Source organism: Rhipicephalus microplus, chromosome X (assembly GCF_043290135.1).
Source record: "Rhipicephalus microplus isolate Deutch F79 chromosome X, USDA_Rmic, whole genome shotgun sequence".
Lineage (NCBI taxonomy): Eukaryota > Metazoa > Arthropoda > Arachnida > Ixodida > Ixodidae > Rhipicephalus > Rhipicephalus microplus.
The window spans coordinates 344,374,713-344,518,891 of NC_134710.1; the positions used below are offsets into that span (position 1 = coordinate 344,374,713).

The 144,179-nt window shown below is 45.0% G+C and overlaps 1 protein-coding gene across 3 annotated transcripts; it reads left to right on the top strand.

Moving 5' to 3' along the window:
- The first annotated feature begins 29,025 nt into the window (after positions 1-29,025).
- Positions 29,026-118,295, top strand: LOC119162020 (acyl-CoA desaturase 1). Of its 3 annotated transcripts, none has more exons than XM_075879809.1 (5): positions 29,026-29,117; positions 105,560-105,813; positions 113,860-113,990; positions 116,448-116,653; positions 117,809-118,295. In XM_075879809.1, exons 2-5 carry the CDS (start codon positions 105,582-105,584, stop codon positions 118,263-118,265), a joined length of 1,026 nt encoding a protein of 341 aa, XP_075735924.1. In that variant the 5' UTR covers positions 29,026-29,117; positions 105,560-105,581; the 3' UTR covers positions 118,266-118,295. The 3 variants fall into 3 exon arrangements, with proteins under 3 accessions (XP_075735924.1, XP_075735926.1, XP_075735925.1); XM_075879811.1 differs by lacking the exon at positions 29,026-29,117 and adding an exon at positions 49,955-50,136; XM_075879810.1 differs by lacking the exon at positions 29,026-29,117 and adding an exon at positions 101,259-101,470.
- The last annotated feature ends 25,884 nt before the right edge of the window (positions 118,296-144,179 follow it).

A 144,179-nucleotide genomic window follows, 5' to 3' on the forward strand; every position in this document is an offset into this window, starting at 1 on the left:
TCTTTTTAAATAATGATCCTTCCTCGTCTATTCTTTTGTAATACGTGTGTTAGGAAGGAGATTGTTTGTCAAGGAAACCGATTGCGTAACTTCGGTCTGATATGGCAGGTTACACCTTTTGGCACGTGATGCCGCGTCGTCTATGTACCGCATGAAGTGTAGGCAAACAGTGGAGCGCGTTTCTCGCGCTTTTGGGCCACGCGTGCCATTTTCGGTAGAAGAGTCGCTGTTCTTGTACGGAGAATTCTATTGGAACGTCCTCTACTTGAGAGTGAGACCGAAAAATGTTCAGGTGTCTCTACTCTCACACGCCGAGGAATTTCTTAGCCACTGTCAACAGCCAGACCAAGCCTACAGACGCGCGAAAACGCGCGAGTCTATTGCTTAGTGTATATCAAAGGGAACTACGAAAATGACTGCCTTTACTACATTGTTTTGAAGCAGATGCAAGATAGAAACACCCATTAATCTTGGTTCGTATCAGGAATCTCACCGTGCAAACACTGCGAGGGAATCCTATTTTCAGGGTTTGCTTTTTCTCAAACCGGTGCCGTCAGGCCCCCAGGAAAACATGTGCCAGAAAATTAAATTTGCAGTGGTTTACTGAAAATGCACGGCTGATCAAATTCGATCAGTTTTTGTCATTGAGTTGGCATATGTCAAGCAGCATTTTGATTTATTGATATGTGGGGTTTAACATCCCAAAATTAGCATATGATTATGAGAGACGCCGTAGTGGAGGGCTTCGAAAATTTTAACCACCGGGGGTTCTTTAACGTGCACCCAAATCTGAGCACACGGGCCTACAACATCTCCGCCTCAATCGGAAATGCAGCCGTCGCAGCCGGTATTTGATCCCGCGACCTGCGGGTCAGCAGCCGAGTACCTTAGCCACTAGACCACCATGGCGGGGTAAGCATCTTTTTCATACGAACTGTATATTGCGATATTATCGGTGCGCGTGCGTTTAGCCACGAAATCAACCCTTTGAATGGTAGCCAGCGCCTTGAAACTGCTTTCGACTTTTGCAGAACATGGTGGAGACAGCTCGCATGCGCAAAACACAAGCGCAAAGAAGCCCACCCACACGAAAGCATGAGCAGATGGATATAGTTCTATTTATATCACCACTATGCCTCATCAGGAGCGAACGTTAAGAAAGAACGTCAGGCACTTTGGGAACATCCAACACAAAAAGCAATTGTTGGCCGAAAAAACTGACGGCAAGGTCTGTGACAAACAACGTTATTTAGTAATTGGCGAGCAAGGGGTAAACACTGATGATATTACAGGAAGTGGCGTGAAAGTAGAAAATATGACACCATTCTGCCACAAACGTAGCAGAGTCCTGATGCTGCTTCTTTCGCTATAATACAGCAAACAAGTGAGAAAATGACAGTTCCCATCATCAGCAGCCCTGTCCAAGCACATCGCGTCTATAGACTGAAGGTATCCTCTGTCATCTCTGGCTTTCCGCCCAAGGTCGGTCATCTGCAAAAGCTCACACTGCACGCGATGGGGGATATATTCTCAAGGTTTTCACTGGCAACAATGACTTTTATAGAGAGTGCATGAAAGAATACAAAAGGTGGGCCTTCCTTCGAAAATTTGTCATTATGTGCAGCATGCGATACATTGGCATTCAAAGCTGAACACCTTGACAAAGTTCTCTATCTAGTTGAGTTGCCTGGGTTAATTCGGAAAGGTCAGGAAATAAACCCATTTTGGATTGGAGCTGTTTTTAAAGTCAAAACATTACAACTATATGTTATTCACATGATTCCTTTATTCCGGCACTGGCTGAAAATGTAGGAATAGCATACTTATTAGTCCGTGAGTAAATCCGACTGGATACATACCCATTCGATTGTGTTATCATTATAGAAAAAAGTGTGCAACAACAGTAATATGCTAATCAATGACCATCATCACCGTCATCAAGCGTCTCTCATACCCGCTGCAGGATAAATGCCTCTCAAAATGATATCCAATTCATCCTGTCTAGCACAGGCCGATTCCATGTCATGCCTCCTAATATTTTAATTTCGTCATACCCCCTAGGATATATCCAAGTAGATGCCAAGTCAATGTTTTAGTAATTCTGAAACACCGCGGTAAACCAAAATAAGTCCGACAATCTATACGACTCCTAATAATAGAATTCACGCGCGAAATTGAAGCCTTATGCACGAGAACATGGGTATACTAACTCATACAAAACTACGTTTCCTGAAAAAAAAAAAAGAAAGTAAGGAAGGGATAGTGTCATTATTGAACGCTTCGCACATGTAAGCGTCGTCCGTTTAAGGTATGCCCGGCAGCCCACGTGCTGCTTTCAACGTGAGTTCAATGCAGACTTGAGAATAGATCAGGAACTTATCTCCCGGCACTCATTACCAGACCCACATCACGCAATCTATACAGAATGCAGCCGGAGGGCGGTCAGTCTTCCCAAAACGCCGTTTCTCAGGTACACGCGTACTTCCCCGGTGTATTAACTGTTGTAGTTCTGGAGGTCTATCACATCATATAACAACAAAAACTTCCTGCATTATATTTTAGTCGATGACAAAGAATTGTGCATATCTAGGGCACATTGCATTGTCAATGTGAAAGAGTAGGTGGTAACTAAATTATACAGCTTTCAACGCGTGATTTCTTAGCTCGCACAAGTTCTCATATGCTGTATCAAATTTGCCATTTAGCACATGGCTTCACTTATCACCATGCATGTACTGAATCTTTCCCGTATCAGTACATCCACGCCACAATGCGTATACTCACAGCAGGTAATTATCAAGGCCCTCAATAAATGCGGATGGCCATGTGTTAACAAGCACGGACGACGAACAGCAAGAAGCGAGAAAGTGGCATTACGAGATATAAAGTTATAATACATCCGGATGTATTCTGGTTGTACATTCGTATTTCTCACGTGGCGGTGAGCTCGAGGACGCCGGTTCGATTCCTGGCTACTATGACCACTTTTTGATGTGGCCAAAAGGCAAGAGCACAATAATAATAATAATTGCTGGTGTTTTATTTCTGCCACAACCACTATATGATATTGAGGCACGCCACAATAGGCGACTCCAGAATAATTTAAACCTGGGTTTCATGCTTGAGAAGAGCGAAAAAACATTGGGACGAAACAGAGGTACACACAGGTCTTCGCGCACTTTTCAAGCAACAGCAGATTCAAACTATAGCGTAATGGCTGTGTTTCCACACCAGTAGTTCTTTAACGTGAACTTATGAACATAAGCAACCGGGCTTCCAGCACTGTCTCTCCATGCATGGTAATGCGGCTGCCGAAACCTGGACTTCATCTCGCAACCTTTGTGTCAGCAATGGAGCCCCATAACTACTTTACACTACCGTGGCGAGGGCAAAAATTTACTTAAATCGTCAATATTTTCTGTGAACTGCGCATTCACTATAAAATTTGCAGAGGTGCCGACGGTGGCAAGTGGCATTATTAAAGTTCATCGATAAGGTCGCTAAAGTTACTTTGCATCTCGTATAAGCACCACTCAATCTTTACTATGGAGAGAGTGATAACCGAATGGGAGACATGACGCAAGGTTTAAACTAAATAGCACCCACTTTCGAAAAGGTGTTTTGTTATGCACACTAAGGAGCATGTTTGATAAGTTATGCAGTAAAAATATATACCCATTAAAAGTACAGTCGTGTGACCTACCAGTATGATTGGTCAGTGAAGTTGTTGAAAGGCAGCACACTGTATCCATGCTTAGTGCCTTGACAGCGTTCGAGTTGTGTTCGGCTTCTTATACGAGAACTACCGGTGCTTGCCTGGCCGGTATCAAGCAAATGCGCTTAGCAATCTGTCTAAACAGGAATTATCCAAGACATGTGTACAACAATATTTTTTTCTTTGAGCTTCTGTTTCAGCTGTTTCGTAGACGTGTTGCGGGAATAAGGTTGTTTGCTTATGCTTATAACTTATAAGCAGGCAAGGGTAAATGTGACAAAAATTTTACTATAGTGAATATTATTTTTATTTTCCTCTTTACTAATAAATGTCAATGATGAAACTTCCCTTTGGGTTCAAGTTACGTGCTGCACAAATACGACCATGTTGCCGTAGTTCAAAGGAGTACTTTAACAGTAAATTTAAATGCATCACACGTCTCATTTCGTCCAAACCTGCGAGGCCGAACGAGACACAGTGTGGGAAAAAACGAGACAGCGTGAAAAATTTTTATCACTTCAGATTTTGCAGTAGAAGTACCTGAAATTCACTCCTTTGGCCCCTACGCAGTTTTCATGAGTCAACTCCTTGCACTTCACAAAATTAATTGAGACAGAACCCAGCTCTGTGTTTCTTCATATCTCCTAGCAGATCACGCACTCCTAATATATAAATGCGAAGCATTTTTTAGCGAAATTGGGTGATTTTGAGCGTACCTATCTATCTATCTATCTATCCATCTATCTATCTGTCTATTTATCTATCTATCTATCTATCTATATATCTATGTATCTATCTATCTATCTGTGTCACTCAGTGTCTGTCAGTGTCTGTCTGTGTCTGTCTAGTCGCCTACGACTTTTAGCTCCCCTGGCCGTTTCGATGATGGCATCGATACCAAAACAGGCATGACATAACATGACTGTATAAAGAGCATAATTGACTAGTCACAATATGAAAATCATGACATGCATCTCACAAATGCCATGACTTACATTTCGTGGTCATGCTGCTCTTGCAGTGGTTTCATTCACATGACACATTGAAAAACTGGTATAGTATGACATGACTACATGGCAAGCAATAGTGGCAGACCCTAACGTGGAAATAATGACATGCATGTCATGTGTGTCATGACTACACGCCCCTCTCATGGCGTGCTAGAGATCACTTCGCTACCGCAGGTCGCGGGATCGAATCCCGGCTGCGGCGGCTATATTTTCGATGGAGGCGGAAATGTTGTTGGCCCGTGTGCTCCAATTTGGGTGCACGTTAAAGAACCCCAGGTGGTCGAAATTTCCGGAGCCCTCCACTACGGCGTCTCTCATAATCATATGGTAATTTTGGGACGTTAAACCCCACATATCAATCAATCAATCAGGTCACTTCGCTAGCTTCAAATATACCAAGATGGTATTACGGAGCTTGAATGGATAACGAAGGTATAAACTGTTGCAAGCATGATTATCATGGCATGCGTGTCATGTAAAACATGACCACAGGCTACGCTCTTATCGTGTTCACGGTCGTTTCGCAAGCTCCACATATACCAAATCTGGTATCACGTGACTTGAATAGACGACGAAAGTAAATGACACGTTCAAACATGATAATAATGATATGCGTGTCATGTAAAACATCACTACATGCTACGCTCACGATGCGCTTGCAGCCTTTTCACTGGCTTCATGTATACCAAATTCGGTAATGCGCCAAATGAATGAACGACGAACACAAAGCCAGGTGCAAGCACGATAATCATGACATGGAAGTCATGTACGGCATAATATATGTCCACCTCGTAACGTTGTGCTGATTGTAAAGTGACCTATCAAGTTTCCTGATTCGTGCTTCGCATGTCATCGATTCCCACTGTACGTGGGATCTGCCGATTTCTTTGTGCTAATGGTGTATTTTGATGAACCCCAGCACTTCAGTAGATTTCTCAACGAATGGAGGCTAGATCTGTTCTGACGGATCTTGTTCTCCTATTTTGTCGTTTTGGTGCGGAACTGCACGATAATTTCTTGGTTTTCACCTTCGTCAGCCGGAATTCGTGAGGCGACAAGTTTCGGATTTTCTATAGCTTGTTATCTTTAAAAATTCTGAATAAAAATTTTATTAAAGTTCTAAGACGTGTTTGTAAAAAGCTTGACTTGGATATTATTCTCATTTATGCTTGTACTTGTTCTTCCAATTTCACACTGTGCGTGTTTGGTCCCCATTTACATGATTGATTGTATATGTGGGGTTTAACGTCCGAAAACCATGGTGAACCTTATGATTATGAAATACGCCGTATTGGAGGGCTCCGGAAGTTTCGAGCACCTCGGGTTTTCAACGTGCACCCAAATCTGAGCACACGGGCCTAGAGCATTTTCGCTTCCATCGAAAATGCAGCCGCTGCAGCCGAGATTGTATCCCACGACCTGCGGGTCAGCAGCCGAACACCATGATATACTGGGTTCGTGTCTAGGGGTGCTAAAGTATGACACCTAATTATCGCGACGTGGCGAAGCGTGGTCGTTGAGTAAAACGCACCCAATGGGCTTAAACTGTGCATTCTACCCCGCCACATGCAAAGGTGATAATACTGGGTGACGTTTGAGTGGCTTACATTTTGTGCTGATCATTGAATGAAACGATACACTGACGCTTGAGTGAAACGTAGTTTTAATGTTTTTGGGGTGTGCTGTCTTCACTGTACGCCATGATAGCCCAATGCCTAAGCACGGCGTTTAATTGCACTGATGGGCCTGTTGGCATACACGTAACCCTGTTCAATTGCGAATGATGTCGCATGGATAGTGGCATCTGAGAAACACAATTACATTTCGCTTTTTGAGCTGAAGTTAACATTTTCAGTTTCACTATTTCGTGTGCGCCACAACACCACGCATGGTAGAGCAATCCGAACGCACGTGGATGTTACAACTTGCACATGCAACCTTGCGTATACAAGTATAATGTACGGCCCTTGATAATATTTTTATGTTATCAATTTATAATAATAAATATACTATTATTAACCGTGGGAGTTTACATTCAAAACCACATTATGTTTATAAGAAATTACGTCGAGGGCTCCGGAACTTCGACCACCTTTAGTTCTTTAATTGCCTCCAAAGCTATATAGGCACACGAACAATTCTCCTCGATGGGAACGCGGCCGTCATGACCGGTATTCGAACTCGCGACCTTCGGGTACGTGGTCCAGCACTAGAGACTTTAGACAGCCATGACAAGGGAACAAAATCATTAACTTTACTGCGTGCTTCAAAAAATATTCAGTAGCCTGAGTTAGATTACATCAGTACAAATTTTATATTCCGCGTGCATATTTTACAGTTAGGCGTTCTATAGTCCTAGATGAGCTAGACTTCGTAAAGAAGGAGCGGAAAAACGCCATGCGGCGAAAGTAGCCAAAACCGCACATTGGCAATCTTGCGTAGCGTCTAGAGTGTCGGCATCGTAAGTGGACGATGAATGAGATTTCTGTGAAAGTAGGTGAATGTTGGATAAAGTATCGGACCAGCAGTCGAGCACAATAGCCACTAGATCACCACGGTGGGTCCGTATGGTCCTTGAGTTTTGCAGTGACCTACCAGCACCGTCATTTTCTGCTGCCCCTTCGACCACCAAATATGTATTGCTGGTAACGCCGCACAAGGGTCCTCACAGACGTAGTTACGGAGTGAAGGTCAATCAGTCACAATAATTGCTCGTTGCAAAAACCAAAAGAGCTTCTACTTCAGGCATCACCTAATTATCTCAGATTTCAAAGAAGATAATTACTTGTTTCAAGCTCCTGATGCGCAGTCAAAGGGCACGCATTATGCGAACACCATTCCATTATTTTATTGTGGACAATGCGCCACGTGGAACGGGCCGAAGAAACATGCACGTGTTTCGACGGCAAAGGTTTTCCTTCGTAATGACGAACCAATGGTGGCACATTGGTATGATCATACACGCATACAATTAATTTTATATTTATTTATGTGTGTTATTTCTGGACAAACTGCGAAAAATAGAAGCCTGGTTTCAACGCAACATGTAATAGCGTTGTTTCATTGGGTATACGAATCAAGCGAGCAGTAAATGCTTAAATTCTTTTTACCTACATCTTTGTGAGCACCTCCAGGAATACAATAGCATGCAAGCACTGATCTCGCGTATAATCTAAATTGGGTTAGTTGTAATAAATTTCAATAGTACACTAATGGTATTTCGGGTTTTAAAGCATTGAGCGTATTAGGGTTTACTCATCTTAGTTGAGACCTCTAAGATAAGCAGCCTTTCGAAGGTATTTCCATAACCTAACACTTTTGTTCTGTTACATTCCAGCTTTCCACAGTAATTTATTCGTAATACAGGCTTTCATTGGTATGCAACCAAAAACTAGCACTTCTCTTTTCTCGCATGATTCTGCTGAACGATCAAAAATTGTATTGTAGAAAAGAAATGAAAGATAGCTGCAGTCACAGGACAGTAACATTATAACGAAGTAATAAAACGGAGTAAGGCAATTGATATTAGTGCTCACTAGCATAGGACGCGGCAGCCAAGCCAACTCTGGGCCATGAGGAATGCCTGCCTCTAAATATCGACAGCGTGATTCACTCATGCATTTGTACCCAACATCCTAAAATCTCGCTCAATAATCGTGATCAACTCTGATTTCCCATCGATTGCTTGGATGGTTGATTGATTGATTCTTTACACGTGCATAGTTGTAAACTAGCGGTTTTGTATTCCGAGTGGAACAGGAATATATGCATCGTGGCCGGTCTCATAATCACCACGCTAGGACTCAACATCAAGACTCTAGAGTGCCTTGGTAAAAGATAAAAAATAAGTGCTGGTAAAGAAAAAAAACTCGTTGTTTGTGCCACGAGATTGCTGCATTAAACAGTTAGTGGCATAACAATAAGGATTGCAGTGTTGCGAAGATGATGACACAAATGACGAAGGCCACAAGAAGACGCACTTCGTAGAGTGCGCTTAACGCCGATGATTGCGGGCAGAGCACATGCCCCGAATGACAGCGCTTGAGCTTTTAAGAAGTGTCAACATAGTTAGCTGAAAACATATTGTTATGGTGAGTATTTATTAGGCTATGTGTGCCGTATGCACTGTTGTGCATTGTGCAGTCTTAACAATGCACTGCATGCAGTATTAACGCGACCGGCGGTAACTTAATAAATACTCCTCGTAACAATGCGTATAGAAAACCAATCGATTCACGAGATTTAAACCTACAAATATGTTCTCTAGCTCTTCAAGTACCTTTAAAAAATCTCACCTTAGCATCATTCTTAGCCTGCTCATAGAGAAGTACTTCAGACATGTGCACTAATACGCACGATGAACAGCCCGTACTCAGTAGACGAAAAGTTCCTACTCTTTATGCGTTTGCAACAGGTTATGCGTCAACCCATCTAGGTATGGCACCTACTGCAATGGCGAAAGCCGAAGCCCAATAGGATCCATTATTAACAAACACAAGACGTTGTCGATTTCGATTCTTTTAATTTTTAAAGATTTCGCCCTATAAAATGCCCCGTAAAATTTTGCCAATTGTATTCTTGCTTCCTTCATATATGACCGACGAACGAACTTCCTGTTCGGAATGCCTTCTAGTACAGTATCGATAGGAGCTTTTGTAACTGAAGCTAAATAACATGGCACTGAGGCTTCGGTGAATGGTATTTGGAAGACGTATTTCATTTATCGGCGCACAAGTCAGCTCAGAGTGTGTTTCGCCAGCAGCCGTCAACAAAACTATGGCCTTCCACGTTTTGGCCCTTTCAGAATCAAGCACAGCGCGCCCACACCCGCACTGTCTAGCTGAGCTATGAAGGAAGATGGCGTCAGATACGCGTCTTTTGGGTGACTAACTAAAGGTGTCAGCACAAACGCAGTGTGCGTGAAGGAGCCGTTGTATCTGAGTTCTGTGACACCTTTCGACATTCACTCTTCCCTTCTGCCATCGCAGACGGGAAGCGATCATGGCCGGCTAACGTCATGAACAATAAAAGAAGCGCTATTGTCTGGCAAAAGTGTTTCTTTCTTCCAATACTCACGGTAGTCGCTTGCAGCCCCGGCCTCAGAAACGGCCTACCTTCGTCTTGTGGAATGCACACGCACACTGTCTTGACGCCGGCACGGAATAAAACTTCTCAAAAGCAAGGCAACGGCACCTTTCTTATTTTTTATTATAATTTAATTTTTTTTCGCCTTGCAGACAGCAAGGACAAAGATGTTTGTCGAGGCTGCGTAAACCTGCAGAGTTATCGGAGAACACAAAAACTGGCAAGTATATTAACGTTCCCAGCGATGCGGCAGCGTCTCACGGACTTACAAAAGAATCTTGGGAAGATATTTGATCCAGTAGCCATCTATATGAACGGCAGAGATATTTGGCGATCTATATGCACCGTGTTAACACATAAAAGTAATGCAAATTTAATAAATACCACGACTCTATAATGATGATGATGATATGCGGAGTTTAACGTCTCAAACCATCATATGAATATTAGAGACGCCGTAGTGGAGGGCTCCGGAAATTTCGACCACCTGGGGTTCTTTAATGCGCACCGAAATCTGAGCACGCCGGCCTACAACATTTCAACCTCCATCCGAAATGCAGCCGCCGACTCTATAATGACGCGAGGTCTGATTGGACAGGTGGTTTTTTCTTTCGGTGGAAACAATTCTGACGAAGAATTCAAATCATCGAACGTTCAGTAATTAGAAAAATACCTTATTTTCGTTGCCACGATAATTACATATGTGCATTTCTGAACTTCTAGTTTTAAACATAAAGTGATCTTCGCAATCAATCGTCTTTACTGTCAATACTTATATCAACCATAATGCTAATAGCAAAAAAAATATATTCAATATCTTTGGTCACTATAATCTATCGCGAGACTCACGCTTGTCAGACAACGTAAACATAGCTTTTGGAAAGAGGTATTTCATACCAAGCGCACTATTTTGATTGAAAAATACTGCTATATATAGCGTTCCAGCTTTGAAAGTCCTGCATGTGCAACAAGTGTGCGTTGAAGTAATGCAAAATACTCTATTGAGCAAATTTGTTCGTTTATTCACCCGTAGAAAGCCAAAGAAAAGCAAACCAGGTGAAAAAAAAAAAGTACCAGCCATCGATATAATTTGAATTTGCGTCATTGCGTGACGTGTGCGACACTTTTACAAATGCATGCAGCGACTTCGTTATCGTTCTCCAATCTACATTGCATGGCATCTTTCTACGCGTGATAAACGTTTTCCCTTAGAGTGTTGCATCAACTACATTCTTTCCCGGGAATTGCACTGGCGTAGCCAGAGTCAGTTCGGGGTTGCGCCTTTCCTCAAAATTTTGAATATTTGCGTGTCTATATATAAACGCACACATAAAACCACATGCAAGAACATACATAAAAACGGTCTACGTTCCTTCCCTACTTCAAAAAAAAAAGAATTTTTGGCTGCATGCCCGACACGTGGCAAGAGCCCCATAAACCCTCTGTCTACTTTGAATATCTATCTATCTATCTATCTATCTATCTATCTATCTATCTATCTATCTATCTATCTATCTATCTATCTATCTATCTATCTATCTATCTATCTATCTATCTATCTATCTATCTATCTATCTATTTATCTATCTATCTATCTATCTATCTATCTATCTATCTATCTACCTATCTATCTATCTATCTATCTATCTATCTATCTATCTATCTATCAAGTACCTCAAGAGCACGTTTTCAGAGGTCTAGGTATAAGATAACTTGCACGATACGCTTAAAGTAAGCGGGGTACGAGAAGGCTGTTTTTTTTTTTACTACATAGTATTTTTAACCGTGCACGCTAGCTACTAAAGCTGGAAAGGTATACCGCGTTTCTCGCGATCTAGGAACGCCACGTGCGGTTAACGGCGCTGTTGACTGCACAGTGTAAAGGAAAAAAAAACATTATTCTTCTAACACTGAGTTATCACGGGCGAAACGCCGTTATGGACGCTACACAATGCATCCGCATTTCCTCATGGTTCTTTTTTGGGGGGAGGGGGAGGGGGGAGGGGGGATTTTCTTTTGCGTACATCTCCAAGGACTAGAATGTCTACCCAACTAATGTTTGGCTTCCGGGCACAATTGCGGTCATGAGGCAGTTAACGACCTTCACTATAATATTTGCGCAATGTAACGGACACTAGGTGATGAAGTTGGCAAACGATTCGTGAGAGGACCTATAACAGCCACAAAGCAGGTAGATGTGTCCGGGTTCTAATTTCAAAAGTTTATGTTTTAGGCCGTAACTCTCGTGTACCAAAAATTGAAATCGATTAATTTCACTTGGTGGCTCAAAATAGATTCAAGAGCTGCCTAATATTTACATTGATCTGATAGTGCGCTGTGTGCTCTATATTTTGACGCCTGATGTATGATGTTACAATTGCTGAATTTCTCAAGAAGACGGAATAAACTATTTGTGGCAGAAGTAGCCAAAAGCTTAATTCTACGAACTTACAGTGATATTCTTTGAGCCTGGTTCTGCAATTACGGGAGGATGGGGTAAGGTAATAAAATGACCCCTTTATATGCATCCTTTTCCCTGAAATTAGGACAACAAATGCTTTGCTCAAATTCAACAAAATATGAGCCGTGTTTCCCTGTTTCTACACTTAGTAATATGTCACTAAAGTTTTGCAGCGTGCAACGTCAGTAGAAGGACAATGAGTGGCACAGTCATCTGCGAAGAGGTGAAAGCCAAATCCAGTGTGACACTGAAGGTCCTTTACGCAAGTCGAGAACAACACTCGGTCAAATGCACTGTCCTAATTATTATCATTTAAATTTATGCTGCTTTTCTTACGTATAAAAGCTTAATATTTGCAGAAATATACAGAGTGGCTAAGGTAATCGGCTGCTAAAAGCCGTAGGTCGCGAGATCAAATCCCAGCTGCGGTGGCTGCATTTCCTGTGAAGGCGGAAATGATGTAGACCCGTGTGCTCAGATTTTAGTGCACGTTATAAAACCCCAGGTGGTCGAAATTTCCAGAGCCCTCCACTTACTAAGGCGTCTCTCATATTCATATAGTGGAAAGTTAAACCCCACTTACCAATCATCATCTTTTAAACAGATAAGTCTCAATTTACTGGGCAATCTGACACCTCGATTTCCTACACAGAGCATGTAATGTATCGCCTTGCAGCACCTGCTCCGAGAGATATCAGAAGGAAAGACAGAGATGACAGCATGGTACTGGTAACCGGTTTATTACCCTGTACAGCGGTGGGAAAACTAGGGATCGGAAAGAATACAGGCGGAGAACGCTTTTCCTCTGCGTACGGGGGAAGCACTTGATCAATTTTCTTATATGTCTGTATACAATATGTACACAAGAAAGAAAGGAAAAACGAATCACTCGCCATAGCTAACGTACTGCGATATGTCAGAGGAACTTGCCCACCAATGACGGTATAGCGCTCGCAATAAAGTCGTAAAAATAATGAGAACACTGACGTGAAATCAAGTCATGCTCAATCGATGCCCTCAGTTTATCTGTAATTCGTTGGAAAACTTTCTGTTTTCTTGCCGGTGTACATACTTGCAAAAACTAGTGTGGGAAAGAGATGTTGCTAGGTTTTCTTGTTTATTATGTTATCGGTATCATTAGTGCCCCTGCCATGGAAATGCATTCAACTAGCGGTTCATTCAACAAGCAAGGGGCACGAATTTCCTCCTTCGTTAGGACAAATACAGGGGGGCCCCAGCTAGCTTTAGCCAGAGTTGAAAAATATGCCGACACACGCAATTAAAACGCAACCAAATGCATGTTGCTGACCAAATGCGTGAAGATAGATCACCCTTTATATCTGCCGTGTCGGGCATTCTGCAGAAATCTCGAATGAATATCATACATTACTTAAGTTTATCACTAGCCTTAAGTCCTATTTGTAAAATAAAACCCAATCAATGCATGAAAATAAGACTGTACTGTAAGAATACTGAAACTAAGACAAGTTCAAAGGCATTCGTCATCAAGATCGACTAAGAAATACATTGGGGTTTCAGCTATAGGTGCCGATAGATTATGCTGCATCAGACAGCCTTTATAAGATAAAAAGACACTTAGCCCTTGTTAGCAAATAAATTACCCATATTAAGTAAAACTTCTTTTTTTTCAATTCTTTCTCTCTTTCTTTCTCCAAACGCTAATGTAACCATCCGCGCTGCAATTTTTTGCCGCGTATCTTGAGATCGATGTGCTTTGAAGTGAATGCAGTTGGAGAATTCGGTTTTGAAGTGGTAATGCAAATCGTGTATCCACACAATGACTGGAAACAGGTGATAAATATAAATATAAGTAATTATACATGTCACTTAAGGTTATTAACATTTTTGTTTCATGCAGATCAAAGAAAGAACACATTCAATTAAAAGGTAAACTAAACCTTAAGTACGCACAGTGTATAGGAAGTGCCGAACAGAGAAGTTTGTTTTCGCACTTTAATGATCGTTACATTGCACTGCTAAGAAGCGAGTAGTGGTTAAATACCGCACCAAAGTTTTTTCGACCTTTTTTCAGGGGTAAACAAAAAAAGTAAACAACTTCTCATCGTTTAATTTTCAGGCATAAATGAGAAAATATGGTCCCTACATATAAAGGTGATTGGTCCGCTTTTATAATATTATTATTTTTTTAAAATTCAGTATAAGTATTAATACCTTTCTTTGTTTTGTCGCTCGATTCAACTATAAAAAACCTTCGACAATTGCTGCAGCAAGTACAAGTTCGAAGCTGGTTACAGTGAAAATGCGTTGTTAACATCACACTCCCATCATGTCGGTTTTTGTTGGCTTGTTTGACTCTTTTTTACTGATTTTTACTTTTTGTATCCAATCAGCAACAAAAGAGACTCTCTACTGTGATATTTTTCCATGGATTATTTTTACTAAAACAGTTAGTATGTTGCTTATATTTTATTTATTATTCTGAGACATGGTGACTGCATTACACCGAAAAGCAGTGTTTACCTTGCGCTCAGCTGAAGGGCCATATTGGGCCATATCATGATAGTGTTCCACTAATTTGAAAATGACCGATAGAGATAGCCCTTAAGAATGAATATCACAACTAACATTAGCGCTTATTCTAAGCGCCAATGACCTACGTGCCGACGATCACGCGCGCTGCCGCTGCAACTAAACTATTTCACAAGTCTTCGTACTCTTCTGTGACCCTGTACAGGCGGCGCACTCATATCTCAGCGTGTTCACAATTCAGGGATTGCCCAATCGGTTCGCCTTCTCGCCACCGCTCTCTCGGCCTCAGCGCGAGTGAGTCTGGCAAAGTTGCGCCCTTGCTCCACACTGGGAACACACGCGAGAACGCCGGTGGCCCGTTGCGAAATGAAAACACGCCGTTCGCGGAGTCCGTGGGATTTTTTAGGATTGTGCTGTGCCGCGGGCCAAATCAAGTCACCCGTTGCTGTCAGTGTCTGCAATCTTATCTCTTATCTCTCCGACCGTTGTTTTAAAGCACGGCAGGTTATAAATGAGTGTACGGGTCGGCGAAGCTCGTCCTTGTCAAATAGTGAAATTGTGGATCGTGGTCATCTAATTATCTAAACATCCGGTGACACTTATAGTATCTGCAAAAAACTTAAGTGACGCTAAAGAGCAAAACAATATTTCTCGAATTTGTAAACCACTCTTTCACATCCGAAAAACATCGGCCTTGTATTGAGAAGACGCTTTGTAAGCGATAAAACACGCAAAAAGAAAATGTGGGTGGCGATGCCACCTTGCTATTTTTGTGTCATTCACCATGACGTCACATATTTCAATGGTGCCGGCTATATAACTTCTACGTAGTTACTAATTCGTACACATCTAGTACATTGCCCTGTGAGATATCCAGAGACATTACATACCAAGTTGGAGAACATTTTTTTTTTAAGTCAAACGCACCTAAATGCGATCACCGCACTTTCATATCAATGACGTAACTCTTGCAGGTTTGAGCGCTGTTTAAAAAAAATGAAACTTCTAATTTGACTTTCACTTCTATTAATAAACCTATGATGGTGAAGTCAACGACACTAGTCTTCTCAAAGTAGATTTTACCAATCTAATCAATTATTTCTCTCTAGTGTTCCTTTAGGGAAAAAAATGCAAACTTGGGACGAACAGAGCACATATAAAGGGCGAGTTCCAGCACTTTGCCTTGTTCAGTTTCTTTCTGTGACTCTTTTTTCGCACTTTTAAATATGTTGCAGCAAATGAACGAAAACGTGTACCCCAACTACATGCGTCATTCTATGTAATCAACAGCTGGCCTACCGCTGATACACGAGCAAGATCTTAGAGCACTAAGCACTTTTTCGTTAAAACTCAATGGGTCATGTAATGTTTATTCTACCATAGGACGGCTAAAAGACATTTCACTAGTTGTCGTGTACGATTCCGCAGTTGCAGCCCCATTTACAGTTCCTCGTGGATCGACAAGCTTGTGGGAACCCAAGCTTGTCGATCCATTTATGTCTTGTAGTCATTTATGTATTGACGCATGACGGAGTAGTCGCCATTGATTGTTCTATTGTTGAGATATTCCTTGATGTATTTGGTGGGATCGAAGATTCAGTGACGATTTATCGCGCCCCACACATGTAGGTATACTATCGCGCCAAACTACTTGGCATGTTTACAGTTCTGTCATTTCTACTGGCATAACCATGTCCGTTGACTGTTCGAACATTGGGTAATTATGCGATGGCGAAAGGGATGTCTTAATTAAATTGCTGCACTAATTAAGGGTGCGTTTGCGTTTGCAGAGAGATATGCCTCCTGCTTACTTTTGTTGGCGTAACAACATCTCCCGGAGTGGTCGAAATCCAAACAAGGTCATGTTTTCCCGTGTATGATGGAGCATCCGTCGGTAAAATGGTGGACAAACAAAGTGAGTCTTGGCTCCAAGTCAACTCGTGCACAAGGCCGTCATATAACGCAAAATACACAAAAAAAGATGCAGAAGCACCAATCAGCGGTCTTTCTTGCAAATTTGCTCGAAATTCATTAATATATACTGTATGTGCTTTTCCAGACCCACACTTGCACTAGCCACTGAGATCAAACTGCAAGAGGTATATATCAAAGCTGAGAAGACCATTTCAATGATTGAGAACTAACATGTTCCGACCTTTACAATACAGTATCGTATTCAAGACACATTCATCAATTTATGCAAGTTCATGCAAAAAGTTCATCTCGCCTTTCTCTTTGATTATAGAAGGAAACACCGCATCAAACAATTTTCTCACAGCTTATTATATCCAGATCTTTGCTAAAAGATGTGCTCTCAAGTTCATCTTCGAAGTTACGAACTGTCTCCCTGGTTTAAATGTTAACTGAGTGGCCCCCCTGCAGTTTGTCCTAAATACAAACTTCAACAAGTCGCCCAGACTTCACACACTGGCGGAGTTTGCACACTGAAAGTAAGTTTGGTGTACTGCACTTTTCAGCCTGTTATTTTACAGCTATAGCTAGCTGTTCATGGTATGGGAACGCAGTTGGAAAATAGCTCTCTGGGGCACAGAACTTTGAGCGTTCATTTTTTGTTGATCATTTATCTTTTACAAATTGCGGTCCCCAAATTCCTACCCCACCAACAATTTTTGGCATAGAGCCTTGGCCAGCTCCAATTTCGACTATAAGCATAAGGCTTGTCACGATATCCCAGAGCGCGGTCTGTTCTCGAGAGGCTTCCTGGACTAAGGACGACTCACCTTAGCTATCTTCGCAAACGCTGACGCTTACCCCACCTCTCTCTCACCTTGGGGGATCATGTGGGAACAACTTCGATCTCTGAGAGCTCACTCACTGCCCCATTTGCTGGAGCGCCCTCATCTGCGAAAATTTGCCCCTTACGTTAGGACCCAACATACGTAGCCCACTGGTTCCTATAACTAGCCTTGCGCTCACATGGCACATACACATGAGCTCTAGTATGCTGACCCCCAATACAACTTGTAGCAGCAGCTCTCGCAAGATGGAAGAGGCCGGAGTTAATGCATCGCGAAAGTTCTTTTATGGCTGGCGGTGAATATAATCGGCAAACATAACCTAAATCTATAAAATAGCGACGTTATCAACGCAGATCTACAAAGAAAAAAAAAGATTGGTTCTAGATTATTCGCAACTTAAATGATTTCTTTTTTTTTTTTTCAAAATAAGAACACTTTTTGAAAACCCACTAGGACAAGCAGAATTACCAATTATTAACGTATTTAAAACTAGAAACACACGCACCTCGAAGCCAGGCATCAAACCATTTATACCCAGCCCTACAATGTCCGAAACTGTAACAATCCAACCACCCCGCCGCGGTGGTCTAGTGGCTAAGGTACTCGGCTGCTGGCCAATCGCGGCATCGTATCCTGGCTGTGGCGGCTACATTTCCGATGGAGGCGGAAATGTTGCAGGCCCATGTGCTCAGATTTGGGTGCACGTTAAAGAACCCCAGGTGGTAGAAATTTCCGGAGCCCTCCACTACGGCGTCTCTCATAATCATATAGTAGTTTTGGAACGTACAAACCCACCTATCAATAAAAAAATATGTCACGTCATTGTGTCTTACCTTCAGTGGTTGAATCGTAGAACAGTCTAACAGGATGCATTGCTTTTAGAGGAAGGAATTTGTACATTGTGTGCACAAGATGAACCTCAGTGGGGAAAAAATGCTGGAGATTCTTATAACTTTATAAGAATCTGAAGAAGAAAGCATATTTTCACCCTTGCGATGTGAAATGAAGCTCTGATACCGTATGTGCTTTGTTGCTTGGCAGGGTCACCACCACCGGACCGGTGTGGAGCATGGGTCTCACCCTTCTTCACGGCCCTCCCGCGCTGCTGCTCACTCGATGGCATGAAGACAAAGTGGACGAAGCGGACGCGCTGCTCTCGCACCCGCATGCCTTTTATTGGTATAAATACCGAAATTTTTATGGCATAACATGAATCTATGACGAGCATAAGTTACATGTCATTACATGAAAATCATGACATGTATGCCATGAATCTCATAACTTTTATTTGATAACGTTGCTGCGCTTGCGGTGGTTTAGTTCACATGACATATTGCAAAACTGGTATGGTATGACATGAATGGATGGCGTAGATAAGTGACAGACCCTAACGTGGAAATCATGACATGTATGTGATGTAAGTCATGGTTACACGCCACGATCATGGTGCGCTCGTGGTCGTTTTGCTAGCTTCACGTATACCATATTTGGTATTAGGTGACGTGAAAGGATGATGATGGTGCAAACATGGTAACCATGACATGCGCGTCAAGAACATTGCAACATACCTCGCTCATCATGCGCTCGTGGCCTTTTGGCTAGCTTCACATATGTCAATTTCGGTATTACGGGACGTGAATGGACGACGAAAGTAAATGACACGCCCAAGCTCAAACATGATAATCGTGATATGCGTGTCATAAAACATGACTATATGCTACGCTCATAGCACGTTCGTGGCCGTTTCTCTAGCTAAACATATACCAGCTTTGGTAATACGTGACGTGAATAGAAGGCAAAGTGAATGACACGTCGAAACATGATAATCATCACATTGAAGTCACGTACGGGCTAATTTACGTCACCCTCGTAACGTTGGGCTGATTTCTAAGCGACATATCAACCTTTTTCATTCATGCTTCACATATCATCGACTCCCACTGTACGAGGGCGGATTTGCCAATTTCTCTCGTTTTTTTACTCATGAGAACGCCACAGAGTGAAAGTAGATGAAGTTGATGCACAGCTGGTGCACTCGAGTGCTTCGTATAGTTTTTTTTTATTCGTGAGACGTAGTGAACGAAGTACTAGTAAATCTCACATACTTACGTTTTATTATATGACATTTGGGAAAAGTTGGCGCTATTGTACAATGGTGGCTACTCATTTTATGGTATTATAGAATATGTGAAAAGCACACCGCGTTTTCTGTACCTCTTTTTTTGTACCACAACACTACCTTGAAGCAGACCTTCGAGGTTTTCATTTTCAAAATAGTATTTTTTACCATATTTCGCTCTCTATAATTGTACAAAAGCAGCAGTTCCTACATTTTCAATTAGGCCATGTGATCGAAGTATTTTCTGCTCGAACCCTAAAGAACAGGTCAAGCTGATTGACAGAGATTCCAGGATGGCAAAGGCCGCCGGAGCTGTAGACTGAGGGCTCCACCTTCACCGGAAAAATTTATTTTGAGCAAAGTTTTCTATTCCATTCAATTCTGCACGCTAGACAAAGGTCGCCTGAAGCAATCAGTAAACTAGATTGTTAAAAAGCACTTTACTTATTCATTCGAACGTAACATTTTATTATCGAAACTCCGTAGTACAGCTTATTAAGATGAATAGTTTCGAGAGGCGGGAAGTTCTACGCTCTGTGCGCAAGGTGACCCCTCAGTTTGATAAAAAAAATAGAGGGTAAATTGGTGTCGTAATGTCACTCTGTGGTCAGAAAACTTTGCCAGGGGTCACCACCAGTATCGGCACACAGTTTTACTGATGATGGTACAGTTTACCGGCATTGACCAATGCAAGCAAAACAAGCCTTCGAACGCTACAGGGTGTTCAGTCCCAGCACTCCGGATTTGCCTCGGCTTGCCTCGTAGTGCGTCAACAATGGCTACTATAGCTATCGCCGGTGACCACCTCATCACGACAATTATCGACGTTGAGGCACTCCGGACACATATAAGGCATATTGCTCGGACACCCTGCCACCACCTAGCCTCTTTACCAGCAGACAGACCACGTTCGTCATTTTGCCAAACGGTCACCACATACCGCGATTCTTTGCCAACATGCTTCACACCCGCCGCCAGGCCTTTGACTCTTCCCTGGTGCCTGACTCAGGCTAATATCAGGCTAACTATACCTGGCATCAAGAAAAAAGCAGATATGTCGTCACCTGCTCTTAGACAGCTTGCTCTGCTCTTGTTATACGAGATGTATCAAGGCTGTATACACGTATACACCGACGGCTCTGTTTTACAGAAGAGTTCAACGGCATCATTTGTTATACCGATAAATGATACGACAAGAAAATTCAAGACCTCCCACCTTACGACATCAACGGGAGCAGAGCTCACAGCTCTTCGTGCCGCATTGCAATTTATCAGCGGTCAACAGCCACAAAAATGGACAATTTTCAGTGACTCAAAGGCAGCACTGCAATTCCTTCTATCCCCTTTACGCCACGGCCCGTACGAACAGCTGGTATTTGAGATTGCACAAAAGACTCAACAATTCATTGAGGAAGGACATGAAATAGCCTTTCAATGGCTGCCAAGTCATTGTGGAATAATTGGCAATGAACGGGCCGATCGAGCTGCGCGTTCTGCCCATACTGAAAGCGATGAAATATCAATTCCGCTTTCCAGAACTGACGCTGCACGGAAACTCCGCATGCTTGCTCGCAAGCGCACCACGTCACAATGGAACGAGTAACATTTCTTCCATGCACGGTTAGGTAGTTTAGACCCAACTCTCAGTCTTCGAATTCCTCCGGAATTACGCCGACGAGACGCTACTATGCTGTGCAGATTACGGTTGGGCGTCGCATTTACGAATGCGTACGCGTTCCGCATAGGAATGGCTGACACTGCTGCATGCGACCATTGCGGCAGTGACGAAACAACTTGGCACATTCTGTGTGAATGCCCACAATACTGCTCGCAGAGACAGTCACTCTGCAATGCACTAGATGAACTGGACAACCAGCCTCTTTCGTAAGAAAGACTCCTGCGCTGCCGACAGCACTTTATGTCGCAGAAGAAGGCTGTGAAGGCGCTCACGCGCTTCTTGCGTTAAACCGGCCTGTCCAAACGACTGTGATCGGAACTCCCTGAATGTGTGCGCATGTATTTTTTTTAATTTATTTTATATCTCTCTATAGCTATCCTCTTTCCGACCCTTTTCCCCACCCCTGTACAGGGTAGCAAACCAGTTCGTCTAGGTTAACCTCCCTGTCTCTTCCTTTTAATTATTTTTCTCTCTCTACTGATGATGGCAAAAGTGGCAAATGGGTCTGTGTATTTGCCACCAGTGCTCTCAGTGTTCTCAATGCAGGTGGTATCACTCCGATCTTCATGAACCACAATCAGGCGTCGTCGGCAAAGATTTTGTATGTGCGTATGTGTACTATGTATATCTCTGAGTATTCCCCTTTTTTATATTTATTCACCTGTTCCGACATGCAGTGCAGAAAAGCGGCATGCCTTTTGTGGTTGCTCTCAACCCTGTTTTTGTTCTTCTATTGAAAATGAAGATATGTAGTGAGAGATCCCAATCAGTGCAGATACTCCGTTTGTTGCAATAGCTTTTGTACATGTCTCTTTTTTTTTAGTACACATGGACACAGGCTCTATATTCAAGCATAAGTGAGCGTGAAAATGAGTGCAGTTTGTTCTCCCGCCGAAATTCACCCATATGCACCACCACTACCGTAGTCGGTGTCACGTACAAAACACCGCAGAAGCTGCCATCGGCCAAAGCTGTCGGAAAACGCAGGACTTTTTCATGCTGGTACCCCAACCACAGATTTGTGCTGGCACATAAGTTTGTGTCCCTTGGTGACAATGGCTAAAAAACTTTTTGTTTTCTTTTTCTTGGCATATACCGATGGTGAAGCTATGAATGAGGAGCCAGCCTAACGACGACGCATCGGCATCTAGTAACGAGCAGACGCCTGGGCAGACGCAAGATATTAATGACTGCATCTTTAAAAATACGTTATGTCCTAATTAATTTACCAAGATGATAAACTACTAAGTATAATAAAGATGAGCATACAAATACGTCCACGTGCAACCTGAGGGAAAATCAAAGACCGAGTAATAAAATGTTATGTACAATACATAAGTACTCAAAATTACAGCAGTTGTCAGTGCTTAGGACTGACCGATACATTCAGGGCCTCCTAAATGAACCCTGCATGGTAACTACCTGCCACAAAACGACAGTGTTCAGTTGACCGTTATTTTGATAATCCTAGCAACTGTCAATGACAAAGTAAATGACATTGAAGCCCTCAAACTGATCACAGAATCTTGACTTTCCTGATAGCTGGCACGTTTGCGTACTTATGCGTCAAGATCGAGCATGGGTCCGGGCACACAGAGCTTTTTCTGTCAGACGTCGCTCTGTAAGAAACAAACACAACGCTTCTGCGAGACATGCCACTGAAATTGACTAAAAATCTCGAGTGCACACACTGAACAGACCAAGCAGCCTGAGCGGCTTAGGTGCGCGTTCATGCTTCCTTGAAAAGCTCAGGCATCACAGAAAGAAAATGTGTTCTCACAACAATAACCTGCTCTCGCAACTGTTCATGTAAGAATCCACCTGACTTGTTTCAGTAACGCTTTCGTTTGGGCTGGTTGATGTTTATTCGGAAAATAATGCATGGTAATGCTAAAAAGAAAGGGCATTATTATTACGGAATGCCAAAGCGAGCCTACGTCAATATAAAACGTATTATCGCATGCTCTCGTTACACTCCTTTGTGAATCATATCAGTGACACATTTCCTTAGGGCTATCTTTCCTTCCAACATGATCATTATATGTTCTGAAAATCGGAGACTGGAATGTATTTTGTCCCTGTATATATTTCAGTCTCTGTCCGAATCGTTTGCGCGCGAACATTTCATGATCATGTTAGATGGAAAGATGGCCCTAAGGGGGTGTGTCGCTGATATGAATGACACGATGGAGGCATAACGAGAGCACGCAATCATACGTTTTCTGTTGTAATAGGCTCGCTTTAGCATTCCGTGATAAAGTTCAGTTCACGCCCGTCCTGTGTACATCTCTTATTGTTTCTTGTTTTTTAGCCCACTCATGCGTTATGTGCCTCACTTGTACCTTTCTTCCTTCTTGTGATTTAATTATTATGGTGCCTAACGGGTCCACCTCGGGGAAAGAGTTGTGAAAGTGCTTGACTGCAGACCCAAAAAACAGACGTTAAGGAACACCAGATGATCAAAATTCCTATACGGTGTTCCTCATAATCATATTGCAGTTTCGGGACGCACAACCAGAGTTGTTATTATATTTTGCTGGGTGGTTACATTCGAAAGCTTAGCTAGAGAGATAAATATTTTTCAGCAATAATCTTCTGCATTTTCGATAATTTTACACATACGAGGGTTCGTTCTGATCATCAACAAACGCTAGTTTAGTAATCATGGACGTCGGTAACAGTAACCCCTGTATTCATAAACGCTCCTTGACTTGAACTCGACCTGAATTCATCTTCAATGCAGCGCGTTTGAGAGCGTCTGCGCCTTGCTGCCTTGGCACCGCCTAAAGACAGCGTGTTCGAAACGCGTTTGTGCTGCATTGAAGTCAGTGGGAAGTCAAGTTCAAGTCAAGTAGCATTTCTGAATACGGGTGTAAAATTCAGATTATATGCAGCCGAATTCCCACAAGGTAAAAGCAGCGGAAGACCTCCTGCATAAAAACGTTCATCTACGAGGCGTCGTAATCTTGTTGCGAAACCTGCTGGGATGTGCCTTCGGCACAGTTTATTCAGAAAACAGATTTTTGTTTCCCATGCAGTAATGTAATGCCTCGTGTTGGGCCACAGACTCTTTCTCTTTGTTTTACTCCACACAACGAGAGTCATTGCCGCAGTGAACAAAACAGCAGGGAAAACGAGGTGCTCGTTGATCTCCTTCCATCCGGAATGGCCCCAAATGGTAGTATAATTGTTCTGAGTGAAGAAATTAAAGTGATTTATTGAAGCCAACGGCCGGCCAGCTGCAGCCTGCTATACAAGGTCACTGCAGGATAAACCAAGTGCACTAAGTGCGCGGTATGACGTTGAATTGACGTCATGTTATGACAATTTGTTCCTTCCACCGAGGTTAATGTGATATTCTGCAAACGATTATTGCAGCAGTTCACAGTCCACATTGGTAGTACCACAGGCTACACAGAAACATCCACCGTATTTCTATCTATCTATCTATCTATCTATCTATCTATCTATCTATCTATCTATCTATCTATCTATATATCTATCTATCTATCTATCTATCTATCTATCTATCTATCTATCTATCTATCTATCTATCTATCTATCTATCTATCTATCTTTAAGAAAAGTGAAAGTGGCGGAAACATAGATACTTGTAGTTTTGGGGCAGCTGCGGCTGTCATCCTCGGCTTTTCTACTTACGACAGCATACTCTCTTCTACAAAAAATGTAGAAATTTCAAAATTTTGTATTACTGGTACTATAATGATTCTAAACCAGTGAAATAAAGCCTATGATTAATAAAATAAACCTAAATTACTTTACTTTACGAAAAAGTGTTTTATGCTGGGATACAAATACTAACGTATTTCCGACACGAAAGGGCCTTTTTAGCATGTACCCTAAGATATGGCAAAGAAAAAACTAAAAACTTCCGTCACTGAACTTATAACCTCTCGTTCCACAGAGTGCAGCACGAACCGACTCGGCCACAGGGCGTATGCTGTTCAGCTTGCTAAAGGCGAGTTATTTATATACACCATTTACCTTTGGCAGTAATCAGAGCATGGGGGCTTGAGCGTGCTCTTGTTATCACTAGCGTGATGATGAGCTGGGCAGGGAGAGTGTGTATACTTGTGCATTTTTTTCATGCGCCCTTCTTTGTGGTTGAGCCAAGGGATAGCAACTCCCTAGACCTCCCATGTACATGTTCTGACAAGTTGATACGCAGCGCCGCTTTTACCACTGGCAACTGCCGAACATCCAACTAGAAATAAATAACGAATATAACATTTCTTTTATGACGTCACAGTTGAGGTAATCAAATTGAGGGAAAAGGTAAAAAACCGAGAGGACGGTTTTCACGGAAGTTCTTCCCCACTTTTCTTGTCAGCGCATTGCGCTCATGCCTTCTTCAGGTCTGCTGGCAGCTTCAGCAAAGTTACCATTCGTAAAATTTTGTTACCGATTTGTTTAAACTTTCTTGTGTTCTCAAGTGGTCAAAGTTAAGCTGACCGATTGCTCAATAACACTAAACTTGATAGACACAAATAAAACGAACTTATTAATGCACGTTTTTAATTAAAAACATTCACGTAATGTGAATGTGTCGATCTATAAAAGCAGCTGCAACTTACAAATGGCATAGGGACATAACGAGTTTGAACCCAGAATAACCGAACCAATGCAAAAATTGTCACCAATCACGGGTAGCATACGTCGCATTTGACTCAATCATGTTTGTTATGATGGCAGACATTGTTTTCTTACAGAACCTGAATACCAAACGAGACTGGAGTTCAGAGGCACGGAGAGGCTTGAAGCGATCAGAAATTTTTTTCACACAGAACATCACAGGAAACAATGTTTCAGCAAATTGACTCGTCCACGTCAGGGCAGCATCGTTGCCTTGACGAAGAAATGTTCACTTGTCAAAACGTTGGCTCCCGCGACATTCCCTGCAATGATTTCTGGAAATGTTGAGTTCATCATTATTACTTGAGCGACGGTATTAGAAGTAAAGACTCACAAACGTTTAAACCACAGCTAATTGAATATCATGGACAGAAAGGAGCCTATAATGACTAAATATCATTTGAACATGACAAATCTAAAACAAGCGAAAACTACGTAACCGAGGCAACAGGAATGCAAGCTTTTCATCCGCAGGTTGCAGGATCAAATTCCGGCTGCATTGGCTGCATCTTCGATGGATGCGAGAATTCTGTAGGCGCTTGTGCTCAGATTTAGGTGGACGTTAAAGAACCCCAGGTGGTCGAAGTTTCCGGAGTCCTCTACTACAGCGTCTCTCATAATCATATGCTGGTTCTGGGGTGTTCAACCCCACATATCACGATCAATTGAAGCTTTTCATTAAACCTATTTTGGTGAGAGCAGATCGGCTGTTGTCTTGACCAATTAGACTAGCGGCACTGCACTTCTGTCAGTTAAGTCAGGCTGGGGGAGAACTGGGTTTACTTTTGTACTGCTGCAAAATCAATACCTTCTCAAATAATGCGTCCGAATACTTGTGCACACCCGTTGCCACTAGAGAACCTCGAAAAGCTTTGCGGTACAAAAAATCCCTGGGTTAGCACACCGCAGAGCCACGAAAAACATGTTTTGGACGCTTTATCAATCTTTGTCGAAAACATGGTTGTTTTTCTCGGTGTGGCTCACTGAGGATTTCGTTTTCTGCCCACCACAACTTGCTGTATTTATCATACCCGTAGTTCACACGTGAAACGAGCGAGATAACTGAGCACGATGCAACTGAAATATTGCTGAGCGAGTGGCTAAAAAGAATTGAAGCAAGCACTACGCACTTAAGTCAACTACTTCCCGCGTTTTACCCGATTTGAAATGCACAAAATGAAAAAAAGATAAAAAGTCATAACTAAAAGAAAATATCTTTGCAGTTGTATCGAATTTATTTATTTGTAAAAACTTGTAAAAGCTAGGAAATGTGAACATCCACACCAACCTCACTGCGTTGACCCAGATCTTAGGATACCCGGCAACTGCTACGAGCGTACAACTTCCTCGAAACCAAGTCTAGCACTCAGTTTCGAAGCCCGGTTGAGCAGCGTGCATGCAGCGTCGAGCTGTGATAGTTGTTAGTCCTCGCGCGTCCTGTATGTATAAGTTCTTTTCGTAATTCCTTTCTGCTTGAGGGGCACGTTGCTAATATGAAGCTGCTTGTCATTCTTCGCGTTATATTACAATTTGTTTCCATAGCATTTATTACTTCATTCTTGAGGCGAAACAACGAACAATAAACGCTCAGCTACATCTTTGAAGACACGTTTCCTTTTCGTGTTATACCGATTATTATGACAGCGTGATCAGCCATGTTTTTTTTTTATATTCCTTGGGCTCTGCATAACCGAACAGCGTTTCAGTATAATTTTCGGGCGTTACATTGCTACATCATTCAAACTTCATCGCAACTTCCACATGATATACATATGTGAAATACATCTAGAAATCAAATTCATGTCATACACTTTGTAGTCCTTTCGTATGTAGATAAAAAATTATTTTCTTTGTAGTGTTGACTATATACAGATATTTCTCAATTATACTTTCTAAAATCAAACTAATATACCGAATCTAAGCCCCAAATATTTTATTTACGTCGACATTAGTCTCAGTGTATCAGCATGAGTTCTGATAACGTGGATTTCTATTCGAGTGCCTTATTCAAACCCTGCGAGGGTTTCTCTATGGATCGGCAGTCGAACCGAATACCTCATTCTCAGCAGCACAATGGCGAAACCATTTGGCCACCATGGTAGTAAAAGAAAAAAACATCGCATGTTTCATTTTGATTTGATGAAATATAGCACACTGAACTTTCAAAACCGCTAGTGCATTAGCTGTTTTCTTTTGTGACGTGTCGTGGTAACCTGTTGTAAGTGCAAATCATTGAAGCGGCATGTATGCCTTACTGTAGGTACGAATAGGAACGCTCAAGTTGCTGGAAAAGTCACCGATACTTGCACTGTAATTGCGATGACCCAATAAGTTATTCATTTAGCCCTGTACTATCATTGTTTCAAAAGCTTTCTTCAATGTTTCTCCACAATATTTCTCTCTGTTTCTCAACTCAATATTGCCTATACAGCAAAAATTTGCACATCTAAAGATGGGGTGCTATGAAATGTTCACAAGAAGTGTAGCAGGCGTTATTATTTTTTATGACTATCGCTATCAGCCACCTGGTATAATCTTGAAAAAGGGACAGCTGGCCAGCTTCGCTTCGACAAATCATTAGGTTCATTCAGTCATTGCATGGAGGTTTGCGTCAGTTAGATATGCGTTTCTGGCACGTTTCCAAGGTAGACTTGGTAAAATGCGTCTTATGCCAGACTATTAGATTATTTTGCGATGATCCCGGAAAATTATCTAATATTTAGGCCACAACAGTGACGACGACACAACGAGAACGATAGTGTGGGAGGCAGCGGAGTTGCGAAGGTATACAGCATGACAACAACGCAATTGCAACAGCACGACAGTATGATTTCAAAATGTTAACAACGCATAGAATGAATAGGAAAGGATGACACAATAGAAGCATCTGTTGCCTCTGCCCTCTCATCCTTTCCTAATTGTTTTATGCGCTAATAACATTTGGGAATGAATCCCCACCATCTTCTCGAGTCGTCTTTTTTTTTTTCATGACAGTATGAATACGGCTGTGACGAAGCGGCGGTCAGATGCATTCCACAGTCGTATGCTGTGCTCAAAGCAGGTTTAGGGCAGTAGTCACCTTTGTTCTGGACACTGTGAGATCTCCCTCCAGCCCTCACGTCATATGTAAGTTCGCAAGCACATTTCAATCGTTGCATGAAAGTATTTTTTTTATTTATGTGATGTAAGAATATTTCAATGTGCCAATAGGGTGCCGGTTAGTCCTAATTTTTTTTAATTGTCGAATAACAAAGTTCACCTAAGGTCTAAGTCTCCAAGTGTTTCAAGTCTATAGCACCTACAATTTACAATTCAGCATACCGGATAGGTCGTGAAATTTCGAAACAACGTATTCAGTGATCATATTTACGTGCATATACGGTGATGTTAACAGTTTGGAGATAATCCGTTGCGTGCAGTTGAATAGTCGCATAATTGTAAACATAACAGTCATATAATTGTGTACACAATAGTCATCAGTCTCACAAATATACACTGTCACGTGGAAAAGCTGAACTGCACTAATACCAGTCAAGAGTGCCACTGTCTAGCTTCATTCAAGGAAAACATTCAATGTTTTTATGGCGCACTTGTGTAAACCTCTTGTTGACCACGGGCCCAAAAGCTTTCTTAAACTGAAGGGTCTGCGATGTGAAGTCATTAAGGTTGATCTAAGTCGGCGTACTTACTTAAATTTTTGCATTTTTTTCTTTTGGTAAAGCACCTCAAAATGAGAAACAGCGCGATGCCACGGGCAGGTGCTGAAACAGATAACGCCTACTGTGAGAAAATGACGTATGCAACCAAATATTAACAAAACACAACAGGCAAAATATGGCTTTTATAATGTTAAAGTACAGAGTATACGAAATGAACGTTGGCGCATATATGTATATGGCATTAAGGACTTAGACCATTGACATTCACGTAAATGACTCGTCGCGCACTTGCCATAATGAACGCTGACGCAACGACTGCGTGATTGCGAGAATATCAAAAAGACTCAAAACGTCAGCTTTCCTCAACTTGTTTGCAAAAGACCGAAAAAGAAGCTTGTGTTTTCGTCCTCCGTCAATAAAAATAACAATATGGTCATTTTGGCTGATGTTGCGCAGGCTTTTTCGCCGAAATATGAACCGTGCAGCATCACCGTCGAAAAACAGCCATGATGCATGCATCAGATAAGACTAAGTGGTTGAGATCGCATAAGTGTTTCTCTTGACCACTGGCTCAATGAGGGGTTGTTTTACAAAGATAAGCCCATCTCAGTGTTAGGAAACGCGTATTAATGCGTTAACTATTATTTCGTTACAATTTCTTATGAGTAGATGAGAGGAGTGTGAAATAGCGGGGATCGGCTAGCCTTGATGTTAGCCACATAAGCCAATAATAACCAGAAGTTGACGCTGACCATTTATGGTGTAATTATTGCTTGCCTATCCCAAACCCCTTCGTAATCATTGTATAAGATCTCTTGTGTTCTATTCAGTAATAACGCTAATTGACCACTATAGAAATTGGCTCGCCCTCCCAAAGGCACTCATTGGTCTAAAGTGCTGTTTGTGCCCAAGCAAGAATGCCAGGTTAATTTAAGCCCTCAGGATTCAATAACCTCGCCTCACTTTTCCTCCAACATTTCGATTAAGAGCTTCGGTTATTGAAAATTCCATACTACCGAAAAAGCATTCATCCAGAATGACCTTTTTTTATCATGTGGAATGACGACGGTGCCTACATAAGGTGCATTTTATTCCTAGTTTATAATAATGAAATGAAAATTGGGGGACCATTGAGCTTCGTCTTTAAGAGTTGAACGCGATAGTGAAATCCGGCCCCTAGTGCCCCCTTAAACCGCTGAGTGCATGCTTATTATTATGTTTTGTTACGAACAAATTGTGGTATAGGCGGCAATGATTCTGCAGATCATGCTGCTCGCACGTCACATAAAGAAGCGAACAGCGGTCCGATTCCGCTTTCAAGAGCGGATGCGGCGAGGCAGATTCGTCAACTGGTCCGCAGTCTCACACTGACTGAGTGGAACACACCAAGCATACGACGTACAAGACTGCACGAGCTCCACCCTTCACTACAACTCCAGCCTCCACCCGGCCTACATCAACGTGCAGCTTCGCTTCTCTATCGCCTTTGGCTGGGAGTTGGTTTCCCGAAAGCTTATACCACGTTAATCGGAACTACTGACAGTGCGGCGTGCGATGTTTGCGGCACCAACGAAAATATCGAACACCTGCTGTGTCATTGTCCTCGATTTGCCTCAGATAGACAAGTACTTGCCAACGCAATGCGGCGACTGGATGATCGGCCTCTTTCCGTGCAGGTGCTATTACAGCAACGTCCACTTGCCTCGACAGCCCACAAGGCAGTGAAAGCCCTGCTGTGTTACCTGAGAAAGACAGGCCTGTGTGAAGGCCTCTGACATGCGGTAGAGTTCTACACGCTGCAGTGAAATTACTGTCAGTCTCTCCCCCACTTTTTTTTCTTTTGCCTCTCTTCCCTCTTTGTCGTCTTTCTTGTCCCCTTCCCTAATCCCCCAGTGTAGGGTAGCCAACCGGATTTCTTTCTGGTTAACCTCCCTGTCTTCTCCCTGTTGTTGCTTCCTCCTTGTTACAAACAGACACACACACACACGCGTGTGCGCGCGCGAATGGTACATGCAGGTTTTTGATCTAAAGCTAGAGTCGCATGGCCTCCAAGATACACGCCGCCCACTCGCCATCTAGGAGGCCATAAAGAGTCTCACAATGCCTCACATTATCTAGCGTTTGCTATTTTCTTGATTAACGCATCTGGAAAGGCATGATATGTTTTGATTGATAATTGATATGTGGGGTTTAACGTCCCGAAATCACTATATGATTATGAGAGACGCCGTAGTGGAGGGCTCCGGAAATTTAGACCACCTGGGGTTCTTTAACGTGCACCCAAATCTGAGCACACGGGCCTACAACATTTCCGCCTTCATCGGAAATGCAGCCGCCGCAGCCGGGATTCGAACCCGTGCCCTGCGGGTCAGCAGCCGAGTACCTTAGCCACTAGACCACCGCGGCGGGGCAGGCATGATATGTTCGCCAACAGTTGCACATTGTTGTCCATTTTTAGATATGTTTGAAATTTCCTGTGCCTTGAGCGGCGATGACTCCACTATCCCGGCCTTTTTCGACGTAGTTTGATAGCCTCCCAAATGCGCCTACAAATCACCGAATATGCTCGTTTTCGTCATGACAGCTGTCGAACAATATGCGTTAAGGAGACTCCTTCCAATACACGGCATTTATGAAGTGTGTTTTTTTTTCCGAAGCAGCCGCAAGTACATCGTGGCTTTGTGGTAGGAAACCTGCTTGCCACGGCCCGGCTTTGACCCTCAATAGGAGTTTTATTCATTATGTTATTTGCTTCTTTTTTGATTTTTCGCTCACAAACAACGGTGCCGACGCTGACTGCGGAATTTCTGCGACACGAGCTCTCTAACGCTATCGTGTTGCAGGCACTGCAGGCACTCATTTGCAGGCACCCATTTTAGGGGGGGGGGGTCACTTAAAGTAACATCGGAGAGGGGGTCGGGGTCAATACTTTATTTTTACTAGCACGAAATCTCTACCATAGCATAAATACTTTTATTGTGTGCTCAAAAAGATCCCATTCATTTATCCTAATTGGTGATTGCAGGTGGACGGCAAGCACTGAAGAGAGGGTGAGAGGGTACTACAGGCGTCAGGGGGGGGGGGGGATCGCCCCTACCACCCATCTTCTGGATCCGCCTAAGATACTAGGCCTTTTCGAGAAGCACGGGTATGCGATCAAAGAAAACTGGCGATAACAAATACATATACTGTGCGAATTTCGTCGTCCTTTCAGACATAAATAAAAACACGGGTCTACTATCTGCGGCGTCTTACGGGGCGATGTACGTGTATGTATACTTCCAACGGAAGAGACGGACCACCGTCCGGGTTTTCACCTGTGCTCACCGGCGGCCGTTCGTTCGTTCCGTCTGCTTCATATCGGTATCAGTGCTCGCCTGTCCACATGTTTCACAACGGTTAGCGCATAGAGCGGACAATTCAGGCTGCACCGTACTCCAGCAGACATTGCTTTCTGTGAAACCAAATCTATGCGCCGATTCTTTCACTTGTCCCGGCAACGTACTTACACTGACCACTTGCCGTCTCGTTTCCGTGTACATAGTGAAACCTCTTGCTTATCGCTCCGAAGTTCTGACTGGTCAGTGTCCAGAAAACAACCACGGACGATGACACCAGCTTGATTTTGTTATCACTGGCAGCTCTTCCTGGTTCGGCACGAAAGCGAGGTATCCGCGATGTACAGGTTCGGAGGCTCGCGCTCGGAAGCGCACGGTCGCTTGAGGATGTAAGAAACTTGTGAGATCCATCAGCTCAACCAGACACTTACAGCACGAGCTTCTTACATCACCTGTCTCGGGTCCACCGGACAGCAAAAGCCAACGATTTGCGAGAACCTGCAAGACAACTTTCCAACAGGTCTTTTTTTTTTCTCTTGTGCAGGCCTTTCTTTGTTCACAGAAGGCTTTCCTCGCCCGTTGTGCTTATGCTGCTTCCAGTTGCAGTGAAAGTGCGTTGACTCGAACTCAGCCATGAGGCATGGCAATGCCATAGCAAAGTTTCAAGAAAAAAAATAACATCTGTGGTCCTCACACGACTTCAGGATTCACTGAGAGCGTCACTCGAAAAGAGGGGGGGGGAGGGGGGAAGGGGCAAAAGCCGCCGAAGGAGCTGCAGCTGGCAGTCACGTGGTAAAAAAAAGAACTCTGAAACGCCGGTTTGAAACTAAGTAATAGGAAACTGCCCGCAAGGTAAAACTGGATTTTGAAATTTTACTGCGTGCCTCAGGAATAGTGGTAAAACTATGTCATGTACCATGATTTACTCCAACACGAGCTAACAATTTTAAACGCAAGAGAGCTTTCTGAGGTGATGAGTCGCAAAAAGCCCAAACTCGGATAGTTTTTGCTTATAGTGTACCGCTGTCCCCGAAGAAATTGAGCGGGCTTATGTTGTGAAAGCCAGCTGGTTTCTGGGTTAGATAGGAATTTGTTTCTTCAATACGAAGCTCATTGGGAAAAAGTTGAAACAGCATTTTCTGGCAAGCAATTTCTACACGGTTACGGAGTATTCCTGCTTCTTGCATTAATTCGGAGGTTAAGTCAAATGTATCGTATCTGTTGAAAATAAGCCGAACTGCTTTCCTCTGCACGTTTCCTAATTTATTTATTAGTTTTTTTTTGTAGATGGTAAACAGACGACGTTTATGTACTCAAGCACTGTTTTGACGAATGTGTGATAGGCATGTTGGTGCGTTGCATGCAGTGTCGAGGCGCCTTTTGAGGAAAAAAAATTTTTTTTTATTACAGATGACGTTACAGGTTTTACGTTTGCCTCCCATCTTAGATCTTCAGATATGACTAAGCCGAGATACCCGTGTTCCTTAATTGGAGTATGCTGAGTGTTCGCGATAGTGTGGGAACATTCAAATTGCATGCTTTTTCCTGGTTATTTTAACCCTTTCAGATGCTATGTACATACTTGTGTACACAACTCGTTTTTGTTATTTGCATTAAGTATAGGCTACGAAAGAGCAAGATATATTGTACATTAGATAAATGGAACCTCTTGCACGATTAATTTGTCTTTATTTAACCTCATTTTGCAGTGTACCGATACATATCACTTTTCTGAAGCCACTACCACGTTTGATTGATTGATATGTGGGGTTTAACGTCCCAAAACCACCATATGATTATGAGAGACGCCGTAGTGGAGGGCTCCGGAAATTCCGACCACCTGGGGTTCTTTAACGTGCACCCAAATCTGAGCACACGGGCCTACAACATTTCCACCTCCATCGGAACACTACCACGTTTGACGAGTCGTGCGATATGCCGCTTCCTGCAAGCAATGAGAAAAGCAGAAATTTTCCTTTTCAAAATTGACATAACCAAAAATAAATTTGCACTATATTTTTAGCATGATATCAGATTCTATTTATCTCAAAAGTAAGCATAAATGACTTCGAGATAACGAGATATTGAATTGCAACCTAAATAGAACGAGTTACTATGACACACATAGATTCGACAATTATCTCGTTATTTTTGTTTCAATAGAATATTGAGTGCCACGAAGTAACCTTGTAGTAATTTGACACATTTACAGACATTTCTCATTAGTTGGCGTGTGAATGGGTCAAGTAAAGTTGATTTACCAAAATTTACTGACATCTGCCCCTGCACATAACATTAAAGCACTGAGTTTGGTTCAGTTTCGAGGGCTGTGTGGTGATGGGGGCAGGTAATTTCTTTGCACGCAATACAATTATCGGTAAAAAGCCGCTTATGTTAGAGTTAATAGATGTGGGTAGATTATAAAAATTATTAATAAAATGGGAACCAAAACACTGCCCTGACGTAAGCCTGACGTAACTTCGATTATTTCGGCTTTTTGTTGATTAATTTGGACAAAATGCGTTTGGTTTGATAAGTAAGGGCTAATCCAGTCACTAATTGGCCCTTTACCTTATCACTTTTTTCATATTTCTGCTTAATGTTTTTATGAGACACCCGATCAAAAGCTTTGATGAAGCCGAGCAGCATAATATGTATTTTTATTGTCTATGTATTGATATAATTCGTGTACTAATTGATTCGATCAATATGTGGGGTTTAACATCACAAAACCACCATATTATTATGAGAGACGTCGCAGTGGATGGATCCGGAAATTTCGACCACCTGGGGTTCTTTAATGGCCCCGCCACGGTGGTCTAGTGGCTAAGGTACTCGGCTGCTGACCTGCAGGATCAAATCCCGGCTGTGGCGGCTGCATTTCCGATGCAGGCGGAAACGTTGTAGGCCCGTGTACTCAGATTTGAGTGCACGTTAAAGAACCCCAGCTGGTCAAAATCTCTGGAGCACTCCACTACGGCGTCTCTCATAATCATGGTAGTTTTGGGACGTTAAACTCCACTAATCAATCAAATCAATGGGGTTCTTTAATGTGCACCCAAATCTAAGCACATGGGGGTACAGCATTTCCGCCTTCATCGAAAATGTAGCCGCCGCTGCCGGGATTCAATTCCGCGACGTGCGGGTCAGCAGCCGAGTACATTAGCCACTAGACCACTGTGGTGGGGCTCGTGTACTCATTTGGTTAACTGGGTAACTGTAAAAAGGCCTTGGCATAAACTATGCGTGAGTGGTGATAGAATGCGCTTTTTCCCGGCATACGTAGTGATATGTTTAAGGATGATGTGTTGGAGTGTCACACCGGTCCCGTTAATTAGGGAGGCGATCGCCGGGCTAATTCCAAGGGCCGAAGTATTGGCCCCCCGAATCGCACCATGAAAGCGTGGACAATTTAGAAGTGGTCCTTTTTGCTGCGCCAGCGGACGCCAGCTGTGGCCCAAAGAACGAGTTAGAGCCGAGAGTTGATAAACAAAACACAATTATATTCTCAATAATTGCAGATCGAAAACCATACACAAGAATGCAAACTCCAAGATAGATGAGGACAATATGTCACCAAACAACGTACTACACAGTACAATCAGCCACACTCGAAACAACGGACACAAACAACAATACACACTACAATGCAGTCACATGCATTGAACAACCAAGACACTTAAAGACTAAAGAGATAGAAAACCTATTCAGTCCAAAGTCCTTGGAACAAAAGTCTGAATGATACTCTTCCGAGATTCACTCACTCAAAGTCCAGCGCTGTTGTCGTTCCGCTGCCCCCTGAAGTTTCTCTTCCAGGAAACCTCGCGTCTTCAATTGGCCACTCTCCAAGCTTCAAACTTCTTCGCCGGAAACACGTCGGCTTCACACACGCAGCTGTTGCTACGCGTCTTCGCTCGATAGCGGTAAACTCACGCTCTTGCCTGTAGCTCGAGCCTTCACCCCTCAGGTGGAAATCCTATTCATTTCCTGCTTCGTACCTACGGACAAAACCTTCGCCGACTACACGGCGGAATCCCTACGCACTCTGGCGCTACTTCCGTCTTCTCCTGATCTCTCATCTCGGCTGCTCGGTTAAATACCTTGCGCGCGACATTCCAGACGGTTCTCGTCATTTCGTCGGCGCGATACGCAGCGAAGGCTGGGAAGAGGGCGAGACGGTTGGAATGCCCTCCGCGGCCGATGACTCAACTCGGTATGACCACGCCCCTTTCGTTCTAGAACTTTCGCGGGCTATCTCGGCCGCCGATGTGGGGCGAGGAGGTTCGTCGGCGAAGCCACGCTTCCGAGGGGAGAGCGTGCGCCCCGGGGAGCCTTTAGATGTTTGTTTTCTTTTTCTTTTGACCTCGCGGCGCCACTCCGGCGTTTCGTCGCGACAATCTGGCGGCGCGCCTATTTTTAGCGCTCGTTCTGTGACACTGCCCCCCACTTTAAGAATATCATCTCATAATATTCAGAACCACACAAACGAGCGCGAACAGTCCCCACACACTCAAAGACTGTAACATAGTCCGTCGCTCATGACACGTCACATTCGCAATAGTTCACTCAATACAATTGTACATTGTAATTCAATTCCACAACACATGGAATATAGCCACAGGTACATGACTACAACACTTCATCACACATTCCGAACAATACAAAGGTACAAAGTTCTTTCATTACAACAATTACTATACTCACATCATTACTATACATCACATCACCGAAACAAACATTTTGACTCACTCAACATACAGTTGCGACACAGGACAACAAGAACATTAACACAACATATGGAACTCAGCCCTGCCAAACACATTCCGATTCCACCTCAGCACCTATCCTGTGCATTTCGAGCGGCGCTTGCGCCCTTTCTTGCGGTGCTCGCTGGATCTCTTCTTGTGTTTCCACGTTCTTTTTCGGCGGGCCCTTTTCAACGACGATATCTGAGGCGGCGTCTCAGCCATCGTTGTCACTTCCGACCCTGCTAACGGGTCATGACGTTCGACGAGTCCTGTCTGTTTATTTACCAGCTTGTTCATGTCTCTACATTTGGCTCGGCTGGCCGACTCCGTCACCTTTACACTGTCGGTCGGTTGAGGTCGTGCCGACGTAATTCCAGTTGCTCGGCCCGAGAACTCATTCAACACGATCATCTTCTCCTTCACTGTCTCTTGCGCCGCGGCTTCACCTTAAGCTCTAGTGAGATCCGTCACGGGCTGCTCCTCCACTGTATCTCGCGGTCGCTGGGTTGGCGAGGGTTCTATCTTAGGGTCTTCTCCCAAGTATTCCGGATCATTCGGTCCTCGCGCCCCGTCGATGTTTCCGATGACAAGGTCGTAAAGGGGGGACGTCATGCATAAAGCAGTAACCTTCCCGCGGAGGTACGGGGTTTCAACCTCTATTTCTGCTTCGGGAAGCACCCGAACTGTACGGTCAATTAGGCAAACCGGTTTCGTTCTGCCTGTCAACTCACTTTCCCGTACCAAATCTCTCCGCATGATAACCGTGGAGCTACCGGTATCTCTTAACACCGTAATCTTTTTGTCCACAACTTTTCCAGGCAGCGTTGGCATTCCCTTCGTAACACCGGTCGGCTGTTTTGCCATTACAGCACCCACAATAGGAATTTTCTCCCCATTTTTCAACTCCACGAATCCATCGGTGACGACATTATTATCAGATTTCGGTGCCACTTGCACTCAGGATACCTGGTGAGTTTGACTCACTCCGTTCCGACAAGCGTCTGCTTTGTGCCCAGTCTGACCACACTTGAAACATTTTACTGCCGTAGGGCTCGTAAAGATTGTTCGACAGTTTTTCGCGCGATGACCCACTCGGTTGCACAGAAAACATCGCGGAATGCTCTCTGGTGCACGCTTCTTTTCTTCGGGAGCCAATTTCTTCGACTCATCGGGACAATCTTTCTTGACCTTGGCCAAATTAGTGCCACCTTGCGCTTCCAAGAATTTATCAGCCAATTCAAGCATTCTTTCAAGTGACTCAGCCTTCCTCTCTTTCAAATACAGCGACAGGCTTGGGTGGCAACTAGTAAGAAATTGTTCTCTGATTAGGAGCTCTCTAAGTTCATCGTACTCCTGCGCTGTCCCTGAAAGTTCAATCCATCTGTCGAAATAATGACAAAGTCGGGCGGCATACTGCGTAGCCGTCTCACCATCAGCTGGCTTTCCTCTCCGAAATCTGTCCCGGAAACCTTTTACAGTAAATCGAAATCGCTTCAGAAAAGCAGCTTTCACCTTGGCATAGTTGGCTGCATCGGTCGGCGTCAACCTGCCGTACACACTGAGCGCTTCACCACTCAAGCAAGTGCTCAAAGCAGTTGCCCATTGATGTTCCGGCCAATTCTGGCCCTTCGCAATCGTCTCGAATCGGTGAAGGTACGCGTCAAGGTCGTCCATCCTTTCATCAAACGCCACGAGCAGCTTGCTTGGGTTCAAGCGGAAGCCATGATCTTCCCGTTCGCTGCTTTCTACTCTAGCTTGGACGGGAGTTTCGCTTCGCTGTTGCAAACGGAGCCGCTCGAGTTCTGTCTCGTGCTGTCGCTGCCGTTCTCTTTCCTCTCTTTCTTCTTTCGCCCTCTCTGCTGCCCGTCTTTCTCTCTCAAGCTCCAACTTCAACTGCTGCTCTCTTTCTTCTTTCAGCTGTCGCTCCCTTGCCTCTCTTTCTTCTTTCTGCTGTCGCTCCTTTGCTTCTCTTTCTTCCCTCGCCTTTCAGCTGCCAACCTCTCTCGCTCCAACTAAGCTGCTTTTTCTTCCTTGGCCCTCTCAGCTGCCAACATCTCTCTCTCCACCGCCTCTTTCTCCTTCTGGCTTACCCACTTCCGTAGTTCGGCGCCAGAAAGACCCATCTTCTCACTAAGAGCGACCAACTTTTCGAGATCCATGGTGTCTCGCAACTCGCAAATAAAACCTTGCCGCGTGCAAAAAGTATCTGCCTAAATCTGTTTATCGGAACACTCCCCTGCACTCGTTAACGAGAACACTGAACAGCACACAAAATCGTTCCGATAGCACTATCAACAACTCGAGGCTCTTTCTCACTACTTTGGACACACTGTGCACCAAAGGGTCCTGTGTCGCGGACGCTAGATTAATTGTCACACAGTCCCGTTAATTAGGGAGGCGATCGCCGGGCTGATTCCAAGGTCCGAAGTATTGGCCCCCCGAATCGCACCACGAAAGCGTGGACAATTTAGAAGTGGTCCTTTTTGGTGCGCCAGCGGACGCCAGCTGTGGCCCAAAGAACGAGTCAGAGCCGAGAGTTGATAAACAAAACACAATTATATTCTTAATAATGGCAGATCGAAAACCATACACAAGAATGCACACTCCAAGATAGATGAGGACAATATGTCACCAAACAAACAACGTACTACACAGTACAATCAGCCACACTCGAAACAACGGACACAAACAACAATACACACTACAATGCAGTCGCATGCATTGAACAACCAAGACACTTAAAGACTAAAGAGATAGAAAACCTATTCAGTCCAAATCCTTGAAACAAAAGTCTGAATGATACTCTTCCGAGAATCACTCACTCAAAGTCCAGCGCTGTTGTCATTCCGCTGCCCCCTGAAGTTTCTCTTCCAGGAAACCTCGCGTCTTCAATTGGCCACTCTCCAAGCTTCAAACTTCTTCGCCGGAAACACGTCGGCTTCACACACGCATCTGTTGCCACGCGTCTTCACTCGATAGCGGTAAACTCACGCTCTTGCCTGTAGCTCGAGCCTTCACCCCTCAGGTGGAAATACTATTCATTTCCTGCTTCGTCCCTACGGACAAAACCTTCGCCGACTACACGGCGGAATCCCTACGCACTCTGGCGCTACTTCCGTCTTCTCCTGATCTCTCATCTCGGCTGCTCGGTTAAATACCTTGCGCGCGACATTCCAGAGGGTTCTCGTCATTTCGTCGGCGCGATACGCAGCGAAGGCTGGGAAGAGGGCGAGACGGTTGGAATGCCCTCCGCGGCCGATGACTCAACTCGGTATGACCACGCCCCTTTCGTTCTAGAACTTTCGCGGGCTATCTCGGCCGCCGATGTGGGGCGAGGAGGTTCGTCGGCGAAGCCACGCTTCCGAGGGGAGAGCGCGCGCCCCGGGGAGCCTTTAGATGTTTGTTTTCTTTTTCTTTTGACCTCGCGGCGCCACTCCGGCGTTTCGTCGCGACAATTTGGCGGCGCGTCTATTTTTAGCGCTCGTTCTGTGACATGGAGCAATTTGCATGTTGTGCTGGTTAGCGATATACGGTGGAAATTGGAAGCATCTGTTTTCTTACCTCCTTTGTGAATTTGTATTTCTTTAGTAGTTTCCTTCTCGCTTGAGAAAGAACATGTTTTTAACAATTTGGTAAGTATTAGCAATTTGGCAAATATTTTGCCATTCGTTCAGCAGACCACTTTGAAAATTCGTTTGATATGTCATCAGGACCGGCTTTCTTTTTGCAGTCTAGATTTAGGAGTAAATTAAAGATTGCTGGTTCGTTTTAAAAGACATCATCTATTTTATCAGAACTGAGGGACTAAACATGGCATACGATCCCATGCTCATTAGTGAAAATGGAATTAAAGTAATTGTTCATTAGATTGGTCTTTCTTTACTTTCCCTGTGAGACATATCGCTTCATGATTTCGGCTTTTAAGACTAAGTAAGTAATTAGGTATTTGCAAAAAATTTGTGATGATCTGTTTAGAAAATTAGTGTATTAGAAAAATCAAAGCATTTCGCAGTCTTTACTTTCGATTTCGATAAAGTGATGCCTGAAGTGAGATATCGGCGAGTTACCAGCGTTCGGTCTCTTCTTTACCAATTTTATAAGACGTTTTATTTTGATTGATTGATATGTGGGGCTTAACGTCCCAAAATCACCATATGATTATGAGAGACGCCGTAGTGGAGGGCTCCGGAAATTTCGATACACATGGGGTTCTTTAACTTGCACTCAAATCTGAACACACGGGCCTACAAAACACGTTTTGTATTGCATTCAGCGTGTACAATTTCATGGTTTATTCAAGGGTTGCGCCTTTTTGTTCATTTTAGTTTGCTAAAGATGTAACTTTTGAAGATCTCTGCCATATCAATTTAATACCTCATTCAGGATTATTAACCAGCTATTCAAAAGAACAATATTCGCAGGAACGATGAGCTACGACGCTAGAATTGTCGCCTTTCTTAAAATCAAGATAAGTGACAGTCGACTTGGAAGGCATTATGAGAGGGACTGAACAAGCCACTACATGGTGGTCAGATATACCACATAGAAGTTGAACATCGACTTCGTCTGAACGAAAATGATGAGTAAAAAAAACTATATGTTGAGTATGTTTGCAGAATTATCTGGTACAGAGTTGGTTGTTTCACAATTTGATAGATATTCACGCTTAGCATGATGTCAAAAATTATATAGAGCAAGCGGAGTGATGATGCAACGTGTGCCAGTTGATATCTGGGATATTAAAATCTACAAGTAGTATTAGTCTCTTTTCAATGGTGTGGCGATGAACGTAGGTGCGCAAGAATGTTAAAACTTCACTTTTTGGTGAAGGGCTTAGATTCACGCAGCTAAAAATGAAGTAGCATGCAACGAAGTGTATTTCGCAAACGATATCTTCAACCCACTCAACATATCAAAGGGGCGTGAAAGGAATACTTCTGTCTATTAAGACGACAACGTCTTCTCCTCGTGTTTTTCTATATTTTCGCAACATTGCGTACTTTTCCAGTGTTACCTCGAAATACTTGACACCATCCGTTAGCCATATTTCTGTTAAGGCCACAAAGTCTGATTCAAAGCTCAGTAAAAAAGATTCCAGCCAGTTCAGTTTTTGCTGAATACTGCAAGCAATCTTTTTTAGCAAATCTTAGTTCATGCGCGAGGTGTTGTTGCATGGACGCAAGGTCCATATTTCTGCTTCGGCGTTTTTTTGTTGTTGTTGTTTATATCGAAACTGCGGAAATCCGGCCGAATGCAACTTTATTCTCTACCTTAGCTAAAGACATCAGTGGTAATGTTTAGTTTGTCAAATACCAAAGAAACCTTATCACCGGCTGCTCTTTTTATTTTACCTGCTTTCTATAGGTTCCTTCTTAGCTCGCACCCCTGAAGCGAAAAGTCTTCTCCAATTGCAAAAGCTGACCCATTAAGCGTGGAGAAATTTCACAGTATTTTATTTTTGTCACGGAAATCTAGCGTTTCCGTGTCATAGCCCACGTCTTGTTTGTGGCAAGTTTACCTAGTCTGAATTCGTTCTGTGTACCGGCTCAAGCCCCCCTCCCCTTCTTAAGAAGATTACTTATTTTTTCATTGATTTCAACATCCAGTTCTCCTTCATTCCCCTTGTTGATTGATTGGTATGTGAGGTTTCACGTCCCAAAACCACCGTAATACTATGATAGACGTCGTAGTCGAGCGCTCCCAAAATTTTGACCACCTGAGAGTCTAACTTGCGGCCAAATCTGGGTGAGCACACAGGTCTGCATTTTCGCCTCAATCGAAAATGCAGCCTCCGTAGCCGAGATTCGATCCCGCGACCTCCATGTCAGCAGCCAAGTACCTTAGCTACTAGATCACCGTGGCGGTACGCATTGTTACCCTAGTCGTCTTCTTGAAACCTGTGGACGATTATAGGTTAGACCATCTAGAGCGGTTATCTAGCTAGTCTAACTTTCGTTCTTTAGCTGTAATGGATTCTTGCAGCCTGCCGAAAGAGTTCTTACAACAGGCAATTTTTCCTTCAAGGACTGTCACTTGGTTTAGTTTAGTTTCAATGGAAGCGAGTCGGGTATTTTTCATTTCTTTAAGGACATCCGCGAGCTGTTAGAATTGTCTTGAAAGGTGGGATAAGTCAGGTCGGGAGTTTGTTTCCACGTCTTCACAATGTAATAACAACTTCGATAGGTAAGACGACACTTCACTGATCAATTCACCCAGTAGCCATGGGCTCGATAGCAGAATTAAGTAGGGGTTATTTGAGTGGATACAGATAGCGTAGCGTTAGCTTACCTGTGCGATGAAGACAAACGGAATAGTATGCTTCATGTCAGCCCAGCTGCCGAGCTCTATGAGCGATCGCTCGAGTTATCAGTGTCATGTCGCTACAATGCTGGCCTTTTTTAGCACCTATTGCATGATACTGATTGATATACTCATGGTCCAGACCCTTATCATCTAGAAATGCGTCTCTTATTAACGTTGCAATGAAACTTAATGCCACCCTCCCCGCGAAGAAAAGAAGCCCGAGCGCAAAGGCTTTCCCGCAACTTCTAAAATTTTAAGCGTTCCTTTTTTTTTGTTCTTGTCCTTCTAAAATTCCAAACGGTCATAGCCCTCCACCACATCTTTCACCTAAAAGAAGTACTAACGTAGTTTTAAGGCACCCCAAAAGAGATGTTTTTTTTTTTTTCGTTTCCGTGCGGTGCATCAACCTCACTTACCACACATCGGAGCCAGACAACACGCACAAAGTATCTTACTTTGATTTTAAAGTCTTCGCCGCCCAGCATCTGCACGGCATCCCCACCGCAATAGATATTTTTACTAAAATGCAGAACAGTTTACTGGGTTTGCGAAATACGTGTCCTGCATGCAGAAATCCCTGTCAGTTTCTCTGGATGAAAATTCATTCGCCGTTGTTAACGTGAACCAAGTGCTAGTGACAGCGAACTGGCAGCTGCCGCTAGCCTGTCGCAAGTGGCAGTCTTTCCGTGACATTAGACTTGTGTTGGCACGTCAATGCGAGGCCGACCTCTCGATACTTAAAGCGAAATTGATCTTTTAAAGTAGTGGTAATAAAATATATATTCAGTTCTATCCCAAGCACTGCAACAATCATTTTATGGTTCACGAGACCCATTTTTTTAGAGCACAAACCGGAAAATATTCACGAATAATGTCAGTACTCAATTAGGCATCACAGGCATCACACATTGCAAGAGAGGTGTATTGCATTTGCCGCGTTATTCGAAGGTCACAGGTGCGAATCCAGCCGGTGGCAAGTCATCTTTTCGTCCAGTTTTTCTTCTTGACATTTGCATTACAATTATTTCTAATAATATTCTCTATAGTTTTCGCTTTCCGTGGTAACATCATCATTTAGTGCTCATTAATGTTGTGTATACCAAAAAAAACGAGCCCTCAAATTTACCCTTTCTTGCCCTTCAGTAAGTCATTAAAGGCTACGGAACACTTACCGTGTGCAGATAGAAAAATTGAAAAACTGGCCCCCAGTTTCTTATTCTTTTTTCTTTTTACGATGTTAGAACCGTAAATCTCCACAGCAACTCATCGCTTTAGCAGGTACTTGTGTCTTCCCCGCGTTCAGCTCGAATTCAGCGATTGATTATTCAAAAGGGCATGCAAGAACTGTCGCCTGTATCATAGCTTTTGAATTGTGGTTTGATAGTATTTTATTCCATAAGCTCAGCTGTTTAGTGATCCGAGGAAGCGTGAAGCAGATATTGGGCCAGCCAGCCTACCTCAAAGCTTCGGTCGTCAATTCACATACAATCATCTACATGGTCCACCAGTTATTTTAGCTAGAGTTCAAGGTTATGCCATCACACTCAATGATGAGGTGACCAAATTCAAGTTGCTGAGTGTTGCCTGTAGTACATCATACCATTTTTCGTGTTATAAGTAATTCAATAATTAGGTCGTCCTAAACACTAACTCTTGAAGCAACAAATAAGGACCATAAGTTCCAATGACAAGGCTGTACATTGGTTTGCAAAATGTCTGATTAGAAAGTCTCTAGCTTTTTGTCTATTAGATGTTAGTGTTTTTATACAGATGCCTACTAATTACAACAAGAAAAAACTATGGACCATCTTCCCGATGGGAGCCCTAATGGGATGCGAAGCAGCAGCGGTGCGCACGGCGTTGACCCGATTAAAACAGTCGTCGACGAGGGTGCTGGAAGCACTGTTTGAAGCCGTACTCTGTGTAGCGTTTACTCTGATTAACTTTTGTTGCAAACGCAGAAACACGGGAGGCGGGACGCGTTGAAGATGCTTGCTCTCGGCTTCCTTGGCTCGCGTCTCCTCGGCGTTACCCGCGCGCCGTCTGTATTCTCAATCGCGATCAGTGTTCTTGACTCGCATCTCGTCGGTGTCACTGGTCTTCGACCACCGACGCTTTCGTTCGGCTTCCTTGGCTCGCGCCTCGTCGGTATTAATGTCGCCGTTCGCGAACGTGATCAGCTTCACAAACCTTCGCGATGCTGGCACCAGCCGAAAAAGGTACGCGCATACTAGCGGGAAGCATGCCACGACGGCGTCCCACTCGTGGGCATGATCGCGCGGCAAGCAGCGGTGCGCTGCCCGCATTGTCGGCGCCGCGAGATTCTCGAAGCGCGAGCAGCGTGCGCTCCCCCTGGTTCGCGGTTTTTTTCTCGCCAACAGATTGTGAGAGGGGGCGCGTGTGGGGTGATGACTCTGTGAAGGGTGTGCTCGAGCGTTGCGAGTGGTGGAGAGGGTGAAGCAAGAGAGAGCTGATATGCGGCGACCGAGCGGCCAGCGAGAGGGAGAGGTGTCACCACACACTGCTAGGAGGACCTGAGCTACTTGGCACTGCTCCAACACCTTCGGTGGCGGGAGCGGTGTGGACGGAGGGACAGCGTTACACAGGCTAGTCAAAGAGCTGCTTTCCATCTAAAAATACCACGTGACATTTTCGCTATGACGCTATGATTCTTGAGCTCACGTTCTGCATGAAAATGACCGCAACATTTGCCCAGCTGTGCTGCTTTGACAGAACAGCGCCGATACTGGTGGCGGTGCTAGGAACACGTTTTTTCGTGACAATACAAAAGATAACCTATGATTTCACTTATCAGTGTCATGAAAAGACGTGCGGAAAGCATATCGCGTGTAAGCGCAGCATTTGAGAGCACTGCAATCACGGCGTACATACGCACCAGCCGACATTTTTTCTTGTTTTGCACACATCTATATTATGCAAAAAAATACTAATGCAGTGATGGAGAGGAAGTTAAAAACTGTCTAATCGGAAGTTCAGAAACCTGATCTACAACTTTCGCATTGAAATTTTTCGCACAGCTGTGTGCTCACAGGCAGGATAACCATTGGTCGTTCAGGGTAACTGACTGAATTACAAGAAAAGGCAAACGAAACTTAGGTGGGCATATGAGATTAAAGGAGCCAGGACGCGGTTGCCCTACTAACCGTGGTTTTCGCAAAAACTAGAAGTAGAGTGTATATTATGCCTATGAAGGTACGAAAAGTGCGTTATTAAAGAACTTTTCTGTGCAAAACAAGTCATATAAGTCGGCGGCCGTAAACTTCGCCCACTGCTGGCGACCGCCATTTTGCCATGGCGCCTGTGACGTTATGAGCTGGAAGGAAGAGAACTGTAGTCTTTTTAAAAATATTTAGCCGCTACAAGTAGTTGAATTTCAGTGCCAATCTGACGACAGCCACGTTATCTTGTTGCCACGTGCAGCTGACCACGGATTACAAAGGCGCGCACCGCTAGTCACTTGTTACGTCATTGCTCGCAAGTGCACCGTGAAGCCCGACTCCCAGGCAGTCCGCATGTTAATGTTCAGTCCAAATGCCCGAAAATTTCGCCCGTTTGTTTGTAGCGGACCTAGAACACTGCCCGGCGTACCGCAGGGTAGTGTTCTAGGTCCGCTGCTGTTTATAATTTATTGCAATGATATTGTTAATGCTATTACTGATCCGGTTAAAATAAGACTTCTTGCAGACGACTGCATTATTTTCACAGATGTACAATCGCCCGATGACCAGGTTGCTCTCGACACTGCCCTTAACAATATTCTTTAGTGGTGTAACAAATGGGGCATGGTGCTTAATTTCGATAAATCTGTTTGCCTTCGAATTACTAACAAGAAAAATCCCCTTCAGTTTTCCTATTCCTCCAAAAGCCAACCCTTAAAAGAAGTCAGTCAATACAAATACCTAGGTATAACGATAACGAATAAGTTGTCCTGGAATGCACACTTTGCCGATGTTTCGTCATCGGCTTTCCGTAAACTGTGTCTTTTAAGGCACAAACTCAGAGACGCCCCGTCGCAAGTGAAACTATTAGCTTATAACACTTTAATACGTCCAAAGCTTGAATACGCTTGTATTGTATGGGATCCGCACACTAAGTCTAACATATATTCCCTCGAAAAGATTCAAAGACGAGCAGTGCGTTTTATTTACTCAAAGTATGGTCGTGGTACATCAGTTACGGAACTAATGCGAGATAACGAATTCTAGACGCTACAATCGCGGCGCCAGCTTCTCCGTCTAAAATTCTTGGACTCACTAATTAACAATAAACTTGGGCTAGACCCATAACATTACGTTACCCCAGTTTCGACTAGGCAAACTCGTCATTCTCATGTCCGATCTTTAACTCCGTATTTTGCGCGGACAGATTTATTTAAGTTTTCCTTTTTTCCGAGAACTGTAACAGAATGGAATAACTTGCCTTCTGATTTCCTCCAAACCTTCGATCTTGATGAACCCAATGTTTAATTCTGTGAATCTTGACCCCCCCCCCTCCCAATATGGCTTGATTTTTTTTATGTTTCTCTCTTACTCGCTCTTCTCCTACACAGATGTATTTTAGTCAAGCTGTGTCACTCATGTACTGATATTGTGTTTGTGTTTGTGCCCCTCCTGCTTGGGCCTTTTTGGCCTGCAGTATTTCACAAATAAATAAATAAATAAATAAATAAATAAATAAATAAATGCTTTGTAAGCCACCAGCTTTACATCCCGTGAAGCCTTGGCAAGTGTTCGCCGTAAGTATCATAGTTGCCGCATAGCCTACCTGTGTATCTAGGTGACATATTCATTCTACCGAAGCCCCGCCGTGGTGGTCTAGTGGCTAAGGTACTCGGCTGCTGATCCGCAGGTCGCGGGATCGAATCCCGGCTGCATTTCAGATGGAGGCGGAAATGTTGTAGGCCCGTGTGCTAAGATTTGGGTGCACGTTAAAGAACCCCAGGTGGTCGAAATTTCCGGAGCCCTCCACTACGGCGTCTCTCTCTCTCTCTCTCACACACACACACACACACACACACACACACACACACATATATATATATATATATATATATATATATATATATATATATATATATATATTTCCGGAGCCCTCCGTAGTGGAGGGCTCCGGAAATTTCGACCACCTGGGGTTCTTTAACGTGCACCCAAATCTGAGCACAAGGGCTTACATGGACATTGACTGTTGCCTTTAGAAGACAAGTATGCAGCAATTCATGCACGTGTAAAGTCGATTTTATGAATAGGCTTCAGTTTAAGAAAACGTTTAAAGTATGACACCAGGTGAAAAGCTTTCTTGAAGTCGGGAAAAATTATGTCTACTTGACCCGATTTATCTAACTCTGCTGCGAAGTCGTGAATGCTCTTAAGTAGTTGTGTTGTCGTATGAACGTTTCGTCAGAAATCATGCTGGTGACTATATCTATTGATTTATTTTCTTCAGTGAAGTTAAAGAGATATGCTCGAAAGTAATGTTTTTTGGTGTTTTCGCGCAAGTACATAGAAGGTAAGTTGGCCTGTAAGAGGCAACAGAGAATGGGCCACCCTTTTCGGGTTATTCTGGCACATTTTGTCACTATGAACTTCCGGGTCCAACGGTGATTTTTGAAATGTCAAACGTGAAAATTTTCCGTACCATTCAAAATATCGGTATAAAAAACCGTTGCGATCCAATCAATCCCGAATGATTTTTTCCAGTTAAGCAAAATTGATAAGATGCCGAAAGTCGTGCGAGCCATCAAGACGGGACAGGAAGCATGACGATGCCAGTGTGTAAACTTCTCCGAAAAGCCGGAGTTCGTCAGTTACCGCCCCTTTTGCTCCCGATTGGCGATGATGAAAAGAAGTTTGTGAGGAAAGAAAGGGGTGGTTGAAATTCCGGAAAGGAGTCAGCTACCGCAAGGGGGCATTCTTGGTCCGCTTCCGGTCGAAAACTTGACCATCAGTCCCCTGAAGGTTCGAGAACAGATCCGTACCAGAACATCTGGCCGTTGCAGCGTCTTTGGTAGCGTTTTTTTTTTCTATTACGTACTGGGGATACCATTGGAGTGGCATCGGTCGAGCGAACCAGCGATGAGGTAAGTCGTTTTTGTTATTTCATCCTTCTTACGACAGCTTAGTCTGCAGCACACGCCATCATCACTGGTGGTTATTGCGACCACGATGGTCACTCACATTATCTGGTGTGGGAGGCATTTGTTTTTTTTTTCTTTTAATTTTTTTAGAGCTTAATTCACTGGTTCAGTGTGCGAGTGATGACGTGCTTGTAAGGAATGTGGGCGCCGCTTCGCATGAGCCCACTCATGCTTGCCGATGGTCAGACTCGGCCTGTAGAGAACTTCAGCGAAGTACACTCACATAAAACAGCGTTTCTGTATAGTGACGATCAGAATATTGTGGACCGTTGGAGCGAGTGTAGAACAGCACTGAGGCGTTTTCTGACAGCTGCCTGTGAAGCTCGAGGGAGCGCACGCGTGCCCTGCCTGCTCGTTCACCCTCTTCAACAGCGCTCGCAACAGAACGCCAGAAGAAGCGCAAAGTGTCACTTTCGCTGTCTCCGCAGAAACACCGAGCGATGATATCGTGACGAAAACGCTTCATTTGTACCGTAAGTTGTACTGGCTAGTGCCCGATGCGCGCCGCATTCTTCGCCTTTGTTCCAGACGCTCCGCTCTGCGTAAAACGTGCTTATGGCGTCAGTGTTTCGAAAATCGGCCTTTATTAGGCTTTAAGTGGTGACAGCCGAAGTTCCACCTTTCGCTTCATCTATATAGCGTACCGGTGCCTGCGCTGTTGAAGATAGAAAACAAGCAGACTGGTAGCTAAAAATAAGGCACGCGTGTGCAGTGGGTGCATTTGAACTTCACAGGCAGCCGTAAGAAGGTGCAGCGGTGCTGTTTGACACGCGCTCCCGTTGACCGTCGCTGTACAGTCTGTTTCACACTTAGAGGAAATCCCACAGCGCGTGGCATTGCGATGCCGCCATGATGCGGCAGGCGCGCATCGGGTGCGCATAGTGCTTAACTGTTGAACTGCGCCGCCTGCTACAGTGGTACGTGGTGGCCGCGTTGATGGAGAGCGGGCGAATTTCATCGTTACTGCGAAAACTGGGCCGATATCGCTGATCACTTCTTTGTACGCCTTCCTCCCGTCCGAAATGAGCGACGTGATCGCTGCCACTCCATGAGGACATGGCGAGGTACAAAGCGAAGTTGGAAGCTTCACGCGTGCATTTCGGCGTCGGCGAGTGAGTGCTGCCTCATGTAATGAATGCAGTTGAGAATCACGTTCAGGTTACCTTGACCTGCAGCGTTCCTGGACTCGTTCAATATATTGTGTTGAAAGCGCATAGCTTCATGGCAGTCACTGTAGTGTTTGGTTTTTGTTTAACGTGAAAAAAACACCATGTACCATACGTGCTCATTATGGTCTTCTCTGTCACAACGTACTGTGGTGCACACAACGAAGAAATATACGTGAACGCTCTCAGTATACCACAGCGTTTCGAAACGCCAAACAACGTATGCTGTCAAATACTGTTTGTAGAATCCCATTATCGTCAATGAAGATTGATAGGTTGGCATCGTACAACGTTTAGTACTGAATATCGGCCGAGTTCTCACAGCAACAATGAAATCAGCAGGCAGCCCGACAATGTGGCCAGCACACGATGCGGTTTAACAGCTGTTGTCGGCGCGCGACTGCAGCGCTGGCCGGCCGTGATGCCATGTGCTCGGAGATTTCACCCAAGCGTGAACCAGACTGTAGTCTCCCTGTGTTGTCGGAACTTCTTACTCATACCTTCGGGGATGGCCAGTAATACAAGCGGCTATCTTATTGTGACTGGTCTGGTGGTCGATGCATCTTTGGTTCGAGTGCGCTTTCCAACCATAGCTGGAAACACGAAGGTTGTTTCCCTGGTATCTCGAACCATGGACCAGTCGTAAGAAGTGGCCATCGTGTTTATCTTGCTCATATCCACCTTTTGGACCTGCCACTATCACACGCGCACGCATGCGCGTGCGCGCACACACACAATGTTAAAGCCAAAAGTTTGACCGTAAATTTCCAACTTCACTCGAACTGATTTCGTGTCATAGGACTGCACGTACTGAAGAATGGGAGTTGTTTTGCGGTCTTCTTATTGATCAGTATTTTGTAGGTAGTTGTGTGGTTTCCGAAGCAGCAAATCTTGTACAATCAGCCATTCGAAGACTGTACAGTGGTAATTCTCATGAAAGGGAACACACGAACGCGTTGCCCACGCGCTCTGGCGGCTGGTTGTAGCACGTTAACGCCGGAGTGCCAGCAACCACGGCCTCTATTCCCGTCATCTGGTTGTGAGCAAACCAACCGGTCATTGTTGATATGGAACCAGTGGCAAGATAGCAACCACCTCTCCTTCGTGGCGATTACGTAAGAGGCCAGGCGTAATCGCCTGTAATTGCCTTGAAAATGAAGGGGGCTGCAATGTTGCCGCGTCTTCCGTTATCAGCAATGACTGGTTGTAGTGCTCACCACTAGATGACGGGAATAGAGGCCGTGGTTGCTAGCACTCCCGCTTGAACGTGCTACAAGCAGCCACCGAAGCGCGTGGGCCACGTGTTCGCTTTCATAGAAATTGGCTGTGTACCTTGTAACCAAAATGATTACTTCGTTTGTTCGAAGTACAGAAACAACAGAAAAGGATTAGCACAAATGCCCCGCCGCGGTGGTCTAGTGGCTAAGGTACTCGGCTGCTGACCCGCAGGTCGCGGGATCAAATCCCGGCGGCGGCGGCTGCTATTCCGATGGAGGCGGAAATCTTGTAGGCCCGTGTGCTCAGATTTGGGTGCACGTTAAAGAACCCCAGGTGGTCGAAATTTCTGGAGCCCTCCACTACGGTGTCTCTCGTAATCTTATAGTGGTTTTGGGACTTTAAACCCCACAAATCAATCAATCAGGATTATCACAAGAGCTTGGTGGCCGGCGCGACAACATCACAACACCCGGTGCTGTTGTTACCGAGCACGCAGATTGCGACAGCGCCAAGCTCATTCCATTGTCCAAAGTAAGGATGGCAGGCGGAAAGCAGCTTATTTTTCTCTTCGCCCATCAGAAAGCCCACATCTCATATGAACACTTGTGCATCCCTGACCGACAGACGTGGCTCCGCACACATTTTTTTTTTTGCGCTGAAGTCATAGAGAAACATACTTGCATGAAGAGCGGACACTCCCGTAGGGCCCTGCGGCCCAGCTACTGCGCTGCTTTCCGCGCCACGAGTGGTTGGTCAGACCTGGTATTGTCTTCAGCATATATACAACAAACTTTATTTGTCCAGACGCTGGGATTTGAACCCATACCGTCATGCTCCGAAAGAGAGTCTTTACCACTAGGCTACACACCCATGCGTCCACAAAAGGAACAAATGTACAATACTTTTAAACCACATGAATGTGCCTTTCGTGCAAAACAAATGCAGAAAGACAACACTTTCTAGTCGTACTTCACTGTTTTCTGTTCTAAGGCGTTAAATGTCTTAAGCGGAACATGATGTAGAGAGGACATGAAGAAATCGCACACGTTAATGAAATTTCTTCTTTGCAAAAAATTTATGTCAAACTTGGGTATTTAGTGTCTTCCTCGGGAGGCTATTACATATCTTAACAAAAGAGTAAAAGCGAGCATGGGTACGCCATCTAGCGGTTGGTCAGACCCTTTCTTGCTAGGCCGCGAAAAGGCCCCAGTGGCCGCCCTTGATATATTATAATTCTCTATGCTGAAGTTGCGAGCAACCATATCTTAGCCGCATCCCCCCTTCCCCTCACAGAAAACTGTTCGTTTCAGTGCTTTCTGCCAGCCACCCCTGCTTTGAAAAATGGAATGTCCTCTGTACTGTCCCTTTCGACGAGCTCGGGAACAACCGTACGCTGCCACAGTGGTATAGTGGTTATGGCACTCGACTGTTAACTCGGAGGTCACGGGATCGATTCCCGGCTGCGGTGGCTGCCTTTCCGATGTAGTCGAAATTTTTTGAGGCCCATGTACTCTCGTGAGCGTCATGGGCTTGAACACGTGAGCGCGTGGCAAATAGCCTCCAAGTTCTAACCCCAAAGCGGCCGCTGTCGTAACAAAGCGGAAAGGGTGGCACGCTTTCGTTAGCTGTTGACAGTTGACACTCCCGCCTCGATATCGTTGCTGCGACACGCAGCTTATAGCGTGCGAGTCTAGCCAAGTAAATGAGCGGCCATTGATGCGCACAGCCGCCACCAATGACCCTTGGGGCTATACAGCTACAAAGGTATCAGCTATGACGCACCCTGTCATGATGCACAGGTCATGCTTTTATTTCTTGTAAGTGGTGTTCGCTGAGCATTTCGATGCGCATCTTTTACTGGTTTCGTTTTTGGTGCATTCTCATTTCGTGTGGCCGCTGCTATAGGCTGATTACTCCGTCAGTTGCCGTTTCACCGCAACGATCAGGCGGGAGTGCCAGCAGTCAGCAAAAAAGCACCTTCCTTTCTCACTGGGCTTCGGCAGCACCATCCACGCATCTCGATTTTGAGTCTATTTGTCGCGTATTCGAGCTCGTATTGCTACCGATAGTACTTAGGTATAGGTGCACGTTAAAGAACCCCATGTGGTCCAAATTTCCAGAGCCCTCGACTATGGCGTTCATGATAATATTATCGTTCTATTCGGATGTTAAACCCCAGATATCGTTTTTTTTGGTAACAACCATACCACGTGTCAGAATTTCGCTGCTCAGGCCTCCAGTAACTTGTGCTCATCTTTTTTTCCCGCTGCGAAACGCGTTATTTTACCAGCAATTCTGTTCAGTGACCATCCATTTTTCTGATACATTTTGGTCATTGCTTTACACTGTGGGCCACAGGTAAACGCCGTAGTTTCCCGCGGTGTCTTCTAGCACTGCGGTGTACGACAGAGCATTGCTTATGGCGTAGCTTACGTTACAAATTTTTGTACTTAATGGCAAAATGCCAAAAATGTGTTTACATTAGTTTTCTACTTTATTTTACTGATGAGAGCAATGAACACAAGAATCCATGAGATGCGCAGTATGCTATGTGTCATGGTAAGATGTCCAAATAGAAAACGGCAAGACATTAAATGCAGATTCTTTTGTATAAAATCGTAAATTCATTGATGTCACTCTTGACTTCATTTTTAAAATGCTGCGTAAAATGAGACATAACGCTCAAATATGCCCATATGCATCAAAATAATATAGACGGAAAGTTTGAGCGGAAACTGATTCTTTTTTTATTATCCAGCTTAGGCACAGCACTAGTTTGAAAATTGCTGCCGACATTTGTAATAGGGCATTATACTTTTCGCATTGAGATGCAGGCACCTGTTCCCCTGTGCGCCTACATATAGACCAGTGCCTCGCGATATGGCTTCGTCTATATTGTTCTGTTGTTGTTTTTTCTTGGCACGCTTGGTTGACTTGACTACGTTGACGCAGATGTATGATGTCGCTGATTCGTTTTTTCAATGCTGTCGCCGGCAAGCCTTCGCGCAATGCGATACGCTCCAGCGACAGCGTCACCATAACTACCAAAAAAGCAACGATGCGCCAGAATAACGCCGAATTCCACAGGTACCCTCGCCGGAAAAGCGGTCCGGCACAATGACGTCATTGGCCAACCCGTGCCTAGTTTTGTTACTGTGGCATGGAATAATGTGTTCAATTTTTTTTTATTTCTATCTGCGCTTGCTTTCCAAGCTAAAATTCAGGTACTGAGACGAGAAAATAGATCGAATTCGTTGGGTACACGTTCAGTAAAACCTCAAAGCCGCCGCAGTGGCTCTTCATGCCGTAATTTAGCTACGGAAGTTGGCCAAAAAAGTTTGCGAGGCAGTTCTTTTGCCCAGTGATATTCATCTTTATATCCAGCCTAGGACATAATTTTAGGTCGAGTGCACATGAATGAACTTAAGCGTGTACATACACCCTCCACAAATGAACCCGTTATACGCATTCAACTTAAGTTTCTTCCGCGCAACATTTAACCTCTTTGGGAATGTAGGCGTTGCCAGTCGCAACGTTAGTTTTTATCATCAATTTAAATGAGGGAATGGCCCCGAATGCTCTCGGCATGGCTATTCTCCTTTAGTCGGGGTCGTCAAGGTGGTGCAGCTTGCGGTGCTGTTGTTACATTGGACTCAAAGGGCGATCACCACCAGATTATTGAGAACTTTTGGCTAGCCATGAAAGCAAACCTAGCACGAATGAATGTGAACGCCGCAACACTCGACGGCCCTTGGCGGTCCGTTTAAAAAATTAATGCGGACAACCGGCGCCGGATACATGGTTACGTAGATATCCTGTTTCAACCTCTTCATTCACGTGAGGCGATCGAGTGTGATAGCTATGCACAGAGCGATGACACGCTAGCGGCTTAATATCGCTAGCATAATTTTTTTCGTGTGTTAATTTACTCGTTGCAAAATATATCAATTCCCATACATACAGTGTGTGTGTGTGTGTGCGCGCGTGCGCGCGTGTGTGTGTGTGTGAGGGAGAGAGAGACCAGACATGGTGACAGTCCGTCACGCTTTCGAATCACCTAAGCGCAATATCCCCTCCACGTCAATCGCCACGTTCACAAGCTTCAAACAGCGGCACGCGCTAATCAAGTAATTGCTTCAGACAGGAACTGCCTATAGCATTGATGAATAGTTTGTGCACTCAGAAGTGTCCCAAGCTATCTAGCGTTATAAGCGCTTTTTCGCCGCGGCCGTCAATAAGGCAGTCGTTAAATACACATCGTATGACTGCCGCAAATGATATCTGGGCAAGTCATGTACGCACTGCTGCCGCCAGCACAGGAAAAGGTGGTTTGGCCTCCACTCGCACGTATACTGCTCAGTTTCTATGGCACCTGCACTATTTTATCCTTTGCACAGATGCTGCTTGCAGGGGAGGATAGATTGCTTCATACGGAAACAAGTGCGCTACACAGAGAGAAACAGACAGACACACACACAATATATATATATATATATATATATATATATATATATATATATATATATATATATATATTGCGAGATGTTTTATAGGTTCAACCTAACGCAGTTGGGCAACGAAATGCCTGAAAAACGAGAATGATTTCGAGGCTGGCAAGCAAGTATGTTTCGCGCGTTTTCCTCCATGAGAACCGAATCTATATTATTCAGTATAATCGCTCCTCCCCTCCCCCCCCCCCCAAAAAAAAAATAGCAAAGTCGTCCTGCTGGTCTAGGGCCTGTTCAGAAGATAATCATGGCACTGCTTGAGCCTGAAGGCGTGTATATTAACGCTTGTCTGAAACCGTGCCCAGCAGCTCTATCATGTCAGCATTTTTTTTATTAACCTATGGAACCTCAGTGCCTAGCATATGAGATTAGCTCGCTGTAGATTTCCATAGGAGCAGACGAGACACCAACCAGCCCAATAAGCAGGACAGAAGCATGTGCAGTCGTAGTTGATGCATCCCGTCGTTCCTTCTGGAGGCAATGTTTTTAGGGTGTGAAGGAACGAGCAAGCTGGATACCTCATTCGGCATATACAGCTTCTCGCGAAATAGATAACTGTGAGACGCCCGGCCGGTGTCTAAAAACTGCGTTTGTCCCTAAAAGAAACAAAAATGTGAGAATCCAGAGGCACTTCTTGCGGCAGTGGTGTAAGCGTTTGGGCAGAAGGGTGAAATCCAGAATCAATTACATTGGCCATGTGCGACATACACCCTTGAGCAAAAGTGTGCCGTCCGTATAAATTTTCCATCTGTGCCGTCAAGTGGCGAGCCCACGACCCACCTCTCGTCAGATTCCGTGGGAGTAACCCTCTAGACAATGATTCTGTGAGAGGGATGCTTACAACAGCAAACCTCTCGCCACAAGATGGCGTAGGAGGCAGTTGCGGTGCGCGCTTTCATGATCCGTTTATTTTCGGTCAAAGGTGCACATTGCCAGTATGTAGCCAAGCGTGCGAGTAAAATGCTATTACACTCATTTGGTTGGAGATGGTATGCCAGGTATTCGCGCGGTGAACGAGGCTACACACCTTCAGCGCTGCTGTAATGGCGACAGAGGTAAACACGACTGTCGTCACTAATTTATGTGGGCGCGCTGTTAAGATAGTTTTCAGGAATAACACCGGCAACGCCTTTTAGAACCTGAGTGCGTGAAAAGGCAGATGTTTTAGCGTACATCGTGAGGTGGTTGGCGGAAACACTTGCCGCAGTATGTGCTTAGAGGGAAAATGATCATGAAAGGCCCTCACTGAGAGGGTGTATTGTCATCATTGGGAATGTAATATAGGACGCTGCCTGAGCAATAAAACGCTCGGGCAGGGCGTAGCTAATACTTGGGACCTGTCAGTATGTAGAGTGGAATAGTGTCATTCGTACGTGGGCCATGACAGGACGCGCTGGCGAATGAACCGGTATACAAACCACGCTAGTAGTGCTGAATGTATAGCCCATAATGTATCTAACGCACAAGCCTGGCCATACGTTGGGTCATCGCGGAATGCGGTACATTGGCCGGAGCAAGGTTAGTTATAGTTGCGGTGGTGCATCACGGCAACTTTGCGACGGAGCGCACAGCAGGTCAAAGCTAGCGTCCGGTTAGACAGCGTAGAGACCCCAGGATTTCTGTGCTCCAATCACACATCGAAGACGTTGAGGGCTGCACACCATTATTGCAGAGTGACAAGCATACTCTGAAGGCTGGAAAGAACGAATTAGGATTCCTGAGCCTGAACTCTTTCTACAAGGGTGGTAAATAACGTGGACGTCTAGTTCTTGCAGGTGTGACGCCAACAAACGACCCGAGTAGTTGAATCTATAGTGAAGATGAAGATAGTCAGCATAGCACACGTTGATCGGTCACAATGCCACATCTATACGTGCGTACCGGTGACGCAAACTTGCAATACCCGCGGCATCACTGCAAGGCGTGCATTCTATTTCCATTACTGAGACCTCGTCTCGGCTTTAAAAATGATGAGGCTGGCATACACGACGACACTCTATTTGTAGAAATTGTTGCATTTGGGAATATTATTGTACGTAACGTGACTGTTCTACTCAGTTTCTGGCTTGGCGCTGACAGATCGAACGAGGCTTCGTAGTACCTGCAGAGAAATGTTTTGTATGCCATCTGTCTTCCTAAAAACAAAATCGACATAAAGGACAATCATTGGGCATGCATCGTTCCTCACGTGCAAAGGTGCATTCTCTTACTTGCACTGCAAACAATATTTTCCCTTGATAACGTAAAAAGGCATAGGTAACATGCTGCCAACCACTTCCGTAAAAAGAAAATAGTAGACCAGAGATTAGGTAGAACACATGGAACGTACAGTCCGTACAGCTTTCACGGAGAGCTTCGTAATGAATAAAGTCACAGCTCCTACGAAATGGCAGCTGATCGGTAGGGCAATTTCTCACGTTATTATAGTAACGCTAAATGTCCGTAAAAAAACAAACGTATTTCCATCAGATCCAACTTTAGGCATACGTAATAAGCAGATTGATCTTCTGCAAACACAAGGTCATTCAAAATTTCCCAGGTCACTATTCAAACTAATACTTTGTCAGCATCACCTAAGAACTTTTACTGCACCTGCAGATGCCAAAAAATTTACGAAGTGAATGCTAATATTTAAAAACCGACAAGGACAAGTTTCCTCTTCACTGAAATCGAATTCTGTTTTCCTATAATCATAAAACAAAATACAGCACGGACATTCTACAAATTGCGTGAACAAAAATTGTCAAAAATTGATTCTGTTTCAGTGTCTTTGTATCTAGAATTTATGTTATGAAAAAGGAGTGTCGTAACTTTACAATACCCATAGCACCACTGTTTTTTTTCTATTGTAACAGCATTGTGCACACTTCTTTTCTGAAAAAGAGGGAAAATGTTTTGTAAGCACTGCCACACCAGGAGAGTAGAGCAAGAAACAGTACGAACACTAATAATTAGTTTATTTCAACAGTCCTAACAGGCCTTGTTAGAGGCACTAGGTTGCAGCACAAAAATAAATGATTGCACACAATAAATACCTGTCTTACAGAATGAAATGGCTGATAGCACAAACTTCATAAACACACGAAAATATTGACTAACAATATTAGTAGAGGCAAAAAGAGCAAAGGAGTGATTCATTGTATTACACAATACAATTAGGGTAATGCTATGCCAAATCTCCCAGCGTTTTTTTTTTTTTGATCACGAATATGATAGAAAAAATGTTCACCTGTTTCTTGAAGTGTTAAACTCGTTCTAGTCATTTAATTCAGTTGCAAAAAATTTTCCTCCCTTTTGGTGTGAGTGTGTTGTATAGCGCCAAGTAAGGTAAAAGTCATCAAACAACACTTTTTTCAAAAATTGTCTTGGAATGCACTCAATAAATGGCATTTCCGGCAAGGTAATGAAGTGATCTAACTAAAAATGACTTGCATATGTATATCAATTCTGCGAGAGCTTTTCCCACGAGCAATATTGAATAATGTTGCCAAGTTTGGGATTTTTTCTGGGAACATGGCAAATTCCAAAGACACAATTGAAATAAGTGCTGGTGACCCGTTTGACATGCTACAAATAAAAAATAATTAACGCCCTGAAGTTTAGCAGATAGTCTGAAAAAATAATTTCACTTTTTTTGAGACAAGCTCTGTAGTCAGCATCAAAAAGCTTGCTTTTGTGGTTGAAAAAAAATATGCATAACATTTGATTTTAAAGCTCTATGTACTAGCTAAGTATAGGCGAAGTTATTAAGAGCATTATTTTTTTTATTCGAGCAGTTTTTTTTTCGAACTTATGTATCTCCACCAGCTTCATGCGTACGTAACTCAAGCGACATGACGCACTTGCAAGGGCAATGTTCAGCAGAATCCCACTGACCTGGGATACAGAAAGCATGTTTGGTGCTCTCTACAGAGCAATTGAAAGGAGAAAGGGGTTATCATTTGCATTCGATTGCCAAAGAAGGTGTTCTACAATGAATGTTGCCAGAGTGTGGAGACGACTAGCGTAGCAAAAAAAAGTTTTTTCGTGGGGGGCCGGTGTGTGAGGGGAAGACAAGTTTGGTCATACTTTATGTACATTCGTGTGTGTTTTAAGTGTGCACGTACGTATGCACATGCAAAACTAAGAAAATCACAGCACATCCGCAATGTGAATGATGTGTGAGGTGAGGCTTCAGAGGGTTTTCTCGGTAAAACATAATTCCGTCTGTCTGTCTGTCTGTCACTCACACTATCACCTCTTGCTCAGTCATCAATAAACTAGGCGGTCACAAATTGGTCACAGTAGGACAAACCCATGGCTTTCGGATAAAAAAAAAATATTTGGACTGCACGGGGGGGGGGGGGAGAGGCGAGTTAAGCAGCTCCTCCTGCCTTACTGGCTACGCCACAAGAGATGACTCCCAGATGAGCCACGGAGCCATTAAAAGGTATACAGTCCACCATAATTCCTTAAACACAACATAAACGAGACTATCAACTTGGCTACCAGCTCTTAATTTAAAGTTTTTCGCTTCTGTATTTAAGTTTATGGCCATGAAAAAAGACTGCGTTCATTACTTATTCTTAGTAGGACAATGCCACTTGTGAATTACACGGGGGGACAAACCCCTGGGGCACCCCTTTGGCTAGACCTCCACTGAGCACACTTCCTTGAAGTACACCGTATGTCATATAGGCAGACAAAGTGTTGTAATTTTCAACAGACGTAAATGGATTTCTGCACAAAAGAAAGTTTTCAAACCAAGTGAATACATCAAATGAAATGTTTTGCTGTGTTAGTAAAATATGTAGTGATAAACCCTATCAAGAACTTCAGAAAAATATAGAAACAATGTGTCAACTTGACAGCTAATGTCAAGTTACAAATTTATACAGTCGAAATGGCCAGCAAGTCCAGTGTTGCATAAAAAAAACTTACCAAAGCTGCACTGATAGTTGAAAATAATGTTACAAACTTCCAGCTAGAGGCCTTGCCTTCCAGCACGAAAGCTGTTACTCATCACAGATTAAACTGCGTGATTGTTATACAAGTTGGCATTAATGGATCCAAGCTTACTAGTTTAAAAGTGGCCTAAACATGTGCTCTCACCATCAGATGTATAGTTGCTGACCTGTTATACAAACTTCTTCATGGCACCGCCACTCATCCTATTGATGTAATGTCAAATTACGAACAAATATTTGAATGCCATAGTTGGTGCTGTTTAGACTTTTTATGCTCTAGCTGACTAACTTGGTATGCTGTCAAACACAGTAACAAGATGAGCAATGTTTACAATACTCTTGCTAGGTTGCCAGCTCTAAATGTTTGCACTCACTACTGCTCGAGGTTGCCAGTGTCAAATTCAACACAGAAATTACAACTGTGGGTCTCGAAGGTCACCTTTCGAAGGCTATGTTTTGAATGTCTGATGTCGAAAGCAAACTTGAAACTAGATAATGACAACAAAGTAAACACTATTTACATGATACACCTTTGTTTCACACTCACTAACGTGGAAGAACATTAACAAGGAGTATTAAATCTTGACTGCAGTACTACAGCCTCATGCAATGAAGCAGCCTCATGCTTATGAGCTACTTGATCACCTGTCACTGTTCCATGCTGTTGGACTGAGAACGCTGAACCTTCCGAAATTGGCAGTGGGGAATGCAGCAAAAATTATGGCGCTTGATACTTTGCTGATGGTGTGGTGACACAAATTCCTGCAACATCAGGACACCAAGATGCTTGTCATCAACAGTCATAGTGGTGCTGGCATGAGAGGCGACAACTGGCCTAAGAACAATATAAGCAGCACCTGGAAGAAAATAAATAGTGAGTGTGACATTGTCACTGCTGTCTCATTGCTTCATGACATAATGGGACATGCTTGCCTAACACGATGGCCCGCCGCGGTAGTATAGTGGCTAAGGCACTCGGCTGCTGACCCGCAGGTCGCGGGGTCGAATCCCGGCTGCGGCGGCTGCATTCCCGATGGAGGCGGAATTGTTGTAGGCCTGTGTGCTCAGAATTGGGTGCACGTTAAAGAACCCCTGGTAGTCTAAGTTTCCGGAGCCCTCCACTGCGGCGTCTCTCATAATCATATGGTGGTTTTGGGACGTTAAACCCCACAAATCAATCAATTGTCTAACACGATGTCAAACCTTTTTCATCAGTGACGTGTGTGCATACCTGCACACTACTGCCTGTGGATTGTGGGTATGACCCACGTGTGATTCACTGCCTATGTTAACTCAGGCACAGCAAGAATCCACTTTGGAAATCTCTGAGTAAGCATTAAGGATACATTACAACAAAACATCTATTGCCAATAGCAGCAGCTTCACAACAAGTGAAAATTTTCAATGAAAAGATACAGTAAATATCATATTTGTGACTGCATTTGAATTTTCGAATTCTAGGTGGTGTACATAGCCACATTAGTGGTTGTAAGTTCTCCATAAGACTAATGAGGCTTCGTATTGGGGCACTGTCGAGTGTTTGCAATGTTGGCTATACTAATTTAAAACAATGTAATAAACAAAAATATGTTCTCATATATGACTCAACAAGCTACAAGGAAGTGCTGTTTTACCTGGAAGAAACTATATGCACATCATCGCACCGTAGCATAATTCTGAAGTCTGTGCTCTTAAAAGCACAAGTGTGAGTGCAGGCGTTATATTGCCCCATCAGCTACTCCTTGGGCATCAGTGAGATCGACATGCCTGGTATGCCCTTGATATGCTGTCAGCTACAAAGTTTACACAATTATATCTCAACTTAGTAACAATTCACTCAAGGAGTAAAAAAATGCAGCCAAGACAGCTTGCAATTGACTCTTTCACATGAAATCGATCTCCACAAATCACGAGATTCACTGTATTTTAATTAGATTTAGTCCATGGTAATGTAAAAAACTACAATTTTTTAGTTTATTTTCATGCCTTCTACTACACGGCGAATAATTATATCCCAGGTATAACACTAGCAGAACCTAAATAAAAACAATATCTATAGTAAGTGTTCAAATCAAATATATGCAACAAAATATGAAAATAAGCGTATATGGGCTTCAAAAACATCTCTACACTAATCAACCTGAGCCAAATACTTGCCCTGTAATTGAGTTCTCTCTGAAAAGAATATCAGCTTTTCAATGTGCTATACAAAGTTTGGCACTATTGCAACCTATCACGTAAACCATTTTACATTTAAAAGCTAGTAATGACCAAAGCACATTGACTTGAGCATGTAGAAAAAAGGCAGCCCTTTGTGAATGTAAAAGTTTCTGCTGGAATGAAGTGGGACGTTTGTGTTCAATGTAGAAAAATAACCGATTTTATTTTAATGAGTATGTTAAGGTATCAACTCTGTTTTAAGTGAATAAATTGATTCTATTTCATTAACAACTCTAAGCTATCAACTCTGTCCCTTTTACGGTGGGAGTGACATCAAAGATAGTAAGTAGCTCTCACCCTGCAAACTTCAAACGGAACTTCCTAATGAAGATTCACTTTAAAAGAATTAATTGCTTTCATGATAAATGCCCCACTATGATTTAAATGTGTTTTTTTTCCACTTTTCACTCCTTGACAAGCAGTTTACTGCAGATAACAGCAGCCATACAATTTGCAGAGGCTTTAATAAATGCCAGTAGTTGGCAATGTCTTCGTATTCCTTTTTTTTTATCCGTGCGTATAAACTTTGCTGCAAGTACTTGACATGCATTGTCACTTTAATACAGCTGCATTAGTTCATGGCTAAAACATATCCTTTTTTTTTTTCTGACTTCAATAGAACCTTTTCTTGATTGTGATGTTCTTGCCACTTCCAAATCTTATTGCACAGGTGATCAGGTCTGACATGTATCAGTATCACTTACCAGTGTTGCATAAGAACACTACTTGAACTGTCAGAAGATAGCTGTGTGTGGTTAAATGTACTGTAGTACGCTTTGGATCTCTTGTTTACTCATGCAGGCTAAGAATAGATAGCAAACTATCAAAGTAAGCACGGACGGAACTGATATGTTGTCTAAATGTTCCTCATGCTTGTGCAGGTAGTACTCAGTACTAGGACACATTGCTTCAAAGTATAAACATAGGCAAGCACGGAGTCTAGCAACCACATCAAAAAGCTTTTATCTCTTAAAATAAAAAGCAATTTGATGACTTTCTTTGAGAGTAATAAATGGAGTTTAATACTAAATGTGTTCTTTAGCATATTTTTTTTTCTACTAGGACCACCTCAATGCAAAATTTACAGCCAAACATTTACAAAAACCAATCTTTGCAACTTTTTCACAAGCTGCAGAAATTATTTCGCGCTGTACACAAACCAATTTTTTTGCCTACAGAAAAAAACTCTGATAATCAGCTAATACGAAACATCATGTTTCACGGAATGTTATCTCTCTATGGAAAAAATTGTCAATATAGACGATATTCTTCATATACTAAAAATCCTACCATGAAAATTTTTTTCTCAACTGCACTGGGGATTAACAGATGTTTAAATAAAATTCCAGGGGTTTGACGTCCCAAAACCACGATATCATTATGAAGGACGCCGTATTGGAGGCCTCCAGAAATTGTCATCATTAGGTCATCTTTATCGTGCACTCGCATTGCAGAAAACACGGGCCTTTACCATTTCTCCTCCATCAAAACGCGACGATATACGACAGCCGGCATCGAACGCGCGGTCAGCAGCCGAACACCGTCACCACAATAGCACCGCGCAGACGAAGCACATATTCTTTTTGTAATTTCTTTAGAACGCGATTTACGAGTCGTGATTTCTAGCTTTCTGGAAGAATTCACATACCGCTTTACATTTCTTGAGTTAAAGTTCTCTCCGGCTGTTCGCACCTCGGTGCTACCTGCCTTCAGCCACTTTTTATTACTCAACGCGGGGGGAGATAAACTCCGACCTGACGGTGAGAACACGCGTGTATCTGCAGTGTGCCAAGATTTCACGGTAGATATGGCCTTGTCTTTCGGCGCAGCGGCGTACCGGCAGCGTGAACGAAAACCCGCCAACATAAATGGAGGCGCACACATTAAACGGCTGCACTACAGCGTTGACAAGCCCGAACACTGTTAGCATCAAGCAACGCGACCGCTGTGGACAAGTAATCGGAGCGCAATGAAAATATCACGCTCTAAACGTAAACTCGACCAACACAGTCAAATCGGCGATTTCCGTGAATGCTGTATTTTCTGCTCTCAGTACGCACTCCGTCTCAGAAAAGGCATGCATGATACAATCCGTTCGAAAACATCGACAAAGGAGCACTGCGTTTATGGCCTCGACTTCACTCGAAGCGGCCTGATCTGAAATATTGCGTAGGTACTTACATGACACAGATCATTAGTGGCACGAGCTGTGACCCGAACGGCGAATAAATACGTTATGCACTCACCTCCAAGATGCATACCGGATAAGAAAAGCAGCGCCAGCCGGGTCCTGTTCCATGCGTGCGTCCTAGCAGTTGAGGATGGCATAGAGGTGGAGGACGATTGTCAGGCTACGGTCCCGATAGTCGGGCCAGAGTAGTGACTGCCGACGGATGAGTGACGATGGTGGTACGTTTACCGTGGTCGAATGGTTTCTCTTTTCGCGATGCCCGCCTAAACCACTGTTTGGGAACAAATACAGTTTCGTAGAACAAAAGCGGTGGAGAACATATCGCGGCGATGGATGCGGTGATGGTATGCCACGGCCATATTAGTATACATTTCTGGAGGTCATCCGTATTGCAAATGATTACTTTAGCCTTTTTTTTACGGAGGAGACACTTGTTTTTTGCACTATTCAGCGAAACATCATTAGTAAATGTGTGCTGCATTCATTATATTCGCGAAGTTGTGAAGCCTGTGATTACATGTGCTATATCCTTGATAATGGCGAAGGGGTGGAGTGTGTTTATTTCCTGGACTCTATGTCCGCTTTTCTGTACGTAAATACGCCCCATTTTTTGCAGTGCAATACGTATATATTCAGCAGGATGTTGTTCAATTATGCTAAAAAATTTGAATTTAGAAATATCTGCGCTCTCTATGTCTGGAAGATGAAAATATACTCTAGGCTGAAAATACGTATTGTACTAATATGACTAGCGTGTCTCGATGCGTGCCGCTCCCCATCCCCCCTTAGGGTGTTGCAGTTGCCGCCACGGCGCCATCTTATGACCCGGGTCTCTCAACGGAGCCACCGTTGAGCGGCGAGAAGCCACCAAGATGCTGTGGGATGAAATATGGCAATTTCAATGCCGCATATGTCCTCAAGGCAACCTAGATGTCACGGGAATAATGATAGTAGTAAGAGGTAGTTTCTTTGTGAAAATATAAACTACGGCAGGAGATTAACAAAACAAATTACTGTTCGCCGCTTAATAACTGTCTCACGAGAGCAGCTGGCAGCACTACGGCAGTTAGCAGTGGGCGTGATAGTAAAGATGTTATTGGCAGAGAGAGAAGGGTGTATATATTCCTTTTATACCTCTCCGCTTACACCCACATATATAGTACAAGTTCTTTCATTTCGATTACACGGCATCAGCAGAAATGTCCGAATCAACCAAATTTTAAAGTGTCTAAAGTATACAAGAAGCCTATTACATCAATGCGTTAAATTTTCTTGATGAATGTGTTAAATCTGTACTTAGTTTGCATAAGCAGCAATATTGATTCTTCGGCTTCACTCACTACGCGACCAGGATATTGAGTCACGTGTAGCCCGAAATTTTTGTGCAACTCTCCGTTCTTACCACCACCACCGAACTCGTCTCGTGCATGTGACAGCAGGCAAATTAGTCGCAACTGATTTGTCCATTGTGAATTTCCAAGCCTCTTTTATAGCGGCATGTGGACCACACCGGAACAGCTTTCAAGCAGCTTCCGCCATTTCATACGACTTCGCGCGTCCGCCCATCGACTGGTAATTTTTTCTCTCTCTTCTTTCCTCTATCATCTTTATACTCCCCTTTCCCATTCTCCCAGCATAGCGTAGCAAACCGGGCATGTGCCTGGTTAACCTCTCTCTTCTCTTTGGTTATTTTGTTATTCCTTCCTTCCTGGAGCACGCGTTGCGTCAGTCCCTACGAAGCTGCTTGGTGTCGCATCTGCGTGTGAAGACCTTTGTCACTAATCGATGAAGAAAGCGACGCCGACGGCGCCGCCTCGTTTGCCTTGTCCGTGACCACCATTTTCGCGCTTCTGCGTCACACATTTGCGGTGCTTCGTACTTGGTGCCCCCTGAAAAACGTCCGAATCAAATAGGTAGCTGCCATATATGACCGAATGAACGAGAGCTTTATGCCATTAAACAATGTATATGGTGGTCCAGATCAGCGAAAGCGCCTGAATTATCCAAATGAACGAAAGAAAAATTAACGAGTTTCTCCTGTACTTGAGGGGCACTGTACACATATGTTCAGATGCAACTAGAGCCCATATCATTTTTACATTTTCTAAAAAAAATAATACAGTGTTCCGATACACATTTAATTGCTTTTAAGAATACCTTGGCCGCTCACAACGTCGGTCTAAAATGATTGCACTGCTCTAGGGCAATCGTTGGTTTATTAATTTTTATTTTTTAATACTTCGCCTAGCATAATTTATCTTTCAGGCGTACTATTCGTGGAGTCTCCATAGTTCATCAGATATCAAACGCAGACCAGAGCATACCATTCTTTAACCTGCCGTACGCGTATCCTCACACCGTGGCCGGTGAGCCACGATAGTTTCTTTTGCGCTGCCAAAGTGCGTAGTTCTTCAGAATCCAGGTTGAGGAATATACCCGTTCGTGCGGCTTAAAACAGCCTGGATGACACAGCGTCGTGTTTTGGAGGAAAACTAGGCAAGTGCACGTGTAGCCGTTCACTCAGCGGTGAATGCCACGAGTTTGAGAGGCGACAGGAATTGCGCCAGTGAGGTGTTTTCAGTAACATGCGCTGCCGGAGTATAAGCGATGTGTCGACATGACGGAAAGTGTAAAGTGATAAAGAAGAATGTATAAGAAGGGCGAGGATGGGCCGCTATGCACTAGTATAGATTCGTACTGAAAAAGCAGGTGGAAGTACGACTAAACTAAGCCGACTTTTAAGTGAACCTCGTTGGTGTAGGTCCAGCTTTGTGCGGTATTTACGTAGGTACTATTATACGTTAAGTCTGTGAGGAAAAGACGGGATGCACGCAGGAAGCAACACGTGGGTTACGCTATACGTGTCGCATGTGTAGTGCTTCTCGTTTCAACTTTGTGTGGTTGTGCCTCGCACCACACATAAACATGACGCCTTGGGATTCACGGGTTTTTTACACATGTGTTCTGCCTCTTTGACTGATTGTTATTGTCAAGCCCATTGCGCGATTATCAGGTCTATAAAGTTCCATCATTCATTTATGGTTCATCATAATAAACGTGCCAGTGTCTATAGACTTCAGGTATTGAAATTGTACATATCAAATTATATATATACGGGTTTATTTTATTTTTAGACACAACTGCACACCTATGTGGCAAGTTGCTTCAAATCTGGAAATATTTATCATTTATTCAGTTGCGAAGGTCCCATTTTTCATGAATACTATCGTTCAATTCTAAAATTTCGCTGCTCAAGTACCTCCACTGAATGGCCTTTCAGTGAGCGAATTATTCAAAGTCCGAGTGAGTTACGAATTTTCATCTGAGTACATGAGTACGGCACATCGGGTTTGGTGTTGCGAGTCCAGGTGAACGTGACTAAATCTGTTATTGGTGTGCCTGACTACACAAGTTCGTGCAAATATGCGGCGAGCCTGACAGAAACCCCCTCATAACGCTTCAGTGTTTCATGCTGGGATTAACCAAGAGCTGAAGCTAATCTTATTCTTTGCGTATTGAACACCAATAGAAGGGCATGTGAGTAGCTCAAAGAACTTCACTCCCCCCCCCCCCCTTACATTCACATCGAGTTCATGAATTCTGAGGAGGGTCAGCCAAATATAGTACCACAGCCACGCCACTGCATGAAAGTGCTTTTCAAGAAAAAGAGTATAAAGGTGTCATGTCGGGACAGCAGATATATTGCGGATGTAATTTTGCGAGTCTGGAGCGCAGAATCTGATTAGGCGTCACTCCATACGAAATACGCAATGAGTGGGTATAGTTCAAAGCTTCCCCGTTTGTAATCGGACACAGTATAAACAAATAATTCGGCTACATATGGGTGCGTTAACTCTTGCATACACATATTGTGCGTAGTGCGATGCTTCGTGAAATGATGAATATAGTATACTGGGTAGTTGACAACTCCACTTCCAGAAGAAGCCCCAGGATATTTTGCAACGGTAAGTGTCACGCGCACAAACATTCTCATGAGTGCGTTTGCCCACCGAGGCAGCAATAGGTGACTGGTAACATGGGCAACCGCAGGGAACTGTGCGATGACTGCTTACGGTTCGACGCACCACGCGAGTTAGCAGCGGCACGCGCGCATTTTTGTACAGCTCCGTTGAAAAAAACACCTCTCTGTCCAATTTTAGGGCTTTAGAAGTCGTTTTTTTTGTTTTTGCTAACCATGACAGTGATAATGACAAGCTACGAAATCCATAAATGGCAAGAAAACTTTTTATTGCACTAAAATGATCTCCAATGCTTTTATGCTGCTCGGGGGTACTGTCAGTTTGGCTAGCAGATCAGTCTATACAGAAATCGGTTTTCATTGTATGATACGTTACTGCTGATAAGAAATCACCATTTTAAAGATCTCAGGGGATGGGGATGACTTTAGCAGCGTGCTAAGAGTTCATTTCGGGATCGCTGCTTCGGCCGACATTGTTGGTCGATCAGCATGAAGCGCAGCACTAATTCAGTGCGTTGATATCTTATTTTTTCTAGCCTTCAGCGCTCTATAACATCTATTTCTTAATCGAAGCCAGATGCTTATTTAAACAGCACAGCGTCACAGCTGCACATAAACAATACAGTCAGACATAGACGGCGCGGAATAATTGATACACTGCGCTTTTTAACGCAGTGTATTGAGAATTATATTTCTCAATGTAATACTCACAGCAAATTTATGCGTAAGCTTTTTTAGCGTGGAATACACACGCACCTGTGATAAAATGGTTTTCGCACACTCTGGCTTCAACATTCGGCACCCAAAGGCTACCTGCCGCTGTGGCTCTCTTCACAGCCGTGGCCCACCTCATTTTTCTTTCTTCGTTCCATGGGAATCGATACAGGTCGTTTGCCTTTCATGCGCAAATTGCAGCAGCCAATGGCTGAACAACCGACCATGGTTTATCAGGACGAAGATAAACGGGTGGCCGCCAGCGCGAATCCCTAATAATCTGAGGCTTGCGACGAAGTGGTTCGCCGTAGTCTACTCTTCTCAAACCGGAAGCCGGTAGCAGACGGTGCATCCCACAATTACTCGCTCTTTTACTGCTCACCTATTGCCGGCTGAATGCAAAATCCTCTCCCGCGTGCTGAGTGCAGACTATATACGAAATTTTCCTCATAAACTATGCTTCCGAGCACGATATTACTAGCTGGGTTGCCAAAAACAATACAAAGTAGGACTAAAATGTTCTGCGGCGATGTAGCATTGGGTGTCAATATAAGTGCATTCCTGGACACGAGCGGTTTAGTTCTCCTGAACGACACCACCTGGCGTATCTACCTTAAAGGATTAAAGTCCCACCATGACGTATGCAGTGACGTAGCACTAAATAAAATATAATCAAAAGAAACGATTCACACACCCTGAAACGCTCGCTTCATCTCAGTGCGCAGATAAGAGCGCCGTGTGCCGGTGTTATCCGGACATCGACAACTGGCGATGGATTGACAGTTGATCTAGACATACCGTACCAGACAGCTCGTTGCATTCCGCACGAAATGTCTGGCCGTCGGAGACACACTTTTGGCGTATCAAAAGAAGCGCGTTTGTTATAATTTCGGCGCTGCCGTATGCATGTGGATATTAAGGCTGGTACACACCCGCGACTAGCAGCGGTCGCGCGACCATTTGCGACTGGTCGCAAACGGTCGCAAAGCGACTGCGTTGGCTAGTCGCTTCCCGACTGATTTTTCAGTCGCGCGACTGCAGTCGCAAAGCTGCTGGAACCAATCAGCGATGCTCAATTTTTGTTTGTTTCTTTCATTGCACCCACGAGAACAGATAAAACCAAGAATAGCGGCGCGCTCGGTTTGCTCCGCTCACTCAGCTGGCGGCGATCAGCTGATCGGCGCAGAGTTCTCACTGATAACGAGATTCGGACATGACTCTCCGCTTTTGCACTTGCGGCCGCTCGCATGCAGCCTCTGCCGGTGTGAACATCAGTCGCTTTTTGGTCGCCAGTCGCAAATGGTCGCGCGACCGCTGCTAGTCGCCGCTGTGCACCAGCCTTTAGAAAGCATGCTGCTTCGAGGCTTTCGTGTTCTCCGAGCGTCAAACATTTGCCTGGGTACGAACAAAACATTGCGGTTGTAAAATACCAATTTTTTTAATGCGAAGCATTTTTGTGCGAACTTCGGCGACTTCGTGTGTGTGTGTGTGTGTGTGTGTGTGTGTGTGTGTGTGTGTGTGTGTGTGTGTGTGTGTGTGTGTGTGTGTGTGTGTGTGTGTGTGTGTGTGTGTGTGTGTGTGTGTGTGTGTGTGTGTGTGTGTGTGTGTGTGTGTGTGTGTGTGTGTTGTTGTGCCTCGCCCAAGTTCCACGTGGTCTTCGCGGCCTGCTGGCACCTGGCAGCTGTTGATGAGTCAACCCTGCACCGGGACGGCGACGGACGCGGACAATCTGGAAAAACCACGTCGCCGGCTCCTCTTGACACAAAAGTCGTTGGCCAAGCTTTTGTCAGCCGCCGAGAGCAACACTCCGAAGCAGCGTCGACCCAGCAGCTGTACGGGGTATTCTGCCTTGCTTGAGTCAACCTGGCTGCATCAGGGAGCGACTTTGCGCATGGGATTCCACGTCATCTCACTGTGGTGCCACGCTGGCGCGTGGGGTCTCCCTCACCAAACAGCGAACTGGGCATGTCTTGCCCCTTTCCTAGGTTCAGAGGGAGGCGGTGTTTGGCTTTCCCTCTTCGGGGACGGAGAGGAAGACGACGATCTCATTGGAGTATCCTGCGCATAAATTTTCTTTGCAAGGGATCTTGGGAAGGCGGACGATGTATAAAAACGCTAGCGCAGAGGCGCTCGGGTGTGATTCTCTTTTCATGTTGTACCACGCTACCATGTAAATACTGTATATAAACATTTTATTCTCCTTCTCCGGCTTCTCTACTCGTCCTCTCCGGGGACTCGGATGGCCCGAGTCCGCACCACGCTACCCAAAGGCGCAACAGTGGCTGGCAGCTTATGGGATTCGCCTGCGTCGGCTGCATCGAAGTGGTGAGTGCCGCGTGTTTGCTCTTCTTTTCGCCAGACTCGTTAGCGCAGATGGTCGGTAACGTGGTAGGGTGATTTTGGTAAATTTTGATTCGCAGACCAAGAATTGGGTGGCTCGTGGGCAAAATTACCTTAGAAGAGAAACGGTGTGCATATCTAAGATGGAGAAGTTTAAGGTCCAAGAACTCCTCGAAATTTGTCAGGAGCTGAATATTTCGGTCGGCTCGGTTAAAAGAAAACAACAAATTTTGGAGCACTTGGGAAAAGAGGAAGTGAGTTTAGAAGAGGCCATTGAGGCCAGAGAAACCATTTTGGCAAAGAAAGAGGAGCGTGAGCGCTTAGCCCGTGAACAAAGAGAGGAGGAAATAAGGAGGGATCGCGAGGATAAAGAACATGAAATCCGTCTGAAAGAACTGGAGCTTCGTATGTCCGTGGGAAATCAAAATTCAGGGGGTGGAGAATCAAAGATAAAGGATCTAATCCACACCTTCAAGGCGGGTGACGACATTGCATTATACCTCGTGCATTTTGAGCGAGCATGCGAAAATGCAGGGTTTAGTAGGGAGACTTGGCCACAAAAACTGATATGCGTACTACCAGGCGAAGTGTCCGATGTTATCGCAAGAATGAATAAAGAGGACTCCGAGGTGTATGACAGGGTAAAGGCTGCATTGCTACGAAAATGTCGCCTATCGACAGAGGCTTTCCGCCTGCGGTTCAGGCACTCTAAGAGGGGCAACGAATCTCATTCAGACTATGCCTACCAAATTAGAGCCAACTTTGAAGAGTGGCTCAAAAGCGCGCAAGTCTATGGCAACCATGACAAGGTCATTGAGTTGATGGTACTTGAGCAGTTTTACCGGGGAATTCCCGAGGAGGTAAGGCTTTGGGTGCAGGATAGGATGAAAGACGTAGACATGAACAGGGCAGCAGAACTCGCCGAAGATTACTGCTCACGCCGTAGTCTCCGCAATACACCACGAACTTCGGAAAAAAATGAAAAGGTAGAAAGCTGGTCGGGAAACCAGGGACGCAAGAGGTTTGCAAGAAATAACTGGAAACCCGAAAATTCCAAGTTATTAGACAATCAGCAGGGAAAGGACAGTGAGGGGACTAAGGCGGCACCTTCATCAGGTTCAAAGGCGCCTGGTGACATAGCGCATGCGTTAGAAGCGCGGAAGCCAGTTGTTTGCTACAGCTGCGGAGAAAAGGGCCACATGGCCAGGAGCTGTAAGGGGCACATGGCATTTGCCACAATTCAGGAGTCAGAGGATAGCTTAAAGCTGTTGAAGCCTTACATGAGGACACTCTCAGTGAACGGCCGAATGTGTAGGGTATTGAGGGACTCGGCGGCCACAATGGATGTAGCGCATCCAAGTTGCGTATCTTCCGAAGACTATATAGGAGAGTGTGCCTGGATTCGGCAAGTGGCAGAAAAGCAAAGCGTCTGCCTACCGATAGCGAGGGTTGTAATCGAGGGCCCTTTCGGCCAATTGTGTACGGAAGCAGCAATTTCAGCCAACCTTCCGGAGCACTTCCCTTACCTATTTTCAAATAAGTCTGAGGAAATGTTAAAAACACGTGGAGAATCATTTGCCACCGAAATAGCTTGCATGGCCCTTACCCGTTCGAAGGCGCGCGAGCTGACGCAACAGCTGAGCAGCTCACCCTCTGGGGAACAGACGTCCGAGGGCAGTGTAGGAAAACCTGAGGTAGTTGCGACGGAAAATGAGTCTGCCATGCGAGTTGTCGAGACGGAAACTGGGGCTATGGTCGACAACAGCGAGGAAATATCTCTAACGCCCGAAAACGAGGACTTGGTGACAGGCTCGGTGTTAACACCCGCGTCCACCAGTTGGTGTCAGCTAGCCAGAACCGACCGTGCAACGCTAGTGGTCGATCAAAAGGCGGATCTCGCACTCTCTATGCTGCTAGATGCCATACATAAGGAAGGTAACTCTAGGAAGAACGTTTCGTTCTACACCCAAAACGAGGTGTTGCATCGCAGGTATGAGAACGCTAAAGGGCGGGTCTACAACCAAGTGGTAGTTCCACTAAAATACCGGCGGAACATTCTCGACCTGGCCCACAGCAACGCCTGGGCGGGCCACTTAGGTATAAAGAAAACGAAAGCTAAGCTGGCTCAGGAGTTCTACTGGCCCGGGTGCTGGAAGGATGTAGAGATGTTTGTCCGTGGATGCGACACTTGTCAGCGGATAGGAAAATCAACAGACAAATGGAAGGCACCAATGAAACTAGTGCCAATAGTCACAGAACCCTTCCGTCGGCTCGTGATTGACATCGTGGGGCCTCTGCCTCCATCTAAATCAGGATATCGGTACGTCCTGACCGCGCTGTGCGTTGCCACCAAGTTCCCGGAGGCAATCGCACTGAAAGAGTTGAGTTCAGTATGCGTGGTGGACGCATTGTTGTCTATTTTTTCTCGGGTGGGTTTTCCCTCGGAGATACAGTGTGACAACGGAAGTGTGTTCACAAGCTGCCTTACGACTACATTCCTAGAACGCTGCGGCATAAAAATCGCGCATAGCTCTATTCACCATCCACAGTCGAACCCTGTGGAACGCATGCACTCGGTCATGAAACGCGTTTTGCGAGCTTTGTGCTTTGAGCATAAAAGTGACTGGGAGGGGTGTATACCAGCTGCGATGTTTTCTCTGAGGTCGGCCCCACACGAGAGTACGGGTTTTAGTCCGGCTGAACTTGTCTACGGCAGGAACTTGAGAGGTCCGCTGCACTTAATACGAGAGTCATGGACTGGATATGGGGAGGACCCTAATGTGGTTTCCTATGTACTGGATTTATTGGGGCGACTGGGGACTACACGCGAAGTGGTGGAGAGCAACATGCGCGCAGCACAGGCGCTTTCCAAGGCCCGTTACGATAAGTCAGCTCGAAAGCGAGTCTTTAGAGTGGGCGATGAGGTGATGCTGTTGTGCCCTTCAAGAAAAAACAAGCTGGACGTACAATGGGAGGGACCAGCGACAGTGTTGTCAGTGCTTTCAGACACCAACTACGAGGTAAAGTGGGGCCGGAAATGCCCCAAAGTGTATCACAGTAACCTAATGAAACCCTACATGCGACGAAAAGCAGTAGTAAACCTTGCACTCAATGTTCCTGAGGATGAGGGCGCGGAAATCCTTTGTCTTTCCGATGGCACGGTCAGCAGCACATTGTCCGATAGGGTAGACACAGGGAACACCCTAAGTAAGGCTCAAGAGGAAGATTTAGAGCTTTTAGTACAGGAATTCGCTACCGTTTTCTCCGAGAAGCCAGGCAAAACGGATGTGATTAAGCACGACATTGAGCTGACGGTTAACAAGCCGATCAGCTGTAAGCCGTATCGGGTGTCACCTAGACAGAGAGAGATACTAGAGGCCGAAATTCGCCGCATGATCGACCTAGGTGTTATCATCGAAGCAGACAGTGATTTCACCTCGCCTTTGATTTTGGTTGAGATTCCGGGCCGTGATCCAAGGCCATGCGTGGACTATCGCCGCCTGAACTCTGTAACAGTCGACCAGACTTACCCTATTCCTAACATTGAAGAGAGGGTAGAGACAGTGTCTAAGGCGAAATACATTTCTACGTTAGACCTTGTTAGGGGGTATTGGCAGGTCCCTTTGACAGAGCGCGCGAGTCGATACGCTGCTTTTATCTCACCCCTGGGCACTTTTCGTCCTTTGATGATGAGCTTTGGGCTCAAGAACGCGCCGTATTGTTTCAGCCGCCTGATGGATAAGGTTCTCCACGGGCTCGAGAAATTTGCGCTGCCTTACCTAGACGATGTGGCGATATTTTCGGACAAATGGGAAGACCATGTTGAACACCTTCGGATGGTTTTGGAACGGGTCAAAAATGCAGGTCTTACGGTAAAGAGAGAGAAATGTCATTTGGGCTGTGCTGAAGTAAGCTATTTAGGGCACATTGTAGGAAATGGGCGTCGTCGACCGTCCGAACTCAAGGTAGCCGCGGTGGTCGGTTATCGTCGTCCCAGCACTAAGACCGAGATGAGAGCATTCCTCGGCCTCACAGGTTACTATCAGCATTACGTCCCGAATTACTCCGAGATTGCCAGCCCTTTGACAGATAGTTTACGCAAGACCGAACCTGCGAACATTCAATGGGACTCTAAAAAGGAAGACGCTTTTCAGAAGCTGAAGCACGCATTGAGTGAGAAACCCGTCTTGAGGGCACCGGATTTTGCAAAACCTTTCACTATTCAGTGTGATGCAAGCGAACGCGGTTTAGGAGCAGTGCTATGTCAGACGGACCAGAGTGGAGAGGAGCGGCCGGTTTTGTATTTGAGTCGCAAATTGAGCAGCAGGGAAGAGGCTTATAGCACTTCGGAAAAAGAATGTGCTTGCATTGTTTGGGCCGTACGAAAACTAGGCTGCTATGTTGCTGGCTCTAAGTTTATTATAGAAACTGATCACTCTCCACTAACCTGGTTACACCAAATGTCACCTAAGAATGGTCGTTTGCTCAGATGGAGCATAGCACTGCAGCAGCACAATTTCGAGGTGCGCTACAAGAGAGGTGGCCTTCATACAAATGCAGACGCCCTAAGTCGAGCATTTTGACTCGTCAAAAGACGCGGAAGGTTTGTTTGATTTTTTTGTTTACCTTTACCTAGTTTATGTGTACTTTTTTTTTCAATATGTTACAGTGAGGGCGTAGAGAAATTTTTCACTGACTCCCTCGTTGTCCCGAGCTCTACAGTTTGCTTGTTTAGCTTGATTATAATGTTATCTCGATTCCAAATGGAGTTACGTATGAAAGAGTTACTGGACACTTGTCCCGATTGGTATGCACATTGTTTCCTTGAGCTTAAGTTATTAAGATAAGATGTTTGCTTTGTAAAATCGGAGGCCTGGCGATGAGAGTGGCGTGCACGCGGTGCTTGTCGCATTGTGTGTGGCTGACAAAGGTCGTTTCTTGGAGCTTGTCACCCACTTTTCACCGAAGCGGGGCGCAGAGGCCAGCTCTTGGAGCATTCCAGTTTGACCAGGCCCTTCGAGAAAGCAAGAGCCTTGCCGGAACGTCGCCGACATCGACCCGGCCGAGCTGCATGGAACAACTCGACCTCCCGATGTATCATCTGGCGGCGGGGGTGCTGTTGTGCCTCGCCCAAGTTCCACGTGGTCTTCGCGGCCTGCTGGCACCTGGCAGCTGTTGATGAGTCAACCCTGCACCGGGACGGCGACGGACGCGGACAATCTGGAAAAACCACGTCGCCGGCTCCTCTTGACACAAAAGTCGTTGGCCAAGCTTTTGTCAGCCGCCGAGAGCAACACTCCGAAGCAGCGTCGACCCAGCAGCTGTACGGGGTATTCTGCCTTGCTTGAGTCAACCTGGCTGCATCAGGGAGCGACTTTGCGAATGGGATTCCACGTCATCTCACTGTGGTGCCACGCTGGCGCGTGGGGTCTCCCTCAGCAAACAGCGAACTGGGCATGTCTTGCCCCTTTCCTAGGTTCAGAGGGAGGCGGTGTTTGGCTTTCCCTCTTCGGGGACGGAGAGGAAGACGACGATCTCATTGGAGTATCCTGCGCATAAATTTTCTTTGCAAGGGATCTTGGGAAGGCGGACGATGTATAAAAACGCTAGCGCAGAGGCGCTCGGGTGTGATTCTCTTTTCATGTTGTACCACGCTACCATGTAAATACTGTATATAAACATTTTATTCTCCTTCTCCGGCTTCTCTACTCGTCCTCTCCGGGGACTCGGATGGCCCGAGTCCGCACCACGCTACCCAAAGGCGCAACAGTGTGTGTGTGTGTGTGTGTGTGTGTGTGTGTGTGTGTGTGTGTGTGTGTGTGTGTGTGTGTGTGTGTGTGTGTGTGTGTGTGTGTGTGTGTGTGTGTGTGTGTGTGTGTGTGTGTGTGTGTGTGTGTGTGTGTGTGTGTGTGTGTGTGTGTGTGTGTGTGTGTGTGTGTGTGTGTGTGTGTGTGTGTGTGTGTGTGTGTGTGTGTGTGTGTGTGTGTGTGTGTGTGTGTGTGTGTGTAGCCGCCTACGACTTACGACTTTCAACTCTACTGGCCGTTTCGATAATGGTATCGATACCAAGATTGGTATGGCATAACATGGCTATATGACTAGCATATATGACTAGTCATAACATGAAAACAACGCGGGTCATCAATGTCATGATTTACATTTCATTGTCTTGCTCCTCTTGCGGTGGTTTCGTTCACATGGCATGACTGCATGGCGAACATAAATGACAGACCCTAATGTGAATATCATGACATGCATGTCATGTAAGTGATGGCTGCAAGCCACGATCATGGTGCGCTCGTGGTCATTTCGCTAGCTTCCCATACCAAATTTGGTATTACGGGACGTGAATTGATGACGGAAGTATGACTAGTGAAACATGACAATTATGAGGCGTGTCATGTAATGACATGACTACATGCTACGCTCATAGCGCACTCGTAGTCGTTTCGCTAGCTCCACATATACGAAGTATTACGTGACGTGAATGGACGACGAAGGTAAATGACACGTTCAAACCTGATAATCATGACATGGAAGTCGATGTACGACAACATTTGCGTCAGACTCGTAACGTTGTGCTGATTGTAAAGTGACATATTAACCCTCCTCATTTGTGCTTCGCATATCGATTCTGACTGTACGTGGGATCTGTCAATTTTTTTTCTCTGCACTGCTGAGGTGAAGCTCACTTGCTCCTTGCGTTACGTCAAAGTAAAACTGGATAACCTTGAGAACGCTTAAAATAAGAGTATGAAAAAGAAGGTAAAGATATGCGTTTTTTTTTGTTCATTTAGTTTTTGTCGAAATGGGGCTGCCATCTCCAGCTTAGTGCCGTCAATTATGCGGTTGTAGCTGGAACTTAAGCACGCAGTCAGGCTTGCATTGACACCGCACCATAATGTCTGTGTCGCACGGACATTTCTGCTCGCGATCAAGGCTGGTACGGATCGAGGCTATCACAGTTCACTTTGTGCACGCCGAAAGGTTACCAAGAATGTCCTCACACCAACTCGTCCAGCTTTCCATACAATTGCTAGATACGCCAGTCAGCATCGCATTTATATATGCGTTAAAAAACCCCCGGTGGTTGAAAGTTTGCGGAGCCCTCCGCTTTACAACATTCGTAATAACCATGCCATTATATCGAGGCGCTGCACCGCAAATATTATTATTACTGTTGAGATAGCCGCAGCGCGTGATAGTGTCGATCGACTCCCGTGTCATTAGATAACTTGCCGTGGGCAGGAACCGAACCTGCGACCTTCGAATAACGCGTTCAATGCTCTACCACTGAGCTACTGACACTCCCACGTTTAAAATTCACATATATACCCAATAAAGTGGCTGGGTGGATAGCCACCGCCACGGTGTGTTTTTATGTGTGTTAATGAAGAGGACGGACGCACTAAATGTGTTTTAATGCCGCTTCAGCTGGGGGGCAAGCTTCCGTCAGCATAGATGTACATGTTACCACCTCTATATATTGTCACGAACAAAACAAGACCTGCAGCCAGGAGTTCACTTGAACCAGAGCAACGAAGATGTCCTCTTCTTCTTCGCGCTCAAAAACGCGTATGAGCCACAGTGGCTCGTTCACCAATGGTGGCATTACCCCCTCTCCCAAGAAGCATCGTCTCGATGCTGTACATGAAGGCAAAAAAAGAAAAGAAAATTTGATGAAAATTAGCATGCGAGCAAAATGAATGGCGTAAGGCGAGATAACGTATAGTTGGTTGTGGGGACAATAGTTAAATGAGAAATAAAAAAAATAGGAAAAATGTAAAGAAAAGACGAAACAAAAAGGAAGACGCGAAGTTACCAGTAAAGTCAGTCACTCACTGGCGATTCACAGCGCGAAAAGTAAGGTTTGAGACGTGAAACGTGAATGACTTCAGTTTGCGGGGTGAAACGGGAACGTCTCGAATCGCCTTGTGGGAGAACCTCTTAAGTGACGTCGCTGAGACGTCGCACAACCTTGTAAGGGTCGAAGTCTGCGCACTGCGCGAATTTGGCGGCATCCGTGTGGTATATTCCTAAGTTGTCGGGCAGGAGCATGGCGTCGAGCATCGTCGTGACGTCGCGATCGTGGACTAAGCGAAAAGGTGTGAAACCGGTACTTTCTTGAACAGCAGTGTTATACGCAAAAGTTACGTAGGGAAGTATGGTGTCCCAGTTCTTGTGATCGATGTCCACATACATTGACAGCATGTCTGCAATTGTCTTATTGAGTCGTTCAGTCAGCCCATTTGTTTGCGGGTCGTAAGCCGTTGTTTTACGATGTTCCGTGCCACTTAATCGCAAGACTTCCTGCAGCATCTCTGCGGTGAAAGCTGTCCCACGATCAGTTATGACGACAGCTGGAGCACCGTGACGTAAGACGATGCTGTTAACAAAAAATTGGGTGACATCTGCTGCGGTGGCTTTCGAAAGTGCCTTGGTTTCACAGTAGCGTGTTAAGTAGTCTGTAGCGACGACAATCCACCGGTTTCCAGACGAAGACGTGGGGAATGACCCCAGCAAGTCCATACCAATCTGATGAAAGGGCGCCTTTGGTGGGCCAATTGGGTGCAGTAGTCCCGCTGGTCGTAAAGGTGGAATCTTGCGTCGCTGACAGTCGCGACATGTGCGAACGTAGTGCTTCACAGTCTTCGCGAGACGTGGCCAGTAGTAGGAGCGTTGAATCCGTTGCAGCGTGCGCGTATAGCCGAGGTGTCCGGATGATGGCTCATCGTGACACGCACGTAAAATGTCACCACGAAGCGTAGCTGGCACAACAAGCAGATACATAGCTTGCGTAGGATGAAAGTTCTTTTTATAAAGCACTCTATCACGGAAACAAAAGGAAGATAGTGAGCGCACAAAGCTTCGAGGAAGGTGGGAATCGTGTCCTTCCAGGTAGTCAATGAGCGGGATGAGCTCCGAGTCGTGACGCTGTTGCTCAGCTAAGCTGGTCGCTGATACGGCAGATAGAAAAGTGTCGTCGTCTTCAAGGTCAGTGTTGGCATTTTCGACCGGTGCACGTGAGATACAGTCGGCGTCGGTGTGTTTCCGCCCAGATTTGTGGACGATGGTGACATCGAAATCTTGAAGCCGAAGGCTCCATTGTGCTAGACGACCTGAGGGATCTTTGAGATTCACGAGCCAACAAAGAGAATGGTGGTCGCTAACTACCCTGAATGGGCGGCCATACAAGTATGGGCGGAACTTTGTTATGGCCCAGGCAACAGCGAGGCATTCCTTTTCGGTTGTAGAATAGTTTTTCTCCGCTGGGGATAACGTTCTGCTCGCATAAGCGATCACGCGCTCTACGCCATTTTGCCACTGAACTAATACCGCTCCTAGCCCAACGTTGCTGGCGTCAGTGTGTAATTCGGTGTCAGCGCTTTCGTCAAAATGACCTAGTACAGGCGGAGCCTGGAGGAGGTTTCGGAGGGTGTCGAACGCATGGCACTGATCGGGACCCCAAACAAACGAGACACCGTCTTTTGTAAGCTTGTTGAGGGGTTCAGCGATCTTCGAGAAGTTTTTGACAAAGCGCCTGTAATACGCACAGAGCCCCAGAAATCGGCGTAAGTCGCGCTTATTTGTGGGCACGGGAAAGGTGGCAACGGCGCGGGTTTTCTCGGGATCTGGGCGGATGCCAGCATGGCTCACAACGTGACCAAGGAACTTCAGTTCTTCACGACCCCGTGACAATATCCAAAATGACATTTGTCGGGTTTGAGAGACAACCCCGCTGTTCTAATTGCCTGAAGAACTGCATGAAGCCGTTGGACGTGTTGTTCAAACGTGTCTGCAAAGACCACGACGTCATCAAGGTAAACAAGACATGATTGCCATTTGAGCCCCGTGAGAACCATATCCATCATTCTTTGAAAAGTAGCTGGCGCTGAGCATAGACCGAAAGGCAACACTTTAAACTCGTACAGACCGTCGGGAGTAATAAACGCCGTCTTTTCGCGATTGCGCTCGTCCACTGCGATTTGCCAGTAGCCGCTACGCAAATCCGTGGAGGAAAAATATTTAGCGTTGCGTATACGGTCCAATGAGTCATCTATCCGGGGTAGAGGATAAACGTCCTTTTTGGTGACCTTGTTCAGTTTACGGTAATCAACGCAAAAACGCAACGTACCATCCTTCTTCTTTACTAGCACAACTGGCGAAGCCCAGGGACTGGTCGATGGCTGAATGACGTCGTCCTGAAGCATCTGCTGGACTTGGTCACGTATAGCATCTTGCTCTTTTTGCGACACCCTATAGGCATGTTGTCGGATGGGTCTCTCAGTAGGTTCCGTGATGATACGATGTTGAGCAAGTGGTGTCTGTTTAACCTTTGACGTAGTGGCAAAGCAGTCTTGAAATGAGCCGAGTATACGCAAAAGGCTTTCTCGTTGAGCCGAAGGTAGTCTCTCGTTTACGTCGAGAGTGCTCACGAAGGCCTCGTCAGGGTGGCCATTTGATGAAAATGAACCTAACGTAGATGGACCATCGGCATCGGCAAGTTCTTCACAATATGCAATGGCAGTGTGTCTCGTTAGGTGGCGATATTCGTCGCTGAAGTTCGTGACCAGCAGGTGAGCATGCCTATTGCTAGGCTGAATGATTCCTCGGGCAACACAGATTTGTTGTGAAATAAGGAGAGACAAATTGGCTTCTGCAGTTACCGCGTCAGACAAGTCCTGTCCCGATTCTACTTTGACAAAGAGGCTGCTTCGAGGTGGGAGAGTCAGAGAATCGTCGGCAACACGGAGCGCTCTTTTCCGGAATTGCGTACTGGAAGGTGCAGCGGAAAAAGGATCCTCGAACGACACAAGTAATTCACGGAGGTCGATGACGGCGCCGTATTCACGAAGGAAGTACATTCCTAGAATGACTGGCCGAGAGCACACGCGCAATACGAGGAAAGAACCCACAAATGTTGACGTACGTATTCGAATGCGTGCCGTGCACATACCAGTAGGCGTCACCAGATGGCCACCGGCCGTGCGCAACTGAGGTCCTTGCCAAGGCGTGGTAACCTTCCTCAGTTCAGATGCCAGTGTTGCTCTCATTACGGAATAGTCGGCACCGGTGTCGACGAGGGCGTTAACAGCATGATTGTTGACGAAGACGGCAATTTCGGCGGAAACAATCTTTTTGCTGTCGGAGAACACTGCAAAACCGGAATCACCCTCGTCTGGTCGATGCGTCGAAGGAGGGTCTTTTACAGTTCGCCGGGCCGCGACTTCACCCCCAGAAGTCGCCGTTCCTAGTTTCCCCGGCGGGGACTTGGTGACCGGCTCCTGAAAGGAGCGGAAGACGATGAGGGCAAACTGGGTGACGTAGACCGGCGAGGCGATGGTGATCTCGACTGGTGGTGCCGAATAGTCGGAGTACGTTGGCCCGTGAGATAGGCTTCAATTTCGCGGGGGCACTCACCGTAGCGCGGGCATCGAGCATCAGGGTGGAAGCCACGGAGACCTAGTTGCCGGTATTGACAGTTCCGGTATACGTGACCCGCTTCGCCACAGTGATAGCAGAGCGGACGGTTATCCGAGGTGCGCCGCGTGCTTGCCTTGCTACCCCTTTGTCTTGAGATAGACGGCGGATAGGTGGGTGGGCTCGAAGACTTTGAGCCGAGAGGTGGGCTTGAAGCAGTGTCGTGAAATGGCTGCATAGCCTGGTACCTTGGCCGCATAGCAGTATCTGTAGCCGGTGGCGCAGGGGATCGCAATGCCGCTGCGTATGTCAGTACTGGGGCCTCGGGAATCGGCGGTGCGATTGGGGCTAGGGGTGTGACGGCCTGCCGAACTTCTTGCCTGATTACATCCGCGAGGGCTGACACAGGTGGATGGGATCCCACTGTCTGCAGCTGTCGCAATTCGTCCCGAACGATACTTCGAATGAAGTCTGCGAGGGTCTGTGTCTCGCTGTCAGAGCCGATAGAGCATGTGGTGGCCGGGATCTGGCGTTCGTATTGTGACGACCGCTGCTGCAGCGTACGTTACATCGTAGCTGCCTCACTGATGAACTGGGCGACTGTCGTCGGTGGATTGCGCACGAGCCCAGCGAAAAGCTGTTCTTTTACTCCGCGCATCAAATGGCGCACCTTCTTTTCCTCAAGCATGGCAGGGTCCGCGCGCTTGAAGAGTCGAAGCATGTCCTCGACAAACATGGATACACGTTCGTTTGGCCGTTGGTTTCTGCTGGATATGGCTTGTTCGGCCCTCTCCTTCCTTTCGGTGTTGCGATAGGCGTCACGGAGCTGTCGGCTAAACTCTTGCCATGTTGCAAAGGAGCCCTCGTGGTTCTCGTACCACGTCTTCGCAGAATCCTCCAAGTAGAAATAAACTCGGCGCAGCTTGCGAACATCGTCCCATTCGTTGATACTGGCAACCCGATCGAAGTTGTCTAGCCAGTCATCAACATCCTCGAAGATGTCTCCATGGAACGGCTTTGGTGTCTGTGGCACGTGAAAAACATGGGCGAGAAGAGAATCATGGCCATCGCTGGTTTGGACCGCCTGGCTTGTCATCGCAGTTGCCATCTTTCTGGATGTCGATGCCAAGGGACCAAATTCAGGGGGTAATCCACGCAGGCGGCGGCTGATTCTTGCTCTGGGAGATGTAGCTGTCTCTACGATGGCCGACACAGCCGAAGTACACGTACCCAGCACCTCCACCAGTAATGTCACGAACAAAACAAGACCTGCAGCCAGGAGTTCACTTGAACCAGAGCAACGAAGATGTCCTCTTCTTCTTCGCGCCCAAAAACGCGTATGAGCCACAGTGGCTCGTTCATCAATGGTGGCAATATGTGTAGATAGATGTCGACTAAGCGCACTGCACCACAACCAGAATATATGCACATCAAGAACAAATTAGCGGCGCATGGTAGACATAACACTCCATGGCGAATCACAACAGCAATAAGAAGCATATCGCGTTACACAAGAAACCTTGTATACTCACGCATAGGGCGTCCGCGCCCCATGTCAGCGATTCTGAAGGAACGTTACATGTGGACGCAAAGCGAGCGCCCAAAAAAAGTTTTTCCAGAGCCACTCCATGCCACGTATCGGCGTTGTAAGACTTAGGACAGTCTTAATTCTTCCGAAATTCATAAGATCTATATTCATTCCGCTGGTTGCCATTAATGTTGCCATCTTTAACGCAAGGCATGCAGTTGGATGAATGGCTAAAAGCACCGCCAACGATAGCTTGAAATTATGTGGGGAGTTTTGTTGCGAGACAGATAATGTAGTTTATATGCTTGATTGCTCCATTTGCAAGTTGCTGTATATCGGGCAAACCAAGAATGCGTTTTGGTACTGGTTCAATGACCAACCGAAGCACGTGCACTCTTTGCTTCAATAGCCGATATCTAGACACGTTCCCACAATCAGCCTTACCTTCTAGTCATTTAGGGTAACGATATTGAAAGTGGGATTCACTTCACAATATAAGCATGAAATGCCCGAGTAAGTTTTATTTCACAAGTTGAAAGCGACTTCTAGGAACCTAAAGAAAAACGCTGGTAAATTGTCCAGCGTGCGTGCATACTGGAGCAACCCTTCCTAGAATATGACTATACTTCTATGCTGCCACAGGCTACCTGTGTTTGTGTGGACAATCATTGTCATGAAAGTGTGCTTTTTGGTTGTAATTTTTGTCCGACTTCATTCGCAGAGTGCAATTGTTTGCTATGTACGTTTGCACAGCACCGATGAATCTCATAAGTTTGATGTCCCAAAGTATCTCATTGCATAGCGACACGGTTTCTTGTCCATATACTGGTGTCATGGTGATTCGCATTGCAGTGTTGTGTCCACCAAGTGCCTATAACATGTTTTCGATGCGCATAGTCAGATTGTGGTGCACTGCACCCTGTAGTTTACATCTTGTCAACTCTACAGAGTAATTTAGCTAAAATCACCATGTAATGAAAAAAATGTAGCATGAGAACTACGTCTCCACAGTATGCTTCTGTACTATATAGAGCATGTCAGAATTTTTTTTTCAATCTGCCAAGCTACGCTATTAAAAAAAATTGTCTAATAAACATTGTAATAATGACTCTAGAAAAAAATCTTCCATCCAAAATTTGTAGCGCTTAAACACAAATAATGTTTTTATTCTGCGGTAAGACTTGCACTGCCCAATCACCTGCAATGTTACCTGCACTGCCCAATTTTAGCCCGCCTCGGTTTAGATTTCGCGAAATCTAAACATTATCACACCACTGCCTCTAAGCGCGCTGCACTTTTAGCGTCTTCAAATGTAGATTCAAGAGATTATTAAAGACTGTTCACGAAGGAACATCTCTTGAACAGCCTATCGGTGACTAATAGGGACGGCAAACAATTGCAGAACTGTTTTAATATAAAAAAGAAAAAAAACATCAACAAAAAAGCAGCCGCCACGTGCGAATGTGAGGCGGGAATGCATGCAGACAGAATTGGACGCAGCGTCGCCATTTTATTTTTTCCTTTTCCTTCCAGCACTCAGCGAGCGTCGAAACATAGGTTGCAAACTTGAGATTATCAAATTCGTCAGTTTGGTGAACCATCATTGGGTTTGGCTCACGAAAACTGCGCAGAGCAGTCTATAGTGAGCTTCGAACAGTGGGCTCATTGAATCTATAGTCAGAATAAAAAAAAGCGCTTGTGGACGTTGAATTTTTTATTATCGTCTTTTTTTATTCACTCTGTTGTATATGAGTGCTGACATATGGGTATTTGTTCCAGGCAAATCAGCAGCAAAGACGACATGCATGTGTCCATGCCTGAACTTAGCATTTTAGGGATTACTCTTTGAACGCCGTCAAGTGATATTGCGGTAACGAAACTAGTGTGTCATCGGTTAATATTCCCAATGAGAATATGCTGATCAGAAAATCGCCGCAGTGTAGCAGTGGTTATGGAGCTCGGTTACTCACCCCAAGGTTGCCGGTTCGATTCTGGCCGGAGAAATCTCATTTCGACGGAGATGAAATGGTAGCGGGCCGCCAACTGTTCGGCATCAGTGCATGTTAATGAACACCAGATGGTCGAAATTTCTAAAGCCCTCCACTACGACGTCTTTCATAATCATCTCAAGGTTTTCGACCGTAAAACCGTTATTATGCTGATGAGCAATGCAGAGTATACTAAAGAAAGAACATGTTCAAAGGGTGTCGTTTTGACTCGCATAAATATTCCTGAAATCTTCCATGCCTCTCGATTGTATTGTCGACGCACGCGCTTCCTCCACTTCTACTCAAGAATGGCAAGCATGTTATCAGCCTGAGGCACTTTGTTTTGTTTGTTCTTTAGGAAAGTGGCGAGCACAAAAAAAAATTCAAGGAACTAAACACAAGTCGGCAGCAAAGCAGCCGATGGAAGACATCTTGGTCGTTGCTTTGGCAACTACGTGCAGGCGCGCTTTGTCGCGTTTCCGCGTCTGCATGGCTATACCGTTTCACCGCCTGTTCTGCGCCGCCGTCACGGTGGACCTCCGCCAGTCACCGAAGGGAAGGGGGAGGATTTTCATACATATCTAATGTATGCTCGTCCATTTGTTTTTATATGGGCGTGTATATACATACAAAACCTAAAAATTTCGAAGTTAGTTAAAACACCCCCTCCTGCGCCTACGCGGATGCGGCCCAGTGATGAGTACATCACAGCAGCGCACCATCAATGACGCTTCAAACCAGCAAATATACGTCAATGCACACCGTTACTGACACTGTTTTTAGCAGTCGAAGTCGCCGTAGGTCATTCGTTTTCCCCATTAAAGCTATCGTGTGTTTTTTGTCCTACGATCGCATGCATATGCATTCGCCTTTCTTTGTACTTTCGCTGTGTACAGCAAAGGTGGTAGCGAAGTGAGCCTGTTCGGTGAGGCAGCCGGTATCGCAGTGAACCTATGAAATGCCCCGCTTCACACCCCTTATTCTAGCAAATTGTCTGTAACTAGGCTCTAATTTGAAGAAATGCTGCTTTTATACATGCATGTATTCTGCATTCCGTCATAGTCATGAATACAGGGAAATAAAAACATTAGTGTAACTTCCTCTGGAGTTATCGGAGGGGCGAATACTTATAGCAATGCTTCAGTGGTGCCCGCTTTTCGCCCCACTTCTGCTACGGTGTGATTGGATATGTTTACACTGTCGCTACCCCATAACCAAACGCACAACGAAGAAGCATGGAATAGTTCTTTATGAAAAGTGATTTCTTTTTTTTTTTTTGCGGTGCGCATTTGGGCTGGAATACTGAAAACAAAAACAGCGTTAGTCCTCGATGTTTCCTATGTTATAATTAGAGCTCCAAGGCTTCAGATAAATCGGAGCAAAAATTCATAAAACTATCGCCTGTAAAATTTTTCACCATTTTGTTTTATCCATCAACTCCAACGGGATAGCGTCAGAGCTCGTTTCACCGAAATTCCAGCGTCGGCCTCGGCTTCGGCGTCACTGGTTGTGAGCGAAAAATTGCCTTATGTGGCACCGAAAAGCTGAGAACAACGCAAATAAAAAATCTAAAAAAAAAACGTTGGAATCTAACCTGGGTTGTTCGAGTGGGGGTCGAAACCGCGTTGTTTGAGTGACAAGCGGATGTTCTACCACACGGCCTAGCGTCTGCTTGGGAATTAATTGAAAAATAACTTCCTCTGCTTGGAAATCCAGCGAAAGTGGCACATGCTTTTTAAACACACGCATCCTGTATACATGCTTCACAACGCAACATGAAATATTGCAGTACAAATGCGTGGTACAGCACCCATGGCAATCGGGCCTCAAAACATGTGATAATGCTAATGAATTTGTGGTTTCAAGCTGGTAACCAACTACAAAATGCACACACGCTACTGCACCTCTTACCTTAAAGCGATGTAAGGTGCATAGCTGGTTGGAAGAAGTTTCATGTTATAAGTATTTTAAGTACGCACTAGGAGCAGAAAATCTCTATCGACTTGAGCTCCTAAAAGCGTAGCTTTAGGGTCCCCTAATATTTCAACGACCATTATGACTTTGTTTCGATTTTATCAAATGAGCATGATCTAAGTGGTCATTGACACGTCCACCGCAAGGACGTTGGCAGATGTTATAGAGGGGAGGGGTATTTTGCTCCTTGATACGGGGATTTTTCGGCGAGTATGCCATAGCAAAAAAAAAAAACATTCAGTAAGGAGGGGGGGGGGGGGGTGCTCGGGCATGATGTGGTGCCACAACATGGCTGTCATCGGTCAGCTCGTTTGGCTAATATAAACTTCACCTCAGTTTCGCTGTGATTCTATGGCGTTTGGCTGATGCATCTCCTGGACTTTTTCTTATCAAGTGTCCGGTGGCACGCACGATGTCAAGTACTGAACATCTATATTGAGAATACAACAAAAAAACTATGTAAGGGGAAGATGGAAGCTTGCGATGCACAATCCGTAAACAGGGGCTGTATCGATACTTGGGTTCCTCAAGGCTAGAACAGAACTGATTTCTTTAGCGCTGGCGTGTCTACGCTTCGTACCCTCTCCTCATTACATAAATAACTATATGACGATAATGCGAAAGACATTGCGTTGACATAGCCTTTTATGAAAAACTGCCCCATTTTCATCAACATCGACCAGTCGCCAGAGCTTCGCGGACGACAGGCAGTGACAGTTTTTGCAACCATCTGTGGCATGGAGCTTCCTAGGCGTAATACTACTATGATATACGAACAAGTGGTTCAGCAGTACAGCGAAATATCACTTGGCATGTTGACTCCCCCTTCTTCAGAGACCGCGAATCGCCACTCGAAAGGTCTTCCCTTCCATCAGCGACAACGGCCTCCTAAATATTCTTGCGTTGATTACAAGTAATCTCTTGCGTATATTACTACTACGGTCAAAGATAGATGTTCTCTATTCAAATGTTTCAACGTAATCATAAATCTAGCTTTTTGCCCCGCAGCGGTAGTCTACTGGCTAAGGTACTCGGCTGCTGACCCGCAGGTCGGATGTTCAAATCCCGGCTGCGGCGGCTGCATTTCCGATGGAGGCGGAAATGTTGTAGGCCCGTGTGCTCAGAATTGGGTGCATGTTAAATAACCCCAGGTGGTCGAAATTTCCGGAGCCCTCCACTATGCGGCGTCTCATAATTATATGGTGGTTTTGGGACGTTAAACCCTACATATCGATCAATCAATCAATCAATAGAACCAGTGTTCACGGACGTTTAGTTCAGCTGTCTTCCTCCATGTGCCACGTGACCTTGACTTTTTTGAATCTCGCGCATAGTGAAAAGTTGTGTGGCGGCAAGAAAAAAGAAGTTCATGAATTGGCTTGCTTTGCCGCCTTTCGGGGTCAACGGCGACAGAGATAAGACAGGCGAGTTGTAACGTGAAAGAGGCTAGTCGTTCCCCTATTCTATGGCAACGAATCGTTCGACGAATCAGAAACAAAAACTGTTGCCGGTCTGCACCGGACAATTTGAAAAGGAAGCCAAACGTATTCTTTTGTTTTTCCTTTTTGTGATTGCCGGCTGTTTGTCTGGCTTGCGTCGTAGAGAAGAAACCATGATTATGCTGGCGCGGCGATGGCGTCAGGCAAAATTAAAAATAGCTGTGCATATCTAAACCAATGTAACCATCGGCAAGCCTTATAAAGTCATGTTGTTGTAAAACCTAATTAAGTACACATAACTTTGCTAATGAAAGCACAATGTAATAAACCCTAATTAGGCTGAGCTGAGATTCTTGTATGCCAACCGTCAACTTAGCAATAAGGTAAAAACGTTGTTCGTAGTAGAACACTAATTAAGACTGAGTCTAACTTGCGCTAACTTGGTTATTCAGCTAATTACTTATATTAGCATAAGATGCAACCTAATCGAGACCAAGCCTATATAAAAAGAATAATAGCTTATTTACAAAATGAGGTACTTGTTGCTCTAATTCCGAAGCGATTCTCAATAGAACTCGATCGATACGTAGCCAATCCTCGTGAATCACAATGTGATCACGTGAACATTTTGTGCATGAGCGTGTGAGTGTACGTGTCCCTAGCCAAGCCTGGACAAGCCAGTCCCGGCTACCTTTGCCCTGCCCCAGCCTTGCACGACTCGGTAAAAGCTGAGCAATTTTTTTTTTTACCATGTCAAAAGGCTAGGCTGATGGCAGATCTTGAAGGGGTTGGCATACATGTAATGACTAAAAAGTTCAATGATAGCGACTTCGCAAATTCGCGATCTAGGTTACCTTTAACTTCTAGCGTAGGCTAGAAGTTAAAGAATCCACGTGGTTTTTGAGATTCTTCTACTACTTGGCTTTCTGTGGCTGCACAGAAAGCGGGTATACTTCCCCTAATAATTTTTGGCGTCCGAAAAAAAGTTATATAAATGTGAGAGATGCTGTAGTGGAAGGCCCGATAGTTCGACGATGTGGGGTTAACGTGCTTCTAATTCTTAGCACACGAGATTCTCGCTGAATGCGTCAGTCGAAATGTGGCCGCCGCGTCTGAGAATCGGTCCCGCAAACTAACGTGGTGTTAGTTTAACATATGGCTCAATTTAGAAAGTATGGCTGTGGTGGTCGCCTTTTCAATGAAGACGAAAGTGTTTGAAGCCCATGTGCTTAGTTTTTGGCGCGCGTTAAAGAACCTCGGGTGGTATAAATAATCAAAGCACTCCACTATGGTGTCTCGCATAATGATATGGTTGTTTTGGGACGTCACACTTCTACTACTATGTTCCCTCTCATTTCCCTCGACGTCATTTTAGTTTGGCGCACTACGTGATGTGCTCATCAACTGAAGGATATGTATTTCTGTCGGATGTTGTCAAGCAAACTGTGTGAAATGCAACGTCTTTCACAGGACCACCACGTCTTAACATCTTGAAACGAATAATTTCACAGAAATGTTTAATCGAACATCAGATTATTTGTTGTGATGTACGGCACATCGAGTTACTAAGACTGGGACCGTGTCATTTCATTCGAGACGTATACGGCCAAAGCACTACTACGCAGACCAGGACTAGACGCTCCCCTGTCTTCTATCTATAAGAACTCGAGGCCTCCAGTACGTATAACGTAATGCCTCCTTTCCGCGCTTATGTGAGTGAGTCGACGTCAGTTTCCCCAGCTGGTGAGCGTTAAAAAAGGTCCCCAGAAAGCTCGATCACGCGCCACAGCTGCCAGTAGCTTCAAACGTACCATCTAGATGTTTCGAAGCCTTTTATTGTCGTATGTCCTTGACTGAGTTATCATACGTTTTCATGTTTTAGTTTGTGAACTGTTTTTATTTGACGTTGTCTCATCACATAGATTCCTTTGCACTGTGGACTAGTCAAGCCGCCTCTGCAGCAGTTTTTGTTTGTTGTTGTTGCTGTTGTTGTCCTCCATCTGTAGATTGTTCATGGTGAAAGTAAAAGTTGATTTGATTTGATTATTGAACAATGTCGAGGCGTACGATTACGCATATGGAACTGCTACACTTACTATCACTGTACTGTAGTGTTTTGTCCGCAATTCCCTAGGATAGCTCTATTTAGGAAGCGAAATAAATGGGGAGTTTTAGAATAAATAGGGAGTTATAAAACTAAGGATCTATGCAATCCTTACAATTGCCCGCTATTTTGGACACTCAACGGGAACCCACTTGAGGTTATCATACGACGCATGCGCAGTGGCGAGCAGCGCTACGCAAAGTTTTCAGCACGTTATCCTGAAACTGCCTATTGTAACGACCAAAAGCACCACTGCTTTCCGAAACAGATGGCATTGCTCATGTAGAGAAAAAACAAGAAAACTTTGAGAACCAGTCCTTTGTGCTGGTTCTGTCATTGCTCGTCATACTTTAATAATACAGTGCGTATTTAATACGATAAATTGTACTATAATTAGCTTCCCTAATCATTTCCTTGATTTCAAGATATGTTACCCTTCTGGTGCCGCAGTTAACTGAAGTAGACCCTTGGTTCCCCTTCTGTTAAAATAATGGGTTCCGTAATAACAAAAAACCTCTGACGATTACTTGCTCCATTTCTAGAAGAGAAACCAGCACTGCAGCAAAGATTTTGGGCACACCACTCAAAGAAAAAGAAACTAAATCTGCAGCGCAGAAAAAATTTAAGGACGCATTCCACATAGACTAAAGAAAGAATGGAGATAGCAGAGAGCGTTAGCTTGCAACTGGCTGTATTTGAAAAATGTTCTTTTTAATATGCATGCAAGTGTGTGCGCAGTTACAGTTGCACAGGACATGACGCACTAGGGAGAATTCTTGCTGGAGATTTACGTGCCGAAACTACGATATGATAATGAGGCGCGCCATAGAGGACTGTACTCGAAAAACTATGCCCCACAGTGCAGTGCAGTTGTGCAGTCATGGCCGTTCAGGTGTGCAGTGACGCAAAATAGGACTGACTTGTGCCTTTCAAAGTTGGTGACTGGAGGGTACGAAGTATACATTTTTTTATACTTACCGCAGTCCACACTTATTTTGACGCCGATATTACATATGTTTTAGTTTATCGAAATTTTCTCTCTCGTTATAAAGCGAAGTTCACAGCGATAATGGCATGGATGTGATCCCAATAGGATAATTTGTCATTGCAGTTTTACTTTTTGTATTTCTTTAGCGCTATTGTGAGCGAGGCCCACTGCTGGAGACATGGGCGTGGCAGTCGACGTGTGCTTCGACACAATGGTCACGTGATGCAAGCATTTCTGAGAACGCGGCTTTGTCTGCGGACTAGGAACGCAAACGTTGATTTGGGGAGTGACAGTGAGTTCGCACGTTATACATCCTTCTCTGCGTGAAGACACAAGCACCTCGAAGCCTTCTCAAAAATTGCTCGGGTACATCATTTCTCCCAGTCAACCCCATTCTTTTCATGCTAATTGGGAAAAGTGCCATGGGGATAGTATCGGTACACAGAGAAAAATGAGAGGTGACACAATTTGATGAAAGAATGCGGTATGCGAATGCCCCGCCGCCGTGGTCTACTGAATGTGGCACTCGACTCCTAACCCGAAGGTTGCGGGATCGAATCCTGGCTGCGGCGGCTGCATTTTCGATAAAAAAAGAAAATGTTCGACACCCACGTACTTAGATTTAGGTGTTCGTTTAAGAACTCCATGGTGGTCGAAATTTCCGGAGCCCCCCACTATGGCATCTCTCATATAGATATCGCAGTTTTGGGACGTTAAACTCCAGTTAGTATTATTAGCATGTGAAGAAATTTTAATTTTAGAAAAGAGAGGAATGAAACATTGAAGAAATCCTATACTTAGTTTTTTTTTTTCATTTCATCCTTTCCTTCCCACGCCGGCCCACAAAAGCTCACCGCAAGCATAGAGACTGACGTGTCTGATGAGTTAAAGAGGTTCTCGATCGCAACTCTTCAGCAACAAGACCATGAACAGCGCTTTTACTTTACAATTTTCGCCAGGGTTATATATACGTGTTAGAGAACGAAAGTGGTTCTGGCCAAACCAGAAGAAAACGAAGATTTCAAGCGACACGTTCAGTGGCGAAACTAGCAGGTTAGGGAGGTTCAACCTCTCACCGCAGCGATAGCATATTTGTACATACATATATATGCGCACTCATACAGATGCCAGACCACAAATAAAGCGAAGACAGAACACCAAAAGGAAGATTTTGTCTACGATCATGGACACGTATACGTTCATGATCAAAATCGCGCTTAGGTGGGAACAACCTTACATCGACCTATTTATCTTATTGATTTTCATAGGCTTGAATATGAGCAAGGAGCTACGGGCTCCTTGCTTATATGACCCACAGGAGACCTAGGCTTTCAGAAGATCGTGTTTCGTTCGCTGAAGGCAAGGAGCAATATTTAACTTGTAAAAGCGGTCTCTAGCCTCACGGATAATAACATGTGAGAATAAAGTGAGAAAGGGAGTGTTGGAAAAGTGTGGTGGCATGCATTCACTGCTTTTGAACCTATAGAGGCGACCTTTCCACGGGATGCGTGGTGCGATAGTGCTCCGCTTGGGTCCTCAGGAAGCCCCCGAGCGCATGTTTGGTGGGCTCGGCTCGACGCCCCAGTCCAAGTAGGGCCCGGGGCAGTTGTGCCCGTAGTCTGAAATGCTCGCCTACCTCGAATTGCTACAGCCGCGGTCACGATCAAACCAGTTACCTTCAGATGGGCAGCCGAGCACAGTAACTACCGACAAAAATTCTGTAAAGTGAAAGTAAGGAGTCCAAATATTTTTCGGGATTCGAACACACGCCGCACCGAATCGCCCGCGCGCAAGCTTCCAGATCGGTCACTGAGCCATCTCTGTCATAACGTCTGTCAGGTGCACGGCTATAAAATTTGTCCTATCAGTACTATGGTCCAAGACTGGAGTTGGCGACGCGACTGTGTTCTGTAGAACTGCATTTTGGAACCTATTTTTTGTCGCAAATAAACATAGTGCGCTCAAATCAAAGCTTAGTCTTCGTACTACTTAGATCTCCGAGGAATTTGCAGGTTTTCGCCTAGTTTTTTTTTTTTTCAGGCGACCCTTTTTTTGTCTCAAAAAACAAGGTTTGATTTCGGTAACTTCCATAGGGTCCTATTGTGTAAATTTTATTTCTCGTGGGAACAGAATTAGAAGCCCCAACGTTAACGATGCTGCATTTGGGAAGTGCAGTGCAGCTCCTAGAACTTTTCCCTTCAGGAACTTCTGGAATTTATGGTTCTGATTTTTGATCGTCGAACAATGAGTCATTCCATTGAAAACGCGTGAGCTTCCAGCCGTGGCCGCTAGGAGCACTGACCAGTCAGTGTCCTAGCGGCCCCTACAGTTACAGAAACTAGAAGCTTAATCAGAGGGGAGTCGAATTCGGCTTCAGCTTCTTTTGCCAGCCCCGCCGCGGTGGTCTAGTGGCTTACGTACTCGGCTGCTGACCCGCAGGGCGCGGGTTCGAATCCCGGCTGCGGCGGCTGCATTTCCGATGGAGGCGGAAATGTTGTAGGCCCGTGTGCTCAGATTTGGGTGCACGTTAAAGAACCCCAGGTGGTCTAAATTTCCGGAGCCCTCCCCTACGGCGTCCCTCAGAATCATATAGTGGTTTTAAGACGTTAAACCCCACATATCAATCATCAATCAACCTCTTTTGCCAAGCAAGGAAAACACATTAAATAGTCATTACAAGCATGGATATATAAGTGATGAAGTAATTATAGCTGACAACAAGGATCTGCAGGGGTTGATAGACATCGGTGGTAATGAGCATGATAGGTTAAATTTGAAGTTCAGCAGGGAAATATCAGCAATTATGATTTTAATGATAACAAATACAGTGAGCATAACATACAGGAAGTCACGCTAGAAATAGTGGATACCTACAAATATTCGGACGTATGCATACATAACAAGGCTGAGTACCTAAGAGAGCACGAAAGATACGTAATGACTAAGGGTAACAGGAATGAAGCTGTAATGAATAATTGGACACTGTGGAACTACAACAGGTATAACGTTGTGAGAGGGACTTGAAAAGATACCATAATCCCGGGTTTGACGTTCGGCAATTCGGTCTTGTGCATGAAACCAGAGGTTCAAGCAAGATTGGAAATTAAACAACGTGGCATAGGTAGGCTTGCTTTGGGAGCACATGAGAATACCCCAAATAAGAGGGTGCAGGGTGACATGCTATGGAAAACGTTTGAGGGAGGGAAGCTAGCAGCAAGATAGAATTTGAGGTGTGATTAAGACTAATGGGAGAGGAGTGTTCGGCTAGGAAAGTTTTCAGCTACTTGTACACGAAGAATATTGATACTAAATAGACGAAGCGAACTCGAAAACTGTCAAGCAAGTATTTAAATAGAATACCAAGCTGAAAAAAAACATTGGATAATACGGTGAAGGAAACAGAGAGGGACATGTGGAAAATTAGAATGCTTACGAAATCGTCACTGGAGATCGACCTACCAAACTTTCAAGCAGGAAATAGCAAAAGGAAAGATCTACGATAATTATCAGGGTAATTCTCCGTTGTTCGAGGCCAGAGCGGGAGTATTGCGGACCAAGACGTACCGAGCCAAATGCGAAGGCACAGACACGGTATATAGTGCGTCTGGAGAGGAGGAGGAAACGGCTGAACATTTGGAATTGGAATTCTATTGCTCACAATTTTTTCATAAAGTTTGCACACACTATGTGGACCTTTAGCTATTGGCTAGTTTGGGTCTAAGAAGATGCATTTTATAAGGTCACTTTGAAAAAGCATAACTAAAGAATTTATATGATATAAAGAATTTGAAAAGAAGCAGAACAGTACATCAAATAACCACACAATGTACTGTAAAGGGGTCCACCCTATAGTCCAAGATAATGGTGCCGAATTTTTCAAACATTGGGGTTTATGGACAGTGAAGGCAAAATAAACTTTCAACGGGTAGAAATAACCAGGAGGAGGCTAACTGATGCGTGGTTACAATCAAGGCGTGAGTGAAATTCAATCATTAAATACATAGTTATATTACTTAACTTTAAGGCTAGGTGGCGTCAGCCACTGCCCAATCTAAAAGGGCACAGCCGGATACATCCAGCCACCCATCCCTGAAAGCTGGATATCGACGGCTGTTATGCCGGTTCTAAGTAAACAGAAATGCTGACTTGGTAACTAGTATTTCTTAAACTTCAACACAGCCGCAACTCCTTTTTTATGAAGACGCATTTCACTTCCGTGATAAGAACGAGGCTCCTATGAAAGCGCAATAAGCAGTCATTTTTGCCTACCTACTGACTACAGTCTACCACTGACTTGTGCATTTTGGAGCTTCGCTGAAGGTATCCACGGACGCTGGCACGGGGAATAAACTGAAATGACCTATCGGCGCTAACAATAACCAAGCGGGGGTAACTTGCGCATACTTTATCGGGGTGCAAAACGTGGTCAACCAGTTCGTGAATTATTTGGCATCTGGCGCCGCATATTGTGCTTTCTTCGCTCTTTCAAGTTCATTGCGTACATCTACAATTCAACACGACATGCAAGAGAAATCACAATGAGTTCGTCTAACACCGCAGTAAGGCGCACGCGTTCTGGGATCATAAAAAAACCAAAGGCTATTTCAATCTTGCTCGTACGTGCAAGGTCATGAAAATCAATCAATGAATATCTCGAACTTCGATAGCTCCTGATTGCAGTAGTCCAGTTAAGCGAGTGCGTGGAGGTGGCATAAAACGAGGTGAATAACTTCTCTACAGACGAGTGCGTACAGTAAACTCTTTGACACGAAGCGTCACGGCTTTCCCACCTCTAGCACACCATCTAGACTGGGAACGTGTAAACAAACAACACGTTGGAAAAATCTATGTTAGTCATGGTTCGTTGGAACCCGAAACCCGATAGTCCCAGGCTGCCTCTGAGAACACTTGGCACTACGCGACTTCCGCACCCGCTCGCCGTCTTACGATCGTAATTCGAAGGGAAGACCCAAGTTACCAAGAGAACCGACGACTGTACACAGCTGACGCCGCGGACGACGTTGTTAAAACCCGCAGCTAACCACGCAGTACGTTCCTCGGGAGAAGCGAAGAATGCCCGAGTCGGCGCGGTGCGCGTCTGGCGAGACGGGCGTGCTGCAACCGATGGCCAATTCTGTGTGACGCTATGTTCCCATCGGCCCGACGGGACTTTCCGCGTCTTGGGGGCCCGACGACGCTCATCTCGCGAGATCTTTCCGACCGGTCCCTGGAGTTCGGCTTCTCTGCCGCTCACAACTGCCCTCTCAGTGCAATGAAAGAAACGCTTGAGAGGGAAAGATGGGGGGGGGGAAAGCGTGCGCACGTTCCTCCTCACTCGCGCGTAGGCACGTTCTCTTCGGAAAGCGCGCGAACTCATTCATGCAAGCCGAAAAAAAAAAAAAAAGATAAAGCGGAAGGTTCTAATGATAATTTGGTGAATGCCTCACGAACAATCGAGAACTACTTTTTTTTTTCTTCGTACCCGAGCATTTATGACATAAAGCAAGAAAACTTGAATAGGCGAGATGAATGCTAGCGGAGTAAAGAGTCTCTGGATCATTCTGTAACCCCTCCTTCCGCTCTCTCTCTCTGCCGGTAAGCTTTTGCTGAGGGTGAAGCGGCAGCCACCGTATAGGTGGGGGTGGGAGCCCGATGCAGATCCTTCGGCGAGCGGCCGCAAACGGGCCTAGCTAGCGCTGCCGGCGTCGCCAATATGCGACGACCTCCTCCGCCCATTTCCCACTAAACAGCAGAAACCGGGCTCGTCTCGAAAGAGGTCCTCTCCGATCGGGAGCCCTTCGCAGCGCGTGCGGATGATATTCTTCCTCGCTTTCGATCAGGCGCGAGGAGGAAGCAGAGGCAAACGAAAATCTGTCATGCTCCTCTCTCAAATCTGAAAGGCCCGCACAGACATACGCGCCATCTCTCTGCCCACCTTTTGCTGATGTTAGTCACCATACTGCTTTACCTTTCCTATTTTCCTTCACTCTCGCCTATCCGCTTCCCTTCCGTTTTGTCACTCAAGAAGGGGTGGTAAAGGGAGGGGGATCTGGCCTGTGGTTTTTACTTAGCTTTTTTTCTCTGTTCGTTCTTGCCCTTTTTCTCGTCGCTTGTCGTCGGGAAACGGTATTTAAGAAAGGCATTCAGCTCTTGGTCTTCCAATAACTCCCGACGACTCAGCCCGAGTAGCGCCTCTATAGCACGGACAGACGTGCAAACCCTTCGGCGCCGTCGGCGAGCTTGTGTACCCTCAGACTGCTCGCTTAGCTTCGACTTCTGAGCGCAGCGCCGGCGTTTGCACGTCGTCGGGCGTGCCTGCCCCCCACCAGTGACTGTCGCTTGTGATGATTACCTCGGCCTGTCGTCGAGACTTGAGGATTTACTCTAGCACAAACGCCTGAGAGGAACAGCGACGAGCTTCTCCAGTGCGCGACTCGCACCGAGCCGTCTTCGCACACAGTATATATTATATATATATTTATATATAATAGTACTGTTCCTTCATTAGCCCCACGTTTGGCTAATATCTTCGACTGCTGACACCGGTCTATCGGTAAGCGAATGCTGTTTATTGTTTCGTAGGCACAATTCAGCGAACAAGCTTTGAGCTAATCTGGCATGTTCGCTGCGTTCGTGTGTGCGCTTTCGTTAAGTAGTGAATTCATTCCCTCACTCGTGGTATTGACGCAAAACAAAGTTGGGACATCTGCGAAAGCAGCCAGCCTGATGAATTCATTGCTACTATGTTCTTTATTTTCCTTAACCTGCCGAAGCAACCTAAGAGCGCAAACCTCTATATTAATTAATTTTAAAGTACGGGAGCCTCTCCTGTGTGGTTTGATCAACACTGTGTCGCACCTAGCTTCCTTATTTTTGAAACAAATTTTGAAAAGCAGCTTGTTGAAAATGCGAACTCAAACGTATTGCTGCTAGAACCTTGTTCCCATTGATGGCAGTGCTTGCAGGCAATAGAAGAAATATATATATATATATATATTGTGCGAAATCAACATCTCAGTACAATCGCAGAAAACGAGATTAGGACGGTGCTTTTAGTATTCGACGTTTGTGTCCGTCTTCTTTCTCTATCGCTCTATTTTATGCACGCCTGGTATAGCCAATGGCAGGCAAATACTGAAAACCATAAATGTCCAATGAAAACTGTTTCTGGGTCTAGTGCTAGATCAAACGGTACAGAAGATGCAATCGCTGTTCAGATTAAGAGCAACATCACATTTTTTTTTGTGCGCTTGGTAAATCTGTTGTCAACTGTTTCGGGTGTTTTTTGTCGTATAATTACATGCCGACACTACGAATAATGATTTCACAGAGCAATTTGCCCACCTCCATGCATTACTTAAGATAATTTGTCATTTTATTCCTCTTTCGCATTGGCATAAAAGACCGTATATATGCGAGCTCGTAAGATAATTCGAATTGTTCATTAGAAAAGCCATAGGAGGTACAACAGTCGCAGCTGCGTCAGCATGCATTCATCAGTAGCCTCAAACTGGTGAAATAATGCTGCTTGCAGCCGTGAATCCGCAAAAACAGAAAAAAAAAGTAACTCCCTTAACTTCAAGCTTATATACTCTTGCGTTGCTAGTCGGAGGTGCTGGTGTGGTTGCCGTTTTTGTCAAAGCATTTACTCGTCGGTTGCCTTTGGGCGGAGCACCAATGCACACCAAAAAGCCGTGGCCTGGTTGGGCCAGCAGAGATGAATGCCAGCTCGCAAAACTATAGCGATTCTTGCATTTTTTTTCCATCGCAAAAAAAAAGTAATTGCTATTGAGTTTGGCACACCATTTATCAGTTTTCCCGTTTTCTCGACGAGAACAAAAAAGGTGCACCTCAATACTTAAAATAAAGCTGTGCATCTGTCCATTCATTCATGGACGCAATTTTTATTTCGTCAGAGTGAGATCAAGCCTACAAAAAAGGGATGTTTACAAGGACGCCAGCTCGAATGTGATGTCTCGCTATATGTAAAGCGAGTTAAAAATTTCGCCCGGTTAGCTGACGGCTATTCGTCGTTCCCCCTATGACGTCATGATCGGTACCCTATCGCGAACGGACATCTTCCTTCAAGACGGATGTGCAGGGACTAGTATATAATCGAGTCGGAAACTGTGCTATAGGAAAGCTGCCACAGACAGGTAGGTTGAGTGTACGTGGTGAGGTAAAAAAAAAAAATAGCGAAATTAACGCTGATTCGAAACTATTTCGACAAGCTGCTGAGCAGTATACACCTGCGCGGTATTCACACGCCATTATCGCAATCTCTTATCCGATCGGCCGCTGCAGCGCGCCCTTGACCGTGGAGGACGCGTCTACGGAACCTCTTACGAAATCACGCTCCCTCGCACAACGACTCGGCGATATTGGCGAAATGAGAAATCTCGCGGCCGTCGACAATGCGACTTTCGATTTCGTGTGGATTATGTGCGTTGCAAAAGCTCGCTCGGGCCAGCCGCCGCGTGTCTCGGCTTGCATTCGTTAACGTAGAGCTCGATTGTCGTAAGCGTTACACACTCTGCTCCTTTGCTTTCGACACAACGCGACGCTCAATGAAATTTAGATTTCTCGCGACAGGTGCTCATCTTGCGTAAAGTGAGAGGTAAAATAATGACGACATACGAAAAGGTGAGCGGTGACTAGCCGAATTCAGAAACTGAAGTGTGTGTCGCACTTTCACCGGAATCATTTTAAGCAAGCAATGGTACTCTTACCCAATGAATGTTGTAGAGATGAACCTTGGTAAAATACGTTGGTTGGTTAATTAGTTTGCATCCGTGAATCGAGTAAACGCGAACAGACACGGAGAACTGGCACGGGCGGAGCGCTACTTTCCAATGATCTTTTATTTTCCCACGCACCGGTATATACCGAGCAGCGGAAATAACAAAAGAAAAAAAAACGTTTTGTGGATTCACATTGTTCAACAGAGCACGTGTACAATAAATTATCATAACATAGAAGAACGTTTCATGTCGCTGCGTCAAATCAAGGTAATGAAGCTATCTTTGAGAAAGCGATACTGAAGTTTAGCTAACGCACAAGTCTGATAATCTCGCAATTTCACACACCTTCGTAATCACCCTTGTCATCTTGTTAGGTGCTCGGCTCGGCATATAGTTATCGGTTCCTGCGAAAATCAGATATCAGTTGAAAGTAGCGCTCTGTCCGTGTCAGTTCAGATGTACGCGCTTATCTGCTCGCACTTACTCACCATTCTTAGAAACAAACCATCTTCCAGAGCACTCCATAATATTTGTCTACCTCACAGTCATCAAAAATGTCACAATTGGCGACTCTTCGGCATCGAGTTCTCTCGCCAGCACAAACTTCAGTGATTAATTATTGGCCGTATTTTCTTAGTATGAACTGCTTCATATTGAGATTGTTTCAGATGGCCGATGAACCATTTGTAAAGGTTCTTCACGAGGCAGCAGAACCTCGACTGTGCACGCGCAATACAGAACTTCGCTACACTGTCGCGATAAGTCTCGTTATTCCAGTACTTAGCACAAGGGACATCTGTGAATAAGCTGAGCAACCACAACCAGAGTGGTCAGAACATACGTCCATGCCTAGCTAGCTAAAACGCTAGCCATCGTGAAGTACGCATCCAAGTGGCCCAGGGAGCGAAGATGGAGGGATCTAAGTTTCACAGTGCCTGCGCATTGGGCAATCACAGCCTTTCGAACTTTCCCTGCGGGCTTTGTGATTCGTCCGGACAACGACAGAAAGACCTATTGCGCTTGCGTTGTTTTCTGGCGCGGAAGCTATTCAGTCCACAATGACCGGCAGTTCGCTGCCCCACCAAGGCCACCCGCATGGTTAATTACACTCGCAGGGCAGGTGCCAACCGTCCACAACGAATACAGACAGTGCGACGTCCGGGACGTCAACAAATATAGGGGTGTGCAGAAAAGAAGTCCCTACTGACTTTTTGCACAAGAGGCGTCACAGATCGACTAGCAATACATGAATTACCGACGTATACGGCGAAGGCCAGAAATGATTAGCACTCTTGACTCGGCAATGGGCATCTTGTGAAGTCAATCGGCGGCCTTCCATTCGACAATGGTCGATGAACATCGTTTGAAAGTGGCACGACCGACTGCCGTGTGTGTGCCCAATGTTGTGGTTCACGTTTTTGTCCTTATGGGGGCGTTACAGCTTCGCCTAGTTGCACACTGACACATTTAAAGGCAGGACAGCAATGGCTTTCTGTAAATGTTATGACACGAAAACGGCAGACACCTTAAGCATCGGGGTTCCCACATTCGAAAAGTGTAGTCGCTAGATTAGCCACCGGCGCAAGTCTTGCTATGCTACCCGAGAGTAACGGTGATATTAATCACTACATCCTTGAAACACCGAAGGTTTTGTAGGAGAAATTATGTGAGGCACATACGTAATTGCACAGCTTTAGTCATAGGAAATGTTTCACAAAAGCTTGGAAAGAATCGCCTCCATGAATGTTTCCAATTACGCCCATTGGAATGTTTCTGGGATTTTAGTGAACTTATATGTAATGTTTACGCATGTTTAGATTTACATGTGATACGCTGTTTTGCGCGCGGCGACCGTTGCAATACCACATGATTAATGTGTGCTGACTACTTCTTTGACGCAGAACTCATTTCGTGCAAAAGGCCATGGCTCCCCGGACCGAGACTGCAACCATTGTGGCGACCGAAGCTCGTTCCAAGGTTGACCTTGAACCAGCCACCACCAATGATGAACAGATAACGGAGCAATTGCCATCCAAGCAGCCGCCCATGGAGATCATCTGGATGAACGTCTTCAAGATCCTAGTCATCCATGTGATGGCCCTGTACGGCCTCTACGTAGCTCTATTTCATGCCAAATGGATGACACTTCACTTTAGTAAGTTAATTTTATATTTTTATTACACTGACGCAAAACTAGCCTTTAGGTAATGCGCAGTCATGTCTCTTTCAAGAACCTCCGACTGTGCAATGCTGTAACCAGCTTTTCACTGGTGGTGCAGTCACACGGATGCATTTCACAATTTTCGTAGTGCAAGTGCGTTGGTGTTGTAAACACCTCAAGTAATGCATCTTCTTTTTTCCCCCTCTCCGTTTTATAATTTGTGAGGGCGGCACTGCCCGATGTATATGTAGGCACTCTTGTAAGTTTGGGGCGTTCTCTTGGTTAGCTCAGCACTTCAGAGATGGCAGCGTTTCATACATTGCAACTAATGTCCACTACAACAATCCGGTTCTTACGTGTTTTGATGCCTTCGATGCGTGCGTATAACTTGTTCTTTGCAGGGACAAACTTGCGACATTACACCTCGTTGTTCTTGATGCGGCAAGCGCATGCCATGAGGTCGCTTGCAAAATCCTGCTTGCCTCAGCCGGCCTTTGCATCACCGTCAGTCCTGTATGCGTGACCTATACGTAGATGGCACGATTTTCGTTCTTTAGTTACACCACAAGCGACCATTCTGTAAAATTTGCCGTGCTCTACAAGGCGGAAGGGCAGCAGGCAAGGAATTTAATGGTAGCAGAACGCTAAAGTGATGCGCTCGCGGTGTTGCAATTATTGACGAGCCAGCTTGCACGGTTTCACATGATGGAAACATGGCTCCCTACAGGCGGAATCTAAACATTTTTTAGTCTCCATGATGAGCTCCATGAAGGCACTCTGTAAGCAAGCCCGTCTTTCGAAATTCCTGAAGTTTCTACGTATGAAAACAACGCTTTGGTTCGTGCCCCATTTAGTTATTTTGTTGCTCGTACAGTATGGGGAGATCAAACCTGCAATGTTTGCAGCTGCTGTCGGTCACGTGTGCATGTGTAAGGTCGCTGAAACCTCCTCCTTGCTTCAGACAAGCACTTTCGCGTATGCAAACGTCCTTCAAAACACTCGAGGCCACCGTATACGCTTCGCGTATGTGCACGATGAAGCACCGTAAAAACCACGGCCATGAAAAACTGTTTGCGGAGCTCCCTGACGCATCGTTTCTCCCGTAATATTGCAAGAAGAGCAATTTAATTAGCGGCACCTTAAAACGGAAAAAAAATGATTTAATGCGAATTCGCGAAATTCCAGTGATCACGGTTACGTTAGGAACGGATTGTCATCGTGGTAGAATAGCGCAGACAATAAGACCAATAACATGCAAGATACATTGCTGCTCTGCATGTTCTTCGTCCCGCTGTACGACCGTTGCGTTCTGTGTGTTCTTCAAGGGTGAATTAGTTTGTTGAACATATCGTAAGGGGAACGTGGCAAGAAAGATAAGGACCGTATAGAGGCACGCCTGCGGTTGTATGTGTGCCATTGCTGTCCTTTTCTTCCGCGCTGTTTCCCCTACGACCTGTATGGTATACGTCGCGTTGTACCACGCTGTTCTGCCACAACGCTTATAAACCAAGTAGCTCGCCTAAGAACCCTTGTACGTTGTCATCATGGCGTTTCCCGATTTACACTTGTAACTCGCATATACTACATCGTTAACTTTCACTAACACAGTAAAAGAGCTGCTGTTTAAGTTCGGCAGTGCATTTGCAAGTGCTTGTCACTGGGCTAGTTGGTTCATAGCATTGCGGCGAAGCAGGGCAGACTGCGGGTCGAATAATATGGAGCACACACCGCTGACTATCAATTCGTTTCTTTATTTAGGAGGGCGATACATAGGATGGTGATCCAATACAAAAAAATGGTACAAATGCTATAGACTGACTCTGCCGACTGGCATTTTTACGAATTTTCATAATAAATCACTTCATAGCACTGTGTCCTGCATATTGTCCGTCCGTCGCCTGCACTGTTTCTTCACAATGTAGTGCATTTTATTGTTAGGAAAACGCAAATGTTTTAAGACAATTTCTCTGCGTAGTTAAAAATTGACAGTATGGGGGCTTCCGTTCCCTATTTACAGAATTGCCTAATCTACTCTCGTTCATCTTCATTACGATGGGAGGTGACCGCGGTTGCAGAAACAGAAGTGGTATTACGCTGTGCCACTTTCATACGGCTGGGTAATTCTTCGCGCCACTCTTGTGATCATCATTAGGTTATCGCGGGCCCGAAACATCTTTCTTTTAAATAAACGTCAATTCAGATGTATCGCTTAAAGAATACGCCGATGACGAGAATGAGCGCTTACTTAAGCATGCAGGGCACGGGCTAGCCGAAAAACTTCTTTCTATAGTACCTCTACTTTTCAAGTGCATCTTTCGCTGCTCTGCGGCGCGAGGATGTCCTAGCGTAAACGCGGCTGGGTCTCTAACCACTGTCATCCAGCTGATAGACCGATGTTCAGTATGAAGACGCAGGTTCACTTTTTAACCTCTTTGTTATAACGACAGTATACTTGTGACCGAATACTCATGAGCACCGAGGCACTACTACAAGCCATATACACCCTGGGTAATCAAATAATTCCGTACGCCTTTAATCACGGTGACTACTCATATTTGTTGGTGCAAGACCTATGATGTAAGTATACCATCAACATCACAAAAGTAAATCGAATACGCCTATCAGCTGTGTCTACAGTATGGCCTTCTAGATCAACATGTGTATTCTGTCAAAAACGCTTTCAACTGCTATACTATTCAATAACTACTATACCTAAGGCGAACCTTTTATCATCTGCTTGTTCGATGTCGCTCCTCACCTCCGCATCTTTTTCTTCACAGACTAGTAAAATCTAACCAACGAACTTATTCGGTTTCCGCGCTATTTCTGTCGAAGCTGGTGACAAGCACACAGGGAAATTACGCAGCGCCGTCGTCCTCAATCCCACAACGCCGTTACTTTCCTCTGAGACCGCAAGTCCCCGGTCAGGTGACCCGCACACTTGAACATTTCCCTCGGTTTATTCTTTCCCTCCCACGACGGCTCCGGGCCGTAAACGCGCGTTGACGCTACAGCGCAAAGTGCAAGTGTTCGCTCGGAAAGGAGAAAACGTCGACACTTCGTTTCCGCCTCGTTCGTCAAATGCGATTCATTCCTGGGCATCGCGACAGCGTCAGAAACGGCGTCTGCCGCTTTCGGCGGCTCCGTTTTGTGATTCTCTTCCCACGGATGGTGGGAACGGGTCGTGTCGCGTCCCTCTGACATATCTAGTATAGCTCGCGTTAATCCCCGCATGCATCGGCTTCCTGCCTTCAAGCCAAGAGCGCGTCTGAAGTGTGGTGTTTGGCTCCACCAAAGATGACCACAGTGACTTGCGGAATGTGATAACTTATGCCTTCTGGTACGGGTAGACGGGTTTCGTGTCGCGCCCGTCGGCAGTTCTTTTCCTCAAATATGTATCGCTATAAAAGCTGAACTCCGTCTAAAAGCATTAAGACTAAATTATTTCCGGCAAGCAAAAGTCCAGACTCCAGCAATATGCTGTCGCAGGTGGCGCAATTCGCCAACGTGACCGCGCCTAATTAGAACAGAGACAAACGTCGCATGGCACACCACACCTACTTCTAACATCAACAAGTGCCACTACATTACAAATGGGTAGTGTAGCTCTGCGGGTAACAATTTTGGCATTCCTGTGGTGCACAAGATCACTGTCGTTAACTCTGACAGCACTGTGATATTACGTGTGCCCGACATTTTCTCTTTTGCTTCATATTAGTCCCTGCACTCAAGACGACAGAGGGAAAATATCTACGTTTAGGGTCATTCGGTTTACGCACGGCATTGGTGTACTTATCCATTTTCACTGATGTACATATGTAAAAAGTGAGCACACTGAACAATCAAACAAAATTGCTCGAGACCATAGGCGTATCTCGGGCGGTGTTATTGCATATCCAAAAGAACAGAACCTTTCATTCTCCTCCAGTTCTGCTCAACTTCTTCCACAGCCTGTATTAATGCTTACAACATCCTGAAGAGTCACACTAGCTATTTCAAAAGCAGTGACACTTATTGATATTGACAAGTTTTTTCTTTTTTCTTTATTTGCCGTGTTCTTTATTATTCGGAGGTCTGCGGTTTCATCAACAGGTTGCACTAGTATGATTATTTTGTTTTTTTCCAAAACCTCTTTAGATTTTTTTTCTTGTGTAGTTTAACGCTGTGTGTTCAGCGTGTGTTGTGGGCGTCATCATGGAAGATGGAGGGGAGGGGGGTTCAACTTGTTTTACCGAAAATAAATTTTGCTGCTTGCATATTAATATATATATATATATATATATATATATATATATATATATATAGATATATATATATATATATACGCACACACCAGCATACCTGAAGTATGAATGCACCACCCCTCCTCGAAAAAAATTTCTGGCTACACTGCTGGCATGCGCTATATTCTTCCCACCACTGAACTAATTACTTGTTCAGCAATTTCATTAGTGCAGTGTTTTTTTTTTCGCGTAACAGAAAGGGGGGGAGGAATATAATGCTATTCTTATTGCTAGTATGAACACATTGTGTGAGACCGCTACCGTGGCAGAATGAAAAAGATATTGCTGTTTACCTCGTCCTTGAATTGTAGTGAGTCTCTGCCGTCTTCATGACGATATCGTGTAACTGCCCCGCTGGCCCGAAAGTGAGCCTTTTGCCAAAATCGCTTTATCTTTTTTTTTCTCTGATCCATTATAGGCGGAAAATTCAATGATAAGGAGTGAAGAGATTTTTCGTTTTTTTTTTTATGATCCCGCGCATTCACTTGTTGCTGGCTTGATCCTCGTCCTTAGAAGTTGCTTTAAATGCGCGCTATTTGTAAGCGCTGGACACGCGTTTATCCTCTCAGCGTGTGTCATCATCGACCAACCTCCCGTGGGGCGTTCGTGGGCGTGATAACACTTCAGATTATCGTCGATACTTTTATAGGTCTCTTGCACATCGTGCGTTGCCAGCTTCCTTTTGAGGTTAATGAAGAAGAAAGAAGAGAAGACACATGATGGGCGTTCCGTGACGTCCACTCTACATACGAGCGAGTAATTACCACTTTAACGTGAATGAAGCGGATTCCCTCCAATAAGTTACATTAAGGTCAAGTTCTAGCACTAGTTGAAGCATCCGCTGATAAATACCTAAAAATAAACGGGGGAGGGGGACATTCAGCTATTTGAACGCTCTTTTCAAAGTGGGTTAGTATTAAGTGCATTATTCTTAGAATGTTTTAAGCCAGTGTAGTTACCTGTCCACTTTGCCGCTGAAGTACGTGCAATATGTGGCTTCCGTATGCACCGAAAAGGAAAAAAAAAAGGCAACGCAACAAACATGTCTAACGGTGAAAGCGAACAAGCAGTGTAGGCCTCACGTACAACCGCACGTGGGACGTCTTCAGTAAAAGCACTTAGTATGCATGAATGCTCGCCCATGGCCGGTCTGTGTGCGTCAGCCGAAGCACCGCGAAAAGCGCGGAACACCACAACAAGGAAGGATGCGCAGCTGGTGAGCATTCTCCGGAGGGTTTTTTTTTTTTTTTCGTGTGCGTCAGAACTCTTTTGTTTCGAACGTACCGCTTCTTTGTAGCGGCGAACGGCGGAATTCATCGCGTTCACCGCACAGAATAGTAGATGCGTGCCACCGATAAGTACAATCAAGTGCTCAATGGGTCCCTTCCCATTCAACTGCGCAGCTTGCTTTTCTATTTTTTAACCTTTATCTGACCCTCATGCTTGCACTGAAAAAAAAGTATATATCTATATATATATTTACTTGAAGCTTCTGCAGGTGGTGGCTCCCTTCGTTTTCGATTTTCGCTTCTGAAGTTGAAGTGTCTCGCAAGTGCTTTCAGCTTTGCGTCGTGCAGGTAGTCACCCAACCAAAACCGGTAAAGCTCCCCTAGTGTCTACGGCTTATTTCTCTCCGCGCGAAGACAGGAATGTTGACTTCACGGAAGACTCAGTCAGTTCCGCCCGACGTGTATGAGCTATCCTCCCTTCAGTGAAGTACCCTGAACAAGTAAAGCTTAGGCCTAGGCCATGTCCCAAGCTGCACAGAGTGGCACTGGCAGGATACATGTCGCAGCTCTCCGCATCCTTGAAGTTTTTTCGGCGACTCACACAAGTAAACGTTTCGACGTGGATAACACGTTTCGACACTTCCTAATTGCACAGCTCATGTGCTCTTGCACACGTTGAAGCTGCCACTCGGGGCAGGGAGTATATTCTATAAATTGAAAAACCTGGCTTCGAGTTGTTTTTCAGTCTTTCTCAGTCGTCGTTGAACTGTGAGTGAAATGACAGCGCATGCGAGCTGCCATTATTCACCAATGAGCTATTCGACCGAGCCATTCACTACGCTAGATGGTACTGTCATTGTGCCTTGTAGGATATTTTCTATGACAAAAAGGCAGCCAAGCAGGAATGTCACCCTTTTGTTGCTGTTGCTCCAAGTCAGCCTCCCCTCTTTTGAAACCGCCCTTTTTTTTTGCTTTTAGTTTCTCTCGAAGTTCCGCGTGGTATAGTCTGACCCTCTTCTTGTACTTGCATTCCGAGGTTTCAAACCGTAGTCGCGTCAGCGCCTGGAGAAAATTGCCCTAGTCGGGAAAATACTGACGGCAGGTGTTTCCGAATTTCTTTTACGTGAATGGGAGTCTTCAGTGAGTCAGTTTTGACATTCAATAGGTTTGAATGCTTTAAGCCGAGCAAAGTTGAGTTCTCGCCGTTTTTGTAGTAGCGCCTGTAACTGCTTCTTCATTTTACTGAACACATTCAAAACGTGGGAATCAAAAGGAAAATTTGCCCCGATGTCTTCATTGAAACTATCTAGCTCGAGCAGCTGACATCAACTGTGGCCATCGGCGAATGGAGGAGAAAAAGACTGTGTGATTACTTACGTATTCACTCGCGGCATAATTTCTCGTAGTTCGTTCGCGAAACGACCTCAACCGTTTTCCACCAAACTCCGTGTACCAGCACTGTCATGTCACGGAGAGCAGCGTCATAGGTGGAAGCAGATTGCTTCACCATCCTAGCGTTATCCTTCCAGTTAACTCTACTAATGCCCATCAGTCTCACTATAGTTTAGTTTTAGTCGTTCAACTATACGCGTAAAAAAAAGAGTATCGATTCAGCGAGCTTTTTCTAGTACGAGCAGCAAGCAGGTGTGGTCTGAATGATTTTGCCTTTTCCGTCCAACGACGTGAACCACGGAACGAAATCCAGTGCCACAGGACGGTGCAAGTTCAAGACATTGCTGTTGTTTTTTGAGCGAGATTCTTTCTCGGCAAACCGTTCTTGGAAAAAAATATTTAATCGAAGGATGGCTTCATGAACCGCCACGTTCATCCTGTGCTTCGCGCGTTTGGAAAAGTGGCCTTGACCGATGCGCCCGCGCTATGGCTTGTGGCAGAAAACAGGCGGGGTAGGAAAAAGCCTTTCCTTCGTCTTCTTCGCAGATACATATACGATTCGTAGGGGGTGGGCACCCAGCCAGTGGCTCGTTGCGCGCAACAATTTCTTTACCCTTTTCGCTACTAGACACCGGCCAGGGGCCTTCCGCCGACGCCAGATGACAGAAGCTTCTGTCACACGTAAGCACTCATGTGACGTCACGGCTTCCGCCGTAACAAGCTGCAGTCAGTCTAAACATGTCGACTATTAGCTCAACCGCTAACCCTAATCACTGGCTTCGAGTTACCACCTGAGACCACCTTGTGCAAGGGTCTATGCTGCCCTGATAGTCATTCGTATACTTGGCGGAAATCCAAGCCAATGCAAGCTATTTCTGAATGATTCGTACTCTGAACACATGATTGTACGTTATTAAATATTTGTACAATTAAACAAAGCCTGAAAGGTGTAAAACATGATCGGGTTCTTTTTATACGCATAGACGTACTTTCGAAAACTGCGAAAGTGATTGCTCAAAGTGGGTGTTCTATCTCCGATTGCCGGTATATTTTAGCATTATCCCCCATACACATAAACGTTTGAAGTTCAACCTAATTTTAACCATGTTGTCATTCCTTCTTTTCTTTCTTTGCAGCCATCTTCTACATCGTTTGCTCTGGTCTCAGTGTGACAGCTGGTGCCCATCGCTTATGGAGCCATCGTTCCTACAAAGCCAAGCTACCACTCCGGGTCATTCTCATGCTTTTCAACTGTATGGCTGGGCAGGTAAGGAAGACGGAACAATTTTTAATGTTGTGTGATAAGTCTTACGCAAGAGGACACCGCGTCAGATATCGGTGCTTCACAGCGAAGCCATCGCGGTAATCTGGGCTCTATATGGATTGTTGGGTGACGGAATAATGTTGCGAGCTTGAGACGGCAAAATACTGAACTCTCAGTATAGCGAATTCGAGTGCACAATATGAGCACCCAAAGTACACGCAATACACACTCAACTCTGGTGCACGCACCGGGCACTAATTGTTCGTTGTCGGTGATCTAATCGTCGGTGGAAAGCGTCGAATTTCATTCATGAATTACAGAAACTTTCAGCGCTATCACCGGGGCTCGCGATAGCTCTGGAGTACTCCAGAACACTTTTAATGCGCAAAAGCATACCAGAGTAGCCTAAAACAATAGGAAAGCTTTTTAAGCACCTGTCCGGTCTGCCACGGATTGTGTTAAGTTTTTGTGAGGGAAGCCTGATCACATGAAAATTAAGCGCGTGTGGGGCAGTATGATCTTCAGAAAGGCCATCGTGTTTCGCCTGATTTGTTGCGACATTATCGGAAGAGAAAGGCCACTTTACGCAGCAAAACGTGCTGCTCTTTCTTGTATTTTTTTTCTGCATTGCCAAGATCTGGCTGCCAGCAGGCACGTTTCATGCGGCATGGTTGCGGAACTTGCTCGATGCTTACTGACGAGGGCGTCGGCGTGAACAGACGTTGGAGAATCAGCACGTTTCGTTTGGTTATGTTGTTTGTATCCAGTTCTTTTTCTAATACGCACAAAAAAGAGGAAATGACACCGATCTCAAGGGGGGCTTTACAGTGGGTGTGAGCTGAGTATATCCTGTAGAGAGGACGGAAAATGCTGAGAATTGGCAGGATTTTCAAACGGATGGATTTCCGCCAATGGAAGCGAACGTTGACATAGCAGTAACGCTTTCAAGAAAAACGAAACCAAGAGTGTCGAATTATAAGCGGTCAGCTTTTTCTTTTTCACTTCAGGAGAAGCCAGACATTATATTTACTCTTATCGAAAACCGTAACGCAGTCGCCCGTCTTGCGACAACTTTAGAAGCAGGGAGCGCTAAAACTATTAATAATAAAAAAAACTGGCATACCGAGTCTGTAACAAAGTGGATCGTGTTAAGAATTTCCACTGGTTAATATTTGCACTTAGTCTTTTTTTTTTTTGAAGCTGTATACGAACTATGCGTGGAGGTCCATAAGTTCAAGAGGTTGACACGAATTCTTGTTGTCAGGAGAAACCAGTCGAAGTGAAGACCTCCACTAAGCAGCGGTTGCGGTTGCACATTAGGTGGCCTAGAAAGTTAAAAACAATATGCAAGACACGGCGAGACTCTACGCATTTTGGTATTTGCTCAACGACATGCCGCTTAGTATGAACAGATACTACGGCGTACTATGTGTACACTTAAATCCAACTCCCTTAGGTAGTTTCAAGAGCCCGCCAGTAAACAAAATAAATTAAAACTACAACTCCAGCCATTGTCTTGCTCTATGTTGTGCATATATATGCATTCGAAGCGAAGTTTACGTGCTCCGCTGAACGCGGCATCACACGACCAGCAAGGTCTCACTCCGAAGCAGGCAGAAACAATGCAGAACGCAAGGTTTTCGTAGCCGAAACAGGAAGAGGGCGGAAGACGGCGTTTGTTTCGTGCATCAACGATGCGAGGCAAATTGCTGGGCGAAGCGCCGTCCGCGAGTGTCATTTGCGGGCTTTATCCTTCAGAAGCAAGTGAAGGGCGCTCATTGAGGACAGCGTCATGCGGGCACTGCGAATATTGCCGATGCGTATGTCTGAATATAGTGTTCTGGCTGGTAGCTTTACCTGGAATGAGTAGATGACGGCCCATTGTGGTGCATTCATTCCGGAGGCTGAATTGGTGTACACTTCAGCTGAGGACAGCGTATGCCTTACCTTGCGTGTTATACAGCCTACGGCCCGCTTGCTTTTGGTTCCGCTAAGCAGGCAATTGAACGTTCAGTGGCAGTACAAATCCCACATTCAGTGTGCACCACATGTTCACCAAGTTTGGCGACATAAAACAGAACGTGAATATGGTATGTCTTATCTAGAGTACTCCATGTTCCAAAAGGAAACGTATAATTTGACTGCGAACAGAGCTTGCTAAAGCAAACTTCACATCGAGTTAAGAACCACGTTTCTTGTGATCAAAATGATGAGGATGTAGTGCTACTCGTAAAACCACGAGTGTAAACGCTGTAACATACCTAGAGCTATAATAACCTAGTGTATTACGCGTACCATACCACATGTTCCCACAACTTTTGTCATACTTCTCGTGTATCAAATGGGAGTCGTTTCGGGTGCAGTCGTTACTGAACGTGTTGCATTTGTGCATGATATTCGCAATGGCTGTTTCAACTAGGCGCAATCACATATGTATATTCATAACTTCTTGCTCTGCAGAATGACATTTATGACTGGGTGCGCGACCACCGCGTCCACCACAAGTACTCGGAGACTGATGCCGACCCACACAACGTGAACCGTGGCTTCTTCTTCGCCCATGTTGGCTGGCTTATGTGCCGAAAGCATCCCGAAGTGACCAGGAAGGGCAAGGCCATCGACTGCTCAGACGTTGCCAACGACCCCGTTGTCAAGTTCCAAACTAGGTGAGCTTCTGTACTCCTCCGGGGTCACACCTCTGATAGTAGTCAGTCTTATCGTGTTCTGTGCGGCACTAAATACCTCGTAGGGCACCACACACTACGAGGTTTATTCTATTGAAGAGGACACGTTGTCTCGTTTATTTGTATCACGATTTGTCCACATGTCTCTGTTTAACGGTTCTAGGCAAAATGCAGAGAAAAAAATGGAAGGTTTTTAGTATTAAGCACGTAACTTTGCGACAGCATAGCTTGCTATTCTCGGCACATTAGTGAGTAGCCTAAAAATCATGTTTCGGATGTTGCACATAAATTCAGTTGGGCATCTTGTGCCACGTCATTCCTTAAATTCGAACAAAAGCGATTACAAAGAAACTGAACCACCGCTACGCATAACGGGATAAGTATAACAGGAGAGTAATGATGTGATGGTAATGAAAGCCAGGACAGTCAGTGTTTCACTAATTAACTTCAAGCACACTAATACGCATTTGCATACATGTCGTTCGTTGCGCGTATATGGCACCACATTCACGCACGATCACGTTCAAAATTACTTGCACGTTTTACGGGAGTGCATGAGCTAGTTGGCTTCCTGTTAACAATTTTACGACGGCGTTATTTTTAAGCGCATACGAAGTCTTGCATCGGTAATATGGCGCACCGTCTGTCTCACGCTAAACAAGTTTTGCGTTATTGTCGCACATATCCACACGTGACACCTACAAGGGCCAGCATCATTGACAAAATAACAGGTGTAGTACTCTGTCTTGTCACAGTGCCAATAACGCCCTTGCTCGTGGACGTTTCTGGTGCTAGCATAGGCATAGTCAGAGGAAGGAGGGCTGAACCATCTTCTTTTGCATTATTCATTTTGTATGCGTCGCTATATATATATATATATATATATATATATATATATATATATATATATATATATATATATATATATATATATATACGGATATAAAACAAACACACTCATGACTGTGGTAGGTAAATAGAAATAAACCTGAGCGGGTTGGTTCAGGTATGAACATAAAGGACCAAACGCAGCATTCTTTTCTGCACCTGCTAGTGATAGCTCTATATGTGTGTACGCTTCGTAGGGCAGTGAATAGTGGGTAAGCTCTTCACTAAATTTTTTTTGTTTGCTCGCAGGTACCACATTCCAATGACCATTCTGTTCTGCTTCATCGTGCCGACCGTGCTGCCGCATAGGCTCTGGGGCGAAAGCCGCTGGAATGCATTCTTCGTGGCCGCTATTCTGCGCTGGGTGTTTCAGCTCAATTCCACCTGGCTGGTAAACAGTGCCGCGCACATGTGGGGCCAGAAGCCGTACGACAAGAACATCTCGCCCGCCGAGAACTTCATCGTGTCCTTCCTGGCCATCGGCGAAGGCTTCCACAACTACCACCACACGTTCCCCTGGGACTACTCGACCAGCGAGCTCGGATGGAAGCTGAACATCTCGACGATGTTCATCGACCTCATGGCTAAAATTGGCTGGGCGTACGACCTGCGCAAGCCCACCCGCGAGATGATCGACCAGAGAGTGGCGCGAACGGGTGACGGAAGCCACCCGTCGCAACGGCACAACCACGAGCACGACTATTGATTTAGATAGACGCGCTCTGAACACACCATGCTCTTCTGTCAGCTCCTTGGTCCGCTACGCTCAAGCGCAGGGCACCCCTGCTCAGCAGCGCTCAACCACTGCGTGAAATTCGCGCGTCGGCATTCTCCGATGGCCCGGACCCGTCTGAAAGGTTACTCAAGCCCGGCGCAGTGTTGTCGATAAGCTACGTGACGTGACCACGTGACACCGGCATCCACGAGGGCGCTTGTGAAGCAACCATTGTGCTGCTCAGGTTCCTTATTCTTTGTTCACCATGATGCATGGGGTGCAGGTTACCAGACTGCGCTGAACGGCTTTGACCATCTGGAAGACATTATCAGGGTGGATAGCACACCGTCTGTGAAGGCCTATAACTCTTTTGCGCATAGCAGCAGGCCTCGTGAATGCCATCCGTTGGACCCACGTACCCAGACTAAAGACTTGTGACGCGTGAGGTTTGCGTAGCCGTGAAAATAGTTTTGTGACCAGTATGACAGCAGGGTCTTCCACCACCTCCTTAAAGAGCACTCGCATTACCTTCAAATGACGTTTAGTTTTTTTTTCTTTTTTTTTGCTGGTGATACTCGCGAGAAACTTTCACCGAGGAAACAGAAAGGCTGTGCTTGTGTTCGTGGCGCGCAATAAGACTATATTCGCGTATTTATCGAAAGTCGTGCCTTAGGGAAATTGTAGTCGAAGTGCTAGGGGCGTTAATTAATCATCTCTCCGAAGTCTCCAGGAGGCTACTGCTAGCAAGTGCAATCAAGAAAATACGTGTGCGTCAACGGTTGAAGAGACTAACTACCTACTTTCTGCTCTTCACTACTTATTTATCGCAGAGAAGCGTTATAAGGAAAGCACCTCTGGTCTCATGCGAATTGTTGTATTGTAGTTTGTGCGTTGTCCGCAGGCCAAGCCCGCCATGACGCGGTCACGCGCTTTTGTATGTGAAAGAATGAATATTCGTGCGCGTGTTTTCATGTTGTTTTGTTGTTCACTATGTATTGTTCACTTCATTGATGTGACACTAAAAACTTGTTGCACCAAGGTGAAGTTATCCTATTGACGCCACTTGTGGCACACGCCTGTGTATTGCACCTTGTTACTTTTTCTTTCGGCTCCCCAGGGCATGTAGTGTTGTGAGTGTTTAACACCCCGAGTGGATTTGTAGGCACAACTATCGTGCAGTCAGTTTGTTCCAGTATGTCTTTATTATCTGCCGTGTAATTGACCGAGTTAGATTTTGAGCACTAAGCTAAGCACACTTATGTCTACCACCGATATTATTCAGACGTATCTAAACATGTATATACCTACTTCGCAATCTTGTTTTTTTAAATAAAGTGTTGCACATATAAACACCGAGTGTTTGTGTACTCTGTGAATGAAGGTGCAGTGCGTAAAGCGTTATTTGCTATTACGAAATAGGAGAAATAGTGTTTCCAGGCATATACGCAAAGCAGCGGCGACAACACGTAGTTATCCAAAAGCTTTCGTCACGTCTCTCAGTGAGGTCAGTGTCAGACCATGCAGTAGCTTCGATTTTCTTTACGAAAGCTACGAGTTTAAACTGGCATCATAATATCGTCGCTCTGGTGAAATATCTACGCAGGTGTATCCACGCCATGGTGGCATAGTGTTTATCGTGTTTGACTGCTGACCGTAGGCTTCAATCCTGGCCGTGGTGTTCGCTTTTCAATGACTGTGAAATCTGCTGGTGAGGATCAGGTAACATCAGATCTGCTGAAAGATGGAGGACAGATTGTGTTAGAAAAACTAGCCACCCTGTTTACGAGGTGTCTCCTGTCGGGAAGAGTACCAGAGTCTTGGAAGAACGCTAACATCATCTTAATACATAAGAAAGGAGATGACAAGGACTTGAAGAATTACAGGCCGATCAGCTTGCTCTCTGTAGTATACAAGCTATTGACAAAGGTAATTGCTAACAGAGTAAAGAAAACACTAGAATTCAATCAACCAAAGGAACAAGCAGGATTTCGAACAGGCTACTCAACAATTGACCACATTCATACTATCAATCAGGTAATAGAGAAATGCTCAGAGTATAAGCAACCACTATACATAGCCTTCATAGATTACGAGAAGGCGTTTGATTCAATAGAAATTTCAGCCGTCATGCAAACACTGCGGAATCAGGGCGTAGATGAAGTATATATAAACATTCTGGAAGAAATCTACAGGGGATCAACTGCTACCATAGTGCTTCATAAAGAAAGCAACAGAATACCAATCAAGAAGGGTGTAAGGCAGGGGGACACAATTTCCCCAATGCTATTTACCGCGTGCTTACAGGAGGTTTTCAGAAGCCTAGAATGGGAACAGTTAGGGATAAGAGTCAATGGAGAATACCTTAGTAACCTGCGCTTCGCCGATGACATTGCATTGCTGAGTAACTCGGGGGACGAATTGCAACTCATGATTACGGAGTTAGACAAGGAGAGCAGAAAGTTGGGTCTTAAAATTAATCTGCAGAAAACGAAAGTAATGTACAACAACCTCGGCAAGGAGCAGCGCTTCGAGATAGGTAATAGTGCACTTGAAGTTGTAAAAGACTATGTCTACTTAGGGCAGGTAATAACCGCAGAGCCGAACCACGAGATTGAAGTAACTAGAAGAATAAGAATGGGGTGGAGCACATTTGGCAAGCACTCTCAAATTATGACAGGTAGATTGCCACTATCCCTCAAGAGGAAGGTATATAACAGCTGTATCTTGCCGGTACTTAGCTACGGAGCAGAAACCTGGAGACTTACAAAGAGGGTTCAGCTTAAATTGAGGACGACGCAGCGAGCAATGGAAAGAAAAATGGTAGGTGTAACCTTAAGAGACAAGAAGAGAGCAGAGTGGATTAGGGAACAAACGGGGGTTAAGGATATCATAGCTGAAATCAAGAAGAAGAAATGGACGTGGGCAGGGCATGTAGCGCGTAGACAGGATAACCGCTGGTCATTAAGGGTAACTGACTGGATTCCCAGAGAAGGGAAGCGGGTTAGGGGGAGACGGAAGGTTAGGTGGGCAGATGAGATTAAGAAGTTTGCGGGTATAAATTGGCAGCAGCACGCACAGGACCGGGTTAACTGGCGGAACATGGGAGAGGCCTTTGTCCTGCAGTGGACGTAGTCAGGCTGATGATGATGATGATGATGAAATGCTCGAGACCCGTGTGCTCTCAGACATCCGTTCACGTTGAAGAACCCCAGGTGGTCGAAATTTCCGGAGTGCTATACTACATTGTTCCTCGCTGTATAATTTCGGGAAACTCCAACTGTTTTTTTTTTTCATCCTCCATACGCTCACAAAAGAAAAAAAGACTGGCCCCGTATCCTTATTTTATTCTGCAAAAGTCGTCGAAAGACGATAGTCTTGCGTGTGGAGAGAGTGAACGAAACATTTATTTGATGTTCTGCGCAAGAAAATCTGTGAAGGGTATTGTGGAGGCGCTGTGTTAGAGTGCCTCGAGCGTGCAGCGGACGCGAACAAACGCATATAGTCGCGTCACACGTGAAACATGAGCGCCATCTGGCAGTTTTTTTTTTTTTTTGAAAACCGAAGCGCATGGCTCTGAGAAGAGTGTGCGCGCCGGTCTCAGAGGTGATAATGTTTAGAATGCAAGGCAACGGGTAGGTGCCACCACCGTCTCGTCTTGCGTTGGAAACACTCGCTTTGGAAACACTTGCGTTGGAAACACTCGTTGGAAACAAATTGGATGGTCACTTGCAGAATGGCAAGCATATTGAAACGTGTCCCGTGCTTCTCCCGCACAAATGACGCACAAAACATACTCACAGGTACAGATTAACGTGAATAGGCGTCTCCGTTGTTACTTCGCTGTGTCTGAAAAACGCGCCCTTTTCGCCAACAGAGACGGTGCAATGATTGCAGTGACCTTCGTGCGCCCGATAACTACGACAGAATCAGTCCAGTGAAAGCGCAAGGCCAGCCAAGACTTACGATCCTCCCCACTGCGACGGAAGAGCGCGTGAGGGAGCGTCACCCTCCTTCTCTCCGCGGGGCAAAGTACGCGTGGGAAATGAGAGCGCACGCCACCACGTCGTGATGATGTGGCGACGCACGCTCATTGCGCCATCTTGCGCGCAATGGTGAAAACACGATAGTACTCGCCGAGATGCCCGTTTGGAACCGAAAGTGGTATATATAGATAGCGTGCCGTTTGAACGTTGAAGGAGGTGCTCCTCCGTGACTCAGTAGTTCGATTCAAAGGTGCCAAGTTCACTCACTTTTCAGAGGTCCCAAGTTCGCTTCCTGCGCCGGGGTCTTTTTCTGGATTAGCGTTCTTTTTTGAATTTACGTATATATAGATACGTATACATATACCGTGATACACGGCGATGCTAACACCGGCGGCAAAATCCATCCGACGAGAGTGTCCATATAATTGCTTTCACAATAAGACCTTACACACACACACACACACACACACACACACACACATATATATATATATATATATATATATATATATATATATATATATATATATATATATATATATATATATATATATATATATATATATATATATATATACGAAGTTGAAGAGAGATAGCCCGGTGCAGGCTACCCTTCACCGACACAAGGTGCATGGGACAGAACAAAGGCAGCCAATGCTCCTCGGGCTCGGCTGGCCATGGCCTTTTGGCTTGCCATGGCGATTGACACGCAGAAATCACGAGCTCAAACTTGAATTCCATGTAAACATTTATTTGTATCGAAAATACTGAGCAACTTAAATGCTGTAATCGAACTACGTGGTATTTTTTTGCGCTACCGAGTGGCACTCGATCAGTGTTTAACACGTTCCTCTGAAGACATAGCATTCCTCTTCCTAAGATGGGAACAAGTTGACGTACAACTTCTTATAATGGGAATAGAACTCGTTAGTTATATTTCGAAAATTAGAACGTGTGGTTGCATAACGTTACATTTGACTTTTTAATGAAATTACAGTGATGGATAATGCTGAAGCCAAATAAAGCGAGCATCTTAAAACTCGCATCTAGGTTTATATATATTGTCCACCTCGCTGTACCGGTACGTATACGGTGCTCGGCTGCTAAGCCGAAGGTGAAGGGTTCGATTTCGGGTGCGGCGGTCGCCTTTCGAAGGAGGCAAAATGGTAGACGCTGGCGTACTGTGTAATGTAAGGTAGACGTTAAAGAACACCATTCAGATAGTCTCAGTGTATGTTATTAATAACACGGAGCCTTCCACTACGGTGTTTCTCGTTATCATATCGTGGTTTTTGGACTTAAGCCCCTTGTGACTATTATATTTTTATTATTAGCTGTATATGTTATATAAAGTGGACATCTCCTGCAGCAGGTCGTTTGTAGATAAAGATACCATAAAAAATCATTGGTAGACCAATTTTTGAGACACCACCGGTTATACTATGAATATGTCTGTCGGCAACATTCATGCTCGTCTAACACAAGTCTATGCGGTTTATTTCACGTCTATCTTCAAATGTGCCGTCAGGATTCTGCACTTAAGATATTCAAATAGAAAGATCTTCACACGCACCAATATAATTAAATTTCTTGCGTAGGAAAACACATAGAAAGGAACAATACCCTAATGTTTAATGAGTGCTGATTCACCATCATTAGAGCAGCAGTATGAGTGGAGAATAATGTCCAGCATGCGAATTGGCAACGCTTGAAAGTCTCCTGTTCCCAATCAGCGAACATATTTCTGTATATTTTTTAGTCTTGCTATCTTTTTTTATTCATGTTTTCTTTCTCTTTATTTTACGCTTTCTCTTTCTTTCTCTGTCGACATTCTCTCGCCTTCTGTCTGTTAATCTCCTAATATTTCTCTGTTGCTTTTTATCTCATTCTCTTTCTCTCTGTTTCTCTAGACTAATTCCCCCTTCTCCTCACCCGCACATACTTTTCCCACCTATATGAACCCCTACGCAAGATTATGCATACTGTGATAGATATTGCACGCGCAGAGAAAAGCAGGGCTAATAATTTCCTTAGTAACCAATTTTATAAGTATGCTACTCAGTTAAGAGATGTATAGGCGGTTTCAAGGTCACAAGAGTTGTACCCCGAAAAAACTTTCGGTAACCTCATTTACCAGATCCTATTATTGTAGCTGAAAGGACGTTTTCGAATTCTTCTGAAGACTAAGAAATGTCTCTTTTTCGCTTTTTCACATAAAAGGAACGTGCGTAAAGTACAAGAAAATCTTTCACAATTTTATGTAGCTCAAAAGAACATTTATTTTGAAAATATTTTGCCAAATGGGAGAAAGTTTCTGTAGAAAATCAGTGGACTATTTTCTAAATCTCTTGTTGTCTACCGGTGCAATTGAGGCACATCTGTGAACAAAACCAGATGCGATCAAAGGCCTGTGCTTGTAAACAGTGAAAGGGTCTATACGAACAAATGGAAAGTCAGCCAAAATTATATATTGCATTGGTGAGGAGCTCTTCTTACCGCCGTCCTAGTGTATAATCGGAAAGGGCAGTCACTTCATGCATTCGCCAACAGTTGAATGCTTATTTCGTGCTGTCTGTTTGTCATTGTGTCACGATACGGGCATATTAGTTCTCTGTGTGCATTCCATTGTTTCTAAGGGCAACGAAATGTATGTTAATGTAAAAGATTGCAGGTAAGTGAGTGCGCTGCTAACTAACGCTTTACGCCAGACGATAGTTAGAATATGATAGGTGATTATATAATTATCTCGTTTATGTGCATACGATCCGTCATAAAATAAAATATCGCTACCAGCTTTACTGCTGATGAACAGCTGACGCATGATCTGGTATTGCTAGAACGGCAATACGTTTATGAATAGGATAAGGCTGCAGAGTGGTATTTTCACGATCATGCGAAGGCTTTTCGTTCACGATGTCAGCTGGCGCGCCTTTCTGTATACTCGTAGGCTACCGAACAGTACGTACCCCTTTAAAACTTGTGTACCGTAATGGCACTGGCTTTCATGACGGGAACTGCTTGCGTCTGCAGGAAACGCCTGTCTTGGGGTCGAGGATGAGCGTGACGCCCCGAGATTCGATTGGTATGCAGAGCAGTTCTACGTCGTAGCCGTTTCGTACGGCTTCGCTAGTCCGCAGCTCAAGGTTTGCTTGACGGCGAGTCCTTTTCGCTTCGACCTCCCGGGTTGCCACCCCAGAATCTTGGCGACGAGTCGAGCTGCTGTGGTCATGCGGCTGAGTGGTAAGATTTTTAACTGCGTGAGCTCCCGGCGCATAGAAAGGAAGCGCACGTGCTGAGAGCATTTCTGAAGTCGCCGTAAAAGTGTACACGCCCCTGGACAAGGCACGAACATAAGAAGCTTGCGCAGAAAGCTCCTAAACGTCACTAAGAGTATTCTGTCACGAATTCGGATACAGCAATACCGACACTGGAACATTTTTTAGGAAGACTGATATTCCACAAATACTTAAGTTAGTGAAACATAACGTTATAAACAAAGTTGCAGAGAATAGACTCTTGCAGTTTTTTTTTTTTTACAGTATACGCTAAGTGCCACTAAGACAATCCAGGGGGGGGGGGGGGGGGGGGCCTCACTTTACGAGAAATAATCACATAATTGCAGGCATCAATTGCCCTTGTGAAATAGCTTGCCCCCGAATAGAAATGGCTTCGACCTATTGGCTTGCCACCCCCCCCCCCCCCAAAAAAATAGGCATGCTGAACCGGCCTTGAGTAAGAGTGACTTTCACAGGGCAGCAACACTGCTTTCGCGATTCTGCCTTCAGCAGCGCCGCACGCTTTACCGCATGGGTCAATCTCTGCTTGGGGGGAAACCATCAAGACCCTTCCTATGGCACTGACCAGTGGCACGCCTTTGGTTGTCTTGGCAAAAATAAGCACCGTCATATCCACAGAGTGAACGATGTTTGAGAAGTTTGTTCGGAGGTGCATGGGAAGTTTCTTCGTGAGACCATTTCTCTACCGAGGCATGTTAACGAGCCAGCGCATAATGTGTACGTCGAAGGCGGCGTTTTTAGGCATGCTCCGTGGTCGACATTCCACACTGTTCGCCACATCGAATGGCACGTCATTTATGCCATCCTGGCCACTGCCGTGAGTCAAATGCTCTGTTCTAGCCTTCAGGAAGATAAGTACGCTTGTTGAAATGTCGGCTCTACACAACCCCTGTTTACGGAGTTTTCATTATGCTCATAAACGTCAAATGTGGAGCTATCAGGCGTTATTCAACGGAGTTGAGAGCAGACAGGTGAATGGGCTTGGGGGGATAGTGGTACCCGTGTGTAACACTCATCGTAGGAACTTGTCACGTGCTGCCGTGTTTACGAAGCGACGAGAACGAAGTGAACGTAGTCACAAGAAGGCGAGCGCATGGGCGATTGGTTGATTGATATGTGGGGTTTAACGTCCCAAAACCACCATATGGTTATGAGAGACGCCGTAGTGGAGGGCTCCGGAAATTTCGACCACCTGGGGTTCTTTAACGTGCACCCAAATCTGAGCACACGGGCCTACAACATTTCCGCCTCCATCGGAAATGCAGCCGCCGCAGCCGGGATTCGAACCCGCGACCTGAGGGTCAGCAGCCGAGTACCTTAGCCACTAGACCGCCGCGGCGGGGCGGCGATTGAAAACCGACACCTTGGGGAGTGAACCGTCATCTAGTCAGCATTGTTAGAATCATCGGAGAGGCGACCGGATCGGCAACCTTGAGTGGCAACCAGAGAAGTTTACACTTGCAACATTGGTGTACGCGCTGGATGACCCCACCGGACAAGCCACAAGCATCAAAAGCCTGCTGAGCAAGCTCCTAAAAAAGTAAATTTTCCCCTTAGAAGCACTTAAATGCACCTAGACAAATTTATAACAAAAAATGTCGCCGCTTTGCCACAAAGGTGAAGCAATGAACGTGATTGCAACAAATTGGAAGGTCACGCGCAGAATGGCAAGCATATCGAAACGTGCCCCATGTTTCTCGCGCACAAATGACACGCAAAACGTACTCACAGGTACATATAAACGGAGTCTTAGCTGGATTATTTCTTTCTTACGTTTACATATAAATAGATACGCACACATATACGGTAAGTCACGGTGATGTCGACGCCGACGCCGGCGTCAAAAACCAAGAGTGTCCATATAATTGCTATCACAGTACAAAACATGTAAGAAAGTACTCCCGCCTGGCATAGTTTGGTGATAAAAGTAGTCAATACATCCTAAAAGTATTTTACTACTGAGATGAAAATATATTTTTGAAGTGTATCTCGGGACAGAAATACAGACACTTAAAATACACCTATGAGATGCTATCGCGATACTTCCAGCCTTGCTACCTAAATTCTTCACTGAGCAGAGCTATTGCTACTGCGCGTCAAAGCAAAAATGCATCGAAGGAAGTTTTTTACCATTTCTTGAATGGCTGCTCTAGTGCTAATGACACAGCCTCCGTTGTTCTAAAAAAAGTGAGACACTGCGCCAAAATGACGGCCTAATGTTCAAAAATACTTTTGCAATAACGGTATAGCTTCTGGTTTTTTTTTTCTCTTGCGTAGTAACAAAATTGAATGCGTTTGATTATTATAGCATAGCCAACCCTGGAAAACCAGTTAGAAAATATTGAAAAACTTATGTTGGAGCACCCAAACTCGCTGTGCTAAACTGCTTGCTTGCGGGTGAAATCTCAACGTTTTTTTTGTTTCTTTTTCGGTCTTTCTGTTTTGTACGAAATGTATTGATTGGTTGATATGTGGGGTTTAACGTCCCAAAACCACCATATGATTACGAGAGACGCCATAGTCGAGGGCTCCGGAAATTTCGACCACCTGGGGTTCTTTAACGTGCACCCAAAACTGGGTACACGGGCCTACAACATTTTCGCCTCCATCGGAAATGCAGCCGCCGCAGCCGGGATTCGATCCAGCGACCTGCGGGTCAGCAGCCAAGTACCTTAGCCACTAGACCACCGCGGCGGGGCTAGGAAATGTATTGCTATATTTGTATCTTGTGGGCATTATTAATGCCCATGTACTGGACACTTGGGCGTGACGATGTCATCACTCAAGTGTGTTTTTATTCTAGTGTACTCCTGTTTGTGTTGCCATTGAATTACTCTGTTTGTAAATAGTTTGTATCTTTTCCACCCCTGTAATAACGTACGCGGAAGGTTGACAGTATTGTGTAATTAAATAAAAATAAATAAAGTAACAGGGCAATGGGCATCTTGTTTGCACTTCCCTTTTCAATATAAAGTTCACGTGTTCTTATCTCTGTTTAGGTTCTAGCCACAGTATGTGGACTAATACATGACTTTATTTCGTACATATAGCTACACGCAGCTGATCATATAAAGCGCGAACCTATAGTACAGTCTTCCATAACAACCATTTTAAGGAGGTAATAAGTTCCGCCGCAGTGGAGCAGTGGCTTGGCTGCTCGGCTCCTCTGACTGTTCAGACGTCCTAGTTTTGATTTTTGCGTGCTTCTTTGCGTCTTTCATTTGCGTACTTTATGCATTTCAGAAGAATGTGAGAAACATTTTCATTTCCAGGAGCTCGTTGTTTTTTCTTAGACACAACCTGATGAACAGAGCAGACAATTAGGACACTTGCCAAGGTTAGCATAGATAAATTATTTGTTATCTTTAGTTGAAGTGCCGCAGCTACAAAATAGCTCAAAATTAATTAAAGATACATTTGCCTTTGGTGTGGTGGTGGCTTTGGGATGAAACCTGTTTTGTGCTGTATGAAAGCCAAATGCAACAAGATGCGTCCCGCACGCCTTGAGCTTCGGTGATGCGAGGGTGCGCCGAGAAATGTGGTGACTTGATCAGTCTCGGTGCAGGCGCCTTCTCTAAATACGATGATACGGTGATTTTTTTTTTAGTTGAAGCGAAGTTTTCGTACACAAGTACAGTGTAAGAGACCTGGCGTACTATCCTTTAGGCCATGTTCAGATTACGTGCGCTGCGTAAGGATCCTCGGTAAGGATCTTGAGCGTAAACGAAAGCAACACAATGAGGTTTTTCAGACGTTGTATTTAGCGTAAATCATGAAACGTTTCGGGCGTAAATTTTGGTGTCCGCACGACCTTAACGACAACTACTGATGCGACCGTTACGTACCACCAACGGGCAAAGCAGTTTTCACTTTTCGTTCGCGGAGCTTCCGACCTCTCCAGATTCTGCATCTTCATGAGCGTCTTGAAAGCGATGCAGTCCTGTGCAGTTGGTTTGCCGGAATAGTAGACAGAGGAGAGGCCATGTGCATTAATGAGAGCGCTCTTCACGTCTCCTCTTTTACCCAACTAGCCCAGCCATGGCGTAACACGTAAATGTTCCTAGGTTGCTGCAACTGTTGCGAGGACACAACCCACATATAAAGTGGTGATTGCATGGAGTCTCGTAAAAAAACGTATCGTACCGAAAATAGCGATGTGAACATATGTGATTGCCAGCTACACAAGCGGATGAGACATGTTTTACATGATACGACATTCATTACAGACGCGTCTACAGTCTGAACGCGGCTTTAAACAGGACTGGACTGCGCATGGCAATCGGCGCAGCCAAGTGCACACGCACTTACGCGCTGAATACTAGATGTGATTGATCAGTGAAATTGATCTGGGATGAAAAGATAACGTCAGAATTAGATGGCCGGTGCCTTCGTGCGCGTTTTTGCTCTTTCACACCTAATGTCGCAGCTCACGTAATTTAGTTGCTAGGGATCGGTGAAGCGTGATGCCACACGAAGCCTTCTCTTACCGCGTTGGGCGTTCTCCTTCGCGATCGCATTACGACACGAAGAATAAACTACCGTCATTCTAGTGAGGTCTGTTGGTGTTTTCTCACACATACGTGATGCCCAAATCGTAATTTATTTAGTGAGTGTACGCTACATTTATTGCAGTCTACACAGCCAATAAATCTTGGACACATCATGTGGCCATCTAACGCAGTAAGTCCTCATAGGTATTTACAGGCGCTTCCCATTTAGGGTGTCACTGCAACTTCAATATTTTTTTTTCATAGCAAGAGCTCACATTACTCAACTACATACGGCATTCTCTGTGTTGTTTCAATTAAGCCTAGTTCACACTGAAAGATCCGCTTTCTACAGCGACTGGAATTCCCCTGCCGCCGAAACGCAGCGTTGTTCGCACTGGATGCGCCCCACGCCGCCGAATATGCCATCTACCACGGGGCGAACGTGGGATGAATGCGCTGTCACCCGGTTGTTGTCGCGGCTCGCAAACGCCACTACGCTATCCGTTGGTGTATACTTTGACGATTCTCGTACGCAAGAAGCAAGAAAAGACAGTACTGCTTACTTTGCTGGCAAGTAGCTGTCTTGTAATGCATGAAGAGCAGAAAAACCACTGACGCCAGCGGCGTTGGTGGGTTCGTTTTGCTCTGCAAGACCGCAACAAGCTCGGTCACGCAAACAGCAAGCTCGGTCACCTTTTTCAAGAAATACGGAGGCGAAGTAGGCACAGAGTAGGTGAAACTCCCGTTGGTTTCAACATTCAGTTACGTGCACTGCGACATAACAAGGGAGTAGGGCTTAGCCGCCATTTTTCAAAATTCCTAGACTAGCGCTCCTATTGGTCCGCGGTGACCGATTCGGCGGCAGACGCTGCAAAAATCGGTCCGAGAGCGATCGGCGCGGAGAGGGCCCTTTCGGCGGATCTCGCCGCCACCGAACCGGATTCGGAGCACTTTCGGCGGCCGGAATGCTCAGTGTGAACGTAGCCTTAAACCGCCAACATTCGCAAGCAAAACGTCTAAGGCAACTTAGTATTGCGAAACTTTATCCACAATTGGAGTTAATGAGAAATGTAGTTGATTAAGTAGGTACGGTGACCTCAATCTTCCACTTCGTGCTTGTTGTAATAGGAATAAAAAATTATGCTCTTTTTATTTTAACCGCGGATCATGGCACACGCATATAGTCATGCCTTCCCATAGCTCAAAGTGTACTCCGTGCTCAATCCCTCTGAGCGACCGGTGTAAGTGATTCTTAAAGAAGAGAAAACAAGATAAAAGTAAGCCCCGTAACTGCCTGCGTCATAGTGCGACACCTCAACAGTGGCTCACGAGGGAAGGGGGTAGGAAAGATTAAAAGGACCGGAGAGGATTAAAAGAATAGAGAAAGAAATGAGGACACCCACATACAGATGTAAGGAGAAGATAGAAAGGATAGACACGGTCGCAATAGTCCGAGGACGGGGCACCACTCAGCGAGAGCTTCACGGCGTCAGGAGATGGTGGAGGGCAAGCCGGTAGGTCACAGCTACGCTGTCGTCGGAGATGGCGCGGGCACAACCGGTCGGCACGAAATTCAACGAGCGAGTCCCCGCTGAGTGACCGGAAACGCTATATGTATATCACCTCCACGGGTTTTACAAATCGTTAGAAAAAATCCGCTACTTTCTTTTCTGGTTGTCGGAAAATCTTAGTCTTCAGTCCCGACAGTTCATGATTCCGATGCAAGAAACCTCGCGCCTCTAGAACAACAAAAAAAGAAAACCTGAGAAGGAAGGCAAAAAGAGGAAAGACAAAGTTGGCGAAGCCAGTAGGAACAAGCAGGGTATAAGCAGAAACAACGCAAAAAAGCCCTCAAAGGACGCTTCAGTCATCTGCAAAGCACCCCGGAAAGTCAATAGATGACGCACAAGGGCTTTTCAACACAGACACACAAATGCCGCGCCTTCGTTGAACTGTCACGTCTTTTGCGGACCACTCGCACGGGTCCGCGCTGGTTATAACGAACCAGAAGGAGGAAAGAAGCAACTACTTGCAAGCAGAGAAAGAGGCTCTTGTCTACCCTGCGTGCCTCGAGATTATTCGGGCAGCGCCAGAACAGACATCAATCAAGAGAAATTGCGTTAGATTATGTTGTCGCTCGTCAACACACTCATCATTTTATTGTGCCCCTTCCATGTCACAGCGAAAGCTAGAGAGCGGCCTATCAGAGCCTTTTCTAAACACTCATTCAGTAACTGCTGCAAGCACACTTGTTGGGTACCCACTACGGCATGAGTAATAATAATTCTTGTGTAGTAGACCAGCATTCGCTATGCTATCCTTCGTTATTCTTCTCAGAAGCGTTATATCCGAACACTCGCAAGAAATTTTGCGCCAATTGTTCATGCAGTGGGCAACGACAATGTGGAATTATGCCTGAAGGGGGTACGCGCCACGGTAATAGGTGATCACAAACAAGCTTTTATAATGGGTTGGAGCATTGGATGACCCACTCGTTACGCTATTCGCCTTGTGTGGCACCTCGTTGTTGGTTCGATGTTCGAAAACGCTTTATTACTCGTAGTAACGTGATTTCCTTCCCTACATCAAGCCTGCCTAAGGCAAGTTCGCGAACAAGTCCAAAGCACCGGCGTGGCTCAGTGGTAGAATACCGAGCTGGCACGCAGTGGACCCGGGCTTGAATTCCACTGTGTCCTTAGTGCTAAATAGTTATAGTGTGAGAACAGAACGACGACAAAGGGACTGTTCTCGTGCTATATATATCGTCATGTCATACCAACTAGCCCAAACTGCCACACTTCTTAGTGCTAGGTTTTTTTTTTTCTTATTTCGCAATAATGGTTACGGACACCGGCGGTGGCGGCAGCAGCAGTTGTGGTGGCGGCATGGCGGACAACTATAGTTATCACACGTTAGTTGTCAAACTATAGTTGTCACGATATAGTTGTCAATTGGGTCACACGCGCCACCGTATATGGCGCCGCGTGTGACCCGATTTCGATCTCATAACAGCTTTCGCTGCAATATATACACAAGAACACAACATAAATTTAATTTGTGCACTTATTGGGAAGCAATTAACACTTGGCAATAGTCCATTAGTGGGCGTGTTCGCAAAATCAAGTAGACAATATTTAGGAGCGTACTTTTGTCGCATTCAACGCGGGCTCTCTGCACTGTAATATGCCAGGAGGCACGACCAGCGTAGTATACTACGTCAATGGTCCTAGCCCATGGTCATTTCAAGTGAAATGTATAGTCTATGTGCTAATCAACACGCTGCGTAAAGTAGACAGAACGGTCAAATAATTAATCACCCATCCCTTACGCCGCACCGCAGGAAGCGAAGGGTGCACCGAGTGCTCGCTGCTGTTGGCGCAACCGTTAGGTCACCGTAACGCATACCGTACAAATACGAGACGTCTGAAAGGCAGTACCGAGGCAGTGAGCTAAACCGTTCCCACCCACAAACATACGGTCGAAACGATGCGTTATCTGAAATTCATTAGTGGGGGTGAATCAGCAGATGAGCATCATCGAGTGGACTCGTTGGTTCGAGAGGCCAGTCGTTACGCTCCTCCACTGCCGGCAACGCCCCCATGCGGCCTTATCCGCAGACACATTAGGCACATATGCACTGCCAGACGCAACTACTTAGACGTAGTTGGCAATGCTATACTACTTATGCTTGCAACTTGTCTTTTGTCTCCTTTCTGTTATAGAAGGCTGAGCGCACACATATTAGTTACTCAGGAGAACAGTTTAGCAAGTTACGAATTCCTCGTGCGCCTATTTAAAGGGATCTACACCACTCCGAATTCCTAACCTGATCTCGTTCTCGCCTTGACTACCCTTCGTACAGGCTCAGTTTTTTTCTTCACCATTTTCTTCTCGGTGAAACACGTGCACGATGCCAGCCCAAAGCGTCGAACCTATCAGGATTTTGTGCTTATCGGCTAGATGCTATTATCTTGATTGATATGTGGGGTTTAACGTCGCAAAACCACCATATGATCATGAGAGATGCTGTAGTGGAGGGCTTCGGGAATTTCGACCACCTGGGGTTCTTTAACGTGCACCCAAATCTGAGCACACGGGCCTACAACATTTACGCCTCCATCGGAAATGCAGCCGCCGCAGCCGGGAATCGAACCCGCGACCTGCGGGTCAGCAGCCGAGTACCTTAGCCATTAGATCACCGCGGCGGGGCATGCTATTATCTTCACCTGTATAGTCAAAAACGCACAGTATTAAAAAAAATCATATTTATGTGCTGTAAGACGCGCTTAGCGCGTAGCGGGTGTCTCCCACGTGTAGGAATCGACAGAGAATAAAATACCTGGCGGCCGCTTCGTGGGCTCCATGGTACCTTTGATGAAGACTAAGTTTTGTATACAAAGACAGTTAATCCGCGCTTCTCAGTCGGGGAAATACGATGCCAAGATTTTAAAAAAAAAACACGTGAGGTGAGGAAAAACAAGTTCGCGAAGCTAGCGCAATTCATTATCACAACATAATGATAAGAAGTTGGTGTAGTTGTCGTAATGCAAAACAAGGTCACTCTGTGAAGTAAACGAATGTACATTCGAGCTTCATAAGTAACATTGTTATGTCGCTATAAAAGCAACGAAACAATATTAAATTTGGTATAATGTGACGGGAATAGACGAGAAGATAAATGACAAGCCCAAATATGATAATCATGACATGCCTGTCATGTAAGAACATGAATACATACCACGCTCAAGGTGCACTCGCGGCCGTTTCACTAGCTTCACATATATCAAATTTGTAATACGTGACGTGAATGGACAACGAACACAAAGGCCAGGCGCACACATAATAATCGTGACATGGAAGTCAGGTACGGCATTATTTACGTTTATCTCGTAACGTAGTGCTGATTTTAAAGTGACATATCAACCTTTCTCATTCGTGCTTCACATATCATCGATTCCCACTGTGTGTGGATTCTGCCAATTTTCGTTAATATACGATATTGCCGTGGGCGCCAACATGTTGCCTAGCGGGTGGTGCTGTCTTTAATGTGGTCACGCACTGGCTTGCGAAAATGCGCAAACTCTCCCCGCCTGTGAATGGGCCTTCCTCGATAATGTCCGTGCCCCGCCGCGGTGGTATAGTGGCTAAGGTACTTGGCTGCTGACCCGCAGGTCACGGGATTGAATCCCGGCTGCGGCGGCTGCATTTCCGATGGAGGTGAAAATTTTGTATTGTAGGCCCGTGTGCTCAGATTTGGGAGCACGTTAAAGAACCCCACGTTATCGTTAAAGAGCCCCACGTTTTCTGGAGCCCTCCTCTACGGCGTCGCTCATAATCATATGGTGGTTTTGGGACGTTAAACCCCACATATCAATCAAATCAATCATCGATAATGTCCGTAACGTTCAACACGGACGGTGCCATTTTTGGCATAACTATGTCGCGTTTGTGCTATCCCGTCGAGTAACCAAATATCCTTTAGGTATAGCTTTGGCTTTGACTGTTGAATGTTTCTCTGTTACCTCGTGTTTTTTTTTTCTTGTAAATATGTTAAGTAGCCATTTAATGTGCGTTCAAGCAGTTTTATCTGTTCTTGATGTACGCTTATGTCATTTATTCCCAGACCCATAAGAGAGCAAATTGATTACATAGCTTCGTTACGATTGGCATCTGCGACGACAGTACTATACACCGCTTGTGGCACTGTCAGATAGACAGAAACAATACGAGCAGGGCAGAGCTACAAATTCTGGCAAATCGCATGAGCTAAAAGATGAAGAACTAAGAGTGTGGTGCCATCAGAGGTGACCTTGCGAAGACAGGCCTGAGGAACTGGCAGCTATGAACGAACAGATCAAATTGTGAAATGAGAAAGAAGGAAACGTTACTTTAAGAGCCAAGACAATAAACACTTTTTTTGCGTCTTTAACTTAACTTGCAGAGGTTGGAGAGATGTGACGTGACGGTAGCCCAGCGGAGAAGTGCAGAAGCGAGCCAAATGAAGGTCTCATGTCAGAGCTTAATGTGAGTGGTCACAACTTACCCGGAAAACAGCACTCTGTAGTTCTTTTAGAATTTATGTGGTTATTCGTGCAGTTTCACCGCAACGCACACTGACTTTAGAGCAGCATATGCTACGAGGCATCTCTAATCTAAGGGCGATAGAGGGTCACACAAAATGCGCGTTTGAATACTCGAGGGCGACCTCTAGAGAAAACACCGAATCTTCAAAATTAGCTGGAAAGACATAATTGTGCAGCATCACGATGGGTGAAAACCATGTAGAGAACTCTAGAGTGGTGGTGTGGAGTTCTTTCATGTGCCGCCAGCAGCAGTAATAGATGGCAAAAGTACGGTCGATGACCATGCAAATAGCTCCCTTGTAAGCAGACAGAAGTTAATAGGGTCAGTATCGATGCGATGTGCTCGAGTAAGCAGGCAAATAGTGTAGAAACACTTGTCGAACGGTACGCACGACAGAGTCACAAGAGGAGCCAGCGATATGTGATGAAGTGGGCTGGCAGAAAGACCTAAGCGCAAGGGTGAACCGTAATGAGGAAAAAAAACTGCTAACCTTGCAGGAAGTGAGCTAGACGGTAGCAACCCGTTGCCAGTGGGAGGTTCTTTGAGCAATATGAAAACTTAGGTGTCTCCAGTCACGCCACTCTCGCTGAGATACTTTATGGCTTAGGCGCTGACATGACGAAAGAGGTCATTGGAGCGTTTTTGACACGCAGTGTTTGGAGTATACGCCAACGGTTGCCGTCCAATCATTCTGGTACTGAGGCTATAACAAATCATCTGAGCGTCGGAGCATTCTCAGGCAGGATTACAAACAGGCATCTGATCGAAAACGCTACCAATTTTCTCCTTAGCATTGTGGTAAGAGGAACATATAGGCTGTTCGTCTTCTGTGGAACGTACGTTATAACTTGAAGATCCGATTCAAGTAACTGCCTGCAGTTTATGGATTACTTACGGCATGCAACGGAGTTATATTTTATGTACATAGTTGCCTTACTGGGACCTTGCATGGGATGTGAACTGTAAGGTGGAGTACTACTTGCTTTAACATTTAAGTGAACTTGGATGTACTAAACAGGCTAACATTCTGAACGCGCATTCTGCTATGAGTGTGATCATTTAAAGCAGAGTAGCGGACATCGTTGGATATGTGTAGTGCACAGGGAAACGCGTGCTAATCAGCACTTTTCTTTTTTCAGCAAAACACTTTTCGAAAGGTGGGCTAATGGGATAATTGCGTGTTTTAAAAAGTGCGGAGTGATGAAGGCACACGTTCGGAGACGCTGGGAACGACGGCTGAAGCAGAGGTAGCGAGCCGAGCGAGATGGTATGGAGATTCGGCACGTAAACACATGGAAGACACGGTGAACCAATGGGCACCCTCCACAGGGGTTCGAAAATTAGCACGAGGAGCAGAACGGCACAGCGAAGAGCACATGGTCGAGATGTGGCGAAGTAAAGAAGGTGAAGTAGGTGACCACAAGCTTCGAGTTCTAAGTTCGTGTGTTCAAATTTCACCGATGGAAAGGGTGAGTTTTCATCCACTTCAATTCATCACAATTTCAGTGAGAATCACCACAACACAGTTAAAAAACCACAAATAATGTCATTTGTGCTTTCCTTCGCTTAATGGTATGTCGGTTTTGGTACATTGTAATATACAACTATAAAACCATTCATAAGAATCATTCGTCCGTGCACTGTTAAAAATACGCATTTTCAATTTGATGTTATCATTTGTGTAAAAACCTGGAGAACGCTCGAGCTTAGTCTTGAAGAGTGAGACACTATAGCTTAACCGGACCACACTCACATTGTCTTCTCAATAAGCAGCCCGGTTGAGCTTCTTGGTGATCAACATAACCATGCCTCAACGAAAGGAACGTCCGCCGCGATGGAACTGTGGTAGAATGTGGCACTGAACTGCTGACCCAAAAATTGCGGGTTCTATCCCGGCCGTGGTAGTCGCCTTTTATTGGAGGCAACGCGCTAGAGGCTCCTTCACTTCGCGTTATCATTGAACGTTAGAGAACACCAGCTGGTCGAAATTTCCAGAACCCTTCACTACGGCGTCTCTCATAATCATGTTGTGGTTTTGAGACGTAAAACCCCAGATATTACTCTTACGAAGGAAATGACTGTCTGTGCGCGAGTAAGCAGGCCGTTTCGGACTATTCTAGAGCGCTTACTGCAGGTAGAGTTGCGAAGTACCCACGACAACATAATTATGCCGTTTGCAAATCGGCGAAGTACGCGCTACGCGCGCACCTGCGCAGCTGCCCACGTTGGTGATGCTGTTCCTGAAAATGATTATTCATTATGCCCATGTGCTTTCTGATTGGTGGGCCTTTATACAGTCATATAGCCAGGGGGTGGCACACTTGGCCCTTTCTCCCCCCAAAAAAAATTTTTTTCGGCGTGGCATACAAAGGGAAAACAAATGGTCGTTTCAAAAAAGTGCCTCACCCCTCTCAAAAAAAAAAACTTTTCGTCTACGCCTTTGCCTTTATTCAAACCGCTCACTGCGCAATCTACGCGTTTTGATGCATCGTGCGATTATACCCTTCTTCTCCGAAATATTGCATGCACTAAGGAACACTTCTCACGCTCCGTGACACTCATATTGTTTTTTTTTTTTTGTTCTTTCACAACAACTTGGAGCAGGTGCATGGCTCTGTGGTGCACTTCCGAATCCTTGTCATGCGGAAGTCATGAGTTTGACTACAACTCAAGCCAAATATTTTTATTGTATTCTTCATTTGCATCTACGTCAAATTTTCACCCAAGGACAACGCTCAGTTTTCTCTCCCTCCGAAATCTCTAAGAAACGACCTCCTTGGCTCCGTCGCTATAAAACCTACATCCTGTGGCTGTGAAAAGGAAGGCTGTTCGGCTGATTTGCCCACATGCGCCATTATACTACATCTTTACAGCAATGTGGCTATGCTTGAGGTTTGCCGTGTGTCGCAGAAGGTAAAAGTGATCGTGAGCCGGTGCGCATACTTTTCACATTCTTCCTCTTCTTCCTGTTTCGCAACCACAACACGTGTAGCAATTTATCCTGCGTGAGATGCAATAACTCTGGTGGGAGCAAAAAAAATTCTTGGCGAGGAGAGATTCCCACCGACGCATATATACCATAGTACACATTGCATAACCTTATATAGTCTAGCGAGGAGGTGGAAAGGAGAATTTAGGGTGGGGAGGAGATATTTGAGGGTGATGAGGATGGAAAGATAAAAATGAGAGAGTAAATCCTAGCATAGAAAAAAGAGAAAACTTTGGAAGAAAGACAAAAAGAGAAAAACAGAACCAGCAAGCCTAAGAACAAAATAAAAATGAAAATAGACAAAGCAAAAGAGAGAAAGCATAACAATCCATAGTATAGCATTGCGGGGTGTAGGACAGAGGCAAAGGTGTCTGCTTAAAAGCGTAGCCAAGCCAGGACGAGCTGCCCACCAGCTCTGCTGTGACGCAGCGAAGCAGCGCAAGCCTTTTTTTTTTTCACTTGCAACCTTTCCTCACCAGTTCAATTTCAGAGAGGTTGGCCATCCAGTGACTGAAGATTATTTATTACTACGTGAATTTTATGGGCTTCCTTTTTTTTTATACTACCGCCCGTTAACCCCTTCCAAACAGGCACTATATACCAAAGTCACCATGCCCTGAACATGAGGAGGATGCGGTGAGGATGAAGTGAGAAAAACACGCTCCGAACAACTGGCCATGCGTAGTGTGTTGAACATCACCCTTTTCCGCCTGCGCCCTAATAATATCTCAAGTACAACTCCCCACAGCCGCCTTTTCAGCCACCACACACGTGGCCGAATTTCATGGTTGCTTGCTGGCGGAATGTTGGGGAGCAGTGTAATTACAGTGCGGAGCGGGCAAGTCATATGTCTTTTTTTGGCGGGGGGGAGGGTATTCAGCAGGCACCTGTAGTAGTACAAAACACTAATACTTAATAAATGTAAACATATTAATTGTACAATCAGACGCTCCGCAGACCAATCTACAATTTTCTAACTAGACTTTTTTTCCGGACTTCGTTGCTATAGAAGTTAGTCCATCAATATAGCCTTATTAAGCAATTAATACGATCTCTATAAATAACCAGACTTACTCCATGTAATAGTTTACATGAATTTGATGGCGTCGTACTAACGTACATGGACGTCTACTTAAACTTAGGCCAAAGTTAACAGGAGCACCCTGTAGGAACTATGCTTAAAAAAATTTCAATCACCTGTCATTCCTCTTTCACCCCATGCTTTTATTTTCTTTTTTGTGTACGCATTTCATCCACGTACTCTTTCTTAAAGCAAAGTACGTATTTATTCCGCAATGGAGTGTCACACACCACATACACGTGCAACTGCTTTGGAATTTGGCTTCAAAAAACAAGGTCAGGAGTTCAATTCCCAGCCTCGACATTCCCAATTTGCTAGGTGCCAATATGCAAAAAAAAAAAACATCGGGAATCAAACTGTTCGCGCATACTGAATAATTGCAGGCGTACCGCACGTATTGGTTCGGAGCGTTACGTCCCGTCAGTCATCAGCAGGGTAACACAAAGAAGAGAAGGAAGCTTGGTGCTCGGGAAGTTCGTAATCACTGAGCAGAAAGATGGAACGGACTGAAGAACGAGTAATTGGTAACACTAATGGACTTATTGTTCGCCTCTGACAAAACACGTTACGTGTACGCGTGCGAGGGAGTCGCCATTGAAGCAAGGGCGCTGTTTCCAGGGGGCCCAGCAACGCATGCTTGCACCGCCACGCTAGCGCCGGCGTACTTGAGATCGACAGACAGACCTGTCCACTTTGCTGTCTCTTAAAGACCGCAGTAAATTTTTCAACGGTAATGCAACGGCACTCTTTTATATTGACACGATGTAAGATATTTGTACATAGTTCATCATAACAGCGGTTTGATTTCTCAAAATTACACCCGCCAATGTAGTATAACCCAACAGCTGTTCACTTCACTCAAACGATCGCATAAAAAAGCTGTGGAAGAAACGCGTCGATATACGACTTTCATTTTATGATACCTTAACCATTGGGCGTATAGTTAAGGCGGACCACCGGGCGTATAGTATCACATGTAGCATACCACATATTGCATGTGAAGGCAATATTGCTTCTGTGTAGTACTAAAGACAATATATATATATATATATATATATATATATATATATATATATATATATATATATATATATATATATATGTGTGTGTGTGTGTGCAGGCATGGTTGTTGAGTGGCCATAGCGTTGCATATAGTCAAGTAGATCCTCCATGAGCGGTCACAACGTGGTTTATTTCAACGTTTCGGCCTAGAGTCTGGCCTTCATCAGGATCCTGATGAAGGCCAGACTCTAGGCCGAAACGTCGAAATAAACCACGTTGTGACCGCTCACGGAAGATCTACGTGACTGTATATATATGTGAGATCTAACAGACAGTAATGCCAAGGAATGTACAGGGGAAGTTATTAGGACCAATGGAATTTAAAGAAGAAGAAAGAAAAGTGCATGAAAAAATAACCAGCCGTGAGCAGCAATCGAACCTACGAACTTCGAATAACGCGTACGATGCTCTAACTACTGAGCTACCACAGCGGCCTGTTAGTCCATCTATAGCCTTATAAGAAAGTAAAAGTATGGGGTGAAAGAGGAATGAGAGATGATTGAAATTTTTTCAAGCATAGTTCCTACAGGGTGCTCCTGTTAACTTTGGCCAAAGTTTAAGTATACGTCCATGTACGGACGCCATCGAATTCATGTAAACCACATGCCTGTGGTAGCTCGGTGGTTAGAGCATCGAACGCGTTATTCGAAGGTCGTAGGTTCGATTCCTGCTCATGGCTGGTTATTTTTACATCCACTTTTCTTTCTTTTTATTTAAACTCCATTGGTTCTAATAACTTCCCCTGTACATTCCTTGGTATTACTGTCGGTTAGATCTCATTAATATTGTGTCAAAACACGGAAAAACCAGCCCTTAGGTATACACTTCTTTCCCATATATATATATATATACACGATGTTCCAACTATACAACGCCGGAAGATTTCAAAATAAAAAAATTGGCATTACGCAAAGCAAAGCTAGCCTAATAGTTGCGAGTAAGCACTGTAGTCTGTCGTTCATCTTCTATTGCTCGCGCGGTTTCTTCGTTCAAGATGGAAGCACACCAGACCGCCGAGTCAGCCGTTGTGATACATATTGTTCTTAGGAAAACAAAGTAGCCGCCTAGAAATGTTTCGTTATTGAGGCTAAATAAATACTCTCATTTACAATTTTAACTCTACAAGCACTCACTACCAAATGTCAATAAAATATATGACTGCATATTGAAATCAAGCATAACTGCGCTATTTTCGACAACTACGACAACACATTGAATAGCAACGATAGCAGGAAATTTGAGCGCTATTAGAAATATAAGAATGGCAGCTAACTTTTTCGTTTCCGATCTCGTGTATTTCAAGAAAAGGATTAATTGAAAATACAGCCGCTTCAGAGACCCAAGCTGTTTTGGTGCTGTCATTTCTCCGAACGTGGAGTAAGCCTTGAGAGAACAGCAATTTTGCGAGCCGTCTGCGGAGATAGCACCTGTGCCAGCACTCGAGACCACGTTATGAACAAAGCTCCCCGTTGCTGCATGATTGATGCAGCTCCCTCTTCCCCAACCCCCCTTAAGACACGGCTGGTGCGTTTCTCCTCTGCTTGAAAAGCCATCATCTGGAGACCCCTGGCATGCGCGACAATGTTATCGCATGCATACGATGGAGATTGCCGGCTCGTTTCATCTCTTCTTCGTCAACCGCAGTGCTTACGTGTTTTTACTCGCCCGTCACCAGTTGTGTTTCTAGTAATACACGTTGAAAGCTGTTATCAAAGATGGAAAAATTCGTCCTAAAAGTAATTTTTATTACCAATTTTTCTTCTACAATTTTAAATGCAACTAATTTTTTTACAAATTACAGATAACCGAAAGTAATGACACTATTTAGTTATTACTTTTGAAAAGCTTGAAATGACTTTCAAAGTACTGATACCAAAGTTATAATTCATGCTTTTGTAAAGTATGCCACTCAGGGCCGCTTCGTAAACATCTGAAGCGCAAAAAGGTGACAAAAGACTAATAAAACAACGAGGGCAACTCTTTTAAGACATAGAATACCAACTAGGCCGTTCCCACACCTTGTTTCAGGACCACGACCTTTCAGTAACGTCATTCAAAACTGAGTTCGGATGCTATGCGGCACATCTGTGAGCCTGCCTCGTTCCCACACTTTAGATTTGGCCACGGTTTCCGTTGGGTGGACTTGAAAAGGCCCCATGCCTCAAATAAAAGTAGCCAAAGTATTCATATGACATTTATTCTGTCATCATGTTTTCAGCCAAGAATGCTATAGGCCCGTGTGCTCAGATTTGTATGTACGTTAAAGAACCCCAGGTGGTCGAAATTTCTGGACCCCTCCACTACGGCGCTTTTTATAATAATATATTGGTTTTGGGACGTTAAACCCCACATATAAATCAATCAATCACCAGATGGTCGAAATTTGTGGTGCTCCCCACTATGCCGTCCCTCGTAATCATATCGTGAGGTTTAGTCATAAAACATCAAATGATATTTATTATAATGAATACAGGGGTAGAATACAGGGCACCCAAATCTGAGCACAAAGGCCTACAACATTTCTGCCTCCATTGGAAACGCAGCCGCCGCAGCCAGGATTCGAACCCGCAACCTGCGGGTCAGCAGCCGAGTACCTTAGCCACTAGACCACTGCGGCGGGGCGGACCATCTGGCGTACTCTAATGTGCGCTGACATCACGGGCCTCCACCATTTCACCTCCGTCTCATTGTGACCGCAGCAGTAGGAATTGAACCCGTGACCTTCGGATCAACAGCGGAGCACCGTAACCAGTTTTTCACCGAGGCGGACCCCCTGTATTTTAAATGGTGTTCATGTTTGCCTGCCATACTGTCCAGCAAGCAAATACTAGGAAGCATTCACTGCGGGTACTGCTGTGCACCGCCGCGCCGCACCGCCACCGCCGCCTGTTTTTGGTCACGCCGTTCGCGCCGCTGCTCA

Bases quoted from the DNA above. Each gene is read 5' to 3' on its own strand.
- LOC119162020 (XM_075879811.1), top strand. The intron at 105,814-113,859 runs GTAAGTTAATTT...CTTTCTTTGCAG, and splicing joins ATGGATGACACTTCACTTTA to CCATCTTCTACATCGTTTGC. The intron at 116,654-117,808 runs GTGAGCTTCTGT...GTTTGCTCGCAG, and splicing joins GTTGTCAAGTTCCAAACTAG to GTACCACATTCCAATGACCA.